The 134318-nt window shown below is 41.3% G+C and overlaps 2 protein-coding genes, 3 long non-coding RNA genes and 1 pseudogene across 15 annotated transcripts in view; 3 read left to right on the plus strand and 3 right to left on the minus strand.

The window, feature by feature from the left end:
- LOC113629095 (uncharacterized) overlaps positions 1 to 4423 on the plus strand; it is an 18718-nt gene extending 14295 nt beyond the window's left edge. Inside the window, exons 4-6 of the long non-coding RNA XR_003436384.1 lie at positions 969 to 1072; positions 3358 to 3529; positions 4376 to 4423. This is a non-coding gene — a long non-coding RNA (uncharacterized LOC113629095). The remainder of the gene's footprint in view (positions 1 to 968; positions 1073 to 3357; positions 3530 to 4375) is intronic.
- A 24375-nt stretch (positions 4424 to 28798) lies between these two features.
- Positions 28799 to 29858, minus strand: LOC113629323 (heterogeneous nuclear ribonucleoprotein A1-like; annotated as a pseudogene).
- A 15981-nt stretch (positions 29859 to 45839) lies between these two features.
- LACTB (lactamase beta) lies at positions 45840 to 79645 on the plus strand. 10 transcript variants are annotated; one of them, XR_003436385.1, is made up of 9 exons: positions 45843 to 46274; positions 46726 to 46792; positions 48264 to 48454; positions 48739 to 49090; positions 50016 to 50181; positions 60522 to 60612; positions 62832 to 62961; positions 64032 to 64210; positions 66058 to 66149. XR_003436385.1 is itself a non-coding variant. In XM_027123231.1 (9 exons), exons 1-8 carry the CDS (start codon positions 45912 to 45914, stop codon positions 64133 to 64135), a joined length of 1464 nt encoding a protein of 487 aa, XP_026979032.1. In that variant the 5' UTR covers positions 45843 to 45911; the 3' UTR covers positions 64136 to 64184; positions 66058 to 66141. The 10 variants fall into 10 exon arrangements, 6 of the variants coding, with proteins under 6 accessions (XP_026979029.1, XP_026979032.1, XP_026979031.1 ...); XM_027123231.1 differs by having other exon boundaries at positions 64032 to 64184; positions 66058 to 66141; XM_027123230.1 differs by lacking the exon at positions 66058 to 66149 and having other exon boundaries at positions 64032 to 64960.
- Positions 69613 to 73159, minus strand: RPS27L (ribosomal protein S27 like). Its single transcript, XM_027123235.1, has 4 exons — positions 73021 to 73159; positions 71999 to 72107; positions 70925 to 71035; positions 69613 to 69810 (listed from the first exon to the last, which is right to left on the minus strand). The coding sequence occupies exons 1-4, from the start codon at positions 73024 to 73026 to the stop codon at positions 69782 to 69784; spliced, it is 255 nt and encodes an 84-aa protein (XP_026979036.1). The 5' UTR covers positions 73027 to 73159; the 3' UTR covers positions 69613 to 69781.
- A 107-nt stretch (positions 79646 to 79752) lies between the features above and the next one.
- Positions 79753 to 116515, plus strand: LOC113629100 (uncharacterized). 2 transcript variants are annotated; one of them, XR_003436389.1, is made up of 6 exons: positions 79753 to 79996; positions 80310 to 80483; positions 88841 to 88930; positions 90674 to 90804; positions 105256 to 108779; positions 116505 to 116515. It is a non-coding gene; the product is annotated as an uncharacterized LOC113629100 (long non-coding RNA). The 2 variants fall into 2 exon arrangements; XR_003436390.1 differs by lacking the exon at positions 116505 to 116515 and having other exon boundaries at positions 105256 to 105353; positions 107116 to 107713.
- Positions 104234 to 108469, minus strand: LOC113629101 (uncharacterized). The gene is made up of 3 exons (XR_003436391.1): positions 108355 to 108469; positions 106995 to 107131; positions 104234 to 104634 (listed from the first exon to the last, which is right to left on the minus strand). It is a non-coding gene; the product is annotated as an uncharacterized LOC113629101 (long non-coding RNA).
- Positions 116516 to 134318: the final 17803 nt, after the last annotated feature.

Genomic DNA, 134318 nt, shown 5'->3' on the forward strand with positions numbered 1-134318 from the left:
TATTATATATTAAAACATTTTCTTCAACCTAAAATTTTTTTTTCTTCTGATTTTAAAAGCAATTAAGACACATTCATGGGCCTCCTAAAGTGTCATGTGCCCTGGGCCCTGCACCTCCCATGATTTAACAGAGAAGTTGGCCCTGCTGCCCACCCCTTCCCCCTCTGCTCCATCCCACCTCTGTGACCCTGTTTGCTCAAACAAGCAAAGAGCCTGTGTTTGCTGAAGGAAATTCACAGTACACTGCATTTCTTCCCGGAAGAAAGCTGAGTAATAAAAGGCAGTCAAAGGGAAAGAGACCCTGAGAAAGCCCAGGACTGGGAGTCGAGAGGCCTGTGTCTCAGTTGGGACTTTGCCACCTGACTCCTCAGTTGTCCTGGGGAGACAGGAGTATGTTGTTTCAGGGGTGTGTTGAAGGTCAGAGGACCCAGAGGCAGGACCATGAGCGGGAGTAAAGTTTCAGTGAAGCCAGAGCTCAGATTGATCTAATTACTTTCTAACGGTGAAAAAGGCAAGCAAAAGTCTTGACCTGAGAGATGGGAGGTCCCCATCCCGGAAGTGGCCAGCAGGGGCTCCTGCCCAGGTGCTCTCAGGGGATGGAGGCACCAGATAATACTTGTGGAAGGAGATTTTCACAAGTATTGTGAAAATACTAGATGAATTCAAGGGACCTGGAGAGTGCAGGCGTTCCTGGCAAGTCTGCTGTTTGAGAGAGAAGCAGCCAGACAAGGGAAGGGGACAGTGTGACCTAGGCTCCCTGGAGAGCAGCCCTGGGCAGGGTGGCCACACTGCTGGCACAGGCAGCTTGGAGGATGTGGGGTGAGAGAGGGTGGACACGGGGTGGAAAGGGTAGTGCCGACCAGATGGCAGGAAGCTGCGAGGGACTTGAGTGACCTCTCTCCACGGCCCTCAGAATTTATCACATCTCCCACTTCATGAAATGTTCAGTGTGGTTGGATATTTTGTAGGAAACAACGAAGGAGCTGAGCTCTGTGACCAGTTTCGATACCAGCTGAAACCGAAGCATGAGCAGATATGCAAGAGCAAAGAATCAGAAGATGCCAGAAGTGAGGTGAGGGACGGGTCAGAGTCTTGGGAAGGGCTTTTAGCAACAGCAGTCAGGGCCGTCTGGCCAGTAGGCCCCGCTGGCACAGGGCCTCTTGCAGACCAGCTTTTTCAAAAGCCTGTGAAAACATGTGAGATGAGAAAAAAATTAATGGATCTAAAACACAAAAAGTATAAAATTGAAAGTAATACATTTTAATGAAGCATCCATAAGACATAAAATTATGTCAACTTCATTCATTTTTCAATTTAGTGTTTATAAATTATTTACATTTGAAAAGAAAGCTATGGTTTGATTCTCTCACCCTATAAAATTTCCTGTGTGTGTGTGATGACAGCCCACAAATCATAGTCAGTCATATAGTCAGTGAATAACTGGTAGCTAAATAGTTTCCAAAGCAAAATTAAGAAAACCTTTTTGATTTTTTCCACAGCAAAAAATGTTATATTCCATGTGAAATGTGGGTATATGCTAATGTGTTTGATATGATGTGGAATGTGGACTCCATAATTAAAAGGCCCTGGGGCTTGTTATGGTCTGAAACCAGCCCTGGTCATAGGCCCTGGAATTGGGGTGTAGGCCAAGTTGAACCAGATCTATGAGGAGTGAGATAGGGGCCTCAGCTGACGTCAGATAATAACTGCATTAGGTGAACTCAGAGCCTTCCAATTCAGAGTCCATCTGTACACAGGTCCTTTCAACCCTGAAGGGCTAGTCAGATGTATAAGCTTTCATTTGTATTTTTATTTTTTATCTTTTATATACAATGTGTTAGGCATTTTTAAATCATTTTTAAAATTTTTTATTTTTTATACAATTTTGAAAGGTTACCCTCCATTTACAAAATATTGGCCATATTCCCCATGTTGTACAATACATCCTTGTAGCCTGTCTTAACACCCAGTAGTTTGTACCTCTCACTCGCCAATCCCTTTAATGCCCCTCCTCCACACTGGTAACCAGTAGCTTGTTATCTGTATCTGTGAATCTGCTTCTTTTCTGTCACATTCATTCGTTTGTTGTATTTTTTAGATTCCACATATAAGTGATATCATACAGTATTTGTCTTTCTTTGTCTGACACTGAGCATAATGCCCTCCAAGTCCATCTATGTTGCTGCACATGGCAACATTTCATTCTTTTTTATGGCTGAGTAGTATTCCTGTGTGTGTGTGTGTGTGTGTGTGTGTGTGTGTGTGTATCACCTCTTCTTTATCCAGATAGATGAGCTTTTAGATATGGTGAGCATAAAGCTCTCTGGAAGGAAGAAGCACCTTACAAGTGTAGTGAACTGTTATATTAAGTCTCCACTAGGGCTAAAGTAACTCATGGAGGAGAAAGTGACCCAAAATGAGCAGGTGATAACTTACTACTTGGCTGGTGGCAGGGAGCCTACACATGTCAGGAGACCTGGGTATGAGGCAAGGAGCCAGTGGGGGGCCTCTGGCCTGGACTGGCTGACGTGTAGCATCGCTTAGCGGTGGTAGGTGTCCTGGTGGCAGCTGGAATGTACTGTCACCCACTCAAGCACTAAAAGGCGACACTGATTGCCATCTTCTCCTTTTTTCCCCCTTAATGATTTCACTCTTACACTTGAGAGAAGGGAGGAGAAATAAGAAGTGCTCTCCAGACTTCTCTCTCCCCCCCTCATTTTTTTGTCTTGGTCCTTTTCCCGGGCTCCTGTTGTGCCATGCCCTTCCTCGTCACACCCAGCTGTGTTCTGTCCCTGCCCCAGCCCTCCACAGCCAGGTTTCTTTGCCTGCATGTTTCTTTCAGTGAGGCCACAAAGGTGGGACCAGTAGATACCCCACTGGAAGCCTCGCAGGCTGGGTGCAGAGCTGTGAGTGGTGGAGAGGGGGGAGGCCAGCCTGAGGAGCCCCAGGGGTAACCATGGGAGGACTCAGGCCCCCCATCACCCCACCACCAGTGGCTCTGGGCAGAGGATCTCAGCCCTGAAGTAGCAGTGAGAGGATGCTGGCTGTAAGGCCCCTGGTGTTTGCTTCTCATGGTAGGTGACCCGGGGAAGGCAGCTTAATGGGTCTGTGTGTCTCTCTATCATGGGTGTCAGTGATCAGAAAGGAGCAGCCAAAGAGCAAAGGGGAGCAGTGGCCCTCCTTCCCCAAGGAGACCCCGCCCCTTCCCAGGGCTACCTCCGTCACACCAGGGTCCCTTCAGACCCTGAAGTCTAATCATTTTCACAGCCGTGAACTAACATTCATCTAGTACTTCCCTGCGCCCCGTGATGCTGGGAACAAGGTGGGGCAGGTGTCAGAATTATGCCCATTTTACAGGTGAGGAAACAGTTTGGGAGTGAACTGACTGGCCAGTGTTCTGGGGCTAGCAACGGATGAGCTGATCGAGATTGGAACCTCATTCTTCTGACTCCAAGCTCAAGGTGTGTGGGCTTGAGCTCCGAGCCCACAGGAAGCGCCGGCTCCCACTAAGCCTCCAGTTAGGCCATGAGTGAGTATTTGGAGTAGGAGTATGCACGCAGTGAGTACATGCGATCCCAGAACCAGAATTTCTGTCTCAGGCAACCCTCAAGGCTCCTAAAATGCAGACGTCATGTACAGCCGTTGAATTTTAGAGGGGAAGATTATTTCTTTTATGGCAAAATTCATTCATTCATTTATTCATGTATTCATTCACTCAACAAGTATATATATTAAGCAATACTCCATCTCCAATAAACGCAAGCCAATTTGCCAAATTTGCCAAAAATCAGCACCCCCCTAAAACCCCACCTGCAACATAATCAACTCACTCCATTTGTCGATTTAATCACTTTGTTAACTGACTAGTTTACTAGTTTTACCAAGTTTGCTTATTTTATGAGCTTGAACAGTAATGTTTTAACAATTAAAATATTGGCTACACAGACAGTAGAAATTAACATTTTTTCCACATGAAATACTACTTTTCCAGGCAAAATTCCAGCCTTTAACTATACGATAGGATTATTTTGGCTAACTCTGGTCTCTTTACGTGCTTTATTTTCAAACTCGAAACATTTAAATATTTTTTTGTCAGTTTCTTGAAATGATATAAGCTTGAACTTTATAGGGGCAGTGCAGGGAAATGGCTACGTAGGAAGGCCTGGACCTGGACCCAGCCTGCCCGGGGTGTCAGCCCAGCTCTGCCACTTTCTTAGGGACAGCTTACTTGTACATATGTGATGTGATCTCAGCCATGTTATGTACAAACACTGGGGGAAGAAAAAACACATCATGATAATAACGGGGTTATTTCTGGGTGGTGGGATCGTGAGTAACTTTACTTGCCTTCCTTATAACTTTTGTCAATGGAAAGAATTAATCAATGGTCAATCTAAGAAAGAAAGGGAAAATTTTATTCGAGCCAAGCTGAGGACTATAGCCCAGGAGGCAGCTGGCTACTCTGAGAAACTGCTCTGAAGAGGTAAGGGGAGAGGTCAGTAATGTGATTTGGGGGAAGAGGGTATGTGCAGTCAAGCACACGTCTCAGTAGAAGGTTGCTGCTAGTCACGAGAAACAGACAGCTTAATTGATGATCGTAGTACTTTTCTAAGTATGGGAAGATGCAAGAATCCAGGTCATAAAAAATTTTTCCTTAAAATATCAAACTATCTAAAGGCCTGTTCTGCCAGATTTCTCAGAGCACAGAGTGCCTCATTCCAGATCTTCACTCTGAATTCCTTTCTCGGGTGTACTGTACGTCAGCGACTGCAGTGGCTAATGACTTGATTTGTGTAGAACTAGATGGTGGGCAACATTCTTTATTTTACAATCACTTCCCTTTTGGTCTTAATTTCAACCAAGGTTTGGGAGGCATTTGGTGACCAGTTTGTCCCACGGTGCTAGAAGTGCTCATTCCCAGGATAGGTGAGGATTTCATCGATAGGCCACTCAATGTGCTATTACTGGACCAGGCCCTGTGAACAGTAGCCCAAAGTCTGTTACGGTCCAGGAAATGATTCCCTCTTGTTGCTTCTTCCCATAAAGAGATACACCATTACAATCCTTGATCATATAGAACTATATATTTGGCCAATCATTTCAAGTCACCTAATCATCATTAATTTTATCCGAGGCTCAGTCACATATTTGATAATGCAAGAAATAATCTTGTAAAATAGGCAAAATACAAGTAATATAGCTGGTAACATGAATAAGATCATAAGTAAGTATTTAAGCTGAGAACTTCCATTAGCTGTGGCCCAGTATCTCCCCAGGTAGTCTAACCAGTCTGTTCTGCATTAAGTGATGATATATTGACATGGTGCATAAAGTTCACCAAAGATGTCTGCATCTACAAGGTGAGTGGTGGGTCACTGTGACCTCTTACAGGATTGAGAAAGGGATGTTATCTTCTAAGGAGTTACATAGCTGGCACCAGAAGGAGAAACATTGATCTTTATGGTTGAGTAGGTACTTCTGCTGTTGGGGAAGTCTGGTTAACACGTAATGCAGGTGCACAATGCACACTAGAGGGGAGGGAGGAAGCCAAAGGGCAGAGAAAAAGTTTTACGTTTAAATTTTTCTTGTCTTCCCTTAAAACGTGAATTTTATTTCAACACTTTTCTATATGTTTTAGGGCATCCTTTTAATGATTTTAAGGGTAACTACATAAGAGGAACTGTGCCAGAGGGCTTCGTGTATGTTGTTTTATTTACTTCTCACAACCAACACCCAAGATAGGTAATATTATCACCATTTTACAGAAAAAGAAACTGAGGCTCCAAAGCATTAAGTAACTTGCATGTGGTCCCACACCCCCGAGGAATCTGGCTTCCTCATCTCATGCTAATATTACTTCCTCTGGCTCAACCTAAGGGGCCTTCTCTGTTAAATGTGTAATATCTGCGTCTCAAAATACGGAGGAAGGGTGGAGTGAGATGTTGATGTATGAAAGCCCACTGCAATGATACAGCCCTCTATAAAGGATAATATGAATGAGGAGCATGTGTTATATTCACTGTGCTCTTCTAAGGCTCTGTATATATTATGTTCCTTCAATCAGCTCAATGAGCCTTCAAGGCAGGTGGCCATTATTATCCTCATTTTACAGAAAAGCATATCAAGGAACAGAGAGGGTAACATGCCAAGTTCACACAACTGTACATGATATTAATGATCTCAGTGGGAGCGTTTCCATTGTAAATGACTTCTGGGTCATCTTTCCCAATCTCCCCTTTGAGTTCCTCAGGGAGAGAAAGGGAAACACCCTACTAGAAGTCAGACAGTCCACCTGGCTCAGCAGGAGGTAGGTGAGGGGTGGGAGGCAGGTCAAAGATCAGAGGTCAGGCATTAGGATCAGCACCTTAATTGGTGCTTGTTGACCTTGCTTTCCAAGGACTGTAGGGGACAACCACGAACTCCAAGGACACTGCTGCCACCTGCTGTTCACACATTTTCCAGCCAAGGCTTCTCCCCAACATCAAGATCTTCACCACTGTCTTCCCCAGACCCCTTCTGTGGCCTGGGTAAGAGAATTTCAACCTTTCAATTTCAGATGCAGGGAGGATAAGCCCTTAGCAGAAGTAGAAGGGCGCCAATAAGAGTGCAGAGATGCTTCTGAGCCATGCAACCTAGAGGCAAGACCTTGCTTCTTTGAATCTGTCTTCATCTGTAAAACAAAGACAACCATAATATCTGCTTCATACAATTGCTTTTAAGATGAAATAAGATATTTTCTCTCTACAATCTACCTTCTTTTTTTAAATATTTATTTATTTGGCTGCATTGGGTCTTAGTTGCAGCATGTGGGATCTTCATTGCAGCGTGCGGGATCTTTCATTGCAGCGTGCGGGATCTTTCATTGCGACCCACAGGCTTCTCTCTAGTTGTGGTACACGGGCTCAGTAGTTGCGGCACACGGGATCTCTAGTTGTGACACGCAGGATCTAGAGCACGTGGGCTTAGTTGCCCCGTGGCATATGGGATCTTAGTTCCCTAACAAGTGATTGAACCCACATCCCTGCATTGCGGGGGTGGATTCTTAACCACTGGACCACCAGGAAAGTCCCACAGTCTACCTTCTTTTTTTTTTTCTTTTTAAAAAATGTTTTCTAGATTTTTTGATGATGGCCATTCTGACCGGTGTGAGATGATATCTCATTGTAGTTTTGATTTGCATTTCTCTAATGATTAATGATGTTGAGCAGTCTTTCATGTGTTTGTTGACAGTCTGTACATCTTCTTTGGAGGAATGTCTATTTAGGTCTTCTGCGCATTTTTGGATTGGGTTGTTTGGTTTTTTGTTATTGAGCTGCATGAGCTGCTTATAAATTTTGGAGATTAATCCTTTGTCAGTTGCTTCATTTGCAAATATTTTCTCCTATTCTGAGGGTTGTCTTTTCGTCTTGTTTATGGTTTCCTTTGCTGTGCAAAAGCTTTGAAGTTTCATTAGGTCCCATTTGTTTATGTTTGTTTTTATTTCCATTTCTCTAGGAGGTGGGTCAAAAAGGATCTTGCTGTGATTTATGTCATAGAGTGTTCTGCCTATGTTTTCCTCTAAGAGTTTGATAGTTTCTGGCCTAACATTTAGGTCTTTAATCCATTTTGAGTTTATTTTTGTGTATGGTGTTAGGGAGTGTTCTAATTTCATACTTTTACTGTACTGTATGTAGCTGTCCAGTTTTCCCAGCACCACTTATTGAAAAGGCTGTCTTTTCTCCACTGTATATTCTTGCCTCCTTTATCAAAGATAAGGTGCCCGTATGTAAATTGATACAGCTACTATGGAGAACAGTATAGAGGTTCCTTAAAAAACTACAACTAGAACCACCATACGACCCAGCAATCCCACTACTGGGCATATACCCTGAGAAAACCATAACTCAAAAAGACTCATGTACCAAAATGTTCATTGCAGCTCTGTTTACAATAGCCAGGACATGGAAGCACCCTAAGTGTCCATCCACAAATGAATGGATAAAGAAGATGTGGCACATACACACAATGGAATATTACTCAGCCATAAAAAGTAATGAAATTGAGTTATTTGTAGTGAGGTGGATGGACCTAGAGTCTGTCATACAGAGTGAAGTAAGTCAGAAAGAGAAAGACAAATACCGTTTGCTAACACGTATATATGGAATTTAAGAAAAAAATAAAAATAAAAGGTCATGAAGAACCTAGGGGCAAGATGGGAATAAAGACACAGACCTACTAGAGCATGGACTTGAGGATATGGGGAGGGGGAAGGGTAAGCTGTGACAAAGTGTGAGAGTGGTATGGACATATATACACTACCAAACGTAAAATAGATAGCTAGCGGGAAGTAGCCGCGTAGCACAGGGAGATCAGCTAGGTGGTTTGTGACCACCTAGAGGGGTGGGATAGGGAGGGTGGGAGGAAGGGAGATGCAAGAGATATGGGAACATATGTATATGTGTAACTGATTCACTTTGTTATAAAGCAGAAACTAACACACCATTGTAAAGCAATTATACTCCAATAAAGATGTTAAAAAAAAAAAAAAAAACCTGAAAGCATAGACAGTTTATCAAACAGTGTTTCAGAGTTGAGGAAATTGATTTCCCCCAGAGAGTGAAATTTGGTCCAGAAATGAATTCAGCACATTTGCTTTATTAAGGAAATGCTTGGCTGTATCTATTTGGAAATCTCCTTGAGCAATAAATTTGATGATTTAGGCATGAACCTTCCAAAAAAAAAAGATTTTTAAATTTATGTATTTATTTTTGGCTGCGTTGGGTCTTCGTTGCTGCGTGCGGGCTTTCTCTAGTTGTGGCGAGCGGGGGCTACTCTTCGTTGCGGTGCGCGGGCTTCTCATTGCTGAGCATGGGCTCTAGGCACATGGGCTTCAGTAGTTGTGACTCACGGGCTCTAGAGCGGGGGCTCTGTAGTTGTGGCGCACAGGCTTAGTTGCTCCGCAGCATGTGGGATCTTCCCGGACCAGGGCTCGAACCCATGTCCCAGACACATTCTTAACCACTGCACCACCAGGGAAGCCCCCAGTCTACCTTCTTACCAGAAAAAAAGTTAGCTATATAAAGGACAAGCCAGGATGGGGAACAATTAAGCATCCCCATATGTCTAAAATCAACCTTTGCTTACATTAACATTTTTAACAATTAAAAATTTTTTTACTTAGTAAAGCATTTCCCTTTATATTTTGCTACTGATTTTGAAATTATCAAAATTAAGTCTCAAGTCATTTTTTGTGCATTTTATTGAGTATCTGAACCAGAATGTGAAATACTGAAAAGGATATCTGATTTTTTTTTTTTTTGAGAAAAAGCTTTCATAATTGAAAGTGTCTCTCCCATCTGAGACTGCCAGAGTCATTTCCAAGATTCTGGTTCACAAGTTTCACATCACTTCTTTCAGGCAAGGCATCTAGCAAATGAGCAACGTAAAACTGAGAAAACTAGAGGGGGCTTTTTCCACTCAAGTTCCCTTGGGAACTGACCCAAACAGCAAAGCTAAGAGGCCTGGCTCCCTCTCAGCAGCTAAAAACATCACACCAGATTCTGTTTGCCTGAACATTCCTTCTGACTAGTTCTAGACGCTAGCAGTTGGATTCCAATTAACTTTCATGTTGCCGGTCTAATAGTCCTTCTAGAATATTTGCAATTTGTATTACTGGTTTAAAAGTTCAGCAAAACTGAAGCTCTCATTGGCTGGGTTCTGGTAAGTACCTGTAAACGATATCAGGACTATCCACTCTACTACACATTACAGGCCTGGCTGTGATGTGGGTTCCAGGGGCAGGTCTGGCTGTTCTCATCCTCTGAAAGGGAGGTTGGGTACCAACTCGCTCTCTCACCTTCTTGGGTTTTGGACAGAGTACTAAATGAAGATACTATCTGCTGCCTGGATTCGTCTTGTAAGACACGAGTGTTTCCAGAACATGGGAGAAGCACACAATGCCCTGTTGGAGAACCTAATGGCAAGGTGGTTAATTAAGGCAGAGTGTGGGACAGCTGAAGGCAGATGACTCAGGACCTCTGCACCCAGAGCAAGGAGGCATCTGTGAGAGGGAGACAAGGCTTAATGAAGGGCCTGATGGAGACTTTGGGAGGAAGAACTAATGGTGGACCTGGACTTAGATCTTTGGTTTTTCAGTGATGAAAGAAGCTGAGAAGAAGACATTTCAGACTGAGCCCCCAAAACATAGAAATAAGAATAACTCTTAAGACGGTATTTAGGTACAGCTCTTAAGAAGCTACTCAGTAACCACACAACAGGTGGTAAGAACAGCAGGATTTCCAGTGACTCTGGGCCGCTGTCGGGCTTCTTCACCTGGGACCTGCAGACTCACCCTCAGGCATGTGTGAGTGCTCTGTAAGGACTTCCACATTTTATCTTTTCACTTGATGCCTATTTGAAATAAGATTAATGTTTGCAGATTCTGGGTCATCTGTATAGCCACTGAGTACCATAACACAGCTTCAGCTTCCACATGGGCACTGCGTTTAGATAGGATGGGGGCCAAGTAATGCTATTTGAATTGTCAGAACTAGAGGAGAAAAGAATAGATATAGATTTAACATGTAAACAAGTAGAGACCAAAGGACATCACAAAACACTGTATGACGATCACTTACCCAGTCATTCAACCAGAAAACTGGTGGGTAGGCAGAGTTATCACCCAGCCCCTGGGGTATAGGCATGCCCAAAACAGAAGAACGCTGTCAAGAAAAGATATACAAAAAAGGTGTCATACGTGACAGCCTGCCCAAAGATGATCTTTTTGGTTTCAGGATCTATTTACATCTTTAAAATTATCGAGAATCCCAAGGAGCTTTTGTTTGTGTGGGTTGTATCTATCAGTATTTATGTATTAGAAACTAAAACTGAGAAATTTATTTACTAATTCATTTTTAAGTGGCAATAATAAACCCATTATATATTAACAAAGCTAACATTTTTAATGAAAATATATTTTGCAAAACAAAACTTTAGTGAGAAGAGTAGCATTGTTTTACATTTTTGCAAATCCATTTGGTGTCTGGCTAAATAAAAGCTAAATTCTTGTGTCTGCTTATGTATTCAACCCATTTTGATATATTGTTTTGGTTTATGTTGGGATCAGGGCGGGCCGCCCCAAATTATGCCACAATGGCATATTGATTATTTTGAATTAGGAAATGGCCAGTGCAAGAGGGACACTCTTTTCTGCTTCCCTGAAAGCAGGAAATAAATCTCTCCTGTGAAAGGTGTACTCCCTGCATCTGGAGGCAGGACATCCTTATTACCAGACAGGGAATTGGGGCTGAGAAGCCTGTATAAACAAACCTTGTTGTTTCTTTAATTTACTACCTCAAGCCCAAATTCTGTTGATATTCTTTACTAATTGAGCACCCAAAAACTAAGTTTCTTTGTCCTGTCAATTCCTCACAAATATATTGTCTCTTTGTCTACAAAGTATAAAAGCCACCTGCTTTGACCACCTCTTTGTTCCTATTTTATGAGACCTCTGTGCGCATGAATTGCTTCTTTTTCTCCTCTTAATCTTTTTTTAAAATTTTTATTTATTTATTTATTTATGGTCGCGTTGGGTCTTCATTGCTGCGCACGGTCTTTCTCTAGTTGCGGAGAGCAGGGGCTACTCTTCATTGCGGTGCGTGGGCAACTCATTGCGGTGGCTTCTCTTGTTGCAGAGCACGGGCTCTAGGCGCGCGGGCTTCAGTAGTTGTGGCACTTGGGCTCAGTAGTTGTGGCTCGCGGGCTCTAGAGCTCAGGCTCAGTAGTTGTGGCGCACGGGCTTAGCTGCTCTGCGATATGTGGGATCTTCCCGGACCAGGGCTCGAACCCGTGTCCCCTGCATTGGCAGGTGAATTCTTAACCACTGCACCACCAGGGAAGTTCCTCTTAATCTGTCTTGTGTCGACTTTATTATTAGTCCAGCCACAAAAATCAAGAGGGGCTGGGGGGGCGGAAATTTCCCCCTCCCAGACATTTGAAGAAAATGTGACCTCACACATACACGTTGTTGGAAAAAAGGAAGAGTATTTTAATAGACGTTTTAGATAATTGTGGGTGTTCTTCTTGGATACTGCACTAAAATTTGACAAATGGTAGTTTCTTAAACATCAATTGCAAGGTAGAATCTAGAACCACATTGATGAACTTTTCAAAATTTGGTTACATTAAAATTCAGGAGTTCATGATGCATTTTGAATGTCTCGTGTATATTTTCCGTTTTATCACACCGAATATTAAAAAGATTTATACTCAACGGTCAAGATTTAATGGAAATAATTTTTACAGCTTCATCAAGGACATTCTTAAGTGAAACAAGCTTTTTTTTTTTTCCCACGAGTGCAGGGTGATGAAGAATACAGGGGCTACTAGTTCTGTTTGGTGCCACTGCCTTGATTTGTGTGAAAGTGACAGCAGTTCTACCCACCATTTCTTTTGCACCATCAATACACGTGTTAACACAGTGAAAAAGATAATGTCTTAGTATTATGATGATGGTGATGAAAGCTTCTCCAGGATTACTGAGGGGTCTCATGGACCAGATTGAGAACCACTGAACTAGCGTAAAGTACTTAATTGGAGTCATTGTTTGTTAAAGTTCCCAGACTTAGAGAAATTATTTGTTAGCTTATAGATTTTTGCCTAGTAGAAATTAGTTTTGCTCAGTAGAAAAGGTAACTCCAAAGGTTTTAATCTATTGCCTTAGAGGACATTAACCAGTTTTGCATGTAACCCAGCAATTGTATCCTAATATTCCTTTACTAAATTACTGAGAAGTACATAACTTCTCAAACACTTTCTACACCGGTCTTTATATCTTCCTGTTTCCCTCATTAATTGATGAATTCAGTAAAATCTTTGACACACATTCATTTTATATTTGCATGAATCACAATTTTAACTTCTTTCAAAATTATCCTTTCGCAACCTCAAGTTTCACCATCAGCATCATTATCACGTTACTAGTGGCAAATCACTTGTTTAACAAAACATCTTTAAATAATGTCATTCTTAATTATTTGGGGTTTGTGGTTTTGTACATTTAAAGGGAAATATCTTGTAGCCCTCTAGACTTACTAAAATTAATTTTATTTGAATGCTACTTAAATATATACTCACATGGAATTATGTATAAACTGCTTGTGCTTATAACTGTTACACAGCTGTAAAAACAAAACATATTAAATACATACAGAGCCACAAATCCAGAATAATACATACCTGAATCCATGCCACCATAAAGAATTCCTGACCCAAGAAAGATAAGCATGAGCAGAAAATCAGCCCTTGACTGTGGTTGAGCCTGGTATAATATTCATGAACCCACAGACCTGAAAATACCATTGTCATCAGTGGAAAACACACATGGACACGTAGCCACCTGCTGAGAAATTTTAGGTGCCCCTACACTAGAAATTCCACCCCTCTCAGCTCCTCTGTAAAATAAGAGTATGTCTACCTATCCCACAGCATAATACAGCGATTCTTGGGAGGTAAAGGTGCAACTGTTGTTGCCAAAGAAGGTTAAGAAAGCATTTCATTCTTTCATTCTTCTCTCTCCCCTTTCAAGAACAGTCTTAGTCTCTAATTTTGTTCTTGGGCCTGGTCCCGGAGCCAAAGTTCTATCCACTAGCAATAGACCTTAAACAAATTATTTAATCTCTCACTTCAGATTCCTCATCTGTAAACTGGAGGTGATAATAACCTCTACCTCATAAGCTTCTTGAGTGGATTATTGAGAATAATGCACGTAAAGCACCTGACGTATAGAAAAAACACAACAGATGATCATTACTGTTAACGCAGTGCTCAGCACCTGGGAGCTAAATAAATGTTGGTTATCATTATTCAGACGCACGGTGATAGGTAAGGGGATAGTCCCTCCTAAAATGATATTTTAAGAAGGAGGACAAGAAAGAAAACGTAACATTTCGTGAATGCACACCTGTGCCAGGCACTTTGCACACATTATGTAATTTCATCTTCACAGATCCCTGTGATTCAGATACTAGTAACCAGAGCAGAACGAGGGTGAGGGGAGTGAGGCACCTAGGGTCCAAAATTAAGGAGGCCCCTCAAAAAACTTTAAGGAAACACTCCCACGCAGGGTTGTGCTGAGGAAAATGAGGGTCTAACAGGGTAGCTTGGTAACAGCGTGGTGAGCAGCAGAGATAAGATTTACCCTCTGGTCTGCCAGCTGAAGCCAAAGTGGACGCCCTGAGGTAGCCGGACCACGGGGCTTCCTTGCTACAGGTTCTCACCCTTCACCCATCCTGATGGTGCAGATCTCTGAGAAACTGCCCAGCTCGTTCTAGAAAATTCCTAACTGTGATTGACCTGTGACTCAAGTCCCTCACGATCTAAAATGTTCTAACTTTCCTTTCACAGGAGGGCCCTGCTGACATAGCTGCACTTTAAGCTTCTAGAAAGTATTAGATTAAGGGCCTCTTAAGATTTTTTTCTCAGTGAGCCCAGATTCTAACAACTTAATAAGAAAAGCCTCTTAGGCCCAAGCTGGGAAGTTCTGATCTCTCCTGAGAGAAGCTAACCCTTTGACCTCACACCGTGGAGTATGCTTCTGGAGGCCATTGCTGTCACTGGGATGAGCCTTCAGGCCTGCACTTGGGATTGTTTTCTAGCATCCTTTTTACTTTGAGTGTAAAATGGCTCTGGGGATAAGAAAAGCAGCTCCCCCACCCACCCACCCCCACCCCCCACCCCCACCCCCGTTAGTGTTTACCTTTCCTTAAGATGGAAAGATTGGCCGGGATTCAACAGATTGTTGAATCCAACCTAGAAGCCAGATTCTTAGAATTTGGGGAGCTTTCTCTGGGAATCCCTGAGGCATTTGTGTGATGACCAACCTAAGGGCAGGAAAAACCTTTGAAAGGAACAATTAAAGTCTGTTTGGATAAGCTTTCCTGGAGCCTGAGGGTAAAAGGTGCCCCTCCCTCCTCACTACCTCAGGAAAGGAGACTAAACAGAGAAATGATTTATTGGGAAGGAATGTGCAAATAAAAAGATGACACTTGTGTTCTTTTCAAGATTTAGTGATTTCTCTAGAAACATGTTATAGACTGACTTGTGTCCCCCCAAATTTCTAAAGTGAAGCTCTAATCCCTAATGTGGCTATATTTGGAGATAGAACCCATTAGGAGATAATTAAGGTTACCTGAGGTCATAAGGGTGGAGCCCTGATGCTATAGGATTGGTATAGTTATAAGAGAAACATGAGGTCCACCGTGTGATCTAGCCAAGAAAAGGGTCTCACCTGAACCCGACCTTGCTGGCATCGTGATCTCAGACTTCCAACTTCCAAAACTGTGAGTAAATAAATTTCTGTTGTTTAAGTCACTCAGTCTACTGTATGTTGTCATGGCAGCCAGAATTAATACAAAACACTTGGGGGTAATATACCCACAATTTATTCAGTGGCTCCCAATGACTCGTCTTATTTATACTAGTCTCACTAAATTTGCATCTGTATCTCTTTAATCCTCACCATCCAAGTAAGTGGGTAATAATTTTTGCTCTTTTAACAGCTGAAATTAGAATACTGGAGTCTTTGGATGATAGAATCAAAAGCAGTAAAATCCAGAGCTGTGTGGTCTTTTATGGAGCACTTAACCTTTCTGGGCACTAATTTCTCCAAGTGTAAAATGGGGAACACATTAGTTCCTACTTGATAGATTGCCTATGAGGATCTAAGTAGCTGCCCACAATCCCCAGTGGGAGGTGTAGGCACTGACCAAGCAGGTCATTGACAGGGAATAGGGACTGGGTTCCAACAGGAAACAGAGGTGAGTGCCTTGTTGGGGGGAAGAATGTGCTGGACAGGTAGAACAGATGACAGAACAGAACTGAAGTGGCCATAGCTTGCCTTATAGGATCAGGGAAGGTACAAATGGAGTGAGTTGGATGACTCACCTATCATGCGTCAATGATTGAGATCATTACCTAAGACCTTTGTTTGTTGAAACCCTCATCTCCCACACCTCTACCTCCATGATGCAAAGGGCAGGTTGAGAATCACCGTTGTTAATAATGAAGTAGGGTTTTGATGACGGTCAGGGCTCAGGTGCACACAGATCTCAGCTATGAGATTTCGGAGTTAGATGTGCGTTGGATGCAATCGTTATTAAGCATTAATTTGTTTTCCTCATTCCTTCCCCTTTCATAATGTGTAATTGAATGTAATGGCCCAGTTCGGAGTTCACTGGCCATGCTTCCTGCTTGGGAGCCTTCAGGGTTTGTCCCAGGATACACACTGCTCTCCCCACTGCCCCTCTGCTAAGCTGGGAGGCCAGGTCTCTGACCCTTGAGTAGTAGAATCTGCCAGGATGTTCCAAAAGAGCCCACTCACTTTAACAAGTGACTTTAATTAGAAGCGTCCAAGTGGTGCCACCAGGATGCTTGGGACCAGAGACTCAAGTTTGAAATCTTAGAAATTCTGTCCCAGTGAAGCAACCAAATGCCTTGTTATAGAAAAGCATATCGAGAAAAATATGTTCATGCAGATTCTCATTAGCCCAGAGAATCTGTTGTAACTGAGAAAAGGAAAAGGATTCAGAGACCTGCCCAATAAAGACATCTAAGCTGAAACAATGAGCCAGAGATTGTTTTGGACTCCGTTGCTTTTGCACCCCAGAGTTATTTGGTTTGAAAGACTGCCAAACCCTACAGTTCAAAAGACAGTCACAAGTGGGGAAGGAGGCCAACATTCTTGGGGTTGAATTCCCAGAATTCTCTCATTTACTGTAAGTCTCTCAGTCTAAGGTCAGCCCACTCTGGCTGGTGGTGTGGTTTTAGAGACAGCCTCTCCCCCTACTACGAAGCCTGTTAGAGGGATTCTGATGGTAGTAAGATCGTCAACCATGTTGTCCTCCCAAGGACCTGAACTTGGGTAGGTCATCTGCTTCCAGAAGCCACCACTGTGGTCATTTCTGGGGTTCATAAGGATGGGCAACCCTCTCACACTGAATGCAGCTGTTCTCCTTAGGCCTGTTGTAAAATACACAACAGCGAGCATTTCGGTCTTTTTAAAAGTGATTGCAATTGAATGTAAACACGAATTCAGTTAATAGGAGTTTATGTAAGCCTCTAAGCTTTTGGTTTCATCACTGAAATCTTCCACTCTTTTGCCGCCCCTGTTAAACATTCACCATGCCCTGATGGGTTTTACCTCCAAGGAAGCAGCCCCTTCTCTCCTCCACTGCCACCACGCTAGCCAAGTCACCTTCATGTCTCGCCTCTGTTACCCTGAGAGCCTCCTCCGTGCTCCCTCTGCTCCAGTTCTGCCCTCCCCTCCCCACAAAATCTCCATTCTCCGTGCTCTAACCAGAACGATGGTTTCAGCACCCCAGCCTGATGGTGTCACCCTCCCCTTGCTAAAAACCTTTTGCTCTTATTAGGCTAACACTCAAAACCCTTCCCTTGCCCCCTGCCTGCCTCTGCATCTTGACCCTTCTCCCGGTCCATCCCTCTCTGCCTGCAGCTGCATTAACCTCCCATGCTTCCCCCAACCTTTCCGCTCCACTTCACCCAGTGATCACAGTTCCAATGGCATTTCCTAGGGAACTTTCCCATGAGACCCCCCTATCTTGGGCAGATCTCTTTAAGTTTTCATTAACCATGCTTCTTAAGAGTAATTACCTCCATTTTAAATACATATTCATGAGTGTGATTATTTGATTAAGAGCCATCTTCCCTACTTGTCTCCAGGCTCCGTGAGAGCAGGGGCACAACTGCTCATTATCGTATCCCGGGACCCTTAACCCAGTGCCTGGCACATAAACCGGTTCTCATGGAACATTCTTTGGATGAATTTCAGAGAGGTAGACACTGAGTGGAAAATACATACAACTATGAATCAGAGTTGTTGTTTTTTAAAAAGGTCAGTACATTTGAAGGTAAAGTAAATTCTTCCCAAAACTTCAAGACAGGGTTACTCGTAAAAATCAACACATAATGGATGAGATTATCTGTGCACAGAATCCAGGGAAAAGAGAAATCCTAACAGCTTGTCAAAACCACAGAGGAAGGGCAGAGAGGTTTTTGGAGTCTGGAGTATATGGTCAAGTCAGAGAGATAAGGAGAGAGGGCAGGGAGCAGTGAGGCCCTTGGCATACCTGGGTTAAACGCTGGCTCTGGAGACTGGTTTGTAACGTGGTCTGTCAGACCACGTTAATGGGCACAATAAATGGGGACCCAGGGTGAGACAGGTGCCATCAAGCAACCGTAAAAAATGATTTGTACACGGGCCTGGTCAGGGAGTTGGGAGCCAGCGAAATCTATAAGTAGAGATCAGTAACCGACCATCAGTGTGTGGTCTACCTGATGAAAGTGCATGGCATCTATGAGAAGGGAGGCCTGAGTACCAGAAGTTCCCACTCCCTGTTTTTTTTTGGATGGAGGAGTGGTGCCCAGCTGGCTCATGGTTGACTGATGACTCTGACCGTAGAGACCATCCACACCACGAGGCTTTGTCTCAGTTCCCCAAACAGCCTCTGGTCATAGACTAGGCTTACGTGGAGCCTTTCCTTACTTGGAGAGAAAAACTGGCCCACTGTGGTAGGTTGAACGATGGCCCCCACAGATGTTCATGTTTAAATCCCTGGAACTTGTCAGTATGTTACCTTATGTGGCAAAAGGGACTTTGCAGATGTGATTAATAAGGATTTTGAGATGGGGAGATTATGCTGGATTATCTAGATAAACCAAATGTAATCTCAAGGGGGAGGCAGGAGCACAGGGTCAGAGAGAGATGGGAAGATGCAATGCTGCTGGCTTTGAAAATAGATGAAAGGCGCAAAGAATGAGGGACGTCTCTAGGAGCTGGAAGAGTCAAGGAAGCATTCTCCTCTAGAGCCTCCAGAAGGAATGCACGCATACCCTCACCTTGATTTTAGACCAGTGAAACCGACTTCAGGCTTCTGAACTCCAGAACTGCAAGATAATAAATCTATGGGGGGGGGGTTGTTGTTTTTATTTTCTTTTTATTGAAGTATAGTTAATTTACAATGTTGTGTTAGTTTCAGGTGTACAGCAAAGTGATTCAGTTATACATATACATATATGTCTCTTTCTTCAGATTTTTTTCCCTTAGAGTTTATTACAAAATATTGAGTATAGTTGCCTGTGCTATACAGCAGGTCCTTGTTGGTTATCTATTTATATATAGTAGTGTGTATATGTTAATCCCAAATTCCTAATTTATCCCTCCCCCCACCCTTTCCCCTTTGGTAACTGTAAGTTTGTTTTCTATGTCTGTGGGTCTATTTCTGTTCTGTATATAAGTTCATTTGTATCACTTTTTTTTTTTTAGATTCCACATATAAGACAACAATATTTGTCTTTCTCTGTCTGGCTTACTTCATTTAGTAAGATAATCTCTAGGTCCAAATCTGTGTTGTTTGAAGCCACTAAGTTTGTGGAAATTTGTTACAGCAGCTGTAGGAAACTAATACAGTAGGTAATATGAGTATCTGGTCAACAGTTTAATACCTGGATCATACATGAGTCTCTGGAGAGTTTAGTTGTTTTCATTCAGTTCCCCTGGGCCAGACCACTGTTAGAGGCATAGAACAAATTTCTGGATCTGCTGAGAACTAGTATGGCTGACCTCAACTTCCCTAAGTTCCTTCCTTCCACCCTGGGAAGCCTGGCCTGACCTGAGGCACCACTGGCTCTTCTTTGTAGAGATCACGCTGGTTGCTGATAGTTACTCATTATGTGTGGGCTAGTAGGTGAGCTCTTGGGAATGGAGCACAGACTTTGTCACCAGAAAGGCCTGAGTTCAAATCCCTTCTCCATGCCACTTGACAGTCACATATTGTCAACAAGTTACTTAACTTCCTTCAGTCATGGTTTCCTAACCTGTAAAACAGAGGTGACATCTTCCTGCTTTATAGTGTGGCTATACGGATTGATAGAGGTAATGTATGTCTAACACCAAACACAGGATCAGGACCAGAGTAGGCATCCAAACAAGGTTACCCCTTCTTCCTCCCACGTCCCACCTCCGCCGTGAGCCTTCCCCGTGCTCAGCTTTTTTTATGTGGGACTCTTCAGCTACTTCCTCTGTAGCTTTGCAAGCCCTGTGGTGGCCCTGTCTTTTGTTAGCACCCTGACTACCAATCAATGACCTCAGTGTCACCCTCCCAATGACCTGATGTCTAGTTGGGATTTCCCCAGAAATGGTATCTGAGACAAGGATGGCAGCACAGGTGGTTTGTCTGGGAGATGGTCCCAGGAAATACCAGTGGAGAGGTGATGTAGGGGGAGGAAGGATATGTGATCATGTAAGTTACCACTGGGTTCATCTGGGGCTTAACCCCCTGGGAAACTCTGGGAGACAGTTATCCCACCCAAGGGGCAAGGCAGTTGGGGCATATACCTAATCTTTCTTTTTTTGGGGGGGGAGGGTGGGCAACAATTAATTCTCCAATACCTCCTGACTGCTGCACTCATGGGCAGAACAGTTTCTGGCACCAAAGAATCCTCAGGCACAGGGATGCAGGTACTAACAGCTGGCAGGGGTGGCATGAACTGTGGGTGGAACACCAACAGCCCTGCCTCACTTGAGGAGCATCTGCTAAATGCATGGGCTTCCTGGTCACAGCTCGCACTCTGGTCTTAACCTTTCCTTGACCACTAGTGAGCTTAACATACCTATTGCAGTGTTCTGGACTAATGGCTTCCTAGTTGCAGGCTCTCCCAATTCGCAAACTGATAAACAAAGGAAATTTATAATTGTCTTTGGATTTGGGATGGGAAGGAACACCATTTCTGCAGCAAACCAAAGGCTGCTTCTTCTGGTATATGCTTTGTATTATACTTTCAAATAACCTACATACCTACCTCCATTTGGCAAAGTTTAAAGCCAAAATCTGCATATAGTAATGACAGTTTAAGCCCAAGAAAAAGTTTTAATCACCTTTTAAAACCTTTACTTCTGGGACTTCCCTGGTGGTCCAGGGGCTAAGACTCTGCACTCCCAGTGCAGGGGGTCCGGGTTTGATCCCTGGTCAGGGAACTAGATCCCACATGCCGCAACGAAAAGAGCCCGCGTGCTGCAACGAAGATCCTGTGTGCCGCAACTAAGACGCGGTGCAGCCAAATAAATAAATTTATTTTTTAATTTTTTAAAAAAGGAGTATATATATACACTTTTAAATCTTTACTTCTTTCCCCTATCCAATCACCTAAATGTTACAGCCTCCCAGGGTTATTGTTATCATTACCTGAGAATATTTTAAAGCACCCAGATAATTGAGAGCCCTAATTAAGAAGTTTGGATAATAGGAGGGTCACCATATGAAATGCCTGCTGATCATTGACTGGATAAAGCACAGAGGAGGCATTTCAGATGTGCTCAGCCCTGAAGAGCCAACTGTGACACCCTGATGCTATTCATCATTAAGCCATGTGTGTCGAGTGCCTGCAAGGTGCAGGGCACTGTGCTGGGTGCCGTGAGGCACAGAGAGGCTTGAGAAGGTTTCAGGAAAAAAGAACTTTCCTTCCCCAAAACAACTCTGACTCTGTTCCAACTTCCACTACTAGAGTCTTTTTTTTTTTTCCAGCCTTATCCAGCATCCTCTTATACAATGAACTTCTCACTAGGAGGGATCAAAGCCTCATACCATATGGCTGACAGGGGCCTCCAAGGTCCTGTTGGTGTACAGAGACTCAGAGGGGAAATAATTATTAGCCTGAAGTGACCCAACCCACAGGTGGTACAGCTGGTCCTGAAATCTTTGCCTTTGTCCCTAATGTCTGCTTTCTTCACATTTTAAGTTGTTACCTGACCTTTGCGCTTGGGGGGTGCAGGTTAATTAAGGGCTGGGCTCTGAGATAGCTTTCTAAGAGCACGTACTGGCAAAGGAGACTTCCCCAGCTGTCCCACTCTCCACTTGGCAGCTGGCAGTCTTTGCTCCAGTGAGCCCAGCAAACCCTCTGCTGCCTAAACTCCTCTGAACACCCTTTTATCTAAGCACTGTTTCTCCTCTGACCACTATATCAAAATCCTATAGGAAAATCATTTTAAATGTTCATTCTTGGACCCCTCCCCAGACCTACTGAATCAGAACCCATGCCCGGGACTCGGGCCATGGAAGCTACACTTGTAACAAACTTTCCACGTGTTTCGGACCGCACCAGAGTTTGAGAACCATCAGCCTATGGGCTGCAGCCCAGCATCCTCGGGGTGGCTTAGAAGCCTGGCACCATCTGACTCTGCCTACCTTCTGACCTACCTCCCTCAGCCAGATTGAGCTACTCCCTGTTCTAGAAACAGATGTTGCAATGTCAAGCGCTGCATCTTTGCTCACTCTATTTCAAGCGCTGCATCTTTGCTCACTCTATTTCCCCTGCCTGTTTGCTTTTCTTTCACTAATTCTAACAAGCAAATTCCTGTTCCTCTTCCAAGGCCCTCATGAAATGTCCCTCAATCTCTGTCACTCCCCTTAACTCCTTCCCTACGAAGAGTCACCTACTCTCTCCTTCCTTCTCATAGCTATTGATAGCTGCCTCTATTACAGCACTTTTCTTATTGTATTAATGAGTTCTAAGGCTGTACCTCAGACCAGGGCTGTGGGGAGCACACATTGTTCACTTGTGCATATTAGAAAAAGGCACCCCTTCTTCCAGAGCTAGACACACAGCTTGGCAATAGGAGCACAGGCTGGATCTCAGCGCACTCGCCCTTCTGCAGGCACCCGAGTGCAGGACGGAGCCTGTCGACCATGTGCAGAGGCTCTGCGCCTGTTGCCTCACTAATGGAGAGCTCATGAGAGTCCCTGGTGCTTGTTCATGTTTGTGCATCCCCAGCATAAAAATCTGGCCCTGTAACGACTCTCCATAGAAAGTTTTACAAGCTGCTGTGAATTGAACGCAGCCTGTAAGCACAGGCAGGCTTGCTCCATACAGGTGTCGTCAAACCCTGTGAATTGCAGAAAGCCCTCAGAGCAGCAGAGGCATGATGAGTGATGTCATCTGTTCTGTTCTCCATGGATTCTGGATATTTTAACATCTGCAACGGGAAATTGTTTAGAGCTGTGAGACTGAAATAGATACCGACAGCAGTCCGGGATCTCATCCTTTACTTTGTGGACCTACAAAAAAAAACCCTTGTCTACTTCTCCAGGAGGTAAACCTGTCTGAGACTTGTTGTTACTAAGGCCACTGGAGAAATCACGTGACTGAGAGGTCCTCCATTGGATCCCTTCTGCACAACTTGCTCAGCAGTGAAGTGGGAACACCCATCAGGCCCTTGGGGGACACAGTCAGCTGCAACAACAGAGCTCCTGAGCCATGTTTCCGACTTCCTGTTGACCTGTAGAGGAAGGGCATGGAATGGCTGTAGGGTTGGTCCCAGTTCCCAAGACTTTAAGATTCCCACTACTACAGTGAGAATGTATTCATGTATGACTTGATTACTTTCTTTAAAAAAGTCATTATGACATTTCAAGACAGGACTATTTGCTAAACTTCCATCAATCCCAGTCCAGGAGAGGCATAGGCTGGCTCTTCAGATGATTGAAATTGAATTCCTATTTTGTCTCTAATCACTGAGGCAGTGACTAAACAATTAAATTGACAATTTGAGGGAAGGAGATGCTGGAGGAAAATAACCATACAAACATAAGCTGAAAGATTAGTTCATATGTAGCAGGAAAAGAACTAGGGACTTCAGTAGTTGACAGCTTGTTTTCTACTTTCACCAAAAATGATATTAGAGGGGAATAAACAGTTCTAATCTTTACTCCTACTCAGTCCACTTTCTAAGGTTTATATTTTATCGTTTTACAGGTTGAAGCACATTTAATCTTTCACAACAAACCTTCAATGTTATTGTTATTAACCCTAACTTATAGACGAAGAAACTGAGGTTTGGAACTCATCACCCAAATTCAGACCCATCAGACCACAAAACAAATCCCGTGCTTTGCATGTGAGGGACATAAACATGTGTAAGACAGAGTTATGCCTTCAATGCTTTGCAGTCTAAACCAGAATAAACAACATAAACAATAATTAGAAAACAGAAGACTGAGGTAGAAGAGAGAGCATTTAGGCCTTATATTGATCAAAGAAGTCTACGTGCAGGAGACAGGAATTGAGTTGGGCTTTGGAAGTTGTGCGATAACCATATTCAAGACAAGACATGAACATATTTTCAGGGTGATAAGGTGTTTTTTGTTGTTGTTGGGGTTTTTTATTTATTTTTTTGGCAGCCTTGGATCTTCGTTGCTGCACACGGGCTTTCTCTAATTGCGGTGAGCGGGGGCTACTCTTCGTTGCAGAGCACAGGCTTCAGTAGTTATGGTGCACAGGCTTCAGTAGTTGTGGCTCACGGGCTCTAGAGCACAGGCTCAGTAGCTGTGGCGCACGGGCTTAGTTGCTCCGCGGCATGTGGGATCTTCCCAGACCAGTGCTCGAACCTGTGTCCCCTGCATTGGCAGGTGGATTCTTAACCACTGTGCCACCAGGGAAGTCCCTGTTGTTGTTTTTATACAGTTAGTACCAGAGCAGGGATTTGAACTCACTTCAGTGCTCCTCGCAATTTCATTTGCACCCTAAACCTTTTAAAATAGACTATTTTTTTAGGGCAGTTTAAAGTTACCAGCGATAGTGAGACAAAGGTACAGAGATTTCTCTTGTATCCGCTGCCTCACACATGCATAGCCTCCCCCATTATCAACATTCCCTACCAGAGTGGTACATTTGTTACAACTGATGAACCTACACTGACGCATCATTACCACCCAGAGTCCACACTTTATGTTAGGGTTCACTTTAGGGTCATTCTATGTGTTTGGTCAAATTTATAATCATATAGAATAGTTTCGTTGCCCTAAAAATCCTCTGTTCTCCACCTATTTATCCCTCCTTCACCCCTAACCTCTGGTGACCACTGATCTTTTAACTGTCTCTAGTTTTTCCTTTTCCAGAATGTCCTGTAGTTGAAATCACACTGTATGTAGCCTTTTCAAACTGGCTTCTTTCACTTAGTAATATGCATTTAAGTTTCCTCCTTGTCCTTTCATGGCTTGATAGCTTATTTTTTATTTTACTGCTGAATAATCTTCTATTGTCTGGATGTACCACAGTTTATCCATTCACCCACTGAAGGACATCTTGGTTGCTTCCAAGTTTTAGCAACTATGAATAAAGCTTCTGTAAACATCCATGTGCAGGTTTTTGTGTGGGTATAAGTTTTCATCTCCTTTGTGTAGATACCAAGGAGAGTGATTGCTGTATTATATGGTAAAAGTATGTTTAGTTTTATAATAAATTCCTAAACTGTCTTCCAAAGTGGCTGTGCCATTTTGCATTCCCACCAGCAAAGGATGAGAGTTCCTGTTGCTCCATATCCTTGCCAGCATTTAGTGTTGTCAGTAGTCAGGATTTTGACCATTCTAATAGGTGTATAGTGGGATCTCATTTTAACTTGCATTTCCCTGACAGCATATGATGTGAATCATCTTTTCATATGCTTGTTTGCCATCTGTATATCTTCTTTGGTGAGGTGTCTATTAAGGCCTTTGGCCCATTTATAATTGGGTTGTTTGTTTTATTATTGTTGAGTTTTAAAAGTTCTTTATATATTTTGGATAATAGTCCTTTATCAGATGTGTCTTACACAAGTTTTTTTCTCCCAGTCTGTGGCTTGTGTCATTCTCTTGATACTGTCTTTCACAGAGCAGTTTTAATTTTTATGAAGTATAACATATCAATAAACTCTTTCATGTAATCATGTCCTTGGTGTTGTTCCTAAAAAGACATTGCCATACCCAAGATCATCTAGGTTTTCTCCTATGTTTTCTTCTAGGAGTTTATAGTTTTGCATTTAGGTAATTTTGAGTTAATGTTTGTAAAGGGTGTAAGGTCTGTCTGTTTATGTATGTATGTATGTGAATGTTCAGTTGTTCCAGCACTGTTTATTGAAGAGACTCTTTGCGCCATTTTACTGCCTTTCTTCTTTGTCAAAGAGCAGTTGACTATATTTATATGGGTCTATTTCTGGGCTCTTTATTCTTTTTTATTTAATTTTTATTTTTTATTGGAGTATAGTTGATTTACAATGTTGTGTTAGTTTCAGATGTACAGCAAGGTGATTCAGTTATACATATATACATATATCTATTCTTTTTCAGATTCTTTTCCCATATAGGTTATTACAGAGTATTGAGTAGAGTTCCTTGTGCTATACAGTATGTCCTGTTGGTTATCTATTATATATATTCTTTTCTATGTGGTACTTTTTTTTTAGGTTATTAGATGTCCTTTTTTTAGGTTATTAGATGTCCTTATGTATATTACTTTTTTTTTTAGTTTATTTATTTATTTATTGGCTGCACTTGGTCTTTGTTGTGGTGTGTGGGGCTCTTTGTTGCAGGCTTCTCTCTAGTTGCAGCACACGGGTTTCTCTAGTTGTGGCACATGGGCTCTAGAGCGCAAGAGCTCAGTAGTTGTGGCACATGGGCTTCTGTAGTTGTGGCTCACGGGCTCCAGAGTGCTTGGGCTCAGTAGTTGCGGCATGTGGGCTCCAGAGTGTATGGGCTCAGTAGTTGCAGCCCAAGTGCTTCTCTCTAGTTGCAGTGCATGGGTTTAGTTGTCCCCCAGCATGTAGGATCTTAGTTCCCCAAACAGGAATTGAACCCGTATCTCCTGCATTGGAAGGCAGATTCTTAACCACTGGACCACCAGGGAAGTCCCTGGTTATCTATTTTATATATAGTAGTGTGTATATGTTAATCCCAACCTCCTAATTTATCCCTCCTCCCCCAACTTTCCCCTTTGGTAACCATAAGTTTGTTTTCTAAGTCTGTGAGTCTGTTTCTGTTTTCTAAATAAGTTCATTTATATCATTTATTTTTAGATTCCACATATAAGTGATATCATGATATTTGTCTTTCTCTGTCTGACTTACTTCACTTAGTATGATCATCTTTAGGTCCATCAATGTTGCTGCAAATGGCATTATCACATTCGTTATGGCTGAGTAATATTCCATGGTACATATATACCACATCTTCTTTATCCATTCATCTGTCAATGGACATTTATTTAGGTTGCTTCCATGTCTTGACTATTGTAAATAATGATGCTATGAACACTAGGGTGTGTGTATCTTTTCAAATTATGGTTTTCTCCAGATATATAACCAGGAGTGGGACTGCTGGATCATGTTGTAGCTCTGTTTTTAGTTTTTTAAGGAACCTCCATATGTTCTCCATAGTGGCTGTACCAATTTACATTCCAACCAACAGTGTAGGAGGGTTCCCTTCTCTTCACACCCGCTCCAGCATTTATTGTTTGTAGACTTTTTGATGATGGCCATTCTGACCAGTGTGAGGTGATACCTCATTGTAGTTTTGATTTGCATTTCTCTGATAATTAGCAATATTGAGCACCTTTTCATGTGCTTTTTGGCCATCTGTATGTCTTCCTTGGAGAAACGTCTCTTTAGATTTTCTGCCCATTTTTTTATTGGGTTTTTTGTTTTTTTGATATTGAGCTGCATCAGTTGTTTGTATATTTTGGAGATTAATCCTTTGTCAGTCACATCATTCGCAAATATTTTCTCCCGTTCTGTGGGTTGTCTTTTTTTTTTAATATATTTTATTTATTATTATTTATTTTTGGCTGCGTTGGGTCTTTGTTGCCGCACGGGCTTTCTCTAGTTGCAGCGAGCAGGGGCTACTCTTCGTTGCGGTGCACGGGCTTCTCATTGCAGTGGCTTCTCTTGTTGCGGAGCACGGGCTCTAGGCACGCGGACTTCAGTAGTTGCAGCACGCGGGCTCTAGAGCTCAGGCTCAGTAGTTGTGCCTCACGGGCTTAGTTGCTCCACGGCATGTGGGATCTTCCTGGACCAGGGCTCAAACCCGTGTCCCCTGCACTGGCAGGTGGATTCTTAACCACTGCACCACCAGGGAAGTCCTGTGGGTTGTCTTTTCATTTCCTTTGCTGTGCAAAAGCTTTGAAGTTTAATTAGGTCCCATTTGTTTATTTTTGTTTTTATTTTTATTACTCTAGGAGGTGGATCTAAAAAGATATTGCTGTGACTTATGTCAAAGAGTGTTCTGCCTATGTTTTCCTCTGAGAGTTTTATAGTATCCAGTCTTACATTTAGGTCTTTAATCCATTTTTAGTTTATTTTTCTGTATGGTGTTAGAGAATGTTCTAATTTCATTCTTTTGTATGTGGCTGGCCAGTTTTCCCAGCACCACTTATTGAAGAGACTGTCCTTTCCCCATTGTATATTCTTTCATCCTTTGTCGTAGATTAACTGACCACAGGTGTGTGGGTGTATTTCTGGACTTTCTATCCTGTTCCATTGATCTGTAAGTCTGTCTTTGTGCCAGTACCATACTGTTTTGATTACTGTAGCCTTGTATTATAGTCTGAAGTCAGGGAGACTGATTCCTCCAGCTCCATTTTTCTTTGTCAAGATTGCTTTGCCTATTCAGGGTCTTCATGTTTCCACATGAATTTTAAGATTTTTTTTATTCTAGATCTGCAAAAAATTCTAGGCTCTTTATTCTGTTCCATTGATCTAGCTGTCTGTTTTTTCCACCAATACTTTTTTTTTTTAAAGACACATTTATTGAATGTCATGATCAGACTATTAAATTTAGCAATCAACAGCATGGGTGCAAAAAAAAAAAAAAAATCTACATTAAAACCCTTTGTTGGAATGCTTTACACTTTCCACAGAAGAGAAACTAAAATAACCTGTTATACAGTTAGTCACAAATACAGTCCTTGAGTTTTTTTGCCCTTACACATGAGTATTGTCTAAAACATGTCTTCTTCGTAGCAGCTAGGCCCTGCCACCACTGTGCTTGGCTGAGTTCACAAATCTTTTGTAACCTGTAGCTTCCCTGTCACTTCTCTGGCTCTCCTCTCCTGCTAAGCTTTGTTTCCTGGCAGTAATCAAAACCTTCTGCCACTGCCATAGCTACTGCTGCTGCTGGAACCACCAAAGCCACCTTGGTTTCGGGGTTTGGCAAAGTATTGGCCTCCACCACCATAGGGGCCAGAACTTCTGCCTCCAAGTTTCCTCCTTTCATGGGTCCAAAATTTGGAGTTTGATTGTTGCAACTGCCAGAATCATTGTAGCTTCCATCATCTCCAAAATTGCTTCCATCATTACCAAATCCATTATAGCCATCCCCACTGCCACCATATCCCCCAGCACCACGGCTGCCACCAAAGCCACCTCGACCACTGAAGTTTCCTCCATGACCACCACCAAAGTTTCCAGAACCACTTCGACCTCTTTGGCTGGATGAGGCACCAGCCATCTCTTGCTGAGATAGGGCTTTCCTTACTTCACAGTTGTAGCCATTCACAGTGTGGTATTTCTGAATGACAATCTTGTCTACAGAGTCATGGTCATCAAAGGTTACAAAAACAAAGCCTCTCTTTTTGCGACTGCCTCAGTCAGTCATGATTTCAATCACTTCAATTTTCCCATACTGTTCAAAATAATCTGTTAGATGATGTTCTTCAGTGTCTTCTTTAATGCCACCAACAGAAAGCTTTTTCACAGTGAAGTGGGCACCAGGTCTTTGAGAATCTTCTCTGGAGACGGCCCTCTTTGGTTCCACCACTCTTCCATCCACCTCGTGTGGCCTTGCATTCATGGCCACATCCACCTCCTCCACAGTGGCATATGTGACAAACCCGAAGCCTCTAGAGCACCTGGTGTTTGGATCCCTCGTTACCACACAGTCTGTGAGCGTTCTCCACTGCTCACAGTGGCTCCTCATACTGTCATCACTTGTTTCAAAGCTCAAACCTCTGATGAAGAGCTTCCGCAGCTGTTCGGGCTCTTTGGGTGACTCTGACTTAGACATGATGGCAGTGGAGGGGGAGGAGAGACGTCAACGATGCTTACTTGGCGGCGTCCATGGGCAGAAAGGAGTAATCTACCAAATGTATCTCCACCAATATTTGATGTTAGCTTTATAGCAACTCTTGAAGTCGGTTAGTGTCAATCCTCCAACTTTTTTCTTCTCCTTAATTATTGTGTTAGCTATTCTGAGTCTTTTGCTTTTCCGTATAAACTTTAGAATCAGTTTGTTAATATCCACAAAGTAACTTGCTAGGATTTTAATTGAGATTGTATTGCATCTATAGATCAAGTTGCAAAGAACTAACATCTTGACAGTATTGAACCTTCCTATATGTGAACATGAAATAGCTCTCCACTTATTTAGTTCTTTAATTTCATTCATCAGTTTTGTAGTTTTCCTCATAAAAATCTTGTACATATTTTGTTAGATTTATACCTAAGTATTTCATTTTGGGGGGCACTAATGTAAATAGTATTACTTTTTTTAGATTAACTTTTTTTTTAATTGAAGTATAGTTGCTGTACAATATCATGTAAGTTAACAGGTGTAGAATATAGTAATTCACAATTTTTAATTTTATACTCCATTTATAGTTATTATAAAATATTGGCTATATTCCCCATGTTGCTCAATATATCCTTGTAGCTTCTTTTATACCTAATAGTTTGTACCTCTTACTTCCCTACCCCTATATTACCCCTCCGCCTTCCCTCTCCCCACTGGTAGCCACTAGTTTGTTCTCTATATCTGTGAGTCTGCTTCTTTTATGTCATATTCACTGGTTTGTTGTATTTTTTATATTCCATATATAAGTGATATCATGATTTGTCTTTCTCTGTCTGACTTATTTCACTTAGCATAATGCCGTCCAATTCCATCTATGTAGCTGCATATGGCAAAATTTTGTTCCTTTTTATGGCTGAGTAGTATTCCATTGTGTGTGTGTGTGTGTGTGTGTGTGTGTGTGTGTATACCACATCTTATTTATCCATTCATCTGTTGATGGACACTTAGGTTGCTTCCGTAACTAGAAATAAGAAAATTAGAAAATGAAAAACTCACTGGTAAAGGCAAGCATACAGAAAAGGTAGGAAATCATCCAAACACAAAGCTAGTAGGGAGATTAAAAGACAAAAGTAGTAAAATCATCTATATCCACAATAAGCAGTTAAGGGATACACAAAACAGTTAAATATAAAATATGATATCAAAACCACGAATCGACAGCACAAATGCAGGGTTTTAAAAATGCACTTGAAATTAAGAGATCAGTAACTTAAAACAATCACATATATATAGACTACTGTACAAAAACTTCATGGTAACCACAAAGCAAAAATCTATAATAGATACACACACACACACACACGCACATGAAATCCAAATGGTATTATATTTTAAATTTCAAATTCACTTATTCATTGTTGGTATGTAGGAAAACAATTAACTTTTATATATTAACCTTGTATCTTGTGACTTTGCTATAATGGCTTATTCAGGAGTTTGTTGTTGATTCCTTCACATTTTCTATATAGATGATCGTGTAATTTACAAAGTTTTATTTCTTACTTTCCAATCTGTATACGATTTATTTCTTTTTCTTGCTTTATTACATTAGCTAGGACTTGCAGTACAATGTGAAAAGCAGTGAGAGGGGACATCTTTGCCTTGTTCCTGATCTTAGCAGGAAAGCTTCGAGTTTCTCACCATTAAGTAGATGTTAGTTGTAGGATTTTTGTAGGTATTCTTTATCAAGTTGAGGAAATTCTCCTCTATTGCTAGTTAACTGAGAGCTTTTGATCATGAATGGGTGTTGAATTTTGTCAAAGGCTTCTCCTATATCTGTTGATACGATCATGTGATTTTTCTTCTTTATCCTATTGATGTGATAGACTACATTAAATCGAACATTGAAGCAGCCTTCCTTACCTGGGATAAATCCCACTTGCCCATGGTGTACTATTCTTTTTATACATTGCTGGATTCAATTTGCTAATATTTTGTTGAGGATTTTTGCTTATTTGTTCATGAAAGATATTGGTTCACAGTTTTCTTTTCTTGTAATATCTTTGGTTTTGATATTAGGGTAATGCTATCCTCATGGAATAAGGAAGTATTCCCTCTGCTTCTAACCTCTAAGAGAGATTGTAGAGAATTGATGTAATTTCTTCCTGAAATGTTTGCTAGGATTCACCAGTGAACCCATCTGAGCCTGGCTTTCTGTTTTGGAAGGTTATTAATTATTGATTCAATTTCTTTAATATATATATAGGCCTACTCAGACTGTTTCTTCTTGTGTGAGTTTTGGCAGATTGTGTCCGTCAAGTAATTTGTCCATTTCATCTAGATTATCAAATTTGTGGGCATAGAGTTGTTCATAGTATTCCTTGATTATCCTTTTAATGTCCATGGGGTCTGTGGTGAACTCCCTTTTTTCATTTCTGATATTAGTAATTTGCATCTTCTCCCGTTTCTTCTTAGTTATCCTGGTTAGAGGATAATTTTATTTTCCTTTTCAAAGAACCAGCTTTTGGTTTCATTGATTTTTTCCCTATTAATTTTGTTTTCAATTTCATTGATTTTTGCTTGAATTTTTATTATTTTTTCTGCTTACTTTGGATTTAATTTGCTCTTTTTCTAGTTTCCTAAGATGGAAGTTTACAAGATTGATTTTACATCTTTCTTTTTATCTAATATATGCATTCAGTGCTGTAAATTTCCCTGTAATCATTGCTTTCACTGCATCCCACAAATTTTGATATTCTGTGTTTCCATTTTCATTTAGTTCAATAATTTTTTTAATCTCCCTTGAGATTTCTTCTTTGATCTATGTGTTATTTAGAAGTGTATTATTAAGTCTCCAAGTAGTTGGGAATTTTTCCAACTATCTGTCTGTTATTAATTTCTAGTTTAAATCTACTAGGGTCTGAACACAGACATTGTAGGAATTCTATTCTTAAATTTGTTGAGTTTTGTTTTGTATTTTATGGTCCAGAATGTAGTCTATCTTGGCGAATGTTCCCTGTGAGCTTGAAAAGAATATGTATTCTGCTGTGATTAGATGATGTTGTCTAGAGTTGTCCATTATATCCAGTAGATTGATGGTGTTATTGAGTTCAGCTAGGTCCTTCCTGCTGTATCTATTTCTGATGAAGAGTTGTTTAAGTCTCCAACTATGATAGTAGATTCATCTATTTCTCCTTGCAGTTCTATCAGTTTTTGCCTCACATAGTTTGACTTGCTGTTGTTACAGAAAGGGATGTTACATCTTGTTAAAGAATTGATCATAAGGGTTTTTTAAATTGCAGTTTTTAATTAAACTTTTTATTTTTTGAGATAATTGTAGATTCCCATGTACTGGTAAATAGTACATAGAAATCCCATATATCCTTTATCCAGTTTTCCCCAATGGTAACATCTTACAAAACTATAGTATAATATCACAACCAGGATTTTTTTTTTTTTTTCTTTTGCGGTACGTGGGCCTCTCACTGTTGTGGTCTCTCCCATCGCGGAGCACAGGCTCCGGACGCGCAGGCTCAGCGGCATTGGCTCATGGGCCCAGCTTCTCCGCGGCATGTGGGATCTTCCCGGACCGGGGCACAAACCCATGTCCCCTGCATCGGCAGGCGGACTCTCAACCACTGTGCCACCAGGGAAGCCCATAACCAGGATATTGATATAAAATCAATCCACCAATCAGAATCAGGTTTCCCCAGTTTTACTTGTACTCATTTGAATGTGTGTGTACTTAATTAATGTAATTTAGTCACATGTGTAGGTTCATGTATTCACCACCACAGTCAAGATAAAGAACAACTCCATCACCATCAATTTCCTTAATACTGACATTTTATAAAACATCACCCCTCTCTTTTCTCCTCCTCCCACCCCAGTCCCTAATGCCTTGTAACCACTAATCTGTTCTCCATTTCCATAATTTTGTCATTTCAAGAATGTTATATAAATGGGCAAAGGAACTGAATAGACATTTCTCCAAAGAAGACGTAGAAATGGCCAATAAGCTCAACATTATTCGCCATCAGGGAAATGCAAAGCAAAACCACATGAGATACTGCTTCACACCTGCAAGGATGGCTATTATCAAAAAGTCAGTGTTAGCAAGGATGTGGAAAAATTGAAGCCCTCATACTGTGCTGGTAGAAAATTAAAATGATGTAGCTGCTTTGAAAACAATCTGGCAGATACTCAAAAGATTAAACAGAGTTATCATATGACCCAGCAATTCCAGGTGCTTGGTGTATATCCAAGAAAAATGAAAACCTATGTTCACACAAAAACTTGTATATGAATGTTCATAGCAGCTCTATTTGTAATAATCAAAACCTGGAAGTAACCCAAATGTCCATCAACAGGTAAGTATATAAACAAAATGTGGTATACCTATACAGTGCAGTGTTACTCATCAGTAAAAAGGAAAGAAAAACTATTTATATAAGAACTAGCGTGTATTAATTTCAAAATACTTATGCTGAGTGAAAGAAGCCAGGTCAAAAAGAAAAAAAAGATTACATACATACTATATGACTTCATATATAAATATAAAATTCTAAAAAATGCAAACGAATCCATAGTGACAGAAAACGTGTCAGTGGTTGCTGGGGATTATTTCTTAACTTATCCTTTTTAATCAATTTTTTCATGTTTTTATTTTGTTATACATGAACTTTTACATTAAAGTATAAAAAGTATAAGATATAGACAGAATAGTGCACAAATCATAAGTGTACGAATTATCACAAAGTAAACACACCCATGAGACCTTGTGGAAACAAGATCCCTGTTTCTCAAGGGTGGTATTTTGGGCAGAACAATTTTTGTGAACTGTCAGAGATAAACACAGCTGGACATTAGTTAAAGTGGTGAAAACAGATTTATTCAGAAACTACTGACAGTAGGGGGAGAGCTGAGCACCAGTTCTGTTGGTGCAGAGGGAATGGGGGAGTAGGAAGGAGCTGAAGTAGGAAGTAAAAATGGGGGAATAGTAAGGAGCTGAAGTAGGAAGTAGGAAGGAGCTGTCAGGGAAGTAAAAATTACAAAAAGCTGGACAAGGGTGTTAGTCCACATGAAAGCCATCTCGATTTGCTAACTGGCTTATTGATTGAAGTTAGGCTTATTAATTATTAATTGAAGTTAGGCTCCTGCCCTCGCATAGAGACTGGGAGGTAGGGAGCCTATCATCCGGCGTTGCTGAAGCAAACAGTACCTGATTTTGGCAGCCTTGGGTTTTCTCAGACAGACACTTTAGGGGGCCCTTGAACGGTTAGAAACTGTTAGTTCAAGTCTTCACAGTCAAAGTTGAGGCCTTGTCAAGGAGGGGGCTCAGTAGAGTCTGGCTAGAGTTTGGTCAAGGAGGGAATCTTTGTCAGCATAACTGTCTCACAGATTGAGGACTTTCAAAATCGTCCCCCCTCACCACCACATTATGATAAGCAAAAAAAAAAAAAAAAGCTCTGTGCATTTCCAAATGCCCTATCTCACAGAAACCACACTAAGTAACATCTAATGTGCCTAACAGCTTTGAAATCCTACAGTACTGTCCCTGGCTATTTTGTCTCTATTTGAAGATAGAGGTAAAGAAACAGGCTGAAAAGACAATACACAGAAGTGCTGGGCAGGGGGATGGAGGCTGTCGGAGGTTATGACCTTCCTTCCTCTGCAAATTTTCATGTGGAATGCACACTCTGTTGCCTGAATTACTTTGCACAAATTCCCAGGAAAACCAGGCAAGGAAGTGGGCAGACTGTGGAGTGAACCCCAATTCAAATTCTAATTATGCCATTTAACTTTATTTCCATGTGCATCTTAGCCTCTCCTGGCCTCACTGAGCTTTTCAAAGCCATGATCTTTGGTGGTTCCTGCTCAGGATGCACAGACAGTCATGCCTTCTGGGGCAGGTTCTCCAAGGCTCTGCCAGCTGCATGGCCCAGACTCAAGGCCATACTCTTGGAACCTGCACCAACCACCATTCTCCAGTCTGCTTCCTTTCCCCACACCTGCTCCTGACAGGGGGTGTGGGTGTGAGGGACTGGAAGGAAGGGAAGCAGGAGATGAAAGAAAGGGAGCAGACGCCCCTCCCTGCACAGCTTCCACTCAAGCCCTGCCAAGGCCTCCATGGGGGAGGCACCTGCCCAGCTCTAGGAGAGGGGGCATTGAAATGAACTTGGCCAAGGAAATAGTACCTAAAGCAACTGAATATGTCCTTGAAAATACACTATTTTAATAGCTAGATATTGCTGAAAAGTTTTGGACCAGAAAGAGATGTCACTGAAGTTCCCCTCTACCCAGTTGGAAAGGGATTTGGCCAAGCAAATTAGATAGCTAGGAAAGACAAAACTGTCTCTGCTTATATAATTCATTGGTCTTGAGACCTCTCAAACAACTAGTTATCGTTGTTAACTACCCCCCTGGTGGGTAAGGAAAGCCCAGACCTTCAGGACCCAGAGGTCTGGCTACCCTCTTGGCAGGGGAGATAATGTGGTTCACTCCTTTGTGGAATTTTTTTTTCCCCTGGGGAAAAATAGTTTTTCTCAGTAGGATATCAACATGCCTAACCACAGGCATCTGGACTTTCTCCTATTGGTAAAGGGAACTTTAAAGCATTTCAAATAGGGGATAGATATGATTGTATTTGAGTTTTAGCATACTCACCCTGGTTCCTACCACATCTTTTACTTTTTCTTTAATTTTTAAAAATTTTTTCTTTTACTTTTAAATAAGCTTTTTTATTTTAAGTAATTGTAGATTCACATGCAGTTCTAAGAAATAAGACAGAAAGATCCTGTGTATTCCTTTTCCAGTTTCCCCATGGTAACATCTTACAAAACTGTGGTACATTAATCACAACCAGGATACTGACAATTGACACAGTCAAGAAACAGAAAAGTTCCGTCACCATAAGGATCCCTCATGTTGCCTTTTTAAAGCAACATCTACTTCCCTCTCACCCCTACCACCTCCTTAACCCTTGGCAAACACTAATTTGTTCTCCATTTCTATAATTTTTCATTTCAAGAATGTTAAATGAATGGAATCATACACATACCTGCCTGTGGGAATTGCTTTTATCACTCACCATAATACTCTAGAGATCCATCCAGGTTGTTGTGTGTATCAACAGTTTATTCCCGTTTTTTGCTGAATAGTATTCCATAGTACGGATGTACCGCAATTTTTTTTAACTATTCACCCGTTGAAGGACATCTGAGTTGCTTCCAGTTTGGACTATTATGAACAAATCTAGTATAAATATTCGTGTACAGGCTTTTGTATGAACATAAGTCCTCATTTCTCTGGGCTAAGTGCTCAGAATTGCAAGTACTGGGTCATATGGTAGTTGCACGTTTTTTTTTTTTTTTTTTAAAGAAACTGCCGAACTATTTTTCAGAGTGGCTGTACCATTTTACAGTTCTGCCAGCAATGTATGAGTAATTCAGTTTCTCTGCGTCCTTGCCAGCATTTGGTATTGTCACTGTTTTCTATTTTTGCCATTTCAATAGATGTGTATTAATGTTCCATTGTACTTTTAGTTTTTGTTTCTGTAGTGAAATGACGTTGAATATCTTTTCATGTGCTTATTTGCCATCTGTATATTCTCTTCAGTGAAATGTCTCTTTATGTCTTCTGGCCATGTGCTAATTGTGGTGTTTGGTTTTTATACTGTCGAGGTTTGAGAATTCTTTAAATATTCTAGATACTAGTCCTTTGTTGGATATGTGGTTTGCAAATATTTTCTCCCACTTTGTAGCTTGTCTTTTTATCCTCTTATCAGAGTCTTTCTCAGAGCAAGTTTTTAATTTTGAATGAGTCCAATTTATTCATTTTTCCTTTTATGGATCATACTTTTGGTGTCGAGTCTATAGACTCTTTCAGTAGCCCTGGACCCTAATGATTTTCTCCTAAGTTTTTTCCTAAAAGTTTTATAGTTTTACATTTACATTTAAATGTATAATCCATTTTGAGTAAACTTTTGTATAATGTGTGAGACTTAGATTGAGACTTTTTTTTGCCTATGAGTGTTCTATTGTTCCAACATGATTTGTTAAAAAGACTATTTTTCTTCCATCGAATTACTTTTGCATAATTGTCAAAAATAAGTTGGACATATTTGTATTGGTCTCTTTTTATGTTGTCTATTCTATTCCATTGATCTATATGTCTTTTTCTCTGTCAGTACCACACAGTCTTGATTACTATGCTATATAATATGCCTTGAAATCAGGTAGACTAATTTCTTCCACTTTATTCTTCTTTTTCAAAATTGTTTTAGCTATTCTGGTTTCTTTGTCTTTCCATATAAATTTTAATATATTCTTGCCTGTATCTACAAAAAAAATCTTGCTTTTTTTATAGCAATTGTGTCAAACTTATCTATCAATTTAGGGAGAATTGGCATCTGTACTATGTTGAATCTTCCAATCCTTGAATATGGTAGGTCTCTCCATTTATTTAGATCTTATTTGATTTCTTTCATCACTGTTATGTAGTTTTCAGGATACAAGTCCTGTACGTACTTTGTTAAATTTACACCTAAAACTTTTGGGATTTTTTTGAGTGATAAAACATGGTATTGCACTTAAAATTTTGGTGTCCAAAATGCTATTAGATAGAAATCCAATTAGTATTTGTATGCTTTTCTTATAGCCTATGACCGTGTTGGACTTATTAATTCTATGAGGTTTTATTTGTTTTTAAGATTCCTTTGGGATTTTTCTACCTAGATAATCATGTTCTCTGCATATAGGGATGGTTTTACCTCTTCCTTTCTAATCTGTATACCCTTTACTTTCTTTCCTGCCTCATTGTACTGGTTAGAATTTCTAGCACTGTGTTGAATAAGAGTGATGAGGGATGGAGGTACATACCACCAGCACAACCACTCAAGAAAGACTGACCAGAATTTCTGTACCACAGTTACAAAGTTCTGGGACAGAGAAACTGATTTGGCCTACCTTGAGTAAGGGTCTACCTGTCATCCAGTCATTTGTGACAAGTATGTATGAACTTCTATCCTTTGCTCAATAAAAGCTTTGGAGCAAGCTCTCAGAGTAGGTTTTGCAAGAGGGTATAGGGATGGGATGAAAATGAATTACAATGCTGGGACTCCCCTGGTGGCGCAGTAGTTAAGAATCCGCCTGCCAATTCAGGGGACATGGGTTCGAGCCCTGGTCCAGGAAGATCCCACACGCCACAGAGCAACTAAGCCCATTTGCCACAACTGCTGAGCCTGCACTCTAGAGCCTGTGAGCCACAACTACTGAGCCCAAGTGCCACAACTACTGAAGCCCACATGCCTAGAGCCCGTGCTCCTTAGCAAGAGAAGCCTGCGCACCACAACGAAGAGTGGCCCCCGCTTGCTGCAACTAGAGGGCCAGCACGCAGCAACGAAGACCCAACGCAGCCAAAAGTAAATAAATTAAGAAATTAACTTAAAAAAAAAAGAAAATGGCAATGCTAACACAGTATGTGATCCCTGCTGAGAGATGACATCTATCTATTTAATCATGACAAGGTTCACTGGGAGGTATGCATCTTCCCAGATCCAGATTTGGTTAAGCCCCACCATTCACAGCTCTTTTCTCTGATAAACATGGAACTCCATGATGCAGTAAGAAAAAAACCTAGAATTTCTTGCTAACGACTTGAAGACAAGGGTCAGAAAATGAAGGACTTAGAGACTAAAATGATGGGAACTTGGCAAGATTGAGTGCTCCTGGCGACTAGTACAGTGCATAGAACACAGCAGTCTTCACTAAATGTGACTGAGTGAATGACAGAATCTCATAACGACCTGGAAGAACATGTCAAAGAAGAGACTTATCCTGAAATGAGCTTCCTACGAAATTTGTGTTTTATTTTTTAATTTTTAATTTCACAGAATACATATAAATGTGTTTTTTAAATGAGAGCCTAACAGATAAAGCTAATATCCTCTCTGACTACCACTTTGAATTCTTGCCTCCTTTCCCACTCTCCAAGAGTAATCACTGGTATAAGTTAGATGTATATACTTCTAGACTTCCTGTAATACTTTCATAAATGTATTATATGTACCCACCAGAAATATATAATATTGTGTAGGTTTTAAGAATATATGAATGGTAGGGACTTGCCTGGTGGCCCAGTGGGTAAGACTCTGTGCTCCCAATGCAGGGCCCGGAGTTCGATCCCTGGTCGGGGAACTAGATTACGCATGCATGCCGCAACTAAGAAGCCCGCATGCTGCAACTATTAAAAGATCCCACAACTAAAATCCCGCAATTAAAAGATGCCACAGCGAAGACCTGGTGCAGCCTAAATAAATAAATAAATAGAGGTGCTTATTTTATATATACATATATATATATATATGTATATATAAATGGTATTCTTTCCAATTGCTCTTCAGTTTCCTTTTTTTTCATTCAAAAAACAAAGTTTTTTATTTCCAGTTGACCTAGAAAGAGACCTAGCTTATTCGTTTCAATGGATACATAGTATTCCTTGGTATGTATGTGCCACAACCTGCCCATTCCCTTACTGAAGGGTATTTAAGTTGTTTTCATTGTTTTGTTATCATCAAAAATGGTGCAATAACCTTGTATTGTTTCTATATGCATGTGTGTAGAAGATGGCAAAAAAAAAAAGTCACAATCTCCACCCTCCCTGTATCCACACACTTTGCAATTTGATTTTGCAGCTCTTCCCACCAACAGGTAAAGTCCTTTTTCCTCCCCCTGAATCTAGGATGACCTTGGACTTAATTCAGCCAGTAGAATGCAGCAGACATGTCAGTGTGCCAATTTCAAGCCTAGGCCTCAAGAGGCCTTGAATGCTTCTGCTTTCTATCCCTTGGAGTTTTGTCCAGCCACCAGGTGATCAAACCCAGGCCAGGCTGTTGGGGAAAGAGAGACCACACCGAACAGAGCTGAGCTGTGTCAGCTGAGGGCATCCTACGCCAGCCAGCCCCCAGCTATCCCAGCAGCGGACTGCTGACAGTGACTGAGCCAGAGGAAATCAGAACTGCCTAGCTGGGTCCAGCCAGAGTTGTCAACCTGGAGACCTGTGAGCTAAATAAATACTTGTTCTAACAGCAAAAGTTACCTGATACAATGTATGCGGATATTTCTTTAGAGTAGATTTTTTTCAAGCTTTAGCATGTATCAGTATCAGCTGGTGGGGTTTTAAAATCACAGATTGCTGGGCACCGCTGATTTAGTAGATCTGGGTGGGACTTGCGCATTTGCATTTCTAACAAGTTCTCAGGTGATGCTAATGACGCCAGTCCAAGGGCCATGCTTTGAAAATCACTGCTGTAGAATATATAACCTAAAAATGGTATTGCTGGGTCATGAATTATAAGCATATGTTATAGCTAAATCGATACTCCCAAACTACCATCCAAAGTAAATATATCCTTTTTAAAATTTTAAGGGATAAAAGAATAAGTCACTGAAACAAAACTTATAAACCAGATAGTATGAGGAACAATTGTGAATAAAGAAAGTATCAGCATGAAGGGGGAAGTAACTCACTAATTCTTGGGGTTGGAAGGTGGAGCAGGAAGCTGATTAACAGTAATATTTATGACCAAAGCACAGAGTATGAATGATGAAGCAAACCTGAAATGTTAAGCCAAGAAAATAAATAGTATTTCATAATATTACATATTACACTATATACTAGAGCAGGACTTATAAGGAGAAGCTGCTCTAGAAGAGTATTCCTTCTTCTAAAGAAATAACAGGGGAGAGAGAGATAAGGTCCTAAATGGTCAGTCCCCACCCTCATCCCTCACCTCACTTCCCTTAGTTCTCCATGCCAGCTGCCATGGTTATCTTTTACTTCCTTGAATGAAACCTCCCTTCTCCCACCACAGGGCCTTTGCACTTACTGATTCCTCTTCATGGAACACACTTCCTCTTTCTTTCTGCCCATACTCAACCAAGTTAATTCCCATTTAACCTTAAGGTTTTAGATCTAATTTCACTTAATCAAGAAAGCCTAATCTCCCAGACTAGGTCAAATTTCACCATTATAAACTCTCAACACACTGCATTTCTCCTACACAGCACTTAATGCAGTTGGGATTTTACCTTTACTTGTGTGTTTATGTGATTCATGACTATCTTACCCTCCAGCCTAGGAGGTTTCAGGAGGGCTGAGAGTGTGTCTCTTTTGAGTGACCGTTGTAACCTCAACACTTTGTCTGGCAAAGAGCAGATGTCCATAAATATGTGTTGGATGAATAAAGTAGGGTTTTGCAAAAGCTTTCAATGGACCTGAGGTCAAGATTGCAATGGGAAACATTCAGAAGAGGAAAAAAGAAGAGGAAACAGAAGTACTATCTTCATGATAGTACTAGAGGGTTTATCACACTAGAGGGTCACAAAATAGTCACAGAATAGCAATGATGAGCTTCCATCTGTTTGAACAACCATATCAAAAGAGTATTGGCTACTGGACCTCTGATCTCCTGGAGAGAAGTTTCTACTGGTGTACTAGTGGGTTCTATTTAAGGTCCAGCCCTATTCAGTATTTTGAACAAGACAGAAAGCTTGCCTATCTTGTTTGCAGATAAGATGAAAGTCAAAGGTTTATTTTGACAGAATTTAGATTTAAAATAATACCATGGAAATACAAAGCCAAAACCAATAAGATAAAGGTCAATAGAGACACTGTACGTATTAAATCAATCTTGCAAGTACCTGATATGGAAGAGAAGCTGGGTTTGACTACATGGTTTATGTAAAAAAAGACTTGATTGCTGACAACAAATTCATTATGAACAAATGCCATGATACAACTGGTAAAAAATGGTAACTGTCCAGAGGATGGGAACTGATGGTCTCACTTTACTGGTAGATTCTCGAGTACTGTGTCTAGTTCTTAGAGCCAGTTTGAGGCTTGGAAACCTTGAGAAATGAAGAATAGTTAGAGCAGCTGGAGACGTTTAGCCTGCAAAAGTAAACACTAAAGGAAAACAAAAACTGACCTCGGATAGAGACAGCTCACCAAATTTGTACTTCCAACTTAGGAAGAGATACTCTTTCTAAAGCTCTCATGAGTTTTTATTTATATGATTTCTGATAAGTTCTTTTTCATCCTTATATTCTTGTTTCATTATTTCATAATTCCTTGTTCGTTTTGTGAATATTATGATTCACTTCTCTCTTTGAGAATTCTTTGAAAAAAACATGTTTATTTTGTTTTCTATTAATCCATCTTTTTTTAGCCAGGGAATGGCCTTTTTTCTCTTCCTTTTTTTTTTCTTTTCTTTTCTGTAGATTGTTCTACTGTGTTCATTTGTCTGAGCTGATTTCACTTCTTGATTATTGATTTTGGTGCAAGTCTTTTTAGAAATATTTTCCTTATATGTTTCAGAAATTTGGTTTGTAGGTTTATTTTCAGTGGAAAATTTCTTTCCTTCCTCCTTTGCCTTCCTCTCCTTTTCCTTTCTTTTTCTGTCATCCCACTCCTCTCCCTGTCTTGTGGTTTACTTTTCTTCTACCTGGTTTCTGTGGCTCCCAGTCCAGAGCCAGCTGACATATCGGAGCTCTGGGCTTCTGCCTCACAGTGATAGTAAAAATCCTGCCAACATGTCTGCCAGCTGCTTGGTTAAGTTGCCTCCTAGGCACCTGGCTTTCACGGAGAACATCTATTCTTCACTACCTTCACAGAAGCCATACTTTGGGTGGTCTCTACCTGCTTCTAAACTGGAAGAAGTCCATCAGGACTTTGGCTTTTGTTATATGGCTCTCTGCTTCTGTTCCACTTCTGATCCAAGGAGAGGTACAGAAGAGTACATAAAACATACATGTATAGTTTTTAAAAGAATGATAAAGTGAGAATTTATTGTAACCACCACTGGCTATGTCTTTTACATTCTTCTCTTTATATTTTTTTCTCTCACTGACATGTGCTTGGAATAGTGGGGACCCCTATGATGGGAACCGCCAATACCATCTTGACAGGGTGCACCTGTCCACTCTAACAGCAGGTGGTGCTCCAGGAACCTCAGTGAGTTTCACTGCCAAACCCTCTGGGTCCTAAGATACACTGATCTCTTCAGGGTTGTAGGCTTTATGAACAGCCCACCACTTTATAATTATTTAGCCCCAGTATCTTCTGACTAGATGTGGTTACTGTTATTGCGTTTTCCTTAAACAGTAGCTCAAGATGTTTATATCTTTTTCTCTTGACAATAGCTTGTCAATTCAAGCCTGAAAATTCTCTCTCTACAAATTCCACCTGTAAGGAAAGACAGACTCATTTTATACATTGGGTATATTGTCCCAGTATTAAGGCTTACAGGCTTTCAAAAATCTTTGGGAAATATATATTTATTATTTATTTAAATAATTTTATTTAATATTTAAAATATTAAATATTTTAATTTTAAAAATAATAAAACATTTAAAGTAGTATAATTGTAATATATAAAAAATAATTATATATCCCAAAGTATAAAGAGAAAATTGTAAAAATTGGAATGGATGTTTATCTTCAAAATTAACATAATTAACGGTTCAATTAGGATTATACACATTTTACATTTTGTAGTATTGATAGTTTGAGGTTAGGTTTCTTATTTCACAAGAAGCTCTGATCATCTACAGCTGTCAGAAATCATAGCTAACTAAATTATATGATTTACTTTTGGATTAAAAGTTTTAAGTGCAAATTTTATTTATTTCTTTTTAATTTTTTTTCTTTTTTTTTTTTTTTTTTTTAACTCCGTTGCATGTTCGTTGCTGCGCTAGGGCTTTCTCTAGTTGCCGCGAGTGGGGCTGCTCTTCCTTGCGGTGCGCAGGCTTCTCACCGGGTGGCTTCTCTTTGTTGTGGAGCACGGGCTCTAGGTGCTCAGGCTCTGTAGTTGTAGCACGTGGGCTCAGTAGCTGTGGCTTGCAGGCTCTAGAGCGCAGGCTCAGTAGTTGTGGCGCACGGGCCCAGTTGCTCCGCGGCACGTGGGATCTTACCGGACCAGGGCTCGAACCCGTGTCCCCTGCGTTGGCAGGCGGATGCTTAACCACTGCGCCACCAGGGAAGTCTGCACATATTATTTATAGTTTTTAAAAGAATGATAAAGTGAGAATTTATTGTAACCACCACTGGCTATGTCTTTTACATTCATTATGAACAAATGCCATGATACAACTGGTAAAAAATGGTAACTGTCCAGAGGATGGGAACTGATGGTCTCACTTTACTGGTAGATTCTCGAGTACTGTGTCTAGTTCTTAGAGCCAGTTTGAGGCTTGGAAACCTTGAGAAATGAAGAATAGTTAGAGCAGCTGGAGACGTTTAACCCGTGTCCCCTGCGTTGGCAGGCGGATGCTTAACCACTGCGCCACCAGGGAAGTCTGCACATTTTATTTACAACTTTCTTGTTTTACAACAACCACCAAGTTTTTTAAAAATATGAGGCGTAGATATAATATGTTTGATGTGGTATGGAGCTAGACTTTGAGAAGTAAGGGATTTTGAAGGGCCTCAGAGAAATGGAAGGAGCCCAAAAGAGACAATGGAGACAGTTAAGAGAGAGAAAAGAGGGTCCTGGGGGGAAAGGAGACGCCTGCTGAGCGGCTGCTGTGTGCCAAGCGCTGTTGCAGGAGATGAAGATCCAAAAGTAAAAGTCAAGGTTCTGCAAAGGGTCACAGTCTGGTAAGAAATCAGATTAGTTCAGTGAAACGTAAGTGTTAAGTGTTATTAAGGAGGCGTGTGCACTGGGGGTCTAGGTGTGGCGAGAGCTCTCATGGGGACGGGGACTAGGAAGGCTTCTCTGAGGAGGTGACACTTGATCTAAGGGGAGGCAGAGAAGGAAAAGTGTGTGGGGGGGAGAAAGATGAAGAAATATCAAGAGACGAGGCAAAGGAAAAAAGGAAAAGAGGAAGGACTCGATGCGATCGGCGCTCCGGCCATCGGGCCTCGACTGCTAGGGCCTGAAGGCGGTCACCGCCCCCTCCCCTCCCCTCCCCTCCCCTCCCCTCCTCGCGCCTCTGCCGCCCGCCAGGCCTGCGCGAGCTCTGAAGCTGCAGGCTCGCCAGAGACGCCATGTACCGGCTCCTGTCAGCCGTGACAAACCGGGCCGTGACCCACGGGAGCTGCGCCTGGGGCTGCGGGCGGCGTGCAGCTCACCAGCGCGCCGGGCTGCCGCCGCTCGGCCCTGGCTGGGTCGGAGGCCTCGGGCTGGGTCTCGGGCTGGCGCTTGGGGTGAAGCTGGCCGGCGGGCTGAGGGGTGCGTCCCCCACGCCGCCCACCGCGGCCCCAGACCCTGAGACGCCGCCTCAGGCCGAGCCGCTGCCGCTGCAGGAGCAGCCCCTCGCCCAGTGGTCTCCGCAGACCCCGACGCCGCCGCACTCCAGGCGCTTTGCCAGAGCCATCGACCGCAGCCGCGACCTCCTGCACAGAATCAAGGTGCGGCGACGGGGGGCGTAGGCGGCCGGGAACCCGGCGCCCCACCCCCGGCGTCACTCCGGCGTGAGGCCGTTTGGTGGTCATCTCTCGGGGCGAGCGGACGCCACCCCGGGCGGCTGGATGCCCGCGGTTGGCTTCCCAGAAAGACTTCCCGTGTCCCGACCTCCCGGCCACGGTCAGATGCTCTCGGGGGGTTGCCCAAGTCGGGGCGGAGGTCACGGCCCGCCTCGGGGACCGCCCTTTCCCCTTACTGCTCCCAGCGGGCACTCCCCTCACGGTTAACTCCCGGCCGGCCGAGCCGAGGTGGGCGGGGCCCCGAACCGAGGTGGGCGGGGGCCCGAACCGAGGTGGGCGGGGCCCGGGCCGAGGGAAGCCCCACCAGAGGAAGGCGCTGGCGGACGTGCGAGGGATTTCGGCCTGCTTTGAACCGTTCTCTCCCCTTGGCTCTTAGGATGAGGTGGGCGCACCGGGCATTGTGGTTGGAGTCTCTGTAGATGGAAAAGAAGTCTGGTCAGAAGGTTTGATTTATTGGCTTGTTTTGTGCCAGTCGGTGAATGAAATCTTGATGTGTTACTGTTTGGCGTGAATCCCATGAAGTGCTGTTCAGTTTTCATAAAACTATACATACTGTAGAGAAAACTAACAAACTAAAGAATTGGACTTTATATAAACAGCAGGGTTTAAAGTGTGACTCTGATGAGTAAACTGAAGTCTTAAAGATGGTTTGTTGTATTGTTCTCAAAGTGGTGTATAGAACGGTCTGTTAACTGCACATTTGTAGATAACCCTTATGACTAGATAAAACGTCAGAATTTAATGTTTTTCTTTTTTAGTTCAGTCAACAATTTACTGAGTCCCCCATTCTGTAAAATGCACTGTACTAAGAACAAGGGATATACATGACTCCTTGTCCTTAATGAGCTTACAATCTACTTTATTAGTTTTTTTTTTTTTTTTTTTTACTATGCAGAGGTGTCAGCTTTTTTTTCAAACAAAAAGCAAGCAGCTTTGGAAGAGAGACTTCTAAGCATTTTATCATACTTTTATCAAAGCATTTTATAATTTGATTTATTTTTTCATTGCACACAAATTGGTCCAACTCATCACAGCAGGTTTTTAGGAACTCAATTTTTAGGAAATGTTGTTTCAGACATCGTTTAGAGGAAGTAGTACCTTTTAGAAGTTGATAGGAGCGGTAAGGTTTTGAATTTAAAGAGAAATGATTCTTCCTTCAAGTTTAAGTGTACCCCGATCAACATTTATGACGGATATTGTAATCCAGAATTATATAAAAGTCAGCTCTATAGGTGAGGGCTTTGTTTTTATGCAGATATTTTCAGCATAATTTACATTTACAGGTGAAAATAATTATTGTATGCCTTTTCGTTCTTTTCAGATCTCAGTTCTTTGTATGTCTCAGATTTCCACATCTTTATCCTGTAGAAGATGAAACCAAACTTAAAATATTTTCTAGAAAGAGCTTTAAATTAGTGGTACACTGTTTTTCTTCTGACTTGCAGCTGAATTAAATTAATGATTAACTAGATTGGGTTTGCAGGGCATCTTTTCACATTTGTTTTTATTGGTTATTTTAAGGAATTCAGTAGAAAGTCACTCAAAAATCAAGAATAAATGTAATCTGAAGAACAATGATATTTTCTTTAAAGAATGTAGAGTAACTTATTTAAAATATGGAATAACCAAATTGTTTAGATAAGCTAAGAAACATTAGTAACTGAATCAGAAAATTACTGTTGTGTACCGTGTACAATTTCAGTTTAGCTATAAGGATAAATTGTTAGGCTTACTGTTGTCAGTATTGCTAAGACTTATCCCTTATATGTTGAGTTTTAATTAACTTATACAAGTGGAATATCTTTTCCTTTAGATAAACACATAGAATGTTTTAAGGTAGTATTATTACAGTTTTTGAAGACTCCTTTGACCATGAAGCCTATTAATAGTGACTTTTTGCTTTTTTTCCCAAAGGTTTAGGTTATGCTGATGTTGAGAACCGTGTACCATGCAAGCCAGAGACAGTTATGAGAATTGCTAGTATCAGCAAAAGCCTCACCATGGTTGCTATTGCCAAATTGTGGGAAGCAGGGAAACTGGATCTTGATATTCCAGTACAACATTATGTTCCTGAATTCCCAGAAAAAGAATATGAAGGTGAAAAGGTAATAAATCTCACAGTTCATTTTTCTACTGTCATTTAAGTGGTTTAAAAGCTTTCATAGGATTCTTTGGTTTGTTTTTAATGTTAATGGATTAAAGTTTTGTTTTATCCAGATAATAACCGGGTGGGTATTTTTCTGAAATTTGAGGCTAAAGGTGTGTACATGACACATTATTCTAGTAGCAGTTTAAAATGGAAAATATTGCTGAAACATTATTCCAGGGCTACTAACTTTTTATTATGCAGTTTAATATTGTAGTTGAATTTTCATGTTTTTACAATTAGGTTTCTGTCACAACAAGATTATTGATTTCCCACTTAAGTGGAATTCGTCATTATGAAAAGGACATGAAAAAGGTGAAAGAAGAGAAAGCTTATAAAGCCTTGAAGATGATGAAAGGGACGATGGAATCTGACCAAGAAAAAGAGTTAAAAGTAAAAGGAGGCAAAAGTAATGAAAAGAATGACTTTGCTAAAGCTAAGATAGAGCAAGATAATGAAGCCAAAGGCCGAAATTCAAAACCTTGCAAGAAAAAGAATGATTTTGAACAAGGCGAATTATATTTGAAAGAAAAATTTGAAAATTCAATTGAATCCCTAAGATTATTTAAAAATGACCCTTTGTTCTTTAAACCTGGTGAGTGTTAATTTCTTCTTTTTACAAAGTCATCATTACTGAAGTATTAATTTTCAGAAAATGCAAAATGATACCATCCTGAGTGCATTCAGTGTGGTTGATGATTATGGCATGGGTTTTGTTGTCAGATGTTTGCTTTTTTGCCTGTAGTTCTTAACAGAGCCTAGCATCCAGGCAGCTAGTTGTTTGATTTAGCTTCATCGAGGCTACCTAGACATTTAGAGGATTCTCAGTATCAAGATATTCATGGAAAAAATTAAATATTGGAAAAATTCTCCAAATAAAATCTAAACCGAAGTTGGCATGATAAAGTGTTGCTAATATTTTAGTATTTCATTAGTATTTAACTTAGTATTTAAATTGTTCAACTTCTTTTGTGCTTTCATTTCTTAAATTAACATGCATCAACTAAATTTTATTTCCCAAAAAGCTGATCTATAAAAATAACTTTTTCTGTATATTTTTTGATATGATGCCTACTGAAACCACTTTATCTTTAAATTTATTGCAGGCTTATGTACTTGTATTCCATTTTCATTTTAAAACTTGTTTGTGGGAATTCCCTGGTGGTCCAGTGGTTAGGGCTCCCGTGCTTCCATGGCAGGGGGCACGGGGTTCGTCCCTGGTTGGGGAACTAAGATCCCACAGGCCACTCGGCGCAGCCAAAAAAGACAAAAAAACAAACAAAAAAACTGATAAGTATATGGATCATCATTTTATTCTTGTGTTAGAGACATGGAATAAGCAGGGCCATTGCGAAGTTGACTAAATTTGTTAATTTATCATCCATGATCTTTACCTAAATGCTAAAGTAAAATATTCCAGTTTTAAAGATATGCCAATTTTCAGTGGGAAAATATTTTACATGTTTTTAAATAATAATGAAGCATTTTCTTTTTTTTCCCCCTTAAAATGATGTCTCAAGGTAGTCAGTTTTTGTATTCAACTTTTGGCTATACCCTATTGGCAGCCATAGTAGAAAGAGCTTCAGGATATAAATATTTGGACTATATGCAGAAAATATTCCATGACTTGGATATGCTGACAACTGTGCAGGAAGAAAATGAGCCAGTGATTTACAATAGAGCAAGGTAAATGAATACCTTCTGGTGTGTCTGGTGTTCATCTTTACACTGTTATCAATTTAAAGTCACATTTTGCTTGTCTCCATTCCAGAATCAACTTGCCACATTTTGGGAGCTTTCTACATGTCTGTTTTTCCACCTATAATGTAAGGAAAATAAAATATATTTTATTTTTCAAATACACATATATTTGAAGTACCCCAAGATCCTTAGGTGAAAGATAGCAATAATAATTTAAGCACATGAATAATTAAACTAAAATTGCACCCATCACGGGCATCTATAATTTGCTCTTCCATCATCCCTTTTTTTATGTTTTTGTTCATGCTTTATTTACCTTTTTTTAATTTTTTTTTTAAATTTTGAAATTGTCTCATACTTGTAGAAAAGTTACACAAAGTAGTACAAAGAATTTTCATATACGCTTCAACCAGATTCCCCACATGTTAATCATTTTACCACATTGCTTTATCTGTCAGTCTCTATGTTATTTTTTTCTCAGCCGTTTGGAAATCAGTTGCAGACATGGTGCCCCGTATACTTAAATGGTAACCATAAATACTTGAGTGTGTATTTTCTAAAGATAAGAACATCCAGGAAATTAATATCAACACAAGGTTCATATCAAGTCTACAGACATTATTCAAATTTTGCCAGTTGTCCCAATAATGTCCTTTATAACAAAAGGAAAAAAAACTTGTTTTTCTGGTGCAGAGTCTAATATAAGCACACACATTGCATTTAGTCGTCAAGTCTCTCAGAAGTCACATGAGTTCAATTTGTTCCATTACTGGTGATGGTAATTTTAATCACTTTGTTGAGGTGGTATATACCAGGTTTCTCCACTGTAAAAGTTTGAAAATCATTTTATTGAAATATATCAAACTAAAATTTTATCATAATTTTTACAAGTAATTTGTAAAAGAGGCATTGGAAGAGAATTTGGGGACTAAAGACTAACATGAGTTTTACTGTTATGGTGTTTTCTTTTTCATTTTACTCATTATTATTTGGTTTGTTAGAAAGGTAACAGCACATTTAAGTAACTGTGTTTAAATCAGCTGTTACTTTTACTTTTTACGGTTCCATTAGGGAACATGCTTTACAAATGGCTAAATGGTACTTGACTAGATGAAATGGTAGATTTTGTAGCTTCATCCTCCTATCCCCATACTAGTTTTGTTCAATTTTCTGTTGTATTTCGTTAAGTTACCATTTTTAAATTACCAGCTTATTCAAAAGGATCAAATATGCATTGCAAATCAGCCTGAAAGAAGTTTTTTTGAACCTAAAAGAAATTAGGTTAGCAGCAAGCAATGAATTTTAATTTTTAAATGGCCTGTAGTTTTTTTTATTTTGGGTGGTTTTTTAAAAATATTTATTTATTTGGTTGAGCTGGGTCTTAGTTGTGGCAGGCAGGCTCCTTAGTTGCAGCTTACGGGCTCCTTACTTGTGGCTCACAGGCTCCTTAGTGTGGAATGCGAACTCTTAGTTGCATCGTGCATGTGGGATCTAGTTCCCTGACCAGGGATCGAACCCAAGCCCCCTGCATTGGCAGCATTGGAGTCTTAACCACTGCTCCACCAGGGAAGTCCCTGTAGTTTTTTTCTTTTTTATTCTCTATTTTTTTTTTAATTGAAGTGTAGTTGATTTACAGTGTTGTGCTAATTTCTGCTGTATAGCAAAGAGACTCAGTTATACACATATATACATTCCTTTTTTATATTCTTTTCCATTATGTTTTATCCCAGGAGATTATGGATACAGTCCCCTGTGCTATACAGTAGGACCTTGTTGTTTATCCATTCTAAATGTAATAGTTTGCATTGACTAACCCCAAACTCCCAGTCCATCCTTCTCCCTTCCTCACCACCCTTGGCAACCACAAGTCTGTTCTCTATGTCTGTGAGTCTGTTTCTGTTTTGTAGATAGGTTCATTTGTGCCATATTTTAGATTCCACATATAAGTGATATCATATGGTATTTTTCTCTTTCTGACTTAACTTAGTATGATAATCTCTAGTTGCATCCATGTTGCTGCAAATGGCATTATTTCATTCTTTTTTTATGGCTGAGTAGTATTTCATTGTATATATGTACCACATCTTCTTTATTCATCTGTTGATGGACATTTAGATTGTTTCCGTATCTTGGCTATTGTGAATAGTGCTGCTATGAACATAGGGGTGCTTGTATCTTTTTGAATTACAGTTTTATCCAGGTATATGCCCAGGAGTGGGATTGCTGGGTCATATGCTAACTCTTATTTTTAGTTTTTTGAGGAATCTCCATACTGTTTTCCATAGTCGCTGCACCAACTTACATTCCCAAGCAACAGTGTAGGAGGGTTCCCTATTCTCCACACCCTCTCCAGCATTTGTTATTTGTAGACTTTGTAATGATGGAAATGGCCTGTAGTTTTCAACCACTTCAGACAGTGTTTATTATTTTTAGGTCCAACATTATATTCTACTGGAAAGCATAAGAAAAAATGACAAATACCTGAAGTTGTCAGTTGAATCTAGAAAAGATTCTCTAATAAAGATGGCATAGACGCATGACCTTATTTTGATTCAAATCTAGGCATTTGATAACAGATGCCTACACTTACATATAAGGGAGAATCATTGAGCCTCTTTTCTCAGCTGAAAATTAAGGCTCCATGAATGTGCAGACTGCAAGGCAGCCATCATTTACTGTTTTCTTAATGAGTGATTAATTTATGATGCACAGAAATCAAAATATGGCATATGATTGAGTTAATTTCATTTTATCTCCCATTCTTTGAAAAAGGCAGTGGGTTTCTGTTTCTATTGTTAAAGGTTGCTGTCAACTCTGGGTTTTTTCTTTAGGTTTTAGTTGTGCCCAGTGGTGCTAAAGGGGTAAGTGATTCATTTCAGGTAGATTAAATAGGCTGCAGAAATAAAATAGGACACTAAAAGAAGAAGGAAATATGTTAGCAAGGAAAATGTTCTGTCCATTTGCTTTGTTTTTATTTTACTTGATACAGTATCTGTTTGGGCCTCTAAAGTTCAACTCTGATTCTTTTTTTATTTTTGTAGTAATTATTTCAAAAGAGCTTATTAATTATTTCACCAGCTTTGGGGAGAAGTTCAGGGAGTAAAAGAAATCTTCTCAAAGATGTGTGTTTAAAAAAAAAAAACCTTAAAGTAAAATTTAGTAAATGCATATGTTTCCGTTCATTTGTTTTATGGTACCATTGTACAAGAAATAAAATTTCCAGCAAAAGTTTGCAGCTTTGTTATCTAGTCTACTGACCCCTTGGTATAATCATAAATTAAATATGTTTACATTATCTTGACCTAGACTTCTTAGAGTTACTATATCCCAAGAGTAAATATTTATCATCTTTATCATTTCTCTGTATGTATGTGTGTGTGTTTAAAATAGTGCCTCCCAGTGCCTGTCACCTGTTTAAGGTATTCCCCCAGAATCCCACTCCAAAATACTACTTACATTTCTTCGGCCAGAATTTTAGCAACAGGGCACATTCAGCTGTAAGGAATGCAGAGAAATTAGTTTTTAGCTGGGTGCACTGTTGTCCTGAATAAAACTGGGGTTTCTTAAATGGAAGACTGGGAACATTGATTCTGTATATGTAAATAGATATTGATTCTGTATTTCAAGTATAGTCTGTATAGGCAAGTAAACTAAATAACTCTTTAAGCAAACACCATAGGGGAATGGAGTGAATGTTCTTGCCACTGAAAGACACTCAGTTTGTTGATGGGGGAATCCTTAGTCAATGCATTAGCTTATTATTAGACTCTTCATATTTTCTCTGTGTCTGGCACAATACTTGCAACAAAAATCTCTTTCATAGTTGGATAGGACCAAAATCAAATAAAATGAATGTTTTCTGAAGGGTTTGCTGTATTTTGACAGTATAGATATGGTCTTACCTTTTCTTATTATCTTAATTATTATTTATTATCTTTATTTTCTAGAGTATCTTCTAAAGTTAAGCATTGTTCCTTATGAAGCTGTTTTCTATGCTTTAGCTGATGGACTCTAGTAGTAGGTTCAGTCCATGTTAATGCTAAATGTTAGAGTGGGATTGGGTGTTTATAATATGTATTTTAAATTCTGTGGTTCTTTAAACTTCTCATAGCAATAAAATACAAAGTGATGCATAATTGTTTGTAAAGGCATTTAAGAAGCTTTTAAAAATTTATTTTGAATTTATGAGTTTGTAGATGTATATTTCTGTGATAATATAATCTTGTGTAGAAACTAGGGATTCTTAAATAAGTGGGGAGAGGCTGTTTGTCATCTGGCATCATTCTATCAATTATTCAGTTACAAAGATGTCCCAGTAACTTAAGAACTTGTGTCTATAATTCCATTCTTTTTAGTGCAGAAATTCCTTAAGAATTTGAAATAATAAAGTTATCATTCAGCTGAACAGATTTATTTTCATGAAAAGTCATTAATTTGTCCTCTGTGAAGAGGAATCAAAAGATTAAAGGCTGAATTTACCTTTTTAAAGTTTAGAATTCTAGATTAAAGTCTAAAATTCTCCATAAATTTATATTTTAAAAGAGGAGTGACTGAGTCATCCTGATTTCCAACCTTGATGTAGGTGCTTTGAAATGCTTTATTAAAAGTTGCACAAAGCTGATTATTAACCAAAATAGATTGGTAGTTCTCTCCTACTTTAAAAACTTGGAGTTCACTTTAATAAATATATTTCTCAGTGAGAAAACATTTTTGTTATTCTGTTATGTGACTTCTTTGAGATTTGATTGGCGGGAAATAAAAGTGTAATCAGAGTTGGGGCAGAAAGTAATGGGAACCTAAAATACAGGAGTGGCCATAGGAATGGAAGGAGGGAGAATGGTCAGACAGAAAGCTGAGGTTGAATGAGGATTTATCATTATTGGTTATGAGAGATTTGAGGGCAAGAGAGGCAAGAAAGATTTTAATGGAGAGGAGAAATATACGAAGGTTCAGAAGAGAGTAGTTTTGGACATGTTCATTTTGAGAACTGAGGAGACCACGTATCAAATCATTGGTTCTCAGGAGAGCATATTAAGATCCTCTGTAGACTTTTTTCTCTTTTAACCTTCAGAGCACATACCTGTGGTCACTCCTGCTTCACCCAATATTATGACTTGGACTTTTGGGGGACATATAAGAATCTTGACAGAAGAAAGAGAAGTCCTTTTTCAAATTATATATGCCCACTGTCCCTTCAAAGTTACGAATTTTGAAGGGAGGGATGAGGCCCAATGCTGATCTGATAAACAACATTGAGAAAAAAAGAAATCTGAGAATTATTAATGCTAGTAGAAAATCCAATGGTAAATTTGGAACAGAGTTTGTGGTACAGCTGCAGTTTTGTAGTTATCTCTGTAGAAGAGAGGACCTCGGACACTGGAACCACTGGTGATTGGAGGGATACGGGGAATCATAGGATTGAGAGTGAGAAGAGAAAACACAGAGCAAAGTGGCCTGCGGGGAGTGTCAGCGAAGTGCTGGGTCACAGTGCTACAGGGGGAGTTAGGATGAGGACCATAAAAAGGGAATTAGAAGATCTTGATACCCCGCAAGAGAGCTGATTAGTAGAGATGGGGGAACAGAAGCCAGATTTTACGGAATTGAATGAATGGAGAGGGTGAGTGCATGGAAACGGCAGGTGCGGACTGTCTCATGTAGTTTGGCAATAAATGAGAGTGAAAGGACTGGTAGCTGGAAGCTGTAACGGGTAAAACAAAAAAGAAAAGGTTTTTTTTTTCCCTTAGGATATAGAAAACTAGAGCATTTTGTGAACTAAGGTGAAGGAGTCAAAATTCCTAGCATGGCGCAGAAAGTCCTTTGTGAGCTGTGCCCTGTCCCATATCTACTCCTCCGGCATCACCTTTTAAAGCTCTCTGCTTCAGTCAAACTGAACTATTTTGCTCCCCAGCAAAGTGAGGAACCATTTCAACAAGGCTAGCTCTCACTAGTGCTCAGGATTCCTCACATCCATCTTGCTAGTCATCCCACAACCTGTTACTCAAAGTGATATTGGAATCACGTGGGAGCTTGTTAGAACTGCAGAATTTGGGGCCCTCCCCAGATGTACTGAAGCAGAATCTGCATTGTAACAAAATCTCCAGGTGATTCATACAGTGCTCTGAAATTTAAGAACTGTCCCACAAGATTATTGGACAGTTAGCCCTTTGAGAGCAGCCACGGGTGTATGGTTTTTCTTTTCTCTCCAGTTCCTTGCAAGGGGTCTCCATTAAATACTAGCCAACAAATGATGCTTTCATGTGTTCAACATATTTACCAAGTACTTAGTGGATGGCCAGTACTGTTCTAGGTAGGGGAAGCATCAATGAACCAGGTAGATAAGATTCCTGCCTTTATGAAACTTACATTCTATGGGAAGAGACAGACAAATATGTAAACTAAGAATCTCAGATATGAGAAGAAAATAGAACAGGGTGATGGGATATAGAGGGAGAGGGTGTTAGTGGGGAGATCTATTTAAAATATATTGGTTTTAGGCCATGTTTGTTGAGTTGAAACACGAATAATAAGGAAAGCTAGTGTGCCTTATTGCAAATACAGAAAGAAGTCTGTCATGAAAAAAGTAAGGCAAGATGTTGTACGTGATGAGGTCAAATAGGTAAGCAAGGGCTAGATTATACTGAACAATGAGTATCAGTGCCGTTAGAACCACTGCCCCTTAATTTAACAAATATGTAATAACACCTCCTTTAATATCTGAATTGAAAGAGATCATGTAACCTACACTCAATACTCTAAAATATAAAGAAGAAATAAAAGGAATATTTTTAATTTATAATAATATCTCAATATGATAATGTTTACTCACAACAACACGAGAAGACATAATAAAGTCAACTGCAACTTAATACATAAAATTACTTTAAATGTGACAACAAAATGCAGACCAATACAGGTTTATTGCATTGGTGCTTCAACTCATGTCCTTAGTGGCTAACTCTGGCTGAAGTTTTGAGCAAAATAGAGTGTGATCTTCAATTTTCATAGTGGTTACATTCAAGAAAAATACATTGTAGAGTACAAAGTACTTCGTATTTACATATAAAATGGAGAGGGTTCTAGGCTCAGCTAGTTATAAACAGATTCTGTACTTACATGGGTATCTCGTAGGATAGTTGATCTCACAGGATATAGGAGAATGCACCACTGTGTGGGACTTTCCCATACACCACAGGACATTAGGACCCTTGGGCCCCTATCCACTAAATGTCAGTAAGAGCCCTCTAATAATTGTGACAACTAAAAAAATGCCTCTTAAAAACAATAGGAAAATTTTTAAAGATTGGATGATGATGTAAATGCATTTTAAGATAAAGATGGGAGTTTCTAGCTCACTTTGGATGGCCTCAGTCTTCTCAGTAAAATGACTGGGCCTGAGAGGGTAGAGGACTGAGGGTGGAAGAGACTGGGAATACCTATTATGAAGAGTATACCAAGGAGTACCCAGGAAAAGAATAAAAGGATTTGAGAACAGCAGTGAAGACCCTTAGCAAGAGTATGAATTTATACCAGTCAGCTTTATTATATGAATTCCTGGAGCCTTTCTTGATAGATAAGGGGTACCTAGATTTATTTAGGATTGATGGATTGGTGTAGTGTTAGTTCAAAAGAGTGCTAATGAGACCACAGCTGATATAGTTCAGCCTAGAAGAGAAAATCAGGGGAAACCACTGGGAACTAAAACACCTGGGAAAATTGGGACGACCCAAGGGGGATGGATGAAGGTCCCATTGAGGGCAGAAAGCAGGTTCATTTGGAGAGTTGGAAGGGTTGGAAGTCATAGTCCTAGGAAGAAATGTCTGAGTTTGAGACCTTAGTGATAAAACAGTTTAAAGTGATGGTGAGATTCAGGTCTGACAGTGCTTTATGAATAACGAAGTTAGGATGAAGATGAAGGTCATTACGGGTGAGACTGTCAGCAAACTGAAAACCTAAGAACACCATTTTTTAAAAATAAATTTATTTATTTTATTATTTATTTTTGGTTGCATTGGGTCTTCATTGCTACACGCGGCTTTCTCTAGTTGTGGCGAGCAAGGGCTACTCGTCGTTGCGGTGCGTGGGCTTCTCATTGCAGTGTCTTCTCGTTGCAGAGCACGGGCTCTAGGCATGCAGACTTCAGTAGTTGTGGCACACAGGCTCAGTAGTTGTGGCTCACGGGCTCTAGAGCGCAGGCTCAGTAGTTGCGGCGCACGGGCTTAGTTGCCCCACGGCAGGTGGGATCTTCCCAGACCAGGGCTCGAACCCGTGTTCCCTGCATTGGCAGGTGGATTCTTAACCACTGTGCCACCAGGGAAGCCCTAAAACACCATTTTATTATGAAACTTGAAAGGAAGGAGGCTCGTGAGCCAGGTGTCCTTTTTTTGTTTATTTTGTGATTTCTTTTCATGTACCTAATGTTTATGGTACCGTCTCCTCATATTAGAATGGAAACCCCATGAGGTTATTCTCTTTTGTTTACACTTTATCCCAACATCCAAACAGTGCCTGGCACATAGTGTTCCATCAATAACTGTTGAATGATTGAATGAATAACAGCTACCATTTATTAAGTACCTATCAGAAATATGCAAAGTGCTTTATACATTTATTTCTAACTCTGCAAAGTAGATGTTTTTATCCCCATTTTACAAATTAGGATGGAAGCAGAGAGGTAACAGACTGCTTGGATTTTAATCCAACTCTGCCTCTTAAAAACTGTGGCTTTGGACAAGTTATTTATATTCTCTGTGCCTCAGTTTCCTCATTTGTAAAACAGGAATTATATTACCTACCTCCTAACATTGTTACAAGAATAAATTAGTTCATACTTATATAGTTCTTAGAACAATGGCTGGAACATAGTAAGAACTGTATAAGTCAGGGGTCCCCAACCCCAGGGCTACGGACCGTTACTGGTTTGTGGCCTATTAGAAACTGGGCCGCACAGCAGGAGGTGAGCGGCAGGCAAGCGAACGAAGCTTCATCTGTATTTACAGCCGCTCCGCATCGCTTGCATTACTGCCTGAGCTCCGCCTCCTGTCAGATCAGCAGCGGCATTAGATTCTCATAGGAGCGCGAACCCTACTGTGAACTACGTATGTGAGAGATCTAGGCTGCGCGCTCCTTATGAGAATCTAATGCCTGATGATCTGAGATGGAGCTGAGGCGGTGATGCTAGTGCTGGGGAGTGGCTGCAAATACAGATTATCATTAGCAGACAGGGTTGACTGCACAGAGACCATAATAAATCAAGTGCTTGTAGACTCATATCAAAACCCTATCAGTGGGCTTCCGTGGTGGCGCAGTGGTTGAGAGTCCGCCTGCCGATGCAGGGGACACAGGTTCGTGCCCCGGTCTGGGAAGATCCCACATGCCGCGGAGCGGCTGGGCTCGTGAGCCATGGCCTCTGAGCCTGCGCGTCCGGAGCCTGTGCTCCGCAGCCGGAGACGCCACAACAGTGAGAGGCCCGAGTACCGCAAAAAAAAAAAAAACAAAAAAACCTATCAGTGAGTGACAAGTGAAAACACGCTCAGGGCTCCCACTGATTCTGCATTATGGTGAGTCATATAATTATTATATATTACAATGTAATAATAATAGAAATAAATTGCACAATAAATGTAATGTGCTTAATTCATCCCAAAACCATCCCCCCTCCACCCCGGTCCGTGGAAAAATTGTCTTCCGTGAAACCAGTCCCTGGTGCCACAAAGGTTGGGGACCGCTGGTATAAGTGTTTGTTAATCAAATCAAATAAGCATAGCCAGTAAGGGTGAGAGTTGGAATTCAAACTGAGATTTGCTAACTCCTGCTTCTTCCACTACACCAAGAAAGTACCACATTACATCATTATACACAGTATCTCTATGTATTTTTAACCAGGAGAAATAGTCTCCTTACAAATATTAATCTTATTTCTGAACATCCCCATATATACATTTTCAGTTATAAAATTTACATGTGGCACATGATTCATTGAGCCCAGGGACTGAAAATGTCTACCAAACATTAGATGTTTCTGCATGTGCACGGGGAAAATAGCATGTGTAGTACTAATCAGTACATTTTTTACAGGTATTAGAAGTTTGATACACTTAGCATGGGCAAGCCTTGCCAATAGAAAAAACAACCCACTTTCTATACTTTAATTACTCACTTATCTCTGTTTCATTTTCATACTGAAAATTAGTGGTTAGTTTCTGAGAAAGTATGTTCACTACAGTGAAATACAATCTGTCTTATGTATACATTTTCCTATTCGTCTTCATGTATAAAGTCAATAATAGACTATCAAATTTTTAATGACTATTCTTATTTCATTTTAGATTTTATGTTTACAATAAAAAGAGACGTCTTGTCAACACACCTTACGTGGATAACTCCTATAAATGGGCTGGTGGTGGATTTCTGTCTACAGTAGGTGACCTTCTGAAATTTGGGAATGCAATGCTGTATGGTTACCAAGTCGGGCTGTTTAAGAACTCAAATGAAAATCTTTTACCTGGATATCTCAAACCAGAAACAATGCTTATGATTTGGACACCAGTGCCTAACACAGAGATGTCTTGGGATAAAGAGGGTAAATATGCAATGGCATGGGGTGTTGTGGAAAAGAAGCAAACATATGGTTCTTGTAGGAAGCAACGGCATTATGCCTCACACACTGGAGGTGCAGTGGGTGCCAGTAGTGTCCTACTGGTCCTTCCTGAAGAACTGGATGCAGAAGCTATAAATAACAAGTTTCCCCCAAGAGGAACAGTTGTTTCTATCATATGTAACATGCAATCTGTGGGCCTCAACAACACTGCTTTAAAGATTGCTCTGGAATTTGATAAAGACAGATCAGACATGCCTTAACATCACAGGTGCAAAACGAGCCGTTATGATTTTGTTTTTGTTTGTTTTTTTGAAACATTAAAGTCCCCAAATACATGAGATTTTAAAGAATAAATTTGTAATAGAGTATAATTGAATGCAGAGAATTATGTACCTCTAATTGCTTAATTTTGTAATTGTCTTTTATTGTAAGATGAATTCTTTATACTCAGGGAAGTAACTATATTTTTACTTTTTGAAAAAAGTGTTAATTCTTGAAATAAAACATTCTGATAAAAATGTACTTTTTAAATGTATAGTATAGAGAAAATCTCATTTGACAGGAACCTCATAATATTGTTCTTTTAATATGACAGCAGAAACAAGATTATGAGAAATGGTATATTAGTTATCTATTGCATCTTAAAAGAACACATATTTATTATCCCGTGGTTTCTGAGGCTCAGGAATTTAGGAGTAGATTGGTTGGGTGGGTCTGGCACCAGGGTCTGTAATGAGGTTTCAGATAAGATGTTGTAGTCTTCTAAAGACTTCTCTGGTCCTGGAGGAAATCCTTGCCAAATGGCTCATTCACTCACAGATCCTAAGACCTGTGAACTGAAGATGTTACTTGTTCCCCACATCCAACCAGACACAGGTTGGCAGCTGCTTGATTAGTACTCAAGGCTTGAGAATAATTCTTGGCTCCTGGCTGTGTTCTCAGAGCTCTTAGTTCTGCCCTCTGAGTTACTGTTTTTTTCATGAGAGGCAATATGTGTTTGCATCTGAGTGGCTTTCTCAGCCTGCTTTCTGCTTGTACAAGTTTGAGGGTCCAAAGGGCTCTTTTGTACTCTCCTTTCAGTCTAAGTTAACAGTCTTCCTGCTAATATAATTTTTAAAAACTTTGTGAGTCCCATTGAGGTTCTTGCTAATCTCATTGAGGTTCATGCTAATAAAAAGAAGCCATACCCCCAAATCTCTTCAAAATATACCCCTCTCTAACTTAGAATTCTGCTGAGACAATTGGAGAAAACACTGTTAAGCTTCTATTAAGGCCTATTGTTTAAATAGCTTTCGAGGCACCATCTTGGTTCTTTCCACAGTCATAAAGGGTTTTATAGTCATACCCTCAACTTTGTCTTTAGACTGTTTTTTTTCCTGGAAGTACTGTAAATTTTATCTTTGCTTTGAAATTGTTTCCTAATCTTAGCATCTTTTGCCATCTGGGGAGTCTGGGAACTTTCCAAACCATCAATTATTGATTCATTTTTGTTTAGTAGTCCTTCCTTTAGCTTCTCTCTCTCCTTCTTTTTAGCATAAGCAACAAGAAGAAGCCAAGAGTCAACACTGTGTCTGGAAATCTCAGCTAGATTCACCCAGTTCATTAGGCATATTTTCTACTTTCTGTGGTCTTGCAGGCAACAGTGTTGCTAAACGTTCTGCCACTGGAGAACAATATCCTCTTTCCTCCAATTTCCAGTAACATTTTTCCTTACTCTCCTTTAAGTCCATGCCTGCAGCCTCCTCAAAGGCCACCATACTTCTAAACAGTTTCTTCAGGGTTCCTCAGGCTTTCACTGACACTCTTTTCAAAGTCCTTTCAACTTCTGTTTACTGTCCTCTTCCAAATTCACCCCCACGTTTCAGGTGTTTGTTACAGCTGCACTCCACTTCCAGGTATCAAAGTCTGTAATGTAAAAAAATAGGTAATTTCACATAGAATTCACAATTCACATACCTTAAAATTCAACCTTTAAAGTGTACTGTACAATTTAGTGGTTTTAGTATAATCACAAGATTGTGTACCCATTCAATTCCAGAATATCTTCACCCAAAAAAGAAATCCTATACCCATTAATATTTGCTCTGCATTCCTGTCTACTCCCGGGCCCTGGCAACCACCAATCTACTCTCTTGTCTCTTTGGATTTGCCTCTTATGGATGTTTCATGTAAGTAGAATCATATAATATGTGGCCTTCTGTGTCTGGCTTCTTTTATTTAGTGTAATGAGTGTTAATTATCTATTGCTGCATAACAAACTACCCCATCTCACAAATTCTCTGTTTCATAAGTTCTGGGAGCAGTTTAGCTGAATAGTTCTAGCTCAGGGTCTCTCCTGTGGCTGCAGGCAAGATGTCAGCAGGAGTTTCAGTCACCTGAAGGCTTGACTGAGGCTAGAGGATCTCATTCCAAGATAGTTCACCCATGTGGCTATAGGCAAGAGGCTTCTGTTACTTGCTGGCTTTTGGGAACAGGTCTCAATGTCTCACTTCATGGACTTCTCCATAGGTCTGCTTGACTGTCCTATGGCTTCCCTCAGATTGAATGATTAAAGAGAGAAACAAGGCAAAAGCCACAATGTCTTTCATAATCTACCCTTGGAGGTCATACACTATCACCTATGCCAAATTCTACTGGTCACACAGACCCACCCTGATTCAATGTGGGAGAAGGCTACACAAAGGCTAAATACCAGAGGATAGGGTTCATTGGGAACTATCTTGGAGACTGGCTCCATGGATGGCTTATTGTAGTGTTGAGGTACTGGGAAATACTGTGTAACAGCCATAGATGACGAATATTGGAGACTGAATTCAGGAAAATTCAAAAAGAAATCAAAGTTTTTATACAGTCTAATAAAAGAGGGCTTTTCTATAGTTCTGAGCTCTCAGCCTGTTTCTTCCCTCCACTTTGATCTGTGAAGGTAAGTAGATGGATATTTCTGAGGGGTCAAAGTACAGCGAAAGCAGCTCCCTACAACAGATGCATTTCATCTCCTTATTTCTTTCTGGCTTCTCCTGACCTTTAGGTCTTCTATTCATATTTGTCAAATTTTTCAATCCATGCTGTCTTTGATAAATATAAAATGCCTTCCTTTAATGTTATTCTAAATTTTAAACATTAAATATTGTGACTAAAAGCAAATCAAATTAATGGCAATTAAAAAAATACTTCTGATATTGGCAGATACATGTTTTTAGTTTGATCATGTGATATCAATGTGAGCTTTGAACCTTAGCACAGACCACAGAGCGAACTGCTTGGAGCTGCCAAGGAGGTGACATTTACATTGGGAGAGGAGGGAAGAGCATTGTCTGGGTGTCCGGGAGAAGTGCAGCGTGACTGAACTGTCTGTGCGGGAAGAACCACGAAGTGTGAAGAGCCCTGTGAAGTTAGTGAATGTGCATTATGAGCAGGGTGCTTGCTTTAGACTGGTTTTTCACCTTTTAAATTCTTGTTGAAGCTCGGAGAAGAGCTGGCAATCTTCTCAGAAAATGAACCAATGTACAAACATCAGGGGTTCACAGACCTCAGATGGAATTCCTATTTGCTATGATAACTTATTTTCTTACTTAATATTGTTAGAAACAGCATTGATAAATTTCTACATCTTCCAAAGTGGTAATTCTGGTGTGGATCCTTAATATTAGGGAAAAGAACACAAGAGAACTTGACACAAATTTCTTGTTTTAGTTCTTTTTTTTTTTTTTTCTGAAATTTACAACTTGTCAAGGTGATTATTGACAACAAATGATTTGCTTTACCTTCCTATCACAGAATACAAAAGTTTAAAATTCTACCCCAGATTTGAAAGCTGAGATTATGGAAATATGCCTTTGTAATTTTTAATAGAAAAAACATAGATGGGTTAGAGTTCATTGTTGCATTTTATAAAGAAAAAAGATTACTTTTATAGAATAATAACCTCACCTTGTAACCTTTTAGGATTTTACAGTTACATTTTCATAACTATAGGCTTAAAGAATTATATTGTTATTTGCTATTGATTCAGGTTCAAATAGTCTGAGTTCTGTTTCTTAGAGGATACCAGAATAGCTAATTGATCTTTTATTTTGTGAAAAGAAAAAAAAATACTAGAAAGCACAAAAGGTTCACATGGCAAATACCCATATAATCCCAATACCCAGAATTTAAAATGTTAACATTTAGTCAAATTTTCTTCATTTAAAAAATACTAGGGACTTCCCTGGTGGTGCAGTGGTTAAGACTCCGTGTCCTGGTCCAGGAACTAGATCCCGCATGCATGCCACAACTAAGAGTTTGCATGCCACAGCTAAGGAGCCCACGTGCTGCGACTAAGACCCGGTGCAACCAAATAAATAAATATTTTAAAAAATACTAATAGATAAATCATAATAGATAAAGCTGAAGACCCCTAGAACCACCACCCAAAGTCCCACTCCTTTTGCCCTGCAGGAATCTGCTGTCAGGAGTTGGGGTATATCCTTCCAGTCCCTTATTTAATACTTTCACAGCCAAGTATATATATTCATATCTGATATAGTATTAAATTGTATTATTTACATTTACACAAATAGCACCATAGTATAGATGTTTTCTACACTCTCCTTTTAAATTTAACATTGTTTGGTGATCTGGTCAAGTTGGTAAATATAAATTCAGTTTAACTGCTATGAAATATTACACTGTATGACTATATCACATTATACTATCCATTTTCTTATTGATGGATTTTTTTTTACTATTATATGCAGTGCTATAAGGAACATCCTTTGACCGTATGAAATTGCAGTTTTTCTACCTCAAAAATGCATGAATATAAACAATTTTATATGGTTGAACCTAATTCTGTTGTTTATATGACAACACTGACTTTCAATTCTTGACTATGCAATGGATGGGAACTGGTATCTGGTTGTTTTTACTTGCATTTACCTATTGTTAGTGAAGTTAGACCTATTTTCATATGTTCATTGGCCATCTGGATTTCCTCTAATGTAAATTTCCCACTTATATTCTGTGCTCATCCAGAATAGGGAAATGAATACAGCATTTCTTTAAGAATTGATTGTGGACATGTTCATGGGTTAGAGAATGAATAACCTTGATAAATATTGGAGTTCTCCCAACATGTGGTAAAAATTTTAATAGCCACAAATTCCTCCCATTCCATTGTGCATGCTCCTTTGCAATGTGATTTTGCCTCTCTTCTCAACTAGAGGTGGTGTCTGTTTCTCCACTCCCTTGAACCAGAGGTGGCCTTGTGACTTGCTTTGACCCAGGGAAATGATGTTGCACAAGTTCCAGCACTTAGGCTTCAAGAGGCCATCAAACTTGCATCTTCACCCTCCAAGAACACTGCCCCCAAGACGGCCACGTAAGGAAACCAGACTACCTTACTGGATAACCCAACTGACGGCCAGTACCAGACATGTGACTGAAGCCATCTTGGACCTTCCAGTCCAGTTGAGCCTCCATGCATGAGTGAGCCCAGGTAAGACCAACCCACAGAATCATGAAAAAGAATGTCGTCATTATTTTAAGCCACTAAATTTTGGGGTGACTTCCTTTGCAGCAATAGTTAACACAACTATGCTCCAGTGTGGTAATGAAGTGGGTAAATAATTTGGAAGAAAAAAACAGAACTTGAAAGTGCTTGATTTTGAATACAAAGGATCCTTTTTTATTTAAAAGAATACTATTAACAGAGTACTTACTATGTGTCAGGCATTGTGCTAAGCACTTTATATATGTTATCTTCAAAACAACCTGATTAAATAGAAATTATTGTACTTATTTTGCCCAAAGTCACACAAGCGTTAACCATTAGAACTCATTTCAAATCCAGGCATATCTGACTCAAAAGCCTGTTCTAAAATTATCTTGTCTTCCCATAAAAAAAGCATCTCTAAAAATTTACAGACCCAATAAAAGGACAGTTAGTGGCATGCAATTTTATAGATGGAGCGCTTAGCAAAAATAAAAAAGTTAAGTCACATAAACTGAATAAACATGTAATTGGGATTTTAATTAGTAAATCTGGCTGCAAATAAAAAATACACAAGTTTTGTTATTAATATGCAAATTAAAGACAAAGATGGCACAGTAGAGTCATGCTTTTACACACCCCCTCTCTTATATACATAGCATGATATATAAAATGTGAAATGAAAAAATGAAAAAGACACTCATGGACTTCAGAATACAAACACAAAATATCGACCAGGGCTGAAGCTGGCGTCTCCTGAGCTCTGGGTCCAGAAGGCAGTGGCAGCTCCAGTATTCTGTTCCTGTAGAATAAGCGAAACTAAACCTGCTTCCCTAAGAAAAATGTAAAATGTAGGCTTTTAACTAAATCGGACAGGACTAGTCTCCCTAATTTTTTTCTAATGTGAGGATTTGCTAGGTAAGAAAATAACAGTCAACCTGGTATAGGTCTGCTATGAATATTGGGGTACATGTATCCTTTCGAATTATGGTTTTCTCCAGATATCAATATATGCCCAGGTGTGGGATTGTTGGATCAAATGGTAACTCTATTTTTAGTTTTTTAAGGAAACTCCATACTGTTTTCCATATCTAATTAGATAAATTAGACTTCATAAAAATTTAAAATGTTTGTGTTTCTAAGGACAAAAGGTGAAAAGACAACCTACAGAATGGGAGAAAATATTTGCAAACCATATATATAAAGGATTTGTATCTAAAATACGTTAAGAACTCTTACAACTCAAAAATAAAAAGGCAACCCAGTTAACGATGGGCAAAGGATCTGAATAGACATTTCTCCAAAGAAGATACACAAATAGCCAATAAGCACATTTAAATATGGTCAACATCATTAGTCATCAGGGAAATACACATCAAACCCTAATGAGATAACTCTTCACACACACTAAGATGGCTATAATAAAAAAAATAGACAATAGCAAGTATTGGCAAGGATGTAGGAAATTGGAATGCTTGTGCATTGCTAGTAGGAATGTAAAATAGTGCAGCTGCTTTGGAAAACAGGCAGTTCCTCAACAAGCTAAATACAGAGTTACTGTATGACCTAGCAATTCCACTCCTAAGTATATACCCAAGAGAATTTAAAACATGTCTACAGGGCTTCCCTGGTGGTGCAGTGGTTGAGAGTCCGCCTACCGATGCAGGGGACACGGGTTCGTGCCCCGGTCCAGGAAGATCCCACATGCCGCGGAGCGGCTGGGCCCGTGAGGCATGGCCGCTGAGCCTGCTCAATGAAGACAATATAAATAATAGTATTAAAGAAAAAAATTCAGTAAATAATGTATGTGGCAAACCTTGAAGTTTGGAAAAGTCTGAGTGTTTTCTACTGAGCATTTTTCAAACCCAGTAATATGTTTAGATTAATAATGAAGTAAAACTTAATATACCATTCAGTTCCCAGTGCCAAGTATCTCTTTAAATTAATCCTTAGATAGGTTCTTTAAAGTACAATACTTTCTTCCAATACTATTTCCAAGAACATTTTCAGGAATTTGCTCCTTATTTACCACAGATTTTTCCAAGGTTCCTAAACTGTGCAAGCTGAGGTGGCTTGGAGCATCATGGGAGAAACATTGATACTTGACATCTTTTGGATACCATGCAAACTTCTAGTTCCAGGTAATTGTTACATTAGATAGCACCACATTCCCTTTGATGATGTATCTTTGTGAAGCTGGGTTTTGAGCCATTTCTGTGATAAAAAGCTAGTACTATGCAAAAATCAATGTGAAAAAAAATGAGGATGGCAGTGTCCAACATGATCCCAATTTTGAGAAACTGCAGTGCCCAAAAGGCACACTCATTCCATTAGTAGGTAATTTAAGAATGAGGTAAAAATTATCACTTTGCTTTTAATTTATGTGTTCTTTTTTTTCAAATGGCTACTACAGTTGCTAGAACCTAACTACTTAATAAATTTAACTGTTAGGTATTTCTTTTGGCCAGGGCACTCCATGAAAAAATTACTGAGACTAAAGATGCCATAAACCAAGAAAGTTTGGGAAGCTCTGAGTTATTTATTTCTCCATATATTAAATACGCTCCAAACTTTCCATAGTTCTTCAGTTCTCATGCAACATTCCTCTGATATACCAATCAGTATGTTAAAGGATCAGTCTCTCGGATTGGGGGTGTATATATGTAGGAACACCTCTTGATAGGAAATGACTGTCTTCAGTGCCTGCCTTAAAGGTAACAGGTAAAAGAGAAGCAGTTATCTTCCCAATCTAACGAGCAGTCATATAGGTGCTAGAGAGGGAAAGATACACTCTACCCCCTAACTCCCGAGGGCCACTTCATAAACCATAAAAGTGACAATGAGATAACAGAACCACTCAACACATTTTTCAGTCAGGAGTGCTCACCTGTCTGGACCAGAGAATTCAATACCATCTACTGCCCCCTGCTAGAACATCCTGGGTAAATCATGCTACTCCTGATTCCTCCTCTCAAATTTTCTGCCCCAAAAAGAGCTTTCTATAACTCAGACCCCAGCTGCAGTTACTGTACTAAAATATACAGTATGTTATGGGCATATAAATCCAGTGATTATTACTGCATTAAATATGTACTTCTATAAATGTTTCCATAGTTACAATACCAAAACTATATTTAGAATTAATAAATAGTGAACTTCTTTCCATTTGTAATCATTTAGCCCCCTCACAGAAATTTGGAAAAGGACTGAAAATCAAATATTTAAAGTTTCTACTCCTGAAGTGAGACACAAACTAATCAGAATACCCTTTTAAAAATGTTTAAACCAAATTCATATACACAGCATATATAAATGTATAGTACATTAACACATACTTGAAAAAAAGAAGTTTGCCCATAATCAAAACTTTATTGAAAAACTGACAGCAAAATAGGAGAGCGCTGTTGTATACCTTACAAAATTAAACATAATTACATTATCTTGGTAGATTAACTGGAATTACTGAACTGATAAGGCTTTCTGTGATAGAACACAAATTCAGGAAGTTGTGTGGATCATTAGTGTTGCTTTCTTCTAAATGAACACCCTGCAAAGGAATCACAAGAGCATATTAAACACAAGTCTATTCTATCTTTGGTACAGTTTTAATGACAAAAAATACTTTTTACATAAAAGCTTAAGTTTTAGAAATACTAGAGTAATATTCATATATAGGTTATTTATTTTTTTATACCAGAAATTTGCTAAAAGATATCTTTTATATTTGAATTTACTCTGATGTGACTGTCACTCTCTGTTCTCAAATGTTATAATGGAGTTCAAGAAAATAATTCTGATTAGAGTTCATTTCAGATCTTTTAGGAAAATTCTGGTACAGATGCACCCTTTTAATCATCTGTCGGCACATGGACACAAAGTTCTAAAATCATGGCATGATATAAAGGTTTTGGCAATCTTGCAAGTACATTTTTAAGAGCAATACTGCATTTAAATATTGTGTTAATTTCAGTTAGATCTCACAAAGTGACACCAAATAGATCTTGGATTTATTGGCAATCCACTTATAACTCTTCCAATGAGAATAACATGGAATTCACAGCTCCTCAAAATACCACAAGCAAATTTCAAATATCACTATTGAACTGTAAATCTCTAAGTACTACTATGGAAAATTATATACCTATGTATTATTTTTTCTTCACAAAAGTGAAAGAATTAAAATTAGACTATATTAATCATAAGTTGCTCAGAGAAATCAAACCTCTGACATTTTCATATAGTTATCTGTTGCTTAGCTAGCAATGATTAAAACTATCTTAAATCATATGTACCAAGTACATTTGAAACAAAATATTTACAGGAGAAATTTTTAAATCCTATGTTTTTAGATATCTTATGTATTTATTCTTTTGCTCCATTCTGATTTATGTCTAACATTCCAAGTTAAGCAAACTGACTAAATACAACAGAATCAGGTGCTCTAAACTAAGAAAAATAATAGATAAAGCAATTCTTTACAAGGTCAAGAGTACAAACTTATCTAATTGAACAGGGCACTCTTTACTAAAAGAGCAATAAAAGATAAAAATTATTTTGGTAATTATGAATTTAAGATTTCTTTTAAACTGATTTTTAGTAAAGAGAGAGATTTTAAAATCATAAAATCTGATCACTGGGTTAGAAAATGCCAAATGATTTACCTTCTGTGAGTCTGGCCTTTCCTCCTGTCGGCTGGCACAACACGGTTGAACAACCTACACAAAGCACCACTGTCTGAGCATGGCTGAAAACCGTGGTAATCTTGTAGCAGCCTGAAAAAGGGAAGTGTTAAAAGTGAAAAGCAGAAAAAAACACAGTACCTGTTCAACATATTTCTAGTAAAGACCCTGTAAAAGATTAGGAACTTCAGTGCTGTGCAGTAGCAAACCATATATGTAACAAACTTCTCTAGTAGCCACATTAAAAACAAGTTGTTTTTTTTTAAAGTGAAATTAATAATATATTCTATTGAACCTCAGTATTTCCAAAGTATTATTATTTCACCATATAATCAAAGCCTTTTTGTTTTCAATGCTACATCTTCAAAACCTGGTGTATATTTCACACTTAAAGATACAGCATAAAAAAAAGATACAGCATGGTGACTATAGTCAATAATACCATATTGAATATTTTAAAGTTGCTAAGAGAGTATATCTTAAAAGTTCTTATCACAAGAAAAAAAATTTTGTAACTATGTATGGTGACAGATATTAACTAAACTTATTGTGGTGATCATTTCCCAATATATACAAATATGAATCATGAGATCACACACCGGAAACTAATATAATGTTTTATGTCAATTATACCTCAAGAAAAAAAGAATGAGAAAGAATTTTTCCATTTTGACTAGCCACATTTCAAGTACTCAGTAGCCACATATGGCTAATGACCACCATACCGGACCCCGCAGCTTTACACTGAAGAATCAATATACTTTTCATTGCATCGTGAAAAAGAAAACTTATCATCTGAACAGCTTAAAGACTTAATAAGTCCAATGTCATGTCCCCTGTGGAGTCCCATCTTCACACACACACACCCCCACCACCCAAATGTTTCTAAAGTGGTTTATTATGGAAATAACCCTTATGACATTCCAATTCTGTAATCCCACTTCGGGTCCTAATATCAAAACGTAACAACACACTATGAGTAACCCTTACAGAAATTCTGTAAGTAATCCTTATAGAAATTTTCCTTAGGAAAGGAGTTAAAGTTTGAAATTTTACCTGGACATTTTACATCCATAAAATAAGAATTTGGACTTTGAACCAGCCGTTTCTTTTTATGTTTTTTCTTTTCCTCTTCCAAGGAAGGATGCAGTAAATCTCTAGCCAACTGAATAAAAAAGCATATTATTACTACTAGAATGACACCACAACTCTGGCCGATTTAACCATATGTGAAATATACATGCAAAAATAGGAATAACAGTCATATTCAGCAGAGACAACACTTTAGATGTTACTTATTTTAAAGCCTGTTAACTTTCATCAACACTTTTTATAATGCTTGTGTGCTCCAAGTTCCGGTTAAGGGGAACGATCAGGAAACATGTGGTAAGGTTAGCTCCGTTCTTCTTAACTAATAACAGTCGCCAGTGAAAATAAAACTGTGGTGCTAAGTAAGAACGTGATCCGGACCCTGGACCCGCTGAGAGTACAAGTCGCTGAGGTAGACCCGGCGAATGCCAACACCGAGGTGATTTCTGCCCCCAGGGTTCAACATCTGATAACTCTTTTAAGTGGCTGACGCGAGACGGTCCTTGATAATTTGTAAGGCAACTGCGAAGACAGTTTTCAAAAAGGAAACAAGTAGGAAATCGCTTCCGAGAGAAGGCACAGGGGGCAAGACCCACGAAGCAAAAGGAGTGCAAGAAGACTTCAACGGTCACAGCCTCGCGGGTTCCCACCGAAACCCAGGAGGGCTGACTAAGGTACCCACCCAGGAGGGCTGACTAAGGTACCCGGGGAGCTGTCCCCTCCCAGCCATGGACTCCAGACTGCACCCAGGGCGGCGCCGGGTGCAGTCCCAACGGCTCCACGCCCAGGCAGGGCCCGACTTGCCGCGCCGCCGGGCAAGTCCCAACAAGTCCACCACGCGCGAAAGAGCCGCGGGATCCGAGCCGCCGAGCCGCGTTCGGCCGGGAGCCCCGGGGGCCCGCGGAGCCATCGAGCTAGCCCGCCCCTGGGGCCCCTCGGCCTACAGAGAAGGCAGACACAAACGCGAAGCCCGAAAGTAAACAACTCACAGGCATGTTGATCCTTTCGCAAGCCCAGCCCGTGCAGATCTCTAAGGCGACACCCCAAGCAAGCAGCACGCGACCGGGAGCGCGGCGTCAACTTCCGGGATAGAGGAGGCTGGGAGGAGCGGAGCAGCGGGCCCGTTGACTCTAGGCGCTCCTCTCTGTGGTGAGGGCTGGCTCCGGCCGGGATCCGCGGGCGGCGGGCGAGGGGAGGTGCCGAGCCCGTTGCCCATTCGAGTTCCAAAGCCCGCGAACCTAACGGGCTCCTGGGCTAAGGCCGCCGTCCCCAGGGTTTTGCCCTGGGCAAGTGGTTCCTGGGGCCGGGCTCAGGCGGTGCACGCCCGGATGGGAAGCCCCCTCGGGCTTCGGGAGCGCCGGCACCGCTGCAGAGCGGACCCGGCTGGGCACGCTTGGTCACTTGTCGTAGGTCCCGCCGCCAAACCTTCCGCTCTCGGCTGCCCTGAGGGCGGGCACACGGGTGATGCCTCTGTTCTTTTATGTATTAAAAACAATATTATTAATTAAAACCATTAACACGTGCTAGCGAGATTATGAAAGAAGCTCGTTTACTTGCGCATCCTGCTTCCAAGGTACCGGTACCGGTTATTAAGTTCTTCGCGGGATGTAGCTGTGCCTTGGGTTTGCTTGGCCTTGAAAAAAGTTTTTAAGAAGCAGCGATTCGTTGCCGTGCTTAGTTCATCGTGTGGCTCCTTGCTGTCCTCCGTGGGTCACACTTTCCAGAGCAGACAGCTGGAGCATGAAAAAAACAGCGAGTGTCGCCGATGGCCAGACTTGAAATATTTTTGATGAAGAGGACCATCCTGTGAGTGCGTGTGGTCAAAAGCTAAGAAACCAAGGAGACGCTTCATCAGAAAATTGTCCTAGATAGACGTTCTAGATCGATTTTTATTTCTCTTCGAAAACATAGTACATGTGTAATGTACATTTTGGAAAATGCAGAACAACAGAAGAAAATTTAAATCACCATCCAGAGATAAGCATTATTAATATTCTGACCTTTATCATTCCAGACTTTTTTTTATTCACTTGCATGTAGGTTTGTTTTGGGTTTTGGTATTACATAATTGGTATCATCTTGTACATATTCTTTTATAGATTTGATCCCCTCCCCCCACAACTTACTGTATAATGAAAATCACTCGATGTTACTACATGTTCTCCTACACTATGACTTTTAATGGGCACATAGCATTCATCCTGTGAATATATGTCCTTATTTCATCCATACGCTATAATAGACATTAGGGGGACTTCCCTGGTGGTGCAGTGGTTAAGAATCTACCTGCCAATGCAGGGGACACAGGTTCGAGCCCTGGTCCAGGAAGATCCCACCTGCCATGGAGCAACTAAGCCCATGCGCCACAACTACTGAGCCTGAGCTCTAGAGCCTGCGAGCCACAACTACTGAGCCCGCATGCCACAACTACTGAAGCCCATGCACATGGAGCCCGTGCTCCGCAACAAGAGAAGCCACCGCAATGAGAAACCCGTGCACCACAAAGAAGAGTAGCCCCCAGTAGTGGCAACTAGAGAAAGCCCACATGCAGCAACAAAGACCCAACACAGCCAAAAATAATAAATAAATAAATAAAATAAAAATTCTGTCTGGAAAAAAAATAAAGTAAAATAGACATTACAGCTGGGTTTTAAATACTTAATATTTAAAATATTAATATTATATACTTTCAGACAGATAAGTATATGGAATAATACAATTGTGTATGCAGAATCATGGCCCCCAAAGACTTCTTAATCCCCAGGACCTGTAGTTATATAGCAGGTGGGAATAAGATTGCTAATTAGCTGGCTTTAAACTAGGAAAATTATCCTGGATTATCCTTAAAAGTGGAAGAGAAAGAAAGAGAGAGACATGTGGTGATGAAAGAAGAGCCTGAGAGATGCCATGTTGTTGGCTTTGAAGATGGAAGAAGGGGATGGTGAGCCAAGGATTGCAGGCAGCCTCTAGAAGCTGGAAAAGACAAGGAAATGGACTTTCCCCTAGAACCTCCAGAAGGAACATAGCCCTGCCAGCACCTCAATTTTTCTCCCAGTGAGACCCAGGTCAGACTTTGAACTACAGAACTGTAAGATAACAAATCTGTGTTGTTTTATCTATTTTTAACATTTATTTATTTTTTTGAATACAGTTGACGTCACATTGTATAAATTTAAGGTATACATGTGTTACTCTGATATATTTATGTAATATGGTTGCCATTGTAACAATAATTATCACATTACATTCTTACAATATTCTATGTTCAATAAACTGTATATTAACTCTTTATACACTAATGATGAAAAATCCGAAAGAAAAATTAAGGAAACACTCCCATTTACCACTGCAACAAAAAGAATAAAATACCTAGGAATAATCCTACCTAAGGAGACAAACGACCTGTGTGCAGAAAACTGTAAGACACTGATGAAAGAAATTAAAGATGATACAAACAGATGGAGAGATATACCATGTTCTTGGATTGGAAGAATCAACATTGTGAAAATGACTCTACTACCCAAAGCAATCTACAGATTCAATGCAATCCCTATCAAACTACCACTGGCATTTTTCACAGAACTAGAACAAAATGCACAATTTGTATGGAAATACAAAAGACCCCAAATAGCCAAAGAAATCTTGAGAAAGAAAAACGGAGCTGGAGGAATCAGGCTCCCAGACTTCAGACTACTACAAAGCTACAGTAATCAAGACAGTATGCTAAGTATGGTATTGGCACAAAAACAAAAATATAGATCAATGGAACAGGATAGAAAGCCCAGAGGTAAACCCACGCCCATATGGTCACATTATTTTTGATAAAGGAGGCAAGAATATACAATGAAGAAAAGCCAGCCTCTTCCATAAGTGGTGCTGGGAAAACTGGACAGTTACATGTGAAAGAATGAAATTAGAACACTCTCTAATACCATACAAAAAAATAAACTCAAAATGGATTAAAGACCTAAATGTAAGGCCAGGCACTATAAAACTCTTAGAGGAAAACATAGGCAGAACACTCTGTGACATCAATCACAACAAAATCCTTTTTGACCCACCTCCTAGAGAAATGGAAGTAAAAACAAAAATAAACAAATAGGACCTAATGAAACAAAAGCTTTTGCACAGCAAAGGAAACCATAAAAAAAGATGAAAAAACAACCCTCAGAATAGGAGAAAATATTTGCAAATGAAGCAACTGACAAAGGATTAATCTCCAAAATATACCAGCAGCTCATGCAGCTCAATATCAAAAAAACAACCCAATCCAAAAATGTGCAGAAGACCTAAATAGACATTTCTCCAAAGAAGATATACAGATTGCCAACAAACACATGAAAAGATGCTCAACATCACTAATCACTAGAGAAATGCAAATCAAAACTACAATGAGGTATCACCTCACACCAGTCAGAATGGCCATCATCAAAAAATCTATAAACAATAAATGCTGGAGAGGGTGTGGAGAAAAGGGAACCCTCTTGTACTGTTGGTGGGAATGTAAATTGATACAGCTGCTATGGAGAACAGTATGGAGGTTCCTTAAAAAACTAAGAATAGAACTACCGTATGACCCAGCAATCCCACTACTGGGCATATACCCTGAGAAAACCATAATTCAAAATGTGTCACATACCACAATGTTCATTGCAGCACTCTTTACAATAGCCAGGACCTGGAAGCAACCTAAGTGTCCATCCACAGATGAATGGATAAAGAAGATGTGGCACATACATACAATGGAATATTAGTCATAAAAAGAAATGAAATTGAATTATTTGTAGTGAGGAGGATGGACCTAGAACCTGTCATACAAAGTGAAGTAAGTCAGGAAGAGAAAAACAAATACTACATGCTAACTCATATATATTGAATCTAAAGAAAAAATGGTTCTGATGAACCTAGGGGCAGGACAGGAATAAAGACACAGACGTAGAGAATGGACTTGAGGACACGGGGAGGAGGAAGGGTAAGCTGGGATGAAGTGAGAGAATGGCATGGACTTATATACACTACCAAATGTAAAATAGATAGCTAGTGGGAAGCAGCTGCATCATTCGGGGAGATCAGCTTGGTGCTTTGTGACCACCTAGAGGGGTGGGATGAGGGTGGCAGGGAGGCACAAGAGGGAGGGGATATGGGGATATATGTATGCATATAGCTGATTCACTTTGTTATACAGCAGAAACTACACAACATTGTAAAGCAATTACACTCCAATAAAGATGTTAAAAAAAATCTTTATGGCTATTTTAGTACTCGTTACAAGTTTGTACCCTTAAACACCATCAATCTTACCCCCCCCTTCCCATTCCTTGGTAACCACCATTTTACTCTGTTTCTTGGGGTATTTTTTACAAGTTTGATTTTTTTAGATTCTACATATAATATACAGTACTTGTCTTTCTCTGTCTGGCTTATCTCACTTAGCATAAGGTGCTCAAGGTCCATCCATGATGTTGCACATAAATTTGTGTTGTTTTAAGCCACTAACTTTATGTAGTAATTTGTTAGAGCAACAACAGAAAATTAATACAATAATGAATACCCCTCTACCCACCGCCCAAATCTGTCAAATATAACACTCAATACTCCATCCCCACAATTTTTCACTATTAAAATAACGCTATAGTAAACATTCTTGTAGATAAGTCTTGGTGTCCATCCTTGATCATCCTTAGGATATTCCTAAAAAGGAATTGCTGAGTCAAAAGTTATGCACATTTTAAGATTTATAATATAAACTGCCAAATTACCCTCCGGAAAAGTCAAACCAATTTACAATCCAGATGTAAATGTCTGAGAATGCCCCTTTCTTCACAACCTTGACAATACTGGATATTAAGTTTTTCCCTGTCTCAGTCAATCCAAAAGAAGTAAATGGTATTTTGTCATAATATCATGTATTATGGAATAGTAAATGAAACTTTGCTGTAAGTCTTCCATGAAAATTGAGAGTAGTTGTTTGCAAGTGTCTGGACTTGTCACTGTCTTCCCCTAATTTGAGGGAGAACGTTGTGTTGTCAGCTCTCTTGTGAGCCAGATGCAGACATTTTAGAGACCCATACACATTCTCTTTCTCAAAAAATTATCTTACACTATCACTACAAATTACAAAAAAAAAAAGCCTGTAATAACAAACAGGTGTGAAAGACTACGCTCATGGTAAACACTGAAAATGTTTAACTTTTGGAAAAGCTGACTATGCTGTCTTCTCATTTCCCCATAGAGCAGTAAAAATACTTCACCATCTACTAGAGTTTGGGAACTACTCTCTGGAAAGTCTCCAAACACATGCAGGGATAAGACTGAGTATTAAAGGAAATTCACTTTCCTGTAAGCTCTTTAATCTCTTCTTCCTACCTAAGATTTCAATTCTTTGCACATAACTATATCCTTTTCCATCCCTTTTTTTTTTTTTTTTTGCGGTACGTGGGCCTCTCACTGTTGTGGCCTCTCCTGCTGCGGAGCACAGGCTCTGGACGTGCAGGCCCAGCGGCCATGGCTCACGGGCCCAGCCGCTCCGCGGCATGTGGGATCTTCCCAGACCGGGACACGAACCCATGTCCCCTGCATCAGCAGGTGGACCCTCAACCACTGCGCCACCAGGGAAGCCCCCATTTTTTATTGTAGTAAAATACACATAAAATTAACCATCGCAAAACATTTTTTATCATGTTTCACTGTTGTCTTCATCAATATTTTTCAAATGCTTATTGGCCATTAGCACTTCTAAAGTGAGATGATCATCTATTTCTTTATGTATCCTTCTAGATTAACGATATTAACCACTGGTCATAAATACTGCAAATATTTTCCCAACTTTTTTCCTATTAAATTTTGGCAATTTTTTAATCATAGAGGAATTTATATATATTTCAAATCTATAATTTTTTTCCTTTTTGCTCTTGTGTTTAGACAGGCCTTGGCCCCCTTAGGATCAGCTAAATATTTGCCTATGCTTTCTTTTAATTCTTTTGTTGTAGTATTTATTCTTTAACTTTTTAATTAACCTGGAATTTTTTTTCTTGCCGTGCAGCTCAGCTTGCAGGATTTCAGTTCTCCAACCAGGGATTGAACGTGGGCCATGGAAGTGAAAGCCCAGAATCCTAACCACTAGCCCACCACAGAATTCCCTAACCTGGAATTTATTTTGGCACTTGATGTGTAGTAGGTCTCAGAACAATTTCTAATCATCAGGCCTAGTTATTGCTTCAGTTACTTAACCAATGCCCAGTACAGTCACATTGTCAAAAGCCTTCAACTTCTGAGACACTGTAATAGTGTGAGAAATAAAACTCAAGGTCAAGAAGACCTGGACTCTATTTATAACTCTGCCTCCTCGTCCAAAGCTCAGTTTCTTGTAACATGTCCCCAGGCCCTTGCACTGATGGCAGATAAAGGGACATGCAGGCAGGTGCAGGGACACAGAGTCCCTTTGCCTTGGCAGCCTACTCTCAGGGCCTGCACAAGGAGCTCCTGCCTGGCTTCCCAAAGGACTGAGAAGTGCCAGTTGAAATTCTGTGTGCTGGGGACTTCCCTGGTGGCGTAGTGGTTAAGAATCCGCCTGCCAACGCAGAGGACATGGGTTCGAGCCCTGGTCTGGGAAGATCCCACATGCCACAGAGCAACTAAGCCCGTGCGCCACAGCTACTGAGCCTGCACTCTAGAGCCCTCGAGCCACCACTACTGAGCCCATATGCCACAACTACTGAAGCCCACGCATCTAGAGCCCGTACTCCACAACAAGAGAAGCCACCGCAATGAGAAGCCGGCGCACCTTAACGAAGAGTAGCCCCCGCTCTCTGCAACCAGAGACTTTCCAGCTGTTCTATCTGGCCAGGTCTGAGAAGGTGCTGCTGAACCCTCCTTTTCAGCACTTCACCTTAAGTGTGCGGCCATTTCCACCCCCTTCCTCCTTTGCCAAACTTCAGACGCTGGGAAAACTCACAGGTGTTCAGGGTAAGCCAGGAACCCACTGATGCTAAACTTCAAACCGGCCAAAACCAGTTCTAAATAGGTCAGTTAGCCACTTTCCCCTAGGTTGGAGTTCCTCAGGCTTGTGCCCTTCTTTTCCCAGAAAGATGGTCAGAGGTTTAGTTTAGTCTTGATGTTTAAGAAATTCAGGGTGTGAGGTGGGGCCCTAAAGTTAACTTTTCTTACCCCTGCCTTTCTAAGTATTTTTCTGAGAAGCTCAAAGAAATCCACATTGTCAGGAAAACTTTAACAAGGCAGCATTCTTTTTCTCTTCCTTCTATTGTCCACCTGTTGGCAGGTTGCAAAGCATGTGTGGCTTATTCTCAACACATTCCTGAAAGCAGCAGCAACTTCTGAAACCCACCTCTTCTCTGCACATCAGCTCTCCAACAGGTTCACAAATATTATCCCCAGAGCTCTGCTGTTCGGGTTGCGATTCATCTGCCACTCATGAGGATCCTTGACACTTCAGGTAAGCTCCAATCTTAAGGGGTAAGAGTCTCAGATGCAAACGCTGGTGTCATTTTCTTTATTTTCCATACCAACTTAATTTCTGACTGAGGCTGAGCCCCCATTGGGCTGGTACTATAGACCAAATGTTTGCGTCCCCCACAAAATTCATATGTTGAATCCTAACCCCCAATGTGATAGTATTGGAGGGTGGGGCCTTTGGGAGGTGATTAGGTCATTAGGATGGAGCCCTCATGTTGGAATTGTTGTCAAACCCAAGTTCGTGTGCCCGACACGCAGTGAGGCCAAACAAACTGAAATGCTGGAGTTGGGATGAGAGCAAAGAAAGGTTTATTGCTGGGCTGAGCAAGGAGAACAGGCCACTTGTGCTCAAAAGACCTGAACTCCTCAGTGGGTTTCAAGGAAGCATTTTTTTTTTTTTTGCGGTACGCGGGCCTCTCACTGTTGTGGCCTCTCCCGTTGTGGAGCACAGGCTCTGGAAGTGCAGGCTCAGCGGCCATGGCTCACGGAGCCCGCTCCGCGGCATGTGGGATCTTCCCAGACCCGGGCACGAACCCGTGTCCCCTGCATCGGCAGGCGCACTCTCAACCACTGCGCCACCAGGGAAGCCCCTCAAGGAAGCATTTTTAAAGGCAAGGTGAGGGAGGGGAGTCACAGGGTGTGTGAATCGAAGAGTTGTGGTTGATGGTGAGGTAACAGGGTGGGGTCACAGGGATCAACATTACCAGTCCTTAGGCTCCAGTAGGTCTGGGGGCTAAGTGCTTATGGTCATCAAATAGTTAACTTCTTCCATTTGGTGGCGATTTTAGCATCTGTAAAACAACTCAGGAAATGTGCATCAGATATTGTTATTCAGGTACTTCAGGGAGGAACTAAAAATTCTGTGACTGCCATATGGCTGTTTGACTGTTTAAATTCTTAGCAGTTCTCCTGGCCCAACTGCTAGTTTTGTCATTACATGTTCACATCCTTTCAATCATTAATTCTTGAGGCAGGCTTTTGTGACTCAGCGGAGGCCTGGGAGACTACAGCTTTTCTACAAACAAGAGGGCGGGGAGGACATTGAGTGGGTGGGGGGGTCTGTTCCGGGAAGGCCCCATAGGGTCCTACTCCATTATAGAATTCATGCCCCAAAGAGGCCCCAGAGAGCTCCCTCACTCCTTCTGTCGTGTAAGGACACAGAAGTATGCCTTCTATAAACCAAGAAGCAGGCTCTCACTAGACACCAAGTCTGTTGATGCCTGGATCTTGGACTTCCCAGCCTCCAGAACTGTAAGAAATAAATGTCTAGTGTTTAAACTACCCAGTCCATAGTATTTTGTTATAGCAGCCCAAACAGACTAAGATAGCTGGCCTGGCGAACACTTCACCTCATTCTTGAGGATTGTGCTAAGTTTCCTGTATGTGTCCCCCACCAGGTCTGTGCCCATCCTTCGCCCTGCTCTATGCCCGGGAGGCTGACTTTGATGGGCCGTATCAGCTGGCTTCTCTTGCCCTCTGGTTTCTAGACCCCTTTTGAATGGGTCATCTGTGATCTGCCAGTACCCCCTGACAGGATATGCTCCCCTTTTAGTCTAGAAGGCTTTGCAGATGGGGTCCATCTGCTTCTCGGTTGTCAGTCTAACCAGGTCACTGCACAGATGTCCCTGTCTGTGGAACCCTTCAGGTTTGACAGGTCATGGCTCCTCCTATCTGTTGCTTTAGATGGATACGAGAATCTTAAGGTAGACGGCCTAGGTTTTGGCTATGCAGATCTTTGCCAGTTTGTGGACCAGCAGCATTGGGATCACCTAGGAACTTTTTGGAAATGCAGACTCTCAGGCCCCATCCAGACCTACTGAGTCAGAACCTACATTTTAACAAGATCCCCTGTGATCTGTGTGTATATCCCAGTGTGAGAAGCCCTGGCCACCACACAGCCACTCTCTCTGGAGTCTTCCTACCTCCCCCATGGGGCTGTGGGGAAGCCCGACCCAGATCCCTACTACTCCAGGGTAGCAAGTCAAGGCTATTTCTCTAGATTGGAGCAGGGAAGTTCCCCAGCTCTCCTGTTTCTCCAAGATACTTTGTTCACTCTGGCAAATTTCATTCTCTCTTATCGTGTCAAGGAACCCTTTAAGTCAATGATACTCAAACTTGATTGCTCATTAGAATCACCGAAGGAGCACCCTAGGTCAATTAGAGTATTTGGGGGTGGGACCCAGGTGGCAGTGTTTTAAAAACTCCCCAGGTGATTCCAAGAGGAGCCAAGGTTGAGAGTTCTCTGGAGGGCTTAAAAATTTCAAAAGCAAAGTCCAGGAAGAACTCCAGGCTACTTTTGCTTAAAGGTAGAAAGCGGGAAAAATACACAGAGAGAAACATCATTAATAATTCAGAACATCCAGGCTCAGTAGCCACGTGAGCTGTCCCAGCACCATCTTGCTGGTCTTGATCATCAGGTCTCTGGCTCTCATCATCTCATCTCTCTGGCTACTTGCTGCAAACCCTCTCATGATCTGCTCAAGTCTCCAGGGAAGAAAGTGAGCTCCTTGGAAACCAGGTGCTCTCTCAAACTTCATTGTCTTCCCACAGCTCATAGTGAAGATGCTGAGGTCAGCGTAAATTTATGCAAATATAATCGCTCCCTTTTCTGAACTCCTGCAATGCTTATTGCCTGCGTTAATTGTTTCTCAATGACCACCGCTGTCTTGTCTGCTTTTCCTTTTTAGTCTCTCGTACTGCAAATTCACTTTCCTTATGTGTATGTGTCTCTGTCTTCTCTTCCCTAAAAGCCCATAGGCTTCTCAAAATCAGGATTTGGTCTTATCTCCCCCATGCCTACTACAGTGCTTAGTAAGCACAGAACTCTGTCCATTGAGTGACATACTCAGCAGAACTGACTTGTGGTCACTCTCTGAGGACTGTTTCCCTCCGGGTTTATCTAGAACCCTTTTTTCTGGTCATAACTTTACTAGGTTCTTTTTTTTATTATTATTGAAGTATATTTGATTTACAATGTTGTGTTAATTTCTACTGTACAGCAAAGCGATTCAGTTATACATATATACCCGCTCTTTTTCCTATTTTTTCTATTATGGCTTATCACAGAATATTGAATATAGTTCCCTGTGTTATACAGTAGGAACTAGGTTCTTCTTAATGCATGCCTTTGGTCTTTCCTCTGCCTTGACTTGGTGTGATGAAAACATCAAAAGACAACCTAATTCCTGCTAAGCCTCCATTAACTTGTTTCTAAAATTGGGAAAATAATTCTATGTCATTGTAGGGTTAATGAGATATTACAGGGAGCTCTGCCCTTGGAATGTACGTAGAAGCAAAATAAATGAAAATCATTCTGATTTTCCATTAGATAAAAGCTGCTTAAAAGGCTAATAGGTCAAAGGGCTCAAAGTATTAAGAAGAATGGTGCTCTATTTATTCACATTAAAAAACTGATTCAACTATGTATGGAATGTCTGCTGTATACAAAGCAGTAGGCAATGTAAATCCTGTTTCCTAGGATCACAGAAACTTTTTAACTCTAATAGCCACTTAACCACTTGAAGTTGTTTCCCCATCTGTAAAATGAAAATATTTATACCCATCACATAAGGTTAGATGAAGATAAAATGAGAGAATGCTTGTAAGGTACATAGTATACTGCGAGTGCTCAATAAATGCCGACTATAATTCCTGGAGCTTGTTGATGATAAAGAAACCAGTTGGCCCTGGGAATCTTGGGCTGATGGTGATTTCCCTCATAACAACGCATACAATGCAAAGTTTTTACAATAGTTCTGCCTTAAGGAAGAATATGTTCCATCTGCGGAAAGTACTTGCTGGAGTCTTACCTTTGAATCAAAAGCTGAGAGATTGTTCTTTCAAAATCCAATAGGTGGCACAAGGAGTACTGGCCAGCAGAGAGCTTTATCTTCCCACTTCCAGAGGGCCTTCATCTTGGACATGTCTTCCTAGTCTGTCACATGGTCACTCCATAAGTAGCTGTGCATAACAGACTCTTCAAATATACAGACCATGGTTATTATGGGGTTTCCTTAAAGAAAAAAGAGATGTGGTCTAGAAAGCAGTTGAGAATGAGTCCAGTTTTTCCCAAATACTTTCCCCTAAATATTCCACTCATCTGAAACTAGTTAATTACACTAAACTACTTAAATTCCAAATTGCCCTTATATGAAAGTTAAATACCGTTGTCTATAAATGTATTTCTTATAGAGACACATGGTCCAAAAATCTAGTAGAAGGTCTGTCATCATTATTAACAGTGCCAGCTCTGTTATCACTGGGTGGTGTGGATGCTAAAGCAGTGGGCACTGGTCGATGAGCTGGGGGAAGATGGTCTGCCGTATTTGCTAATTTCTGTAGGTGTTTCCACCATGGCGAGTTTCAAATGCTAAGATGCAGTCCCATACACAGAGCAGGGAAGAGATGAGCACAATATCCTGATCAGGTAATGCCAAAGTCTTATTTTAGAAATATTTCCATTATCATCAGAAGTGCTAATAAAATACCCATATTGACGATTGGGGGCTTCCTTTTCTCTTTCCTCTGATCAAAAAGCAGAGAGTGGGAATGAAAAATGGGAGGAAGAATGGACTACTAGACTCACCCAAACCGAATGATTAGCCTTAAGTAAACAAGGGGTGACCTACTTGATCATTTTACTCACCTGAGCTCGACACATAACAGAGTCAAAACTCTATAAGGTGTAGCTCTCTGACTTGCTATTGAAGAGGTAATATATTAAATACAGAATTTCAGGTTAGGAAGGGACAATCCACCCCAATTTTAGACAGCTTTAATTGCTCCTTTATATCATGTCAAAATCTGCTTACTTCTATGTACAATAGCCAGGACATGGAAGCAACCTAAGTGTCCATTGACAGATGAATGGATAAAGAAGATGTGGCACATATATACAGTGGAATGTTACTCAGCCATAAAAAGAAACGAAATTGAGTTGTTCGTAGTGAGGCGGATGGACCTAGAGTCTGTCATACAGAGTGAAGTAAGTCAGAAAGAGAAAAACAAATACCGTATGCTAACACATATACATGGAATCTAAAAAAATAAATGGTTCTTATGAACCTAGGGGAAGGACAGGAATAAAGACACAGATGTAGAGAATGGACTTGAGGACAAGGGGAGGGGGAAGGGTAAGCTGGGACGAAGTGAGAGAGTAGCATTGACATATATACACTACCAAATGTAAAATAGATAGCTAGTGGGAAGCAGCTGCATGGCACAGGGAGATCAGCTCGGTGCTCTGCGACCACCTAGAGGGGTGGGATAAGGAGGGTGGGAGGGAGACGCAGAGGGAGGGGATATGGGGATATACATATGCATATAGCTGATTCACTTTGTTATACAGCAGAAACTAACACAACATTGTACAGCAATTATACTCCAATGAAGATATTAAAAAGAAAAAATCTGTTTGCTTTTAACTTAAATTCACTTATTGAGGTTCTGGCCTAGCGAAAGAACATAGAAAATACATGTCATTCATTTTCCAAATGACAACCCAGAGCTAATTGAGGATGGGGTTTCATTTCCTCTTTGGATTTACTTCTCCAGGGTGAATATCATAGGCTCCTACAAACAGTATTTGCTGTTTCTCGTCACCCTTTTCATGTTTCTCTGGACATGCTCCAATTTGCCCAGATCCCTCTTAAACTAGGCCCAAGGACTGAACACATGTCCTGCTCAGAATAACAAGGAACCACTATCCATCTTGTTCTTATCATCACCTGTGTATCTGTACAGCCCAAAATCGCATAAGTTTTTTGACAATGCAATGGCATCACACTCTTGATTTACATAAAATTATAACTGACTAAAATCTTACATCTTTTTAACTTATTAATCCTCATATCCCTTATGCTATAATTACATTTTAAGAAATCTAAGTCCAGTGAATATACTAAAAACCATTGAATTGTACCCTTTAAATCAGTGGGTTGAATGATATGTGGATATCTCAATAAAGCTGTTAGAAATATAAGTTCAAGAAAGAAAGACAGATGTGTTTTATTAAATGCTAAATTTGGTGGGGACTTTCCTGGCAGTCCAGTGGTGAAGACTCCACGCCTCCAATGCAGGGGATGCAGGTTTGATGCCTGGTAGGGGAACTAAGATCCCACGTGCTGCGCGGTGCAGGCCCTGCCCCCCCCCAAAAAAAGCTAAATTTGGTATTTTATAAAATAACTGCTATATTTTGACAGGCACATTATCTCATAATATAATTCTTTCAACAATACCTTGTACCTTTGAGTCCTACAGGCATTAGGGAACAGGTGCAAGTGGAGGAGCAAGGATTTGAACCCCGGTCTGCTCGGGATGCCCATGTTCATGTCATGCTCATTCCACCATGCCACCCCGCCTCCCTGTCACCTTGCTGTGTGCAAGGCTTTGTGATTGGTGCCCAGCTGAAATCAGTGGAGGAGGTCTGCCAGGCAGGCAGAGCTGCAGGACCACATGGGTCCTGAGAGGAGTAACAGGTGACATGATAATTGAGAGAGATTCAGTGTTAGAAAGACCTAGAAGGCAGCAAAAGGTAGGTGTCCCATACGTGGAGCAAATATGATTATTGGCAGTGGTGAAAGTGGGGGTGGGGGAATGGGAGAAACAGTGGGAGTGACCTAGACAGTGTGGGCAGTGTGGGACAGACAGGACAAGTGACAGCAAGCTCCCAGCTCGGTCTGCCTTTCAGGGGTGTTACCTGGAGAAAATAGACGTAAGCAAGTTAGAGTCCTGATTTTGAAGAGACCAGGGTTCTGGTCAGGTTATGGAGGCAGGAGCTAAAGCCTGAGGAATCGAGAACTCAGGCTCTACAACAGGGAATTAGAAGAGAGACTCGATGCCTGGTTGAAGGCAAAAGCCCAGAGGCCAGAACCAGGGCATTTGATCAGAGCAGGACAAGTTACAGGATATCCTAACTTTGTCCCCTGCACTACTGAAACAGGGCCTTAAAGCCTTCAGCTAGAGACAGGATTGGGCCCTGAATCTGGGGGAGGGCCAAAGCTATAGATGAATGTCAAGTGGCACAGTGATGGGGACTGATAGCTCCTTAGAAGAGACCAGTGCCTATCGCGTTGTGTTTTGCTTTGTTTCCTGCAACATGCATGACCAATGACAGCTGTAGGTACACGTACCCCTTTAAAAATATTCAGGGTTAGACGCAATTATGGGTGTGCCATCTATAATGCCAGCTGCTTCCTACTACACAAAAAAGCGTTTCAGGAAGTGACTAGGAGAGAACACTGTTTTGGAATAACTATGAATCTGTTCTATTCAGTTTTATCATCAGCAAAAATTACTTGTATGCATGTCTGATTTTGGCAGGCCAGTGTGATGGGATCCCCCTGGGTGGGCATCCCCATGTGGACCCCGCCTGGTGTGGCCTCTCTCTCAGTGCCAGCTCACTCACTCAGCCAAGGCTCCTTGGGTTTCACGTAACAGATACAGTTCAAGGTTGCCTGAGCTAAAACAGAGAGTGGACTGGACATGGGCCAGAGCCGGAAGGGCAGCTGGGCCTCAAGGGGGTTAGAACAAAGCCCTGAGAGGCCCATGGGAACGCAGACAGCTATTCTCTTGCCACCTCCCCTTTTCTCCCAGGGGCGACCTGGTTTCTCATCTCTACTTCTCGCTGACGCTTTTAGTCATCTTTTGCTACATTCCAGTTTTTTCTGCCTCCCAGAGTACATCGTGAAAATGGCCATGCCAGCCCCTTATTGTATGCTGTCCTAGATCTAGGCCAATAGTGACTGACCAGAAGGGTTGTGTCCGCATTCCAGACGTCCTGCAGACAGAATCTCAGCTTGGGTCAGGAGCGTCTCCTCCAATCAGCCGTAGGCACTTGGCGTGGTAGTGACTCCTGGGGCCCACCCCTGTGGAAGTGGATGCACAGAAGCTCTTTAAAAAGGAGGCACAGACTGAACTAAGACCCCCTAAGGTGCCTACTCCCTCCAAACTGTTGTCAAGGCAGCCAGTGGCTCTAAGTCCTCCCGTTCAGACTGCCTCACTGTAGCTCTGCCTTCAAACACTGAACAGTACCTAAACATAGTTTGTTAAGTGAAAAGGCCTTCATCATGAACTTCATTGATGATGAATGTCTGCAACAAAAACTTTTGTTTTCAAATCTAGGGACCACACATTAAGGGGAGAAACCAGTTTAAACAAAAGACCCACCAAGGACATTGGAAATGAGCCTGTTTACAAGGATCCACATCGCCTAACAATATATTTTACAACCAACAGAATTACTGAGGCATATGTACAAGAAGTTAATTTGCAAAGTGCCTTTTTAAACAGCCCTCAAATTATGTCTGAATGAAAGCTATCTTATTCATACTTCTCTAGGTATCCAAAGAATAAAACCTGAAATCAAAGACTAGAAGCAGAAAATCTGGAGGTTCTGACTTACATGGGCTCCTGCTTCAGATTAATAAGGTAACATTAATGGAACCATGGGGCAGGTTACTAAATCTGAAGGCTGTACTCTTAGGCTCTGAGAGCAACTGAGACTCCTTCCCCTATAATCTCTAACAATGATGATGATGAGGAGGATGAGGAGGATGGTATTATCTGAGCACTGATTTTGTGCCAGGCACTGTGCTAAACACTTTGCATAGATTATCACATTTAATCTTTATAATTTCTCTATGAGATAGATTAGGGGTCCCCAACCCTGTTAGGAACCGGGCCTCACAGCAGGACGTGAGCGGCGGGCGAGTGAGCAAAGCTTCATCTGTATTTACAGCCGCTCCCCATCGCTCGCATTACCGCCTGAGCTCCGCCTCCTGTCAGATCAGCAGCGGCATTAGATTCTCATAGGAGCGGGAACCCTACTGTGAACTGCGCATGTGAGGGATCTAGGCTGCGCGCTCCTTATGAGAATCTAATGCCTGGTGATCCGAGGTGGAGCTGAGGCGGTGATGCTAGTGCTGGGGAGTGGCTGCAAATACAGATTATCATTAGCAGACAGGTTTGACTGCACAGAGACCACAATAAATCAACTGCTTGTAGACTCATATCAAAACCCTATCAGTGAGTGGCAAGTGAAAACACGCTCAGGGCTCCCACTGATTCTGCATTATGGTGAGTTGTATAATTACTTCATTATATATTACAATGTAATAATAATAGAAATAAAGTACACAATAAATGGAATGTGGTTGAATCATCCCGAAACCTTTTCCCCACCCTCCGCTCCACATCCCACTCTGTGGAAAAATTGTCTTCCATGAAACCGGTCCCTGGTGCCAAAAAGGTTGGGGACTGCTGGGATAGATAGTATTATTTTCCCCACTTTACAGATGAAGAAACTAAGGCACCATGCTAGTTAAGGTCTCATGAATGGTAATTTGCAGAACAAGCATATAAACCCAAGTCTGGCTGAAGCTGAAGACCTTAACCAATATAAAATACTTAGATCGTCCAACAAGAAATTTTTGTGAAAAGTTGAAAAGGAAGCTCCCTAATGGACAGTGGGAGTTCCTATCATTTTTTATCTCACGAGGAGTTTTCATTTTCAATGCATCTGAACAAGTTCTTGGGGGTTTTGTTTTTGTTTTTGTCTCCTATAAGGAAGGCACTAATGTCAAGGGTAATGCAAAAATGATTACGACCCTCTTGGGTTTCTCAAGGAGCTCAAGGTCATCTAATCCTTAACAAGAGGCGGTACAGAATAGTTAGAACGCTGAATATGGTGTCTCATTCCAGTAACATCCTAGCTCTAGGAGATGAAGGGAAGGAATGATCATGTCTACTAAGTATATAAAAGTTACGATTTGCTGCTGTTAGCTGAATCATGTCAGGGGACAGAAATCCCGTTAGCCAAAGTAATCAACAATTCTCAGCAGGACCAGTACAACTTCTGGTTAATCATGTACCCGTGTCTTTAAGTGAACTGTGGGTTGTGATCCTTATGAATAAGACACAAGACTAAAGGAAGGAATGGATCCTAGACAGGACTGATCCTTGTGGCCTGTTCTCAGTAAACACTGTCCCTGAAGAAAACACCACTGCTGTGAGCTGTCAGCCAGCAAACCGAGGCAGGGACAACAGGGAGAAAGGCAGGGGAGATCTTTGGAAAGAACTCTCCCCTCAGCGTGACACTTTCAATCTCAAGGATCTTTCCAGAACAGTCCCAGGAATAAATGGGTACACCTGTTCTTTGTATTTTGATTGCAGAAACCAGTCCATCATCTGCCGCCAGCTGGACCCAGTGGATCTCAGTGCTGCCTGCCATCAGAAATCTGAACCATGCACCGATTGCTTGCTCTGTGCTCCACTTCCACGACCCAACCCTGCTTTCTGTTCAGGTAAGGCAAGCCCAGCTGTGTTTTTCTGCACCCCTGAAGTCTGCAGCGGTCTGTGATCAGGACGTAAAGTCTTATCGATGGCAGTGGAAAGCAGGATGCACTCCAGATTTTGGATAAAATAGCTCCAATGCTCCTTTTCATTTATATATGACTTTACATGACAAAGCCCATCACATTCATCATTAATTAAGCCCGCCGCTTGGTGCCCTCTGAGGCAGGGCTGAAATAGTCTGCTCATTTTACAGCTGACAAAACAGATAGCAAGGCTTAGGGGTTTGCTGAAGTGAAGTGGTGTTCAACCGAGGAAGGCTGCCCCAATTCCCTTTCTAGTTCATTCTTTTTTGGCCTGGAAGAGGCCTTCAAAGTGCCCAGCTCTTAACTCCAAACAGCTTAAGGAAGTCAGCTGGGAAGAGTTGCTTGGCAGGGGAATGGCAGCTGTCACAACCAGAGCACAGTGTGGGGCTTGAATTCTTTGAAAACAGCCAAGTCATATTTCTCTGGCTCTCAGTGGATGTTAAACACACATGCACATAAGGTTTCTCCTGCCAGGCCAGAGAGCAGGCCAGGAAATGTGGGCAGTTGTAGCAATGTCATATTTGACCTGGTGGAAAGCCGCCTACCCACTACCCACACTTCACCCGTCTCTTACCAGATCCTTTATATTAAAATTTTAAATGAACTCAGAATTGAACCTATTCCAAGAGCAGGCCTAGTCCCATATTTGTGGCATGTGGGGAACAGGAAAAATGGTGGCCCACATATCATGTGTCTAAATATAAAAAAATTATAGCTGAAGCTAACAAGTTAGCCTTGACAGGCCAGTTAGCCTTTCCTACCTTGACAGATATATGTTTATAATGACCTATAAAATCAGTTTGATTGATGCAAAACTCCTCAGAGCTCCACACCAGAATGTGGTGGTTCCAGGAAAGCACTTCTGGCCTGATGTCATTTCCCACTCGCAGGCCTGGCCCATATCATAAAGGGCCTTATATACACACGACGATGATCCCACCCCACATACGTCCAAGCTCCTGCCACTTCGGCACCCCCTCACAGCCACCGCTTTGGGCCTGTGGTACCACACCAATGGCACGGTCTCCCTTTGGAAGGGTAGATCAGGAAAAGAGGTTCATACCAGTCCTGGAAGCAGGGACTTTGGCAGGGAATTCTGGACCTAAAAGCAGAGCAAGGATCTGAGTGAATAAATCACTTGGCCTGTGGATTCCTCACCCAGTGAAGAGGAATGACCAGAAGAGAGCAACAGTAGAGCTGTCTAAAGAGTGGGCCCCAGGGAGGGGCCTCTTGCCAAGACCTAAGAGCAAATGCTATCCAGCCAAATAATAAATCAGCCAAAAGTGTGAGTTAATACTGGAGACGGCACAAATCTGGATACCATAAATAATTTCACTTCAGCTACAAGGCACAGAGGCATGAGCGATTTCAAGTGTTATGTCTGCTGCCTCCCACAAATAACTTACTCTGGGCAGTAGGCGTGGTCTCCAGTAGGTGTAAAGGCCAGAAACCAAATGAATAAGCTCTGTAATTAAATATTTTACTCAAGAGGCTGAGCTCCCATAAAAAAAGCAGATACCAAAGCTCTAGGTGGTGACCCTAGGTTGGGTATCCCTACTATTGCCTCCCCAAAATGGACCAAGTGGGTAGAAGGAGAGATTCCCCGGGCCCCTGGTCGTGTGCTGCATTGGTCTTTGTGGAGAGGTCCTTGGGTCAGCTGAGGTTTCGAGGGGCCGTGGGACAAAACAGACCCCTCTGTCCACATCGCTTCCCTTAGAGTCAGAGCCATGATCCCAGTCCTGGGGCTTGAAATGCAAAGAGGTTAACATTACAAGCTCCCGTATTAACTCATCGATCAACTTTGTTTAAATTAATGATTTACAACATTTAATTTTAAGGGAACCATGTCCACATCTAAAAAGTATTTTTATCATCAAATTCTCAAGGCAAAAGATGTAAATAAGGAAATGTGTAAGATGTATATTTTGATGCTAATTTGTGGCTGTGCTGTATGTCAATGGTAACAGCATTGAATTCTGGATTCTTTTTTTTTTTTTTTTTTTTACTTTTGGCTGTGTTGGGTTTTCGTTTCTGTGCGCGGGCTTTCTCTAGTTGCGGCGAGCGAGGGCTACTCTTCATCGCGGTGCGCAGGCTTCTCATTGTCGTGGCTTCTCTTGTTGCGGAGCACAGGCTCTAGACGCGCAGGCTCAGTAGTTGTGCCTCACGGGCTTAGTTGCTTCGCGGCATGTGGGATCTTTCCAGACCAGGGTTCGAACCCATGTTCCCTGCATTGGCAGGCAGATTCTTAACCACTGCGCCACCAGGGAAGCCCTGGATTCTTGATTCAAAGGCTTTAGTCCAACCTTTTCTGACAGCACTATTCCTAATATATGAAGGACATATTTCCTTAATGATCTTTCGATGGTGGTTATATAAATTAATACATTAATTTGTTTTTCTTTTAAAATGGAGATAAAAATAGAGCCCAAATCAGAATAAAAGAGTCAATTCACACCATCACATAGTGGTCACATCTGTGGAGTGGACAGACAGATCCTCTTCCTGCCCCTACAGCCTTCTCCCCCACAGATCCACTATCTGTTCAGACAGACCCATTCTGTATAGCCAGGGACAATCTGTGTGCCTATACTGACCCCATTTCTGGTTGTCACTTGATAACATGGCCCATCTACTTTTGTGTTGCCACCCACACAAGTATCCAACTTCCTGAAGGCATGCCCTCAGCCTCCCCACCACAGTTCAAGTTTCCACATTATCTGATCCATCCTCCTCACCCATCCAGTTCAGGTGAATTGTATGTCCAAAGAAGGTGATGTGATGCTGTCAATAAGACCTTGCTGGAATGGTACAGTCCTGTCATTGAATGAGAAGAATGACTCTCAGACAATGCTGATGGCTGCTAGTAATACCTGATGTCACTGATATCGAGGAATGTAACCTTTCATTTATCTAGAATAGTTAGGGAACAGGGAGTTCTAATATACTGGATAATCGCTTAACTATAGACTACCAGTTTTGAAAGAAAAATAAACTAATTTGGAAAGAACTATAAATAACACAACAGCACATTCCTGGCAGATCATAATTTTACCTGGCATTGTAATTATTTACGAGTGTGCTCCACCTCCCCTGCAAGGCCATCAGCTTCTCTCCTTTTTTTTGGCCCCGCTGTGTGGCATGCGGGATCTTAGTTCCCCAACCAGGGATCGAACCTGCACCCCCTGCATTGAGTGCAGAGTCTTAACCACTGGACCACCAGGGAAGTCCCACCACCGGCTTCTTTTTTTTTTTTTTCTTAACCATCCTTATTGGAGTATAATTGCTTTACAATGTTGTGTTAGTTTCTGCTGTATAACAAAGTGAATCAGGTACATGCATACATATATCCCCATACCCCCTCCCTCTTGCACTTCCCTCCCACCCTCCCTATCCCACCCCTCTAGGTGATCACAAAGCACCGACTAGCTATCTATTTTACATTTGGTAGTGTATATATATCAATGCTACTCTCTCACTTCGTCCCAGCTTACCCTTCCCCCTCCCAGTGTCCTCAAGTTCATTCTCTACGTCTGTGTCTTTATTCCTGTCCTGCCCATAGGTTCATCAGAACCTTTTTTTTTTAGATTCCATATATATGTGTTAGCATACGGTATTTGTTTTTCTCTTTCTGACTTACTTCACTTTGTATGACAGACTCTAGGTCTGTCCACCTCACTACAAATAACTCAATTTCATTTCTTTTTATGGCTGAGTAATATTCCATTGTATATACGTGCCACATCTTCTTTATCCATTCATCTGTCGACCACCATTGGCTTCTGAAGAGATGGTCTGGATCAGTTTCATCTTTATTACCCTTATAGTACCTGGAGAGTTGCTTTATATATTGTAGGTGCTAAAAAATTTTTTTATTAAATGAAAATATAGTTGACCCTTGAACAATGTGGGGGCTTGGGGTGCCTACCCCACACGGTCAGAAATCTGCATATAACTTTTCACTCCCCCGAAACATACTGCTAAAAGCCTACTGTTGACTGGAAGCCTTACTGATGACATAAACAGTCCATTAATATATATTTTGTATGCTATATGTAATGTATACTCTTCTTATAATGAAGTAAGCTACAGAAGAGAAAATTTTATTAAGAAAATCATAAAGTAGAAAAAAATTTACAGTACTATACTATACTTATTGATACTGTATGTTTATGTTGTCTGTTTACAAGATGAATCTTCTGTCAGTATCTACATCAATATTGTCTTATATGATACAAAACACTGTAGATGTTATCCAGATAACTAACACTATTACCCAAAAACTGGGTTCACCTCTTGGTGGGTGTTGAGCCAAAAGACACAACCAAGCCAAAGAGCAGGAGAAGGAAGGACTTAAGCAAGTAAGGAGCACACTGGGGATCTTTCCCAAAGAAGTGTCTCCACTTAAGCTAAAGGTACATGCATATTTATGTAGGGGCTTGAGCAGAGGAGAATTCAGCATAGAATTGGGCAAAGGTCGACAGAGTCCAAGCTTTAGTTGATTGAAGTCACAAGGGTCAGAAAAGGTCAACATCATCATCCTTTACGTTCTGGTTGATCTGGTGATTGACTGCTTCAGGCTCATCTTTACCACTGAAATAGAACTGGAAGCCTTTACAGCTGATTTGCTATCTTTGCTATTGTTACTTCTCTTGCCTGGTAACAGTCATTTGTTCCTGCTTCTTTTGTTCCCTTAAGATTATTAATTACTGAGATCTGTTTGAGGATAAGCACTGTGGCCAGGCTTAGATCACAAAATGACTTAGGCCAAAAGTGGCTTCTCTTTGTCAAGAAAGCCATGCCTGGTTCTCTTTCTCTGGGGACTCTCTACCCAATCTGCTTACAAAATCCCCCCTTGAGATATTTCACTCTTCAGTCCTGAGGGGTACTGGACTGAAGGTAAGTCTTCTGTAATTGCTTCCTGCTGAGAATGGATGTTTTAGTCTTCCTAGTTAGAGGAGTGAAAATCTCTTGCTGCTAGAGCTAGGTAGGTTTTGGGGTCCACCAAAGTAGTGTCTGAACCTTGCTTGAATAGCATTATTCTAGCAGGTGTAGAAGAGGCACAGTGGGAGAGACAGTTAACAGCAACTTTGCAACATCATTAGCACAGACTTGAGCTAAGAGCCCCCTAAACCAAACCATTTTTCTAATATTTTCCCTAAACTGGGAAGGGGATCATTCAGAGACGAGATTTGGTTTTTCATGTGCATCATAAGTTGAGTTATATTAGAAGACTTATCAGGTATTAAAAACAGCATTTGGTATATATTATAGCATAAGTTCCTCCTTGAGAGGCTGTTAAAATATCAAGGGCCATGCAGTTTTGTAGGACCGCTTTTTCATCATAGAAACTTTTTTTTTTTTTTTTTGTGGTACGCAGGCCTCTCACTGTTGTGGCCTCTCCCATTGCAGAGCACAGGCTCTGGACGTGCAGGCTCAGCGGCCATGGCTCACGGGCCCAGCCGCTTCGCGGCATGTGGGATCTTCCCGGACCGGGGCACGAACCCGCGTCCCCTGCATCAGCAGGCGGACTCTCAACCACTGCGCCACCAGGGAAGCCCCATAGAAACTTCTGAGTTCATTAGACTGACAGCCTGATTACTGTTGTTAAGGCTTGCTGGGTAAATTTTGTTAAAGCCTCTATGTGAGTGATGATGACGTCCTCTGTCTGTTTGATTTCTTTCTTCTTCTTTTTTTTTTTTTTTTTTTTTTTGGCCACACCATGCAGCTTGCAGGATCTTAGTTCCTTGACCAGGGATTGAACCCCAGGCCCACTGCAGTGAAAGCTGAAAGCACCAAGTCCTAACCACTGGACCACCGGGGAATTCCCCTCTATGTTTGATTTCTAAAAGCATCCTCTCCTCAATGGCCAAAGCAGATGTACAATGCATGTTCTACAGGCCACAAAACAGGCCATTCTGGTCAGTAAAGTTTAAGTTAAACCATGTATAAGCCAGCATGACTTGCCCATATCTCAATATGAAGATTTTTTTTCATCATTTCCCCTCTTGATTGAAAGTCTTTCAATAGACAAAAATATTTGTCCCTTGATGCCAGGGTGGTTGATGCCTGCCCTGGGTTCATCATGTCCCTTGGTGCTAAGCCTCCTTTTTGTTAATATATAGATATTCTTCTAGTTATCCACATTGGGGGAAGTTAATCAATATTGTGAACAGGCTCAGAGGTATGTTAATGGGGAAACATTTTGTAGGTTATATATACATTTATCCATTATACCAGATTGTAACACAAACATTGTACATGTGCTTATAGCAGTAGACTTAAAGCAAGCAGTGATACATGTCATGAGTAGTTACACTCTGTGATAACTTCACTAGATAATTTTCTTTTCCTCCTGAACATCAGGGCAAACATATGGCTAACACAATAACATTCAATTTTGATAGGGCCTTGACATGGGGCATCTGATCTTCTTCTAAAGATACATTGTTGTGATAAGCTTCAGAAACAAACTTAGAGTGTCTTTTTAGCAATTCATTTAAAATTTACAATTATGTAATGTAACAATAAGTAGCTATCTGGGAGGTGAGTCTCAGGCAGTAAATACAGACCTCAATTAACAAAACTTGATTTTAGTATCCACTGAAACATAATTTTTCTCTACAATTACCCTCATTTTTAGCAAATATAGCCAAATTAAGACTAATTTGCAAAATAAGTCTGATTAATTGATTACTTAGGCTCTTCTAAGTTGGCTCGGCTGGAGCTTTTCATAAGGAATCTCAATTGAACTTTTGAAAGGTCTCTTAAAGCCAGGAAAGCCATGCCATGGGCCTGTCACAGATTTCACATGAAATATCTATAGATTTGAGTGAATTCCGCCCTTTTCAAGGTCCCCCAAATACCTTGAGGTTCCTGTACCTTTTAGGTGGTGGCCTTCTTTATTTACCTGATAATGCTGCTGGGAACTTAAGAATTTCTAATTTTTGGAGGGATCAGGTAGAAAGAAAAAGACAAATGATCCTGTTTTACTTCCAAAGGTATAATTTACCAAATTGCTGTTAGTCATAATTAGCTTGAGCGGAAGGGTTTCTTTATATCTGGAAAACACAGATTAAAGCCAGTAACATTTTAGACAAAAACAATAAAAATTATAACCATATTCATTAGTTCACTCAATAGCTAATCCTTTTTGTTAACAGTTTTATGAAGCCATCAGGTTTTCATTAAGATTCTTTAATTTCTTACCCAGTTCAGTGGTATGATCAGAAATTTATCAAAGACCTACACTTATCAAAACATCCTTCCTAAGAATCTTCTTGAAGATGAAGCACTTTTGCAGAACATCAGAGTAGAACAATAACTGTCTGTAAATGACAAGACTTAAAAAGGCGTGATTGGGCTTCCCTGGTGGCGCAGTGGTTGAGAGTCCGCCTGCCGATGCAGGGGACACGGGTTCATGCCCCGGTCCGGGAAGATCCCACCTGCCGCTGAGCGGCTGGGCCCGTGAGCCATGGCCGCTGAGCCTGCGCGTCTGGAGCCTGTGCTCTGCAACGGGAGAGGCCACAACAGTGAGAGGCCTGCATACCGCAAAAAAAAAAAAAAAAGGCGTGATTAACACCTGATTACAATGTAATTGACAAAGAATGTTGGTTACTGCTGTGACATACAACATTTTAAGATAATACCTAGAATTACGACAGATAACATTATATACCAGGACATATCCAAATTTTATATAATTTCTAGAGTGTCTATATTAATAATATATTAATAACATTTATCCCTACAGTATAACCTGAGAAAGCTTGTCACTCATTTGACAGTGCTTCCCATGTAATTTAACATACCAAATAATCCTAGTTAATTTAATATCTCTCTCTGAGGTGCTTCAGGGGTCCTCTGAAGCATCATAGTTAGCTGGAGGTCAAAAGAACTTCAGTTAGAATTTGATATTTGGGGGACTTCCCTGGTGGTCCACTGGTTAAGACTTTGCACTTCCACTGCAGGGGGCACAGGTTCAGTCCCTGGTTGGGGAACTAAGATCTCATAAACTGTGTGGCATGGCCAAAATTTTTTTTAAAAAGAATATGATATTTGGGAATTTTGTCAAAAATATCAAAAGGTGGGGTGGAGTCAAGATGGAATACTAGGAGGATGCAGAATTTGCATCTCCTCACAACTAGGGCACCTACCAGGCACCGGTGGGGGACCACAGACACCTAAGGGGACAGGAGGAACCTCCAGCGATCGGGTAGTACATGGGGTGTGAGGGGAGTGAAGGTGGGGGGAGAAGTGGAGGTGGGATGGGACTGGCGCCCCTGAGGGGTGGCTGGGGGAGGGGAAGGGATCCCACGCCCAAAGGGGGAAATTGGGGGACCACTGGGAGGGCAGAGGATCAAAAGGGAACGTGGCCACACTTCCCCTGCCCACTTGGGCCCCCAGGAGCCTGCTGAGAGCTGGGGCCTGATCCTCTGCCCACCGAGGCCCCCTCCTGCTGCGGGTCCTGAGGGAGTGGGAGGGAGGGAAGGGGGAACAAAAGTAAAGGCCGGACCTCCTGGACCGGCATCCCTGAGGGGCAGCAGGGGGAGGGAAGGAATTCCTACAGCCAGCGGGACCTACCCACGGTTAGGGGTCCAGTGACGACGGGGGAGACCCTGGGTGAGATGATGGGTGAGGGGTGCAAAGGACTGGAAGGGAACGTGGCCAGTGCTTTCCCTGTCCACTTAGGCATCACACCACGTGCTCCTGGGCCGAATGCTCTGCCCTCGGAGCCTCCCTCCTGCTGCACAGAGTCCAGGCCCCGCCCCTACACCCCCACCCAGGGCCCCATCTCTACACTCGGAGACATTTGCGCACTCCAACTGCGCTAAGCGTGAAACCCACCCACACACCCTCACTCAGGGCCCTACTGCCAAACTCCGGAACCCCACACTCCAGAGGACCTCCTTTCCACGTGCTGCCTCTCCCCTTCTGCGCAGGTCCTAAGCAGAGGCCCTGCCCCACATTCAAACGTCACCCCGCCACCTGCTTAAGTCCCGCCTCACCCTAAACCCCGCCCCTGCCTAAGTTCCACCCCCCCATCCCCGCCTAAACTCCACCCCCATAGCCAAGGCTTTTTTTTTCTTTTCTTTTTTCCTTTTTTAGATTGGATTTTGTTTTACCTTGTTGATTCATTGTTGTTGATTCTTTTATATTTTTATTTTTCCTAATCTTTTATTTTTCTGATTTTATTTTATTCTTTATACTTTATTAGTGATCCCTCCTTTTGGTTTGTTCTTCCCCCTCCCCCCTTTTCTGTTTTCTTTTTTCTGTTGTGGTTTTATTTCACCTTGTTGCAGTTGTTTCAATTATAGTTTTATTTTTCCTAATTATTTTTTATCTTTCTAATATTTTGTTTTTTATTCTTTGATATTGTACTGCTCCTTTTTTTCTTTGTTCCTTTTTTTTTAACTGTGCCATGAAGCTTGTGGGATCTTGGTTCCCAAGCCTGAGGTCAGGATTGTCTGACAACCCCTCAGAGTCCAAGCTAACCTGGCCAGACTATCACCCAAAAACTGGGTTTGCCTCTTGGAGGGTGTCAGGTCAAAAGCCACAACAAAACCAAAGACCAGGAGAAGGAAGGATTTATTACTTGGAGCAAGGAGAACACTGAGGTTCTTTCCCAAAGCAGTATCTTCCTGAACAGCAAAATTAGGGAATTTTTAAGCTAAGCATACACGCATATTCATGAATGGGCTTAGGTGGTAGGTAGAGTCCAAGCTTTAGATGATTGAAGTCATGAGGGTCAGAAAAAGTCAACCCTATCATCCTTTAGATTCCAGTTGATCTGGTGGTTGAGCACCTGAGGGGGCATTTAAATTTTGCGAAATAGCTCAAGATGGTGCTTCAGGCTAGCCTTTACCATTGAAATAGAACTGGGAGTCTTTACAATTTGTTATCTTTGCTATTGTTACTTCTTTTGCCTAAGTTTGTCCTTTTGTTCTCTTAAGATCATTATTACTGAGACCTGTTCAAGGACAAGTACTGTTGCCAGGCTCAGATAACAAAATGGCTTAGGCCAAAAATGGCTTCTCTTATGTCAAGAAAGCCATGCCTGGTTCTCTTTCAACAGGGATCCCCTACCCTATCTGCTTACTGGACAAGATTAACTGCACAGTTCTTGAGTCATTCCTCCTCCCCTGTTGAGATGGGGACAGAAGCTGATTTGTTGGGTGAATGCCACTCACTTCTTCAAAGGGACACTCCAGATCAAGATGTCTGGAGTAGCCTCTGAGTCTGATAAGTGAGCTGAGGTGCATGGACCTGACAACTCAGGCACCAAGAGGGATTCTCCTATGCCCTTGCCTGCAGGACCCCAGCAACATAGAGCTGGGAGAACCCAAAGGGGCTAGGCGAGATGTCCCTGCGTGGTTGCCAAAATTTTTACCAAAAAACTGTATTGACCTCTTGGTGGGGGTCAAGCCAACAGATACAGCCAAGCCAAAGATCAGGAGAAGGAAGGATTTGTTACTTGCAGCAAGTAAGGAGAACACTGGGGATCTTTCCCAAAGCAGTGTCTCCCTGAACAGCAAAATTGGCAAAGTTTTTGTTGTTGTTGTTTTTTGTTTGTTTTAATATTTATTTATTTTGGCTGTATCGGGTCTTAGTTGCAGCATGCGGGATCTTTGCTGTGGCATGCAGGATCTTTCGTTGCAGCATGCAGGCTCCTCATTGAGGCACGTGGGCTTCTCTCTAGTTGTGGTGTGCGGGCTCTAGAGCATGCAGGCTTAGTTGCCCTGCAGCATACGGGAATCTTAGTTCCCTGACCAAGGATCAAACCTGCATCCCCTGCATTGGAAGGCAGATTCTTAACCACTGGACCACCAGGAAAGTCCCAAAATTGGTGACGTTTTAAGCTGAGGGTACATGCATATTCATTCATGAAGGGGCTTGAGCAGAGAATTCAGCATACAGTTGGGGATTGACAGAGTCCAAGCTTTAGTTGATTGAAGTCACCAGGGTCAGAAAAGGTCAACAGCATCATCCCTTAGGTTTCAGTTGATCTGGTGGTTGAGTGCTCCAGGGAGGTTTAAATTCTACAAAACAGCCCAAGAAAGTGCTTCAGGCTAATCTTTACCATTGAAGCAGAACTGGGAGTCTTTACAACTGATATATTACCTTTGCTATTGTTACTTCTCTTGCCTGATAACAGTCATTTGCTCCTGCATTCTTTTGTTCCCTTAAGATCATTAATTACTGAGACCAGTTCAAGGACAAGCGTTGTGTCCAGACTTAGATCACAAAGTGGCTTAGGCCAAAAATGGCTTCTCTTATGTCAAGAGGAGCCATACTTGGCTGTCTTTCTCCGGGGACCCCTTACCCTATCTGCTTACAACACTAGACATCAAAAATGAAAATATAATGTGAAAAAAATCCATATTTATTTACAGATAAAATGATTCATGCATTGATAACAAAGAAGGAGCAATATGATTGCTTTATGGTAGCCTAGTGTAATTGATACTATTGCTTCACTGTAACTTAGCATATACCCACATGAATGGTTATACCATTTTTATGGCATACAGTATTACAGTCATATTCATACTACAGTATTAGAAACATTGTTATTTTTTTTTAAAAACCACATACCCGTGATGATAGGCAGATATGCAGTTTCTCCAGTTACAAGAGAGAGACAGAGAGACAGAGAGAGAGGGAGGGAGAGAGAGGCATAGTATATGGTCATGTAATTCTTTGAAAGCAAATTTATGAAACAGTAAGAAAACTAAAATTAATTTCGTATTAAATATCACTCACTTCATGCTTACGTATGGATAGGCTATCTACTTCAAGTCTTGCACAGGATGTTCTATATGTATATTTTTGGATATTTATTGAAAAAAAATCTGCATGTTAAGTGGACCCATGCAGTTCAAGCCCATGTTGTTCAAGGGTCAACTGTACAGAACACATACTATAATTTACCAACATGACTTAAACCTTCTTTGATAACTCAGAAGGCCCTCCAGGATCACACATTTCTTCAAGCTTATTATTATGTGTTTTATCTCTGGGGATGTTTAATATAGGCCAAGTGACGAAAGCAGAATTCTGTAATGACTGGAAGACAGAACTTGATGTCCACTGACTCATTCCAATTCTAAGTCTATGTGCGTGTGTCTTAAAGTCAAATATAGAAGTGATCCCATTTATTACTACCTAAAAGAAACACCACATCACAGTGCAATTGTTTATGAAAATAGGTTACAAATAAGGAGTGTTAACCAGCTTCTGATTATAAACCTTAACCAGGGCAAGGAATGTATCTTAGAGATTTTTGAAAAGGTAGGCTATCATTAATTAGTACCATTAATATGTTATTACCAGCGGCCTCCCCTGCCCCCGTCGGCCGGGGTGCTCTAGATGCTGCACGGAGACCCCCTGCGCCCCTGCGAACATGGCGCTGGAGCGTGCGGGCCGCGGTCTGCAGCCTGCGTGCGCGCCATCGCTGCGCCCAACGCGCCTTGCTCCCCGCTGCCTTGGGTACTGCGGACGGGCGCCCTCGGGGCAATGCGCCCCGGCCATAAATTCACAAACATGAATACGTAACAACAGAAAACAGTGTTGGAATAGTGCGAATCAGCAATTTTGCATAGGAAGCTTTGGGAGATGTTGTTTACTGTAGTCTGCCTGAAGTTGGGACAAAATTGAACAAATGAGGAATTTGGTACTTTGGAAATTGTGAAAGCTGCTAGTGAACTCTATTCTCTTATCAAGAGAAGTAACTAAAATTAATGAAACTCTAGCAGAAAATCCAGGACTTGTCAACAGATCTTGTTATGAAGATGGTTGGCTGATCAAGATGACACTCAGAAAGCAGAAACTAACACACCATTGTAAAGCAATTATACTCCAATAAAGATGTAAAAAAAAAAAAAAAAAAGATGACACACAGTAACCCTTCAGAACTAGATGAACTAATGAGTGAAGAAGCATATGAGAAATATATAAAATCTATTGAGGAGTGAAAATGGAACCTCTAAATATACTAGTGTGAAACAAACAAAAATATGTTATTACCATTATTTTATTAAAGCCTAATCATCAGATTATAATCTACTAATTAATGCAAACGTATTTACCATTATGTGCCTGATATATGCCAAACCCTGTGTTAGTCATTAGGGATACAATGTAAATATAATTCATGCCCTCCAGAAATTTAAGTAATTCACCTTTAAAACCATTTTATTGTGCAGATCATTTTACAGAACTTTAGATGTCACTGTAAGAAATTAGCCTGGGAGTGATGGGACTGTCTAACACATCCTGTAACTCACTCAAAATATAGAATAATAGAAAACAAAGAACGCGAATGTTAGCTTAATTACTTAACATTCGCCTTTTTTTCCTGAAAAACACAGCATCCAGAATGTTCCTTTAAGGATCTAGTCTTTTGCACTTTCAGAATTCTGGGTGAATTTGCTTCTGCACATAAAATGATTTTCATTTCAGTTAGTACAATACCTGTCAGTCCCCCAGGACTTGAGGGTAAAGCCCCAGGCAGGAAGGGAACAGCCATCACATTGCCCCCAGCCCTTGGCTGGCCTTTCTTTGGGTGTGATGGTGACAGAGGCAGCATGAGGGAGCCCTGCCCTGGGAGTCGGGAGAAACCAGGAGGCAGAGACAGGTGCTCTCAGTCCAGTGTGTCAGGCACTCTGCTAATGGATGCCGCCTTGCTTCTGGACAGCTTCTTGTAAACATGCTGATTCTCATCGTGACAGGAGGACTTTACAGCTTAGATCTTCATGTCTAAAACGAAGGGTTGAGGTTACATCAGAGTTTCCCAAATTAAATTCCGCAAAACACAGGTCCCATAAGACGTTTCTTCAAAAAGCAGCCTGGGGCAGCAGTGTTGGAAAAGCTGCCCACCACACCCAGTGGTGGAGAGTCACAAGGCACAGCAGCATATGAAGGGTTCGGAGAAGCTGTACCTTCAAAACACTTTGACAGCAGCATTTCTCAAACGAGTTTGACCATGAAACCCTCTCTTCTAGTTTCACCTACTAACATCTGCTGATTCACTTAGTATCCTGAGGTACAAACTTTGGAAACATTAGAATAAACGATCTCTTAAACGCATTGATTTTATAGCATCTTAAAGCAGAAAATAGTCTTAGACATCAGAGGGCCATGAGGTTAAGATCTCATAGCTAGTCAATGGCCAAACTAGGTCCCTTTCAGTTGCCAATTTTTCACATTCTATGTGCTAACAATCGCAGTGAATGAAATTTTACTGTGAGGAAGTTTAGAAAAAGCATCAGTAATTGAAATCTACAGATAACCTTAAAGCTCCAGGGTTTCCACTTTTGGTAAAACTCTGTTGTTTGAAGTTACTCCTGATGAAGCAAAACTAATGGTGTATGTCCATAGGCTGGTGGAGATGCTACTGAGCAGAGAATTATCCACAATTCAAGAAGCTAATGAGAATGGGGGAAAGAGAAACAAACGGCACTGAGTCCAAAGCCAAGGTAATTAGCTCCTGGGTGACTAAGAGTAAATTATCTTTTTTTTTGATACTGAGCTCAAGGAGATCCTTGGCTTTTTTTTTTAAGTACTGAGTCATATATTCCTTTGGTGTCAGAACTAAGAAAAGAGAACCGATGCTTGCTACACTGACCTCAATGTCCTGCGCTCTGGTAGTGTCTCCTTAATGCCAACTCAGAAAAGCCTCACACATCACTTCACAATGGTCTTTGCCTCTACTTAAAAGGACAAATTTTAGGCTTCAATTTCTTTTCATGCTATTTGCTTGAAAAGAATTCTTTAAGTTGGTGGCTAAGTAAACAACAGTATTCTCCTAGCAGTGAATTGGCTGTCCCACAATCCCAACTGTAGTATAGCCTAACCCCAAAGTAATTAAAGAATCAAGTGATTTGCATTCTTTGTCTATAAAACTACTCTTGAGTAGCAGATGGCAAACACAAATGATTTGCTCTAGAGACATATGGAAACCTCTCTGTTTCGTAAAAGCCTCAATGAATATTAAACGCCGAGTGATGTCACTCACTGCAGAAATAAAATGTTGTGATAATCCCCAAAACAGGCCTAATTAGGCCATACAGCTACTTGAGTTTCAGAAAGTAATAGGAGGGAAATTACTATGTGATTGGGATTTCATTAACAGTTCTTCTTAATCTGAATATTCATCCTGGCCCCAAAGAATTACCTATTCAGCCTTATTTCTTCAGCATTCTATTAGATTGTACCATAATTTATAATTGTAAATCTTAAAAATGAGTAATCAAAGAGATCTGCTTGATTTCATGTTAACTCTTCAGTTCTGCCTGAACAGCAAGAGCAAAAATTTCAAGAGAGATAGGGTGTTTTATCACAGGTTTGGGAGCATTCACCGTGCTCCCTGATAAACTCTGTTTTATAAGCCCTTGCTGCTGTTAAATTGGTGGTGGGAGTGAAATCTGTGTTTAAGGTTATTCAGGAAATGATTATCCATATTAAGCAGGAATTGGAGGCAGGAATCTGATTGAATATGGCTCAAAATACAAAGGAGAATTTCATTTTTCTCTTCATCCTGTAGATTGGCAATCCAATAAGTTGTTGGCAACCCAGTAACTTGTTCTCGTCACAGAAAGGACTGAAACTTTGCACTCCTTGGAAAGAGAGAAGTACTGATAACTGAGTCATAGGGTGAACTGAATGCTTTTTAGAATAAGGAACTAGGTGTCTTGGGCTCCTTTCCAGCCCCACACTCTGCCTGGCCTCCAAGGCCTCCTAGGCCTGTTGATGAATCTCCTCAATTCACTAGGGTGTTTAGTTGGCCTTGGAGACCGAAGTCTGTAAGACCAGAACCCCTAAGGCAGATCTCAGGATATCTGTTAGGAGCTTGGGTTCAAGAGCCAAAGGATTTTATAGACAGAAATGGATTCTCTAGTCCAGCCTCTTTCATTTTACAAATGAGGAAACTGAGGCACAGAAGGGTTGTTGTCCTTCTTTTAGGTCACAGAGCTAGTTAGGGGCAGAGCTAGGAACGGAACCCAGGTCACCTGATGCTTTGTCCAATCTTCCTTCCATTTAAAAAGTCCCAGGACAGGCTTGTCAGGGCCTGATAGAGAATTTAGAAAGTTCAAGGCTATCAAAGTGTTTAACCTTACCTGGTTGCTGAAGTGGGGTAGAAAAGGGACCAGGTGTCTAAGTGCCTGTGTTAATTCTAGCTTTGGACCACCCATCGCCTCCTCAAGGAAACAGTATTTCTCTCTTGCCTCTTCTTTCCAGTTCAACATCAATCCGTCTGTTTAAGAGAAAGACAAGTCAGAATTTTCCTGGATTCAGCCCCATGACCTCTCCAGAAATTTCAACATAACTGAACACGATATGAATATCTATATGCATTTGACACTGAAACAGGTTATAGTTTTCATTGGTTGCTTCTACAGCATTGTTGCCTCCTGTCTTCTCTATTTCTAACAGGATCCTGTGATTTAGGGTGAGTTTGACCCCGTATTCAGCTCGAATGACTTAAGCCAGTTGGCTTACGCCATTCTCTTGGACCCTAGGATTGGTTCACGGAAGGGCAGTCAGGGCCCATGGAACTGAATTCTAGGGTATTTATTTGAACTCCTGAGAAAGAGGATTCTTTACATTCTGCTCTCTTTGAATCTAGGTGTCCCAGGAGTTTCAGCAAGACATTTTGCAACCACATGAGGCCAGGCTGTTGAAATCAGTGTTACTTTGAGGAAGCATTGCTAAGAAACCAAGAGAGAGAAACCAGGTCCTGGGCATGTCATTTGAGCTGCTGGATCACTCACCTGTCGCTAGTTCTAGATCTGATTATTTTAGTATATGATTAAGTAAATATTTTTATTATTTAGCATTTAGTATTCTATTATTTACTGCCACACGTATCTCAATACCTCTTATGATGCTGATTGTGAGTTTCATAACATCTTGACTTTGCCATTGGATCAAAGTCCATTTTAAAGTTGGTTCCAAAAGGCTTTCTTTAATCACTCATTCTAACAAGAAACTCTACCCAAAGCACATAGTACTTACTGTGTATGTGCCTTATTTGACACAAAATGCTACATAGCGATGCCCAGGCTAATGAAAGGAACGAATTTCACTAACATATTTTATTGTCAAAAACTTTATTATTAGAGAAGGAAATAATACAAGTGTATTAGAATAGATTCCTTCCAATCCACCCTATAGTAGAGTAAATTTCATGTAGCCATTTTTTGGTATTATCATGTCATTTTTATTTAATTTTTACATTCAGTGGAGATATGCAAAATATTTAACAGTTTGGCATAAGCACTTGACCAATCAGATTGGATGTCTGACCAATCCGAATTAAAAGCCAACCAATCAGAACAGACACCTGACCCATCAGAATAGATGAAGTGTGTGTCTGCCAGGTATCTGCCTCCCATTTATCATTGAACTTTTCGCTTGTGGGATCTCCCCTCAATTACCTGGGAAACAAACTGAGGGCAGGGACCACATGACAGATACCTTTGCATGCTCCAGGTAGGCCTTGCTGAGCTGGTTTCACAGTGTGAGTTTGTTTGAGTAGACATTATTCAACCAATGATTGCTCAGGAAACATCAGTGGGTGGAAAGAGTGCAGTGTGTCCCTCTCTGATGAAGATAATTGTAGAATTATCCCACTGGATTATCACTAAACAAATAGCATGGTTTGGGATGACAGACAGTTGATAAGAGAAATTGGTATTTTTGAGGAGTTATCATTCAATATGGTCTTGACAAGCTAGAGAAATAATGTATAATCACACTGATTTTTTAAATACAACAATAAATAGTATACTTACAAAATGAATAACATATAAATAGAAGGTAAAGTACAACCAGAAAAGTATTGGTGAGGCTAAAAATACCTAGGTCTTATAGCAAATAATAAACTGAAGGTGTCCCAGAAGGTACCTAGACTGGGGACTTCCCTGGTGGTCCAGTGGTTAAGACTCCGTGCTTCCATTGCAGGGGGCACAGGTTCTTTCCCTGGTCAGGGAACTAAGATCCCGCATGCCATGCGGTGTGGAAAAAAAACAACAACAACCTAGACTTCTGGCATGATAGTCAGATGTTCATTCATTCGTTCAACAACTCAGTACCTACTATGTGTAAGGCATCATTCTAGGCATGCTGGCGACACAGAAATCAGCAATGTCCCTTTCCTCAAAAGGCTCAAGTTTTAAGGGAGAAGACAAAGAAGTACACAAACTTTAGATAACAGAGAGAGAACTTATTCGATGACTGAGTCATCAGTCATTGAAAATAATCACCATGAAGGACATCTCTGTAGCCTACCAGGACAGCTGTGCTCAACAGATGGCAGAGGACCAGAACCCAAGGGTGGTTGGACAGAAGCATCAGCACTGATGGGTACAGACTGACAACCAGAGGTTGCTTTGTCCCTAATTTTTCAGGACCATATAAGCACCTGGATTCTTGTAGGATACAGTTAAGGGGAGGACAAGTCTCAATAATGTTTGGTACCAGTTTTGCCAGCCCTTGAGGAATAGGGGTCTCAGCCAAGTTTAATTTCACTTAAGCAGTTAAGAAAGGTGACATTTCTCACATTCAAGTGTCATGGAACAATTTAAACCAGTTAAGGAATGCTTGAATTAATTTGAAAATTTGCCTAGAGAACACACAGACCCTCAAGAATGTGTTTGTAGATTCTTGGGGGTTAAAGACCCCCAGGATGAATAAACTACTGTAAAAAGTGAATAATGGCTCTTGGAATTGTGCAACATGGCAGTCCTGCTTGCTACCATGAGAAAAGCCAGACTGAGGACAAAGTAACCATATAGAGGAGGGCAGCAACAAGATAATACAGGAAAATGAACTACATTCTGATCAACCAGCCTGAAGCTCACGAAGACCTCACATCAGCGAGAACTCCTTTCATCATCATCACCCCACCTTCCTAGAAAATTCACGTGTAAGAACTCAGTTTGACCTAGCCTGGCCATATGCCCACCTCTGTGGCTGAAGGAATAAAGTACCATGATTCACAGCCCCCAGAGGGGGAGGAGTGGCTGCCCCAAAGCAGGAGGAACAGAGTACTGGCCTGACAAAAACCACAGAGGGTAAACTCCTTGGACAGCTAGATTCCTGTTAAGTCAAGCTGCCATGTACATGTTAAACTTATCAAAGGCTTCAATAAACATTTACAGAATTAAATTGAAAGTGCTGGTCTGCTTAGTATCTGCAGTGACATAGCATTTTAAGAGTGGGTTTGGGCAACTGGCAAAAAAGTATTGATGCGGTTTTCTCAGAACATAGTAACGTGCCACTGGTAGAAAGAAAAGAAAGTGGCAGCCAGCAATCTGTGATCTGTGGGACCCTTAGGTCTACAAATACACTTATTGTCCAGTCTTTCGAGCAAAGTGCCTTGATTCAATAATAGTTACTACCACCCAAATCTGATCTCTAAGTAACATGTTGTTATATAAAATATGAAAATTCATAATTCACAAAAGGAAAAAAATTGGATTCTTCTTGAAGTAGTGTCAGTATATCAAAATGCTTGAATGGTTCAACAGTGGTATAAAGACTGATCAGCTAGAAAGTCCCAAATGTTATACACACTTGCTAATAGAGAAAAGCCAGGGAAGTGAAAACAAGACAAAAAAATTTTTAATTCCCATCAGTTAACAAAATTCCCCTAAGGAAACTTAGGGACTTTAAGATTCCTAACCCTAGCTTCTCTTATGAACTTAAGTTCTTTGCCACATCAGCGTGTTCTTATGCATACAGAGAGAGAATGCCAGTAGTTGCATGCAGGTAGTGGAACTAAAAGTTATTTTAATCAGTACACGTTTTACAGAAGAAAGAGGATTCCAGTGGTCTTTGAAGATTTTTTTCACTTCTTTTCCAAATGGAGAGGAAGGTGCTGTCTACGTTTGTTCAGCCCTGGCTGAGGCCAAGTTCACAGACTTGCCCAAGAACTGTCTGGGACAAGGAGGCTCAGCCTGTGCCAGAGGACAGAATCCCTCCTCATTAGGGGATAGAAACTGTGACTCTGACCTTCTTAGAGATCTGTTCCCATCAAGTGGACTCTAGAAATTAGACATTAGATTAGCAGCAACCCTCTGGGTACTGTAAGAAGTGTGAGTTAATGACACATTTTATCTTTTTTTTTTTTCACAATAGAAGGTGAAAGCAGCTCCTAGGCCCAACTGAATTTTCTCGTCTTTCTTGTCTCGCAACAAGACGAAGAATGGAATATCACTGGCATTGAACATAAAGTCACAAGGCACACAAGATATGTTTTAGAAAAACCTGCTATCTTGTTCAACTAACTGTCCAAGTTTTCTCCTTAGTCTACTAATGGTTGAGTCCACTGGTTCCCTTAATAACCTTCTCTAACCTTCCAAAAGGTGTTTCCTTAGACCTAAGAACCATAGACTGTGGTTCTCATATGCTTTGGCCTCAGGAACCCTTAATCCTCTTAAAAATTATTGAGGACTCTAAAAAGCTTTTGTTGGTATTTGACATGTTAAAAATTACAAGGGAGAAGAGATGAGAGACAGAGAGCCCTGAATGGATAGAGCTTCTGGTCCCAGACCTCCTTAGCTATTCGCTTGCCCTTCCGCTTTACCTGAGCCATTAAATCCCCCTTTCATGAGAGCGTGATATGGTTGGGTTTCTGCCCCTAGCGACTGAAAGAGGCCTGAATCATACATCCACAAAACAAAGAATAATCTAAGGCAAGAAATAAAGGATTAAATTGAGTATAACAGAATGCTGCTTTCCCCCCATTTGTTATCCATAAAAGTGAGAGCCTACAGAGGGTTGAAGAAGGTAAGCATCACCACTAACATTTTTCTACATTGCCTTAAGGATTTCAGAGTGCTTTCACATTCAGTATTTCACTTAATTTTTCCTACAACTTTATGAAACAACTTGTTTTATACCCATTTTACAGATCAGAAAACTGAGGTTCAGAAAGCCTATGTGCTATTAAGCAGCTGAGCCAAGACAAAATCCAAATCTTATCCTCCAGATTCCCACGGTCATAGTTCCTGCCTCGCATGAATGCTTGCAGTTTTATAGGGCACAGGCCTGCAGCACAAGCCTTGAAAATTTCAATTCCCAGACTTTTTGTCCATCTTCCTGCGGGAGGAGATGAGCGGTCTGCATAGCAGATCCTCTAAAATACCCACTGTATTTCGCTCTGCTCTGGAGGCGTGAAGAAGAGAACAGGAGTGGGGTTCAAGTGAGAACCGCAATCATTCTTTTCGAGCTCCGTAACTGACGGGCTGCGGGAGGGGGCTCAGACGTGGTGCTGGGCAGCAGCTGGAGGAGAAGCCAGGTAAGGCACTCTGCAGATAATCCACAGCCTGCGCCAGGGCAGCTAGAAGGAAAGAAAGCATCTCAGCTGCGGGTCGCGGTGGAAGAGATGCGGGATCGGCTGGACTCAGATTCCGAGGTCCTGGATTTGAAAGGCACCAGCACACAAAGAAACGACGAAGTTAAGTTCCGGTGGTAGGAAACGCAGAGTTGGAAACCGGCCCTCCCTGCCTACCTCGAGTGGAAACGCCTAACCCCCGATCACCCAGCCCAGAGCGGCTCTTCTTTTATCCTTTGGGGCCGCGGGGACAGCCTGCCCCGGGCACGCCCGAAGCTCCTCAAAGGAACTACAAGCCCCACCAAACACTGGGGCGCGGGCGGTGATGACGAAGCCTCCGCGGATTGGCCATGCGGGGCGGGGCGCGCAGGCCTTCTTTGAGGAAGGGGGCGGGGAGAGGGGCGGGGCGAGCGGCGGCGGCTCAGCGGGCACGCCCCCTCGCCCGCGGCCCCCTCCCCGCCTCTCTCCGCCGCTCCTCGCGCTCCGCGGTCAGAGGGCCGGAGCGAGAAGATGGCGAAGACGTATGATTATCTGTTCAAGCTGCTGCTGATCGGCGACTCGGGAGTGGGCAAGACCTGCCTCCTATTCCGCTTTTCCGAGGACGCCTTCAACACCACCTTCATCTCCACCATCGGTGAGGGAGGGGCCGCGGCCGGGGACGGGGAGTGAGAAATGGGGAGCGGGTGCGAGGGGGCCGGGAGAGAGGGGTGGGAGGGCTTGGGAGCCCCAGGGAAGGGACCCCGGGGACAGCAGGGCTGCGAGGGCAGTGGGAGAGGGTGAAGGCATGAGGGAGGGGGGGCCGGTGGGGACGTGAGGCTGGGGGGGCGGGCGGTTGAAAGGAGGAACTTGGGGGCAAAGGAAGGGGAGGAGGAACCAGAAGAACAAGGACTAGGGGTGTTGAGAGGGTTGGGGGTGTGACAGGGAGGGGTCTTAGAGGGACAGAGTCGGGGGGACACAGGAAATCTCATGGAGAGAGAGAAGGGAATAGTGGGTGTGAAATGGATTAAAAGAGAGGAAAGAGGAAGGAAATGTGAAGGGGGAAATGAAGGGTTGGGGGAATGGGAATGGGAGGTCCGTGAAGTAAAGGACAGAGGACACAAGGGACAAGAGAAGTGAGAACCCGGGAATCCGGAAGGAGTTCGGAGGAATGAGTGATCAGGAGGTAAGGGATGAGGGGCACTGGCTACAAGAAGTCTGGTCATAGATATCATGGGAGGGGGCAGAAGAAAATTGCAGGTAGAAGATGAGTTCAGGGAGCCAGAGGATGGAATGAGGATACTTGGTGGAGAAAGTAAAGGAGAGCTGGCTGTGAAATAGAAAGGAAAAAGGGAAGCAGAATACACAGTAGAGAGGTTGAGCAGAGAAGAGAGAAGATGGGATAGGGAGAGGAAATGGAAAGTAGGACTTTCTCCAGTAACTGGGAGCACTGGTTACCATTTCCTCTCTCTTTACTCCCTTTGGATCAAGTGCAGGAGAAAGAGCAAAAAGTGACTAATAATGAGATACGGTGTATGGAGCATTAAATTGTTCTGTGAGTGTTAAGGGGTGTTAAGAGGATGGGTGACTTTGGGAATGGTGTGGTCAGGAAAATGTGGTTCATTCCTTTACTATCTCCTGTGCCACAGCACTTCTCAATTTTTAAAGTTCTTAGCCTTGAAGGTTTAATAATCCTCAGCTGGGGAATTGATCTTACATTCTGCCTGCCTCCCTGTATATTTTCCTTTGGTTTTAATTATTACTTGCTAAACGAATCACAACATGCAATATACCCCTCAGTTACTTTCAATTGATTCTGATTTTTCTGGTCTTGGCTGGGAGCTGTCCTTCCTACTTTTGGAAGACTCTGGTCAGGTAACAAGATCTCTAAACGTAAACCTAAAGAAGAGCAAATCAGAGCTGGTTTTAAGCTGCCTGTACAAGTGATCTTAACATCATTTCCCTTGTTAAATAGCTGCTGTTAATTAAGGCCCTTAAGAATCTTAGCTCTTGGTTGTCTGGATAATGTCATGGCTTCTCATAGCGGCTCACTTAAGCATCTTTCAAATGGTTCTTACAGCATATTTCGCCATGAATTGCTGGGATTATTAGGGGGCTAGTGCTATGGTAATGAGTTATGTTTTAAGGATAGTTTATCATTTATAAAAGAAGAATATTGGGGTGTAGAGCACTCTTCAGCCAAGCACTAGGAAAGGCTATGGTTTGTTTGTTCTGGCGTCTTTCATATGGATTGAGTGGTCTGAAACCTCCTGGGTGTTATGAAGTCTGGGCTTAGGGAAGTTTGAGTTGCAAGTTCTTGGCAGTCATTCTTGAGTGGGACTTTTTCTCTTTGGAGGAAGCAGATTTTAAATGTCATGTCTCAAGTATATTCCTAAGAGATTTGATGGGAGCTGTTGCGGCAACCAAAAGGCATTAATTTTTGATGCTGGTACTCATTTCAAAACCCCATAACCCTTTTTCATTGTTGAATGCACACTGCAGTCCAGATGGTAAAGGACGGTTTCTAACAAGTCGAGTGGGTTGCCTTTTGTCCGTTCTATGAGTGACCCTCCCAGAAGTATTCCCCTGCATCGAAAGTGACTGAATCTCACTGATGCTGTTTCCATTAAGCTCCTTTTTTGCTTGTTTGTAATAGTTTTATTAGTTTCCTCTTTTTTGGTCTTAATTTTTGCCCCACCTTTTCTGTGAGGGTGCCTGCTTCCTTTTACAATAGTAGCTTTGAAAAGTTACCTTTCATTCTGAAGGAGTACAATCTTTCTTCCGTGGATTTTTAAATTTTTTTTTTTTAATGATTGAGATTTCGTTTTGTGGAGGGTTGCAGCTATTAAGGCAGGAAAACAAGTGTCCTGAAAGAGCTTAGAACTGGAGGTAGACGTTAAATGGGGTGAATCTCACGTGTCATGTTGTCCTTTGTATTTTCCGTGGGGTGGATGTGGTAAAGAGAGGCTCTGAGCTTTGTCTTCAGTTGACATGGAGGAGGGGAAATCCCATTCAGCCCCAGAGCTCTGACAGGAAGTGGTGGCCCACTGCCTTCAAACAGCACAAAAACTGTACATACGTACAACCTAATGCTTTGGAGTTGAAGTTAAGCTAGGAAAATAAGGTGAATGTTAACATCATTCTAGTGAAAAGTTCCACACACACCGATCACAAACATAGGCTTGGAGCGTCCACATCTCTGGCAGCAATATCTACCCCCCTCCAGCCATCACCCCTGTTTCCAGGTGATCTGAGGTTGCTGAGGGGAGAGTTGGTGGTCCATCTCCTCCCAGTCATAATTATTTCTTGAGGCACCTCAGTGTGGAAGTTTCCAGGGCTTTTCTGACTGCCACATCATTGCTGACAAAACTTGATAAGGTCTACGTCCCAGGAATTGTCCATTCCTTAATGGGCATTTCTTAATACATGGGGTTTGTGTGTGTGTGTGTGTGTGTGTGTGTGTGTGTGTTGGGAGATATGTATGGATGCCTGTTTCTTCCCATGGAGATACATTTACAGTCTTAATTTTGCTTCGTTAAAATTTAAGTAGTTTTAAAAAAGGACATCTGCCACCTCTAGACACTGTTTTGATAGGGGTTCTGCATTCATGAAAGGAAGGAGGCAATCAGTCATTTTGATTACAGAAACAGTTGTCGCACAGATGCTTTCTTCTTTCATGTATCTAAGGTTCTGGTATCTTCTCTGATGTCCCAGCTTCCCTCATTTCCTTTCTGCTCTTGGGGGTGGTAGAGGGTACAGTTTTTTCAACTGACCTGTTGGGACTCTTTTCATATATCAGTCAGATAATATTTAACTTTTGAGTAGGGATGTTTTATCCATTTGAAGTTGTAGGCCCAGTGTCTAGGACCAACAACCAACTAGCATTTCAGTTCAAACGAAAAACTCAAGAACTGAAAAAAAAAATTTTGATTGACTCCCCAAGCCCCTTACATGATCATTAATAACGATTAATTAAATGTATGTAAAATGTAGCATTAAGACAACTAGGAAACGGTAATACAGTAGCTCTGAATTATATTTCCTATGTGATGTGGGTACATTTTAATATTGATGCGAGGGTCATATCGATGTCTTGGAATGACCTGTACCGAACAAGGTGCTGGGAGAACAGAAAGAGAAAACCCAGCCCTGTCCTCTAACAGGACAGTCTAAGCTTCCTCCCTTAACTGTCTCTCCCCTGCCCTGCCCCCTTCTTCCTGTTAGGGTATTTCCTGAGTGGTTTTATTATTTAGTATAGTCATAGTTTGACAGCAGAGTCTTAGAAATTATCTACCTTATGCCCATGGCCCAGTTTTATAAGTAAGAAAACTGAGCTTAGGTTGATACTGTCAAGATCACACAGCTGATTGTAGAAGAGCCTCTAGTGAAACCCCAGATTCAAGTCTGGATCACTTTTCACGACTGAGCTGCTGCTATTTCTGATCAGTATGATCACCACCATAAATTCAAGTCACCATCTTTTCCAGGGAGGAATTCGATTTTGCACGTTTGCTTTTATGTGAGGAAAGTTAAGGTGTTCCCATTTGGAGTAGCTGTATCACTTTAGGGAAACAGTAAATGCTAATACAACTCAGAGTCCTATAGGAGTTTATATGGGCTAACTCGGCACGTTGTAACTGTCCTTTGCCCTTTCTATGTCTGTAGTTTCACGTTAAGAGATCAAAGTATCCTGCCATTAAAATTCCTTCCATGTGCAAAATAACTAATGACGTCATATTAATGTGTGCTGATAATTGTTGCAGCCTAGTGCCTAACATTTTATTCCCTAACATTTTTATTCCTTAACATTTTTTTCTTGGATTCACTTACTTTCGCTTAGGGGTTGGCAAACTATCGCCCACAGGCCAAATGTGGCCTGTGGCCTGCAGCCTGTTTTTGTGCAGTCCACAAGGGAAGAATGTTTTTTACATTTTTAAAGGGTTATTAAAAAGTAACACAAAACAAAGAATATGCAACAGACACCATATATGTCCCACAAAGCTTAAAAATATTTACTAACTGTTCCTTTACAGAAAGAGTTTGCTGACCCCAGCTTAAAATTAAAAACTGTTTTTGGTTGGTAGCAATTCAAAGTTTTTATCAAGACTGATTGACTGAAAAACAAACTTTGTCGTATTTACATTTTTATCCAAGATGATATCAACATTTGGCTGAGTATAATCCAGATACGTAGTGCAAGTAGATTTTAATTTTCATAGTTGTTTTCCATGGTTTCAACCTCTCAAACAAAAATATGTAAGGGACAGGCAACTTCAAATTGAACATTTTGTACATAAAGCCTTATTTTAATGTCACTGTGTTTTTTTTTCCTCTTGTGAGTGTCAGTATTTTATTTTGGCGTGGAAGACGGGAAGCTGGAAGATACACTGTATTTAAAATTTTCTTGGTTCCCCCTCACATTGTGGAAACCCCCTCCCCCCAGAGCTAATCTGTTCAAATACTTAAAAATTACAGCAGCAAAACAAAAGCACAGAAAAAAGAAAACCGGATAGAGAAGGTAGCCAGGCCAGTAGTGTCACTTGGTCTGGACGACTGAGGTGCTGGACAGGAGCTTCTGTTTCTGTTTTTTCTTTTCTTCCTCCTTTCTCTTCAGAGAGGGGATCTGGAGTAGCTGGCATGTCCAGTTTCGTGAATGCTGCTTCAATAGCTTGGCTGAAGGAATTCTGGAAACTGGGCACAGGAACACTGTCTGCGTTATCACTCTCCCCATCGCTGTCCACAGTGGCAGGAGGACCTAAGCTGTTTTCATCTTTCTTTGGAGCAGTTTTGGGCCACACATCTGCTTTTGCCTTTCCAATTCTCAGCATCTGGGCAAAGGAAGGGAAGGGAGAGTCTTCTTCCAGACTCCCAATGCAGAATGAAGAACTGCCCTGACCGGCGGTGGGTGACAGAGGGGTCCGCAGAAAGTCTGCTTGGGAACCTGGACTTCTGCTAAGAGGAGAAAGGGAGAGAGCCCCATGGCCCTTTCTTTCAAAGCTGTCGATAGACTTCCCATCTAGGTGATAGCTTTGAAAAGAACACTGTTTCAGGATTTTAATACTTGATCATAAAGGGTTAAACTCATCTCCTCAGTTAGTGTTCTAGCGAATGCAAAATGCCATTCCACAAATCAAGGATGGGAGTGGGAAACTGAGTCTTGGAGACAGACCTAGATGTGTCTTAAGAATAAGCGTACTTTAACAAAGAGCTTCACCAGCTGTTCTGCGTGGCAGCAAACCAGGGAGGAGGTTCTCTTGGCAACAGCACCAAGATTGTTTGGATCCTCTAAGAAAAGCTGGAGAGAGATAGGTTTGGATATTGTCTTAGAGGAAAATGTCTGGTCTTTGAAGACAAGGAAAAATTTAGCAGTTGATATTTTAGTGGAATCTGATAACTGAACCTGGAAGGAACCATGGAACCAGAAGTGGGAGACCAGGGAGCTGCCGACATGGCCTGAGGACATGGCTGGCTCTAGGTCAGATCTGCCTGCCTGCACACAGGACCGTTCTGGAGACCAGCACTCTGGTGTGTGTTAGAATGACTACGTGGGAAAATTCGGCAGGAAAGAGTTTTCATAGCAGGATGAGAAGAGGGTGGGAGTGGGGAATGGGGAAGTAACTGTTAGCTGGTGAGTGATATCATGGAACATAACATAATATGGATCTTCTGAAATTTAAGTAGCCGATGTAGCGGCTTGGTTCATGTTTGGTGTTAGGGAGATTGCATGGTCAATTAAGAGCAATAGGTCTGGGGTCAGATCAGGGTTCATGTCCTGACATCTGCCGTTCCTTCATCTCTGGCCTTTAGTGAGTCAGTTGTCCTTCTAGGGCCTTCGTTCCTTTATCTGTACTAGAGTATACTAATACTATACCAACTTTTCAGCGTTGATGTGAGTTCCCTAGGGCAGGAATCAAATCTTATTCACCTTTTAAGTCTCCAAGGCCAATCAATTGGATGAATGAATTATGAAAGCACTATATGAGCTATAAAGCATTGCTTAAATTTTAGTTGTTATCTTTCATAATATTCTAGATAACTAGACGATGTCTGAGGCAAGATTAAAAGTGCTTAATTTGAATTCTTAATACAAGAATGGTATTTCCCCCACTGTAAAATGCTGTCTTTCTATAATCAGTTTTAAAGGGATATTTTAGACTCTGAAAGATATTTCACTTGTCTTTCGGTCTCCATAATAAACTGTTTAACACCCTGCTTCCAACCCCCCACTAACATAAATACCAAATAGAAAATGAGTGAAATCACTGGGTTTGCTTTAGAAGAGCCATTTCAGCTTTGTCTTTGCCCATTAGCTTCAAACAATGCAACAGATGCCTATTAACAGTTTCATGCCCGGTTTTAATTAGCAGATGGAGCTATGTTTGTGTCTGTGTTCTGCCCAGCACTGTTTGAGTGACAGGGTAGTGAGTGGTTTGGAATTGGGCTGGGCGTTTGGGTTGAATAAAGCCAAATTCTATTTTTAAAAAGATGAATATAAACATTTATTATATAGAACCGCTTGTGTATCTCAGTGAAACAGCATAGTGTCTAGAGTAAAACTAATGTTTGCAGTTATGTTTTCTGCTCTTATTATCCTTTAGAAATTACATAATATGGAAAAATACGTTTTTATGACTTAAATGAAGGTTTTTGGGTAGTCTTGAAACTATCATGTAGTGGCTTTCTCTGAAGATCTGTTTCAGTATTTTGGTATAGTGGGTTGAGGACTATGCAAAGCTGGGATGAAATGGGCTTCAGCATGAATGTCGATGCTGATGGGTTGGTAGCTGCCTCCCAGCATGCTGTGTTGTATAGAGTTCTGAGGTCCTGTCTGAGCTCAGCAAGACCGAGGGCTGTGAAAGATTCCTGATGTGGGCCATGGGCAATGGACGGAGAGAGTGGATGGCAACATCCTACATATTTGCTATCTATTTTCTTTTTCTTTTCTTTCTTTTCTTTCTTTTTTTTGGCTGTGTCAGTCTCAGTCGCGGCACACGGGATCTTCGTTGAGGCATGCGGGATCTTTCACGAGGCATGCAGGATCTTTTGTTGCAGCGCTCTGGCTTCTCTCTAGTTGTGGTGCACGGGCTTAGTTGCCCTGCAACATGTGGGATCTTAGTTCCCTGACCAGGGATCGAACCCGTGTCCCCTGCGTTGGAAGGCAGATTCTTTACCACTCGACCACCAGGGAAGTCCCTGCTGCCTGTTTTCTAAAGTGAATATGTAGTATCTGCTGTCCAGTGTGTCATGGTTAAATTTCAGTATTAAAACATCATCTGTCAATGACTATTACATATATATATATATATATATATGTTTTTTTAAAATAAATTTATTTATTTTGGGCTACATTGGGTCTTTGTTGTGGTGCATGGGCTTCTTATTGGGGTGGCTTCTCTTGTTGCGGAGCACCAGCTCTAGGCATGCGGGCTTCAGTAGTTGTGGCACACGGGCTCAGTAGTTGTGGCTCGTGGGCTCTAGAGCGTGGGCTGTAGAGCACAGGCTCAGTAGTTGTGGCGCACGGGCTTAGTTGCTCTGCAGCATGTGGGATCTTCCCGGACCAGTGTCCCCTGCACTGGCAGGTGTATTCTTAACCACTGAGCCACCAGGGAAGTCCTTATTGGATACATTGTGTCTGGAGATGTGTCCTTTTCCTGTGTTCAGTTTTGACTTTTGGGATTTTCCTTATTTTGCGTTGAATTATTAAGAACCTTAAAGGAAGTAGGTGCCTGATTGTCCTTAGAGGAAGAAATGTCTGCACTGCTTTTTTTTTTAAAGTTACTTAGTTACTTAGGACTTCCTTAGGGAAGCCACATAAAGTGATGGAAACAACTTGGAACCAGTTCTTGCAGCACTGTGACAAAGTATTTTCTTGCTGTCTTGCCTGTAGCATTCAGCATCAATTTAATTAGGCACTTTGGTATTTACCTGTTGCTGAAACTTTGGACATTTTCCAAGGAGCTCTCATCTTCCTCAGCCCAGAATTTTAATTCTTGGCTCCCAGGAGAAAGTGCGAAAGCTCTGCATGTCCTCATGTTCATCAGATTAGGTTTGCTGTCACTAAGACAGGCTGGATGACAGTGCTGCTTGCAGTCCCATGAGGCATTGCAGATTTCAGAGCACTTAGCAGAAGCTCGGTTAGGTATGGAATCCCACCTCATCATGATAAAAACCAACCACAAAGTCGTCAAGCAGTATGTCGTGTTTCACGGCTTCCTGCTGGCAAAGTTGGGACTGGCGTGACTTCCCCACATCATGTCGTAATTTTTGAGGGAAGAACTTGGCAGTAATTCGTTTAATAATTCATAGATATTTTCCTGATGTATAAAGTAGAAGGGCAGTCTCTAAAATGTATGATCAACTTTTGACCTGAAATATAGGGTGGTCTACTTAAAAGTTGAATTATAAGAGTTCATTTCTTATGACTGTATGCAATATTTGTTTAGCTGGAATAGGTATCGCAAAATAGTTTAATCTCATGCAAATCTCATACACGAAATCCATTACGAAAAAAATAGTTTGCATTGTGAGATGTCAGTGACTAACCCTACTGTAATTTGTTGCTTATGAATTTGGATGGGATAGCTGTTTATGTTTTTCAACAAGGAATTTTTTTTCTTAAGGTCTCTGAATAAAATCTTGAGATGGCATGGAAAACAATTCTTTATTGAGAGTTAACTGTTCCATTTTTGGAATGATTCAGACCACTTTCTCATTTCACTCTCCATTAACACCTCACCCCTATCAGGGTTTGGGGAGAGGGGATTGGATTGGGAAGAGAACAATGAAAACAGCATTCCACCCTCCTCCTGTATCAGTTTCTTTGACTACTTGTTCAGTCTCTTTTGCTTTTGTTAACAGTTGGAGTAAACTGTTGGGTGAGGAGTTAGAAACTTCTGCCTAAGATATGGTGACTTTTGACTGCATTGCTTTCTTACATTGTTTAAAACTAAATAATAAAAAATCGTCATAACCATGTCTCAGTCATAACCAGCAATGAACAGATTAGGATGTTGTCCATGAACAAAATAATTTGAGTGAGTGCATTTCCTATTTTGTCTACTTACTATTGTTTTGAAATTTTCCAGTCTTGTAGAAGCATGAAAAATTAACAAAACAAGCAAAATAATTTCTTTCACATCCACAAAATTCCATAAGAGTTAAATTTTAAAACATGTATGTATAAATATCATCAGAGGTGTGTCTCTGTCTTGGCCCTTCAGCCTTCAACTTCGATAAACACCATTGTATTTTATTTTCTGTTGGAATCTCTTTATATGATTTACCATATTTTTTTGGTCAGGTTGTCTCCTTGTTATTGCAAAATAAAGTATATAGTACTCTGAAAAACAATTGTTGCACGTTTCCAATCAGTGATGGCACAAGTCCTTCCTAAGGGCATTAGGCCAGGCCTGTTTTCTCATCGTGAAAGGCAAGTTCCGGCTTCGATGGTCTTCAGTCTCTTCTGGCTGCAGCATTCTGTGAGTCTATGAAATCAAGTAGTGTCTGTAAAGAAAAAAAGGGTTTGTCCTTTTTCAGTTAATGATTGTGGGGAGGTTTCTTTTTGCAGGTAGACACTAGCGTTTTGATGACATGAAAACAGAAGGAAGAAGAAGTAGCATTAGTTAATTCAAGCAGAGCCTATGTTGATCTTGTAATTTGATTAAACTTTTTATAGTACCAAAGAGACTGCTTAATGTTTTTGAATCCTGTCCTTAGAAATGTCTTGGTTTAAACAATAAAGCTAAATGTCACCAGAAAAATAACTATAGTCAGCCCTTTGTATCTGTGGGTTCCACATCCACAGATTCTACATCTGAGGATTGAACCAAACTTGGATTGAAAATAGGAAAAAAAACTCCAGGAAGTTCTTAAAAGCAAAACTTGCATTTGCCACACGCCAGCATCTATTTACATAGCATTTACATTGTATTAAGTATTGTAAGTAATACAGAGATGATTTAAAGTATATGGGAGGATATGCATAGGTTATATGCCAAATACTGTGCCATTTTATATAAGGGACTTGAGCATCTGCAGATTTTGGTATGCATACTCTTCGGGGCGGGGGTGTCCTAGCACCAGTCCCCCACAGGTACCAAGGGATAACTGTACCTGAAAGCTGTAAAAATATTTCTTTGAGATGTATAAAGTATTTTCAGATTACCTCATTTTTGTCACATGAAACATGGTGAAGTAGGTGAAAAATAAACTAAAATAATAGGAAGCCTTTTGCTTCTTAGGTATGCTGATGTTAAATTTCTGTTTGACAGTTGGGGGGCCTGAGACCCAGAGGCAAGGTCACACAGAGCCTGGCCTTGAGCAGTAGTTTTCTGATTTCAAGTCTCTTTTCTCTTATAACTCCTCTACCTTCAATTCTCTTGTTATGGAAAGACATTGATGGTATAGCATAAAACCTGGACATAGTAAGTATTTTGTGGGAGAAAAGTCAGAGATTGAACTAGGAGACTAGGGTGATTAGCCATTTGCTTTCGGGCAAGTCTTTTAGCTTCTCGTGGCCTTTGTTTTCTTTCCTCTTTTTTTTTGGCCTTTCTTTTCTTATCAGTAAAAAGGAGAGGCTGGGGTTGGGAACTGTAGTGATTTGTTAGTAGGCTACTAGTGTCAGCCACTGAGTCATTTTCACTGAATTCACTCATTCAGTGAACAGTGTTTTTTAGTCCATGAAATATTGAGAGGAGAAAAGAGTAGCGAGTATCCAGGCAGTTTGAACACAATGATGAAAAGGGCTTCAAAGGGATTAATGGAAGATGTTAGGAAAGCATAGAGGAGAGGTAGAGGAGGGCGTCTAGGAGGGAATGACGTGGAAGTTAAAATCAGGCCCCCAGGACGGGTTAGTTGGGTAGAATGTGGAGTGTCAGGAGGGGGGGCTGTCCCCTGCAGGTGTGGGAGTCACAGCCCCTGGAGGAACTCCTCAAGTGATGGGGCATGTGGCAAGAGGTCAAATTGAAGGGTAATTAGAGGGCAGATTGAGAAGAGACTTTACACCTGTTCAGGAGTCTGGACTTATATCCTGAGAGCAGTGGGGAGTCACTGGGGATTTTGCACACAGAAACCAGTTAGGAGATAAGCAGACTTCCTCAGCCACCCCTTCGCTTCGCTTGGACCTTTACTGTTTACAGAGTACTTTCACTTACGTCTCTGTTTAAACTCCTCAGTAATCACGTCCATGGACAGAGATTGTCTTCCTGTTCTAGGCAAGGAAGCTAAGGTTCTGAGAGGGGCATAGACTCTTGGTCAATCAAGCAGGTAGGTGCAGGAGCCAAGACTTGAGTCTTGAACTTCAGTTCTGGACTGTAGTCTGCCCACAACAACCTGCTCCTCTCAGAATGGGCCCTGAAGTTTTCCGTGGGACTCAGTGCCCTGGCACTTAGCCTGCCTTAGCGGTCACTTCCAGTGGTCTGTAAGAACGGTGTAAACTGACCAGCAAACCCTTGAGAAGTGTGTTGAGTGGAAGGGTGAAATCAGCCTCTCCCTGGACAAGGCCCAGTAACAGCTAATACAAACATGCATCGTGTTGCCTGTTGGCCTGGGAGGTCAGTGAACTGTGGTTTCAGGTTGTCTCCTGGTCTCTAACCCAGTCCCTCAGGAAAAAATCAAATATATACACAGCAGAACGGGGGCAGGAGGAGACAGAGTTTAATTGTGAATCCAGCTCTTTTGTGGAAAGGGAACTAATTATGTCAGAAATCTCAGCATTGCTTCTCCGCATGGGGCCAATGGTTTGTTATGCTTGTACTATGCTGTTGGCCTCAGATAGACTGTAGTGTGCTAGGAACAGCTGCTTTAATTGTGAGCTTCCTTCCTTTGACAAATAAAACTTCTCCTTAGCCTGTCCTTTCCTTTCTTCCAGGGTGAAATTGTCTCTACTCTGGGTTTTGTTTGTAAAGCCTCATTCGGCAGTTTTCCTCGGATTCACAGTGACATTGTAGACCAGACTGACACCTGATTTGTTTGCTAACCCTGAGTCTCCAGAACGCTGCTGTGAGCCAGAAAGCGGAAAGGTCCAGGCAGCGAAACTGGATATAACAAAGTCCATTTGCTAATGAACTTGCCTCACTGGGGAGCCCCTGGGTCCAAACTTAGCCTTTGCATTCTTGATTTATACAGTGGTCGTTGGAGCAGGGCTGGGAGCCTCCTAGAGACAGGCCACCGGCATCCAAGAGGAAAAAGCGGCAGCGTGGCACCGTGGCGGTGGCATTCATTATGTGACTTTGGGCAAGCCAGTAGCGAGCCTCCCAGGCTTCCATTTTTCTTCATAAGCAAACAGGGACTGTTGTGCTAGATACACTCAAAAGTCCCTTCCAAAACTCCGATCCTAATTGATAGCAGTGGACTCACCAACACAATGGGAAACGTAGACGTAAGAACTGAAGATAACATTGTGTAGATAAAAGAACTTGGGCTTTTGAGACAGAAACTCTCAAATTCCAATCCTGATTCTGCTGCTTCCTACTTTCGAGCCTTGGGCGAATTATTTAACCATTTTCCTTATTGACAAAGGAAGGGTACTGACTCTCTTGCAGGAATTTTGTTATGTTTTATTTTGAGAATGAAATGCATTGTTGTGTGCATAATGTCTTTGGCGCATGGGAGATACACAAAAAGGTGTGTCTGTGTGTGACTGGGTGTGGGTGAACTTAGTCTTGGTTCCCTGAGGGTGGATTCGCTAAGAGAACCTTTGTGATCTGTGGGGCTTCATTGTTCTAACACTTGCTTTTAATGATAAGAGCTTTTACGTTTACCTGGTGTTTACTATATATCAGGTACAGTTCTAGGCATTTTACATGAATTAACATTTTTCATGGATTGACCCATTTAATTCTCACAACAACCTCTCAGGTACATTCTGTTATTATTTCCACTTTTTCCAAATGAGGTAATTGATGCACAGAGTGGTTGAATAACATCTTAGTGTCACACAGCTGGTAAGTGGTGGAACCAGACCCAATATGAATCCAGGCAGTCTGGTTCCAGAGTCTATGTTTTTAACCACTATGCCTTTCTGCCCCAACAGTGACTCAGAAATATTAAAAAAGAAACAAAAAAAAGATCAGCTATCTTTAAGGAGGTGATGTGGTGCAAGGTGCACTGTGGCGCTACTCCTTACCAGCTGGGTGACATCATCACATCCTTTAAACCTCCTTGGTCCCTGTCCCCTCTTCTGCAGAGAATTGGCGTGAGGCAGTTTAATGAAGTACTGTAGGGGAAGCATTTAGCATAGGGCCTCGCACACAGCCAGGGTCAGTAGGTAGTGAGGGTTTGGTTTTTCTCCAGGTAATAAGAAGCACCTGCTAGAACAAGTTCCATAAAAAATATGAACGGGGACATTTTGGTTGCTTAATGGGGTGCGCTTTAGTTTTCTGGAAAATTAGTCCTTAAAGTTTAGGACTACATGCATTTTACTAAGCTAGAGTGAGAAGTATTTCTTTAAACTCATTTCCAAAGTGAAGGTGATTGTCCTTGGCCTCAGCTGGTGTAAGGAGGTGTCCAACACAGCCCTTGACCTTGGGTGCAGGATGTCAGTATGATATAAGCAGCAAGTTCTTCAGAACCTTTTAGCTGCTGCAAACTCTCAGGCATCTTGAATTCCTCCTTCTGGTGAAAACAAAAACAAAAACAAAAACAAAATCAGTGTTGAATGCCCTGTCTAGAAAGGACAAATGTTTCAATTTAAATATTCCAGCTCAATGTCCTCTGTTAGGGCCCTGAATTTTAAGTGCAGTGAGTTTCTGAGTGAGGTCACCTGAATTTTAATGAGTTTGTTTGCATACATGAATTTGAACAATACATTAAATCTTGAAACATCGTAGCTGATTTTAATGGAGTAAATTACCCTACTTGAAAGTTAGTTAATAGGCTTTTCTTTACCTAATAATCAGGATGATGATACTTTCATCTCAAAAAAGTCATTAATCATATTTTTGCAATATTGATACATGCTATTATTTTTTTAAATTATTAAACTGTCTCATCAAGAGAATTAGGGAAATAAATGTGTCAGTGTGAGTGTAAAGCATGATCTTCCCCCCTTTTAACCCTTTCCCCCCTGTGATATTTAGTACATACTGAATGCTTAAATGTACATGGTAGGAATAAAGCCAAAACTGGGTTTGGTTTTGTACGGTGCTTGCTTGGACCAGGAAGGTGAAGTGAGATGCTCTTTACTAGCTTAAAAATGTTTTTAAACATTATAAAAAAAATTACACACACACATGCACACACACAGACACACAAGGATGGTACAGGAGGTGACAGGGAACAAGTCATGAAGGGGAAGGGGTAAGGAGGATAGCTTTTATTGTGACTGTAGTTGAAAGTACATATGTAGCGTTATGTGCAGGGAAGTGACACATTTAATTTATAATTTTAAAAGCTGCGGTGAAGAGAGTTCGTCTTGGGGTTTAATGGCACTGAAAAACCATGCCATGGAACTTTCTGGTCCAGTCCATTCCCTAAAATCATGGTGCATCCAGGAAAGTATTTGTTAAAAATGTTCAGGTAGCCAGTCTTACTTACCTCCTAATGAAGCATAAAGATTGTGAGGGTTGGTTCAGTTAATGTTCTGAGCACTCAAATGTGCCAAAATGTTGGAATGAGCAGAAGCTTTCAGGACATCCCATCTGATGGTGACCTTCTGGAGGACAGGAACCATGGCTTGCCTCTTCAGAGCTCATTTGTCTGATGTTCAGGCATGCAGTATCTGTGGAATAAATGAACTAACACCATATATTTCCTTCTGAGGAATGGATTTGGGCTCCTGTAATAGTGAGATCTCATCCATTAGCACATACATAAGCTTCAAAGGATGTGTAATTATCACCTGTTACTGCTTATGGTCTTTTTCTAGATGTGAGAGTGATAAAATCAACCTGTTTCTCTTTTACCCAGAGTATTTGCCTATAGTAAGAAATGCCTGCTGACTTCACTTAGGCCCATGTGTAAATGCACAGTTTTTGGTGCCTGGAAGGCCCTCCGTAAATGTTTGCAGTGTGAATGAACAGTTGGTGGCCAACGGCACTTTCCAGCTGTTCATGTCTCACTCAAATCACAGCAAATGTCTCCCCCTTTCCTCCATTTTCCAGCAAAGACCCCATGACTCCATGACAAGAGCTTCCTCAACATCCTTTCTTGCCATTATAATTTCTGCGTATTTTCATCTTCCCCTTGTTTCCTTTCACCTTCTCTCCCAGGAGCCGGTGCTGACCTGCTGGTTGATGTTCTTGATGTAATACCCTCCTACTCCTGGGGCCGGGCCCTGGCAGTCGTTCTCCTCCTCTCTTACGTCTTCTCTCTCCTCTTTCTCTTTCTCTGCTGGCCCTTTCTGCTCTGCTTTCAATCCTGTTGAAATCACCCCCATTTTGATAAGGAGATTGCTTAAACTCACCCCTTCCCCAGGTCACCTTTCTCCCCATCGCCTTTCCTTTTGTCGTTTAACTTCTTGAAAGAGAAGTCTTGTCACTTGCACTTTTCTACCATCTCCTCACTCATTAACGCCTTGAAATCCTGCCCCGCCTGCTTCCACGCTGCGCTCAGGTTGTCCTGTCCTCAGTGAACAGGCCAGTGGCCTTTGCTCGTTCCTCATCCCCCTTGGCCTCTCAGCAGCACTTGGCACCGTTTGTCACTTGTTCCCTGAAACTCTTCCTCCACCAGCTTCCAGGAATTGTCTGCTCAATTTGTTTCCTACTAACTGCCTTCTGGTTCCAGTGGCAGTCTCATTTTGCTTTTTAATTGAAGTCATTTTCCAAGTATCTGTTCTCTATTTTTTTTTCCTTTTTCCTCTTTTGGAAATTAGACATTCTAATGCAAGTTGTAATCACAACTGCCTGTGTGATTACTGCATGAACGTTTGTCTTTCCTGCCAGATTGGAGGTCCATGAGTGCAGGTCCCAGGTCTGCTGGTCTACAGCATATCTGTAGCACCTAGTACAGTGCCTGGCATGTAGTGAGGGTTCAGACATGCCCAAGTGATGAAGGAGGTAAGCTTGCCCCCTTCCAAGCCTTCCATGTCTGACTCTCCAGCGTCTTGTCTCATGTCCCCACCCTTTCCCAAACTCCTGCCCTGTATGTCCCACCCCAGCATGAATTCATTTCCTCCTCTTATCTAGTCCCCTAGATCTAGTACCCTTTCATGAATTTTCATGTATCTGTTGACACTACTGTCATTTTTTTTTCATGTATCTAGGTTCAAAATCTGGAAATCTCTTTGACTCTGTCCTTTTCCTCAAATCCTATTCAATGTATGTAATCTGTTGCTAAGTCCTTTCCATTCTTCCAGCACCCTGCTTTAGGCCCTCAACGCCTCTCACCTGGACCTTGCAATATTCTCCTAGGTGGCCTGAGCACTTCCAGTCTCACTTGGGCAGCAGCACCTCCCTACCCGCTCCGTTCCATCCCACACATTTTGATCAAATTAAGTGTGGAGCATAGCCCTGATTATACATCATGTTAATCCCTAACCCCTCCCCAAAAAAGTCTTATTCTTCACTTTGCCGAATTGAATATATCTTCCTCAGTTTGCCATTCCAAATCCCTACCATGTGGCTTCACCTGTATCTCCTTCAGCTCCATACAGGAGTCCTAGACTCTAACCCACAGACTCCTACTAAACAGAGGTACCCGGTGGGCAGTGACCACGTTTTCACGTGACCAGTGTAAGGTTACTAGCTGCCCTTGCATGAGAATGAATGCCATTTTTAAGTTTCTGAGATGATGTGCTTCCTACATTTTTGGAATGAAAATACTCCTTTACTTATAAAATGACGAGGCTAATAGATAGCCATTATTTATTTTATTATCATTTGCAAAATAAAAAAATGCAATAGAATTCTTGCTGTTTTGTTTCTCTGAGGGAGAAAAATCTTTCCAGTCCAGTTTTCTCCCCAAGCAAATTTTATGGAATACACAGTTCCTAGCTTAGTATGTTCCGTCTTTTAACTTCTTTCATTCTCCCTACAACTACCCTTTTTTTTTTTTCCCTGAAGATTTTACTAATTCACAAAATTAAAGAGTCTAAGAATCACTGTTCTACCAGAATGGATGGTTCCACGAGCACACCTCGTTCTGCCTGTTGACATCCTACCCTTCCTTGCTGATGCTCCTCAGGTGTTAACTTTCTTTATGCTGCCATGTCAGAGCCTTCTCTCTGCCCCCTCCCTGCACTAGAAGTTGCTTTCTCTTTCCTCAGTGGTACTTTTCGCCCTGTAGTACTTTGGACTTTTGCGTGGCACTTCCCGTGTTCTTCCTGTGTTAGCAGTAGAGCCGGCTTCCTTCTCCACTTTCCCAACTCCCCACTCCAATGATAACTTTGCTTGGGGCAGAAGCTTGTTTTATCTTGGTGTTCTCTGCATTGCCAAACATTGTACTTGGCACATATTTGGTGCTTGGAAAAATTGTCATCAAACTGAAATTTCAGGATGATACTGATGAAGTGATTAAGTAAAGCTCTCATCTTTGGGGATAGGGGTCCCCTAAAGGTACTAGTTCAGAATTTTTTTCTTGATGATTCCGAATTACAGTCACTTACTAAAACACGTTAAGAATGATTGTCCGTTTATCTTTTAAAGATAAAATAATCTTAGACTGCAACTCTAGATATCTCAGTGTGGAGTGAAGGTCTGCTGTGGTTGAGTTGAGAAATTACACATTTCATTTGGCCTTTTTCTGTGAAACTTTTTTTGGAATGTTGATTTTGATTTCATTTTTACAGAGGAGGCCCTGAAAATCTTCTTTCTCCCAGATGATAGGCTACAATTTCTTTACCTCTGGCTTTCTCTATAGCTGTCAGCAATTGGCCTGATCTAGACAATGAGGCTTTCTCTGTGTCTGTGCGAAAGCCATCTTTGAACTATATACAGGCCTGTCACTTTTATTCTTCTTAAAAAAAATTTTTTTTGTAATGAACTTGGTTTTTCTTCCCACTTTGTCTACGTCTACACTCTCCCACCAAATCTTTTGTTACTGAATTTGGATTGTGGAAAGTAAACCTGGCTGGGAGATAGACAGGTAGCACCACAGCTGGGCCTCCTAGTATACACGCCCGAGACAACCTTCTGTGCAAAGTACCTTCTACCTTGACCTCCTGTGCTGGAGCCATTTTTCAACTTTTTCCACAGAAGCACTGAGATTATTTTGGAGTTGGGGAAAATGGCAGGGTTTCTAACATGGAAGACCCTGAAAGGAGAAGGAAGAGGAAACCACTGCCTCTTCCGTCTTGTCTTTTCTAATGAAAGAGGGCCGGAGAGCGTGGTGAATAGTGATGGTAATGGTGGCGGCTGCAGCTATGGGTAGTTCTTGGCCTTCTTTTTCTAAACTGGAGGCTGGATTTGTGTTCTGAGTGACTGGTGTGTAAATAGAAGATGAGAAATTGAATTGTCTCTTGAAGAGGATGAAAGCTTAACATCATATGACAGGCCTCAGGCCTGTTCTAGCAGCGTGCTAAACAGTGCTATGTGGTGAGGTTCTAATTAGCTTCGAAGAGCTAGGACTTAACTCCTCCCAAGGAATTTTTTTTTTTTTTTTTTTTGCCGAAAGTTACCACTGCATGGTGATCCATTGGAGTTCTTGCAACATCAAAAGATAACAGCAGGAGTAGAGTTTGGGGAGCGTTCTGTGCTTTGTTTCAGATGTGTGTCTTATCTGCAAAAGCCCAGATAAAAGTGAATGATCAACTCTGCTCTCATTGACTTAAGTGTTTTACATTTAAATCTCTTTTGGCTTTTTTGGCCTAACTTCTCTGACAGGGGAACAAATGAATAGAATATTACTGGTAGATCACAAGTATAGAAATTACTGGGATTAGGGGGAAATGTTTTACAGATGTTCCTGAAACTACAGCCAAATTGAGTGAATTCTTGCCCCTTTACGTGTTGGGAGCTTGGGAGAGTACTGTCTCACTTACTGGGCTATTATAACTGTGCTCTGCTCCAGGCTGCATTCACTCACTGTATCTCTCATTGACAGGCTTACGTAACCCCGTCATACCTTAACAGTGATGATCTTTTGAACAGGAAAGAATGTGTAAGACTTTAGAGAGAGTCATAGTTTGAAAATTTCCTTATAAAGCTTCTTGATATTGTATTTAGAAAATACTTCCTTTAAATATATCTTGTTAAAAGTTAAAGTGAGTCTGGTAGAGTTCAAAATTAACTTCCACTTAAATCCAATTATGGCTTTGGTGGATTTTTGGCCAGGCACCTACATTTTCCTTAGTCTCACCACATATCGACTGACCAGTGCATCTCATACGTACCAGATCTGAAGAATGAAATGCCCCTAGTTGATTGTTCCACATCATTCGGAGCCCTGTCTTCCTAGGACAGTGCATCGTGGTCCTGCCTTCTGAGTTGTCGTGGAAGCATCCTTGGTGCAGGACAAGCAGAGCATGCTGCACTAGTTCAGAGCAAAAAGCAAACAGCAACAAAAAGTTGAGATCCAGGTTGTTGCATAGGTCACCATGTTTATCATTTTTAAGGATAGGTTTTTTTGTTTTGTTTTGTTTTGTTTTTTGCTGTACGCGGGCCTCTCACTGTTGTGGCCTCTCCCGTTGCGGAGCACAGGCTCCGGACGCGCAGGCTCAGCGGCCATGGCTCACGGGCCCAGCCGCTCCGCAGCGTATGGGATCTTCCCAGACCCGGGCACGAACCCGCGTCCCCTGCATCGGCAGGCGGACTCTCAACCACTGCGCCACCAGGGAAGCTCTTAAGGATAGTTTCTAAGGGAGGGATTTCACCAGCACATTTGCTGTTTCAGTTCATGTTCAGCTGTGACTCATATTTATTCTGGTCTAACCCAATTTTTGCTTGGAAATTTTTTTGTAGTAGAAAATGTCACTGTCAACCAGGGGAGGGGAAATGCTGATTGGGGATCAGAAGAGCCAAGATGCTGTAGTGATAATTTGCCATGACTTTTGACTCGAGGAAAAAATAGAGAACCCTTACAAAGGAGAGTGTTGAAAAGTACACAGTGATTCTTATAAACAGATAGTGGAAAGGAAAGTCACCTCTGAGCTTTACTGTGGGAAGGAGCAGGGGTGCAGGTCAGGGAAATTACTATAGAATTTTTATATGTGGCGGGGAAAGAGCCTTTGGACTTCCCCGCGTGTTGCCCCATTCACTAAGCCAGATCTAGTGAATTGCCTCACGATCGGTGTATGAATAGAGAGAAAGACACTGGAACTCTCACATTTGATCTTTTTTTTTTCGTAAACATCTTTATTCGAGTATAATTGCTTTACAGTGGTGTGTTAGTTTCTGCTTTATAACAAAATGAGTCCGTTATACATATACATATGTCCCCATATCTCTTCCCTCTTGCGTCTCCCTCCCTCCCACTCTCCCTATCCCACCCTCCCTATCCCACCCCTCTAGGTGGTCACAAAGCACTGAGCTGATCTCCCTGTGCTATGCGGCTGCTTCCCATTACCTATCTATTTTACGTTTGGTAGTGTATATATGTCCATGCCACTCTCTCACTTTGTCCCAGTTTACCCTTTCCCCTCCCTGTATCCTCAAGTCCATTCTTTAGTAGGTCTGTGTCTTTATTCCTGTCCTTCCCCTAGGTTCTTCATGACCATTTTTTTTGGTTAAGATTCCATATATATGTGTTAGCATACGGTATTTGTCTCTCTCTTTCTGACTTACTTCACTCTGTATGACAGACTCTAGGTCTATCCACCTCATTACAAATAGCTCAATTTTGTTTCTTTTTATGGCTGAGTAATATTCCATTGTCTATATGTGCCGCATCTTCTTTATCCATTCATCCGATGATGGACACTTAGGTTGTTTCCATCTCTGGGCTATTGTAAATAGAGCTGCAATGAACATTTTGGTACATGACTCTTTTTGAATTATGGTTTTCTTAGGGTATATGCCCAGTAGTGGGATTGCTGGGTCATATGGTAGTTCTATTTGTAGTTTTTTAAGGAACCTCCATACTGTTCTCCACAGTGGCTGTATCAATTTACATTCCCACCAACAGTGTAAGAGGGTTCCCTTTTCTCCACACCCTCTCCAGCATTTATTGTTTCTAGATTTTTTGATGATGGCCATTCTGACTGGTGTGAGATGATATCTCATTGTAGTTTTGATTTGCATTTCTCTAATGATTA

The sequence above is a fragment of the Aethalodelphis obliquidens genome, unplaced genomic scaffold, assembly GCF_003676395.1.
Source record: "Aethalodelphis obliquidens isolate GAN/ISIS:26980383/991018 unplaced genomic scaffold, ASM367639v1 scaffold26, whole genome shotgun sequence".
NCBI lineage: Eukaryota > Metazoa > Chordata > Mammalia > Artiodactyla > Delphinidae > Aethalodelphis > Aethalodelphis obliquidens.

Excerpts from the sequence above, each read along its gene's own strand:
- RPS27L (XM_027123235.1), bottom strand. Across the intron at positions 71,036-71,998 it reads TATGGATGTAAAATGTCCAG|GCTGCTACAAGATTACCACG; the intron begins GTAAAATTTCAA and ends TCCCTTTTTCAG. Across the intron at positions 69,811-70,924 it reads AAAGGCCAGACTCACAGAAG|GGTGTTCATTTAGAAGAAAG; the intron begins GTAAATCATTTG and ends ATTCCTTTGCAG.
- LACTB (XM_027123228.1), top strand. The coding sequence starts at position 45,912 with ATGTACCGGCTCCTGTCAGCCGTGACAAACCGGGCCGTGACCCACGGG. Across the intron at positions 48,455-48,738 it reads AAGAATATGAAGGTGAAAAG|GTTTCTGTCACAACAAGATT; the intron begins GTAATAAATCTC and ends TTTTACAATTAG. Across the intron at positions 50,182-60,521 it reads GTGATTTACAATAGAGCAAG|ATTTTATGTTTACAATAAAA; the intron begins GTAAATGAATAC and ends ATTTCATTTTAG.